General features: G+C 43.8%; 2 protein-coding genes across 8 annotated transcripts in view; both read left to right on the top strand.

The window, feature by feature from the left end:
* The first annotated feature begins 30,015 nt into the window (after nucleotides 1-30,015).
* GLRB (glycine receptor beta) lies at nucleotides 30,016-94,046 on the top strand. Of its 3 annotated transcripts, none has more exons than XM_060246601.1 (10): nucleotides 30,016-30,251; nucleotides 32,406-32,560; nucleotides 54,473-54,579; nucleotides 55,731-55,798; nucleotides 59,701-59,930; nucleotides 61,709-61,791; nucleotides 63,072-63,212; nucleotides 69,692-69,844; nucleotides 73,543-73,835; nucleotides 93,181-94,046. In XM_060246601.1, exons 2-10 carry the CDS (start codon nucleotides 32,439-32,441, stop codon nucleotides 93,475-93,477), a joined length of 1,494 nt encoding a protein of 497 aa, XP_060102584.1. In that variant the 5' UTR covers nucleotides 30,016-30,251; nucleotides 32,406-32,438; the 3' UTR covers nucleotides 93,478-94,046. The 3 variants fall into 3 exon arrangements, with proteins under 3 accessions (XP_060102584.1, XP_060102587.1, XP_060102585.1); XM_060246602.1 differs by having other exon boundaries at nucleotides 30,054-30,267; nucleotides 32,423-32,560; XM_060246604.1 differs by lacking the exon at nucleotides 69,692-69,844.
* Nucleotides 94,047-114,831: 20,785 nt separating this feature from the next.
* The window catches only part of GRIA2 (glutamate ionotropic receptor AMPA type subunit 2), a 123,667-nt gene continuing 94,319 nt past the window's right edge, over nucleotides 114,832-144,179 (top strand). For 2 of the 5 annotated variants that reach the window (XR_009555794.1, XM_060246599.1), the window contains exons 1-2: nucleotides 114,835-115,426; nucleotides 116,144-116,284. Coding sequence is in view for 4 of the 5 variants with exons in the window: in XM_060246599.1 (XP_060102582.1) it covers nucleotides 115,333-115,426; nucleotides 116,144-116,284 (235 nt within the window). In the remaining variant the exon portion in view is untranslated. Of the gene's footprint in view, nucleotides 115,427-116,143; nucleotides 116,285-144,179 lie in introns of all 5 variants that reach the window. The other 3 variants (XM_060246600.1, XM_060246598.1, XM_060246597.1) reach the window with 3 other exon arrangements.

Below are 144,179 nucleotides of genomic sequence, written 5' to 3'. Positions count from 1 at the left end.
TTGAAGTCGAATGGCTGAAAAAGTTCTGGATAACGGAGAACCTCCAGGGGAACTGAAGACTCCCCCATGGCACGTCCTTGGACATAGGCGAGCTGTGGGAATCGAATCCCCGTCCTACATCCAAACCCTATTCATCAGCTCACAGCAGAGGAAGCCGAGGACATCCACCGCCCTGATGGACGAAGCCTCAGGCCGACACGAGACCCTCCTCACCAGGCCCGAGACGGGAGAGCCAGGAGAGGAAGTCGATGCATCCCGTGTGTGCCTACCCGACTTGGAGGATGAGGACAAAGGAGCCAGGGCTCCGGGGAAAGAAGATGAAGCGGCCCACCTGGAAGAAAAAATCTTGGGGAAGGTGAAAACCCAGATGAAAGGGCTGGCAAGGGACCTCCGAAGAGAGATCCAGAGCAACACCCAGGCAATCGCCCGGGAAGTGGGGAGGCAGATCGACCGCATGCAGGCGCTATGAGAGATGGAACGCCAGCAACCCCGAGGATCGGGGCCGCCCGTGCCGCCACAACCTCTAAATCCCAGCGGAGGAGCCCAGGCACCGCCGGCACCCCCTCCCAGAGGTCCTGCACCTCGAGAACCAGGAAAACCCCGTGAGCTTGACCTCAAGTTTGACGGGGACCCAGAAGAAGTAGAATACTTCACCATCCAGGCTACCAACTACATGCACTACTGGGGGGGCGGTTTCCCGGACGAACCAAGCTGGGTGGATTATTTGGGATCGAAACTCACGGGAGCAGCCCGAAGATGGTACGTGAGTTTGTATGAATTGAGAAGCCCGGAGCTGGGGAGTGTGCATGCCTTTCTACAAGCCATGCTGCACCAATACGAAGATCCCATCCGAGAGGCTCGGGCTCTCAACGCACTGAAAGACCTGAAGCAAGGAACCCGCTCGGTGAGAGAGTACACAGCGGAATTCCAGACCCACTGCACCCAGGTAAGAGGATGGAACGAAGTGATGAAGATCGAGGCCTACCAGAGCGGTCTCAAATCCGCCCTCCTGGATCGGGCCCTCCACCAGGCATGACCAAATACGCTGGTGGGGTGGGTGCAACTGGCAGGCAAAGTGGAAACCAACATGGATAGGGTGGCCCTGCAACGACAGCGAGAGGGGAGCAGAGGGGGGCGTGAGGCTCGGTCAGTGGTAAAGACTGAGTCCAAAAAACCAACAACCGCGAGCAGTTCCACAAAGGAGTCCACCACCCGCAGATGCTATCAGTGTGGCTACCCGGGGCACCTGGTCGGGGAATGCCCTGAGAAACCTCGAGCCTCACCCCCGCACCGAAGACAACAGGTCCCAATGCAAAGAAGACCCTGGGGAGACCGAAGGAGCCCAGTCGGGGCAACACCGCACTATTGGCAGTGCTTGATGAGGATTTTACCAGGGGGAACGAGTCGGAGGAGGAAGCCGAGCCGTCAGGAAACGAGCACGACCTGCCCTAAACAGTGCCGAAAGGCAGGTCGATGCCACACCGGCACCACTGTGGGTGAGAATATCGGGAGAACTATTCTTAGTCCCTTTAACTTTGTTAAATCCAAATTCCAAGCGTTTTATGCACACCCGAGTGCTAATTGACTCTGGGTGTACTAGAGAAATCATCACCCCAAGACTAGTCGAAGCACTAGGGTTAGCCAGGACACCCCTACCCCATCCGTTGCAATTCGAACAGATGGACGGGACAGTAATGAAGGGGGAAGCATGCTCAGAAGAAACCCAATTCTTCCCGGTAGGAATCAAAGAACACTGGGACATGGAAGTGTTTGTAATTGCCCCTTCCTCATCCTTCGACGTAGTAGTGGGGGTAGGGTGGCTGGCGAGACATCAACCAAACATCCAGTGGGCAGAGCAAACTATAGACTTTGACAGCAAAAAGTGCATCCATCACCACTGGTCAGTAGAATGGGGCCCCTTGCCTTCCCCTCAGAATGAGAGACTATGCTTAGCCATAGAAGAGGTACGGTCCATCCCGAAAGAGTAAAGTGTTTAGCGAGAAGGAAGCGGATGAACTCCCCCCGCACAGAAGCACAGACTGTGCTATTGAACTCATCCCGGGGCAAGAACTACCCAAAGCAAAACTGTACTCAATGGGATGGGCGGAAAAAGTGGAGCTGAGAAAATTCTTGGACAAAAACTTAAACAGGGGGTTCATCCGACCAGCCGCAGCAGCACACGCGGCCCCAGTGTTATTCAGAAAGAAGAAGGATGGGGGGCTTAGACCTTGCACAGATTTTCATGGGATAAATGCCATATCTATGTCCAATGCCTACCCCATCACACTAATCAAAGACTTATTAAGCACAGTATCAGAGGGGTGCATCTTTACAAAATTAGATCTGAGGGACGCTAACTTCAGAGTCAGAATTAAGGAAGGGGACAAATGGAAGACGGCGTTCAACACTCCCTTGAGACAATTTGAGTACCTAGTAATGTCGTTTGGACTACAGGGAGCCCCGGGAGTGTTTATGAACTTTATTAACGAAGTACTGAGAGAGTACCTGTACAAAGGGGTGGTGGTGTACCTGGATGACATCATTATCTATTCAAAAGATCTACCCTCCCACATAAAGTTGGTGAGGAAAGTGCTCAACATCCTACTCGAGCACAAACTTTACGCTAAATTGTCAAAGTGTGAATTTCATCAGAAAGAACTAGACTACTTGGGGTTCAGAGTGTCAGGAAAAGGCTTAGCCATGGATCCAGTGAAAATACAAGCAGTGCTAGACTGGGAAGCCCCGAGAACATGTAGACAGCTACAATCTTTCCTCGGATTCGCAAATTTCTACCGGGGGGTTCATAGAGGGATTTGCTAAAGTGATGTTGCCACTAATAGACTTGTTAAAAACTAAGGGGCGGGGACCTGAGGTGAAAAAGCCAAGCGCGAAACTTGCGTGGTCCCACGAGTGCCAGAAAGCATTTGAAAAGTTAAAACAACTGTTCACTAGTGAACCAATCTTAACGCACCCCAATGAACTGAAACCCTTAGTGGTGCAATGTGACGCTTCCGATGTAGCTGTCAGAGCAATATTGATGCAAAAAGACTCAGAGGGCAGATTAAAACCCTGCGCCTATATATCCAAAAAAATTTCCAATGAACAACGTAATCGGTCAGTTTGGGACAAAGAAGCATTCGCAGTGACATTCGCCCTAAAAACCTGGCGGTCCTGGCTGGAAGGAGCCAGAGTACCATTTGAAATATGAACAGATCACAAAAACCTAGAAGCGCTCACAGCGAGCCGAAAATTAACCGCCAAACAGATTAGGTAGGCGGGGTTTTTCGCCAAATTTGATTTTACGTTACGACACATATCGGGCTCAAATAACTTTTTAGCCGACACCCTCTCTTGGCTGCCGCAACACGAAAGTCAGCAGGAGGAGACCATAGATTCACTCATCCCGCCTTCTAACGTTGCTGGGGGCGTGACCACTCGGTCAGGGAAAAAGACCGGGAAACCAGAGCCGTGGGAGGGAAATAAATTAATCACAGAAACAGAGAAAGAAGGGGAGGAGCGGCCGGAAGGGCTGGTGAAGGGAGAAGGAGGATTTTGGTATCGTGAAGGGAAACTGTATGTTCCCAAAAGCCTCCGCCAGGAAGTACTGCAGCACTGTCATAGCAGCAAATTGGCTGGGCATTTTGGCTATGTGAAAACGCTCTACCTAGTGAGCCGACAGTTCTGGTGGCCACAAATGAAAAAGGATATTTCAGAATTTGTAACGTCATGCCCCACCTGCCTAATGGCCAAAAGGAGGGGGGGAAGACACCAGGTTTACTCCATCCGACCCCTACAGCAGGACGGCCATGGTCAGTGGTATCTATGGAATTTATAGTTGAACTACCAGCATCGTAGGGACGGACAGTGATTCTAGTGGTGGTGGACACGTTTTCAAAACAAGCCCACTTCATACCGTGCAAACAACTCCCTATAGCTAAAAAACTAGCAAGGCTATTCTTCCAACACGTTGTGAAACTACACTCATTCCCAGATAAGGTCATTAGTGACCGCGGCCCGCAGTTCGTTGCCAACTTCTGGCGGGAGTTTTGTAAATTGACAGGGATCAAGCAGGGACTGAGTTCCGCCTACCACCCGCAAATGGACGGACAGACGGAACATGTGAACTCTCTTCTCGAGCAATACCTAAGGTGTTCTATTAACTATCAACAAGACAATTGAGTGGAACTATTACCGTTTGCAGAATATGGTTACAACAATAGCCTGCATAGTTCAACAAAGACCACCCCTTTCCAAATTGTGAATGGATATGAAGGGAAGCCTTTTCCTAATCTACCAGTGACTAACACCACCAGTTCCCCCACATCATGTCAGCAATGGTGGGAATCACTGGCCAAAGGGTGGGAATTAATTCAAGAAAATCTAGAAGCAGCCCAAAAGGATTACAAGGCACAATTCGACAAAAAACACTCGCCCGAGTGGGACTTCAAGGTGGGGGATACTGTATTCCTCTCAACTAAGAATCTGCCTCTACCACAGTCATCCAGAAAGCTAGCCTACAAGTATTTGGGACCATTTAAAATAAAAAGAATAATAAATACCGTGACTGTTGAATTAGAGTTACCGAAAATGTTTAGTAAAATTCATCCTGTTCCATTGCACTCTTCTGAAAAAAGATCCTGGAGCTACGTATTGGCATCCACGCCCTACGACACCCACCCCTATTCAAGTGAGGGATCAGAGTCATCATGAAGTGCAAGAGATATTGGATGCCAAGCTCAAGTGGGGAATATTGCATTTCCTAGTCCGATGGAAATATTTCACCTTCTCTTGCGACGAGTGGGTTAAGTCAACTGATCTAAGGGCACCTCTTCTTTTAAAAAGATTTTACCTACTGCACCCAGATAAACCCCGAGCACGAGCTTAGGGGGGGCAGTATGTCAGGCTCTGTAACTCTATCATACTGAAATTATAAAATACTAACCAAATGGACTTTTCTATACTAACCCCTAGCCTTTGTGATATTGTAGTCACCATGCATATCAAAGGCGACGTTTGAAGTGTTAACTTTGTTTAGGTTGTAAAAAGAGCAAAGGAATGTGACCGTTAATAGATACCGCCGCTGGCCAGCATCTTCCCAGGGGCTAGGAGATAAGCAGAGGCTCTCGTGTGAAAGTTTGCACCTTCACTCCCTGTTGTTTTAAGAATAATGTCTTTGTTCAGCTATTGCTTTGATGTAGATTCCATAAGACCCAGAAACACTCCTGGGTGTTTCAATTTCTCAATTAGTCTCAATTTCTGTTTCAAGCTATGAGTTTCCAATAAAGTATTACATTGTCTCAAATGAATACAGCCTTGAGTCTCCATCGCCTGACACTTGCTAGTTAAAAAATATAGGGCACTGTAGCCCTTTTTCAAACATTACATCACTACGTGTAAGTGCTTATCAGGAGAGCTTTCCACCTGCAGTGTTCCCAATAGATTTGGTTTCCATGCTGTCTGAACAGGGCTGCACATATATTTTGTATATGCACACAGCTTCAGGTCCAGTGTGGTGTAGTGATTACAGTGTCACATAAAGACTTAGGAAAACTGGGTCTGGATCCCTTTTCTGCTCTGGAAATTTGCCTGGTAACCTGAAGCCCAACACAGTCTCACAGCACCCTAACCTATCCAACAAGGCTGTTACTTGAAGGATGAGGAGGGGAGAACAATGTGTTATGTCACTTTGTCACTATATATATATATACACACACATCATAGCCCTGAAAAATCCAGTGGCTGATTAGTGCATACCAAAGCTATACATACATACAAAATATGTGTGTTGCCCCTGTTGGAAGTAAGTCCTATTGATTTCAATGATGCACTGAGTATGACATTTGCAGCCCACAGACTCTATCAGACCATCAGTAGTTGCAGTTATCTTTGCCATGAGGTCATTTGTTATTGACATTGACAGCAGCTTCCATAGGGATGCATTAGTTTATCTTGGGGTATGCATGAGAGACTGAAGCAAGAGAAGATACATAAACACTTGAATCAGTTATAGATCTTTTCAGATCCACACGTACCAAGAGGCTCCCAACCATTTTGGAATGCCACTTCCCCACTTCCGAAGGGAGAGCTCCTGCTGATCCTTGAATGCGCAATGGGAGAAAATGGGGAGGAAAAAAATTGTGTTTTGCAATAGCATCAAGATGTCACTTCTGGCCAAAAAGCAGGAATGATCTCACTATGTTGTGGTGATGCTTCACTACAATGTGATGATCTTACTTCAGGGTTTTTTTTTTAATTGTCTGGATGTGATCTTGTACTTAATGCAATACCATTAATACCTCCCCTTGGAATCTGGTAAGTCTCCTGCTGTTTGACAACCAAGAGCTTGCAACCCTGTGTCTATGTGTTGATGCTCTCATGTGGCCACTGTGTCATCTGAACAGGAGCAACACACATATTTTGTATGCATGTGTGCTTTGGTATGCACTAATCAGCCACTGGATTTTTCAGGGCTCTGATGCATGTGTATTTATTTTCATTTTTATATATATATATATATATATATATATATATATATATATTATCCTTAATAGCGACCCAATATATATATATATATATATTATCCTTAATAGGGACCCAGTGACATAACACATTGTTCTCCCCTCCTCATCCTCCAGGTAACAGCCTTGTCAGACTGCGGTGGGCTTCAGGTTACCAGGCAAATTTCCATGGCAGAAAGGGGATTCGGACCCAGTTCTTTCTCTCATACATCCCAGCCATCTCAGGTTTCCTCTTCCCAGGAAATGCATAAGCAAACTGTAAGAAGCCAAAGACACCATATTAGATGGTTACAGAAGTTACACATGTGCTTACCAAACATAAACCCAAATATAGCATGCACGCACGCACACACACACATTAATTGAGCCACCCATTCAAGTTTTCTTAAAATAACATTTTAAAAGGTATTAACTTTGAACTAGCTTTTTTAGTTTGTGCCTAAGGATCTGGCAATTTGCAAAGCAGGGTTCATGATGTGTCTTTATTTGAAGGAGATAGCACTAAGGCACCTTTCCTTTTCTCCTCCTCCTCCCATGAAATCCACCCCTTCTTCATTTTCACCTTGGTTCATTCTCCCTCTTCATCTTGGCCAGAGAGTCCATTTTCCCATACTTAAGAATGTGGGCAGCATCCTTCCACCAACAAATGAAAGACTGTTCCAGACCTATGTACTGTGAATGGGGGCCTACTAGCTTGAAAATACCGCTTTCTTCATTTCCCACCTTATTGATCTTTACAGTGAATTTTTGAAAGTTTCTGTTCTCAAACCAAATATTAGAGAATTGGAGATCAGCTGTGAGGCATTTGCGAAATATTTTGCAGATAAAATCTCATTGCTCCACCAAGACCTGCCTACCACCTTGGAAACAGTGAGCGAAATTGAGGCTCCGTGCCTGTCTTCGGGTTTGGTACTGGATCACTTCGACCCACTCAACCTGAAGGAAGTCGATGCGATCCTCTCTGCTGCTCGCCCAACAACATGCGATCTGGATCCTTGCCCCTCTTGGCTGATTAAATCTTGCCAGAGGGAGCTTCGATGTCCTTGACGGGACATCATAAATAGATCCCTCACAGAGGGGCATTTCCCAACGCCTCTGAAAGAGGCGTTGGTCCGCCCTCTCTTAAAAAAATGTACAGCAGACCCGGCTGAATTGGCGAATTATCGTCCGGTGTCTAATTTACCATTTTTAGGTAAAATTATTGAGAGGGCAGTGGCGCTGCAGCTACAGAGGTTTCTAGATGACACTTCTGTTCTTGACCCGTGCCAGTCTGGTTTCCGACCGGGCCATGGGACGGAGACGGTGCTGGTCGCCTTGGTAGATGACCTTCAGTGACAACTGGATCGGGGCAGCGCTGCGGTACTGATGTTATTAGACCTGTCGGCGGCATTTGATACAGTCGACCATCAACTGCTAAAGCACCACCTCGCCGACATTGGGGTTGGGGGGTTGGCCTTGCAATGGCTTTCCTCCTTCCTCTCAGGTCGGGGACAAAGGGTGGCTATTGGGGGTGAGCATTCCCAGAGACACACACTAAATTGTGGGGTGCCTCAGGAAGCAGTTCTCTCCCCAATGCTGTTTAACATTTATATGCGCCCCCTTGCCCAGATTGTCCGGAGGTTTGGGCTGGGTTGCCATCAATATGCAGATGACACCCAGCTCTATCTGCTAATGGACGACCAGCCCGGCTCCGCCCCGGGGAATCTGGATCGGGCCTTACAGGCTGTTGTGACGTGGCTCAGATTGAGTGGGCTGAAGTTGAACCCAGCGAAGACAGAAGTCCTTTGTGTGGGTCACGGCACCCCGGGAGGGGAAATAGCTCTCCCAACCTTCGACGGCGCACCATTGAAACCAGCGCGCCAGGTAAAGAGTTTGGGTGTTCTAGTGGAGCCTTCATTATCAATGGAGGCCCAGATAGCAGCCACTGCCAAGTCAGCATTCTTCCATCTGAAGCGGGCAAGGCAGTTGGCCCCCTTCCTGGAGCGTCATGACCTCGCAACAGTGATCCATGCAACGGTCACCTCAAGATTGGACTACTGTAATGCCCTCTACTTGGGGCTACCTTTGTGCCGGACCCGGAAGTTGCAGCTGGTGCAGAACGCGTCGGCCAGGCTACTGCCGGGGCTGCGCGGACTGCACTGGCTGCCAATTACACACCGAGTCCAGTACAAAGTGTTGGTCATTACCTTTAAAGCCTTATATGGCCGAGGACCAGCCTACCTAAGGGACCGTCTCTCCCCATATGAACCCCAGAGGGCACTGAGGTCAGTCGGAAAAAATAAAATGACTATCCCTGAGCCGAGAGAGGTCAGGCTCCAGAACACCAGAGTGCGGGCCTTTTCAGCTGCGGCCCCTGCACTGTGGAATCAGCTTCCGGAGGAAGTGCGGGCCCTGCGGAACCTTGACCAGTTTCGCAGGGCCTGCAAGACCGTCCTTTTTAAACAAGCATACACCGACATCAACTGCTGAATTGCTGTGAATGAGGAATCCGCCATCTACATTACTATGGAATTACTTAAACTGGCAGAACCAGCGTCAGAATATCACTATCGCTGCCAGATAAAGCTAAATTTAAATTAACTTAAATTAAATTATGTATTTTAAATATACTAATTGGTTTTTATATGTTTAATCTTTTAATTGTTAAATTTAACGTTTTTATCTATTAATGTAAACGTATAGAATGTTGTTAGCCGCCCTGAGCCGCTTGTGCGGGGAGGGCGGGATACAAATAAAATCTATTATTATTATTCTAAAATTCCAGGTCCATGTGCTTCTTTTCATGTTCCAAACTGTGCAGCTCTTCCCAGGACTGTCTCCTGTTTCCAACTTAGACTCCCTCCCACTAGGCAACCCAGAGAGGGAGACAGCAGGGAACACACAAGTGGTAGCCAGCCTGGTGGGGCAATCCACCACCACTGCTTGAGAGAAAGCTAGAGACCGTGACAGCCCAGGAGCAGTCTGGATGGGTGACAGCTGGCAGGTGGGAAGGGCCAGGGTAAAAAGAGGAGGGAGGCTGGATCTGGTACCTTTAAAGCCTGTGAGGCAGAGTAAAGGCCTTAAAATCCAATCTCCTTTTATCACTTTATCAAAGGCAGGACCTAGCCCTGAATGGAGCCAAGGTCTGGAGACAGGGCCAAGAGTGGTATATTAGGGAGGCTTCTAAGCCTGTGGGGGTGGGGGAGAAAGTGGGTGTATCCAGAAACAGTGCTTGTGCTCACTTGGAGGAAATGGAGAGGACCTGAACTCCCTTGGAGGAAATGGAGAGGCCTGAACTCCCCTTCCTTTCCATTTTAAGGCTGGAAGGGAGGCTGACCCAAACCCATCCAGAATGGCAGAGGGTGGCTTAACCAGAACAGCTAAGGGGAAGCCTTGCAAGCTCCTTTGATAGAACTTCTGGCTTTATCTCCTAGTCTGAACTGTGGCAATAGGTCCCTCACCAAGGTTTAACAATGAGGCTACTTCCACACTAGGATTTTCTCCCCACATGGAGAGCAGGAAGCCCCAGAGTCAATGGGAATGTTGAGATGACATTATGCCCAACCCGTGCATGACTTGCCTGGATCCTATTTTACTTCCATTTATTTTAGGAAAAATATGAGCATCATTTTCTTTGAAGTGGAAGGGAAACTTCATAGTGGCTGTGGGTGGAATGTCATCTCAGTGCTCCTGCATTGCCACCATGGGAGGCGGAGAAGCTAGGCTCTGCCGTAAAAACAGTGGAACTAATGCCTGTGTTGTATGCCAACTGAAAGGTGGGCCCTGGAATCCTCCAGGAATTACAACTGCTCTCCAGACTACAGAGATCAGTTTTCCTCAGGAACATAGTGCCAGACGGTGGATTCTACGGCATCACATCCCTGTTGAGTTCCCTCCTCCTCCCAAACTCCAGTTTCCCCAGGTACCACCCCCAAACCTACAGGAATTTCTGAAGATGGAGCTGGCAGTCTTAATCCCTCCCTTTACTGACTTTTAAAATCAAACTCTCTCAGTCTAACCTACCTCACAGGATGCTGTAAGGATGAAATGGAGGAGAGGAGCATAATCTAAGCCATTTTGGGTTCCCATTAGGGGTGAAAGGTGGGATATAAAGTAAATAAAAATAAAATAAAGAGCCCCCCCTTTCTCTACTGAAGAATACTTTAGTGTTATAGGGAAGCTCATTAAGAAAAGGGGAAATGAGGAGGGGAAGGGGAAGTTCTGGACAACAGAGAGTTCTGGCAAAATTGTCATGATTGTGCAGGGACAGTGAGCGAAAGGAGGAAGAGATGGAGGGGGCAGCAAGCAGTTTGAGAACAGGGCTGTTGGAATACCACCTCTGTATGTTCCCACACTGCCTTGCTGTTGCTGCCGCCATGACAGGAGTGTGCTTTTGTATGCCTTTATCAGCCTGACTCATCTAGACAGAGTATTTTGCTTAAGCAAGTCACATTTGTTGATTCAAGTTTGAGCCAGTTAATTCGGAAGTCTAAAAGCAAGCAACTGATAGATAATTTTTAAACTATTTAAGGGCATAATCCTGCTAAAGAAAAACAATTTTACTTTTCATTAATTTCAGTCAAAAATATAAGTTAAACAAATTTTAAAATCAGTTAAAAGCGGTGATGGAAGAAGGGCCTCCAACAGTTCTTTGTATATGTGGAACCACAACACTCTTTTACCTACAAAGTTTTCCTTGTTTGGTTCAGTGGAGACAGTGCAGAAGAGTGTGTAGTGTTAACATCCTGAACCAGGAAATTATATAACAAGATAAGATGAACTTGGATGCCTAAGCATCCCTGTTTTAATGGCAAATGTGGATTGTAGTTATTTAGTTACTATGAATAGACACTTGAGAGACTGTGGAAAGGTCTCATCAGCTCTGTTTGTGCTTTAAAATACACCTAAGTAAAGGCCTGCTCCTGTTTCAGTAAAGAATGAGTGGGAATTTTTCTCTGTCTCAGACTGTCTGGGTGAAGATCAAACAGTCCTTCACAATCTCTTTAGTTATACGTTTGGAAGGTCATTGTTAAGCATGAGAAAGTGGCTTGTGATGGCATCTTGCAATCGATCCTTAGGATGAAATGAAGTTTGAAATTAAATTTTATGTTTATATAAAGGCTGACGGATGAAATCTCTTAGGGTTGTCAGGCATGGCATGTTCTGCTTTTTTTTTTTAATTAAATAATTACACAGACATTGTGGTAGAACATCTTGTTTTATCCCTTTTGCTCACATTATGTCTAGTCAGAAAGGAAAGCCTCGCATGACATTTGGAAGTTTGTGTTGGCTCATCAGTCTTGTTTTTTTGTGTTATTTAACTTGCCCTGAGTTCATAATGAATTCTCCTAGTACTGGCATACAATAGAAAGGCACTGGAAGGTTGATGAAAGAAGTGGCACCAGAGGGATCTTTGTTATTCTTGGCTGCAGACGCTTCCAACCTTGACAATACCTTGTTTTCTTCCTCTTTTTCAGCACCATCATATTGTCAAGGTTTTTTTTCCCAGAGTAGGACTTTCATTATTCTTCAAATGTGTGGAAAAGCAGCAATCACATGTCTGGGGCAGGTAGGCAGGAAGTTTACTGCAGGTTATCAGAAGCTCAGGGGTGAACAGATGCTTTAAATCAAAAGACAAATAAAACAGCTTTGGAAGTGTAGTTTTAAACCAAAGAGGGTCCTCTTACAGCACCACCTGCATTTTAGCTCTTGCTTATTCTGTATCCATAGCAATTATAGCAAAAGAAGTGTGTGTGTGTTCATGTGTGCATGTTTGGGGAAGGGGAGAAGAATGAGAGCCTGCTTAAAGTTTTAAGCAGATTGGTAAGGCAAGCATTTCTGTCTTTTGTCTTTAAAACAAGCCCCAAGAATCGGTACAGTTGAAAGTAACCATGCCATACAACCACTACTACTAGTATTTAATTTTCTGACATAAAACCTGTAGATCTTCAAAGGTTTTTCACGAGCAGCTTTAAAAAAAGTCATTAATAAGCCCCATTCTTGTATAGTTCTGTTACAGCTCACTTATTAACTGAACAGACTAGGCTAGTTTAGGAGCAGACTCATTTCCTAGTAAAGAATTAACACATTACTATACAATGTTAGACTTTTAAAAAGGCATTATTGTTTAGGCCTTATGAGGCTTCAAAATAGGAAGAAGAGGTATACTGCCTAGAAGGCATAGATATATTTAAAAACAAAAAAAGAACCCCAATTCTAAATTTATTATTTGGAAATGTGCCAGTTATTTCACTGAAAATTGCTTCGACTTAATGCCTGTAATCCCAAAACACACAGCAGATGGGTCATGGTCCTATAGTTACCCAGGAAAAGAAAAGATCTCTGTTTTTCAGAGCTAAGTACATCTTTGTAATTGACCGTCTAAAATCTAGGCATTCGTGCCAGTCTCATTAGAAATGTATTCCAAATCACAGTATAATTGTTCAAAAATATATGGCTTAATATATTATTTTCTTTGTTTGGCTTTTGTATCTAGTAGGACATAAAGGCAGGGCTTTTCTCCTGGAAAAAGAAGTGCAAGAACCCTCAAGAGGACAATGAACGAAAAACACACAGGATTCTTTGAAACAATGTTATTTTTATGCACCACAGACTTACATCAATTTTAAAGCAGTTCCCAAGCTTTAGACATGCCAGCAACTTCTTCAGTTCTTTTTCAGGTCTTGCTTTTGGTGCCTAGTACTGAAAGATGACCTTGATTCAACCGTACTTTGCTGGATCAAAGACTGTTAAGTGAGGTCCAATTATTTTCATAAACAATAAAGATGTTATAGTTTTGACTGATAAGGAGGTCTTCATACTTCCCCAGTGCCCCTCATGAACCTTTAGACACCCTGAGAATTTTGTTTCCACAAAGGATTTCTGGAACTCTGTTCTGGCACATTCCCCCGGAAAAAAAGCTCTGCATAGAGAAGGAGAAGGAGACTGCAGATTTATACCCTGCTCTTCTCTCTGAATCAGAGACTCAGAGCAGCCTACAATCTCCTATATCTTCCTCCCCTACAACAGATACCCTTTGAGGTAGGTGGGGTTGAGAGCACTCTCCTAGAAGTTCCCTTCCAAAGACAACTCTTGTGAGAGCCATGGCTGACCCAAGGCCATTCCAGCAGCTGCAAGTGGAGGAGTAGAGGGAAACTGCAGTTATCATATGGAAATGCACTGTCCTGGTCCCTTTTGGTGTAGTGGGAGATCTGGGAGATCCTAATTCAGATGCTAACTTTGCTGTGGAAGCTTGCTGGGCAACCTCAGCACAATCTCAACCTAACCTACTGGGCCAAATCTTAGCCTGACATACTTTACCCAGTTGTTGAGAAGATAAAAGGGATGAGAGAAGAGCAAAGCTTCTCCCTCACCTTTCCAAAATAATAGTATCTTAACTCTGCAAAGGGGTAAGAACTAGCCCGTACTGAAAAGACTTCATAAAACTAGGAGACAGAGTCCTCTTATGGGTCTCTTATTTTTTACAGTTTCAAGTATTACTATACCCAATAATCTTTTCCTGGTTTTGATTTGTTTTTGTGTTTGCTTCCAATTAAATTTGAAAATTACAAATCCCAATACTCTTACCTGCAAGAACCTGTTTTTTCTATATTTAGTTAGTCCTCCTTCTGCCAGGTATTCCCTCACACTTTTCAAATTTAAGATTTTGTTACTCTTTAAAAGAAGGAAACAGCAGAGGAGGCAAAGGGACCATTTGATTTTTGTACTTTGTTTTGTGTGTCTCTATTGTGGGCTGTGTGTGTGCCGTCAAGTCACAGCTGACTAATGGTGACCTCATAGGGTTTTCAAGGCAAGAGATGTTGAGGTGGTTTGCCATTGCCTGCCTCCACATCACAACCCCGGCATTCCTTGGTCATCTTCCATCTAAATACTTGCTTAGATTCCGAAACAGGATGCGATTGGGCTAGCCTGGGTTATTCAGGTCAGGGCATTGGGGCCTACCAAGCCCTTAAGAGTTAGAGATTTTTTGAGTGTTTGACAAAAAATTATTGTAAGTGTGATGATGATGATGATTTTTGCAGATCAAACTATCAGGATGGGAAGATGCCAATCTCTATTTTAATCAGAACTGACTGAGACATTTTAAGTACAGTTGTCTTATGTGGCCCAAAACTGCCAGCATGCTGCATGACATATTAAAATATGAAATTATGAGATATATACTTTGCAATGCACTATTCCATGCAACACCGAATGCATAGCCACATTTATCACCAGAGTGGAAAGATTTAGGAATAATGTAAAGAACAGAGAATAAGGATAAAGGAATGACTGTAGCAAGAGAAAACATAAAACCCATTCATAAACAAAATGCCACTGAAACAAATTGTTATCGATGGAAAGATTGCGTGAGCTGGAAATCTCATCATCTGGGAACACAATTTAGACAATGTTAGGCATTTCTTCTTGTTTGAGCTGTCTTCAGTCAAAGGCTATTTTGTGTAGAGCGATATTCAGAACTGAAGGTAGAAGAATCCAGTTACATAAGCAACTTTAAACTCCCTGTTTGTAGATTGATGACATATCTTTTCATTGTAATGACAACTGTTGGACAAAAATGTCTTAATAGTTTTGATCCATAGGAAGCTAATGACAAGCAAAGTAAAGTTTGATGTTGTCAGTTTCTAATGTTCCTGTTTTGGGAGGAGTTTGGTGGATTTTGTTCTTCTTATCAAGCCAGGGAATATAGTATCTACCACAAAAGCAAAGCAAGACTATAGCTCTATTTAATAAATAATCTTTTCATTTCATACAGTAAGAGATTATTTTGAATTTCTCTTCTCCATTTCAATGTTGCTTCTAATTATCTCAAAACAAATCCCATGTTTCTTTCTTTAGAAGCCATTTTCTATTTTCTGACATTGATTTTTTTTTTAAAAAAAATAAGGCATTTAAATCATGTCTCAGTAAATCAGCATTGTACACTGAAATTTAGTACATATTATGTAAATTAACTACATATTATGCATATAAAATATTATGTAAATTAACTACATATTATGCATATAAAAATGTACATGATGTGTAATCAATAACAGGTGAATCTCCAAAGCCAATGGGAAACCAAGAGCATCAGAACTGACAAAAACAGAAATTAAAAGAAACAAAATAGTGAATGTTCACCTATCTTTACTAAGAAAAAATAAGATTTTTCTTTTAAAACACCCATGCTGCTGGCTAAGCAACATGCACAAGGTAGGCTGGAGTCATTAGGAATGGACCACAGACTTGTTATTTAAATTTTCATAATACAGAATGAATATTGGGATTGAAAATGTCAGTTGTGAATCCTGCCCCCAAACTTCTGAAAAGCTAAAGAAAAACCCACATTTTGGGGACAAATCAATTGTGTCAAGTGTTCCCTTGGGCTTGAACATTGTCATTCTTCTGATATTTGCAGTGCCATGGTATTTCAATGTGTTTGTGTCACACCATTTCATTTACTAGTGCTGTCATGTTTTCAACTCAATCTCCATTCTTAATATATTTTGTCTCTCCCCCAGTTGCTTAATGTAATCTTGCTCCAAAATAGTTCTGTTCTATTACAAGCCTTCCTTTTACAGATGGAAATTCTCCTTCTTAGTTGGTGCCTCTTTCAGAGTTATTGAACTGTGTGTGGCTTTTTTGCTCTTAGCCAGATTTTGAGGGTCTGTTAGTTCTGAAAGTCCTATAGTTATATGTTAGGCGCAGGATACTCTCTCTTAAAACATCCAGGCTCCAGGAGAGTAACAATATGGGGCAGGGTCAAATGAAGGAACCAGCCAATACGTCATGGATAAAAAGAAGATAAATCAAAAAGAAACAATGGATTTCTTTGGCTTGAGAAAGAGAACTGATAACTAAGAAATAGCTAATTCAGAAAAGAACTTTCAGCTACTTACATATTAGAACAGTCTTGCTGTGTCTGTGGTCCTTTATGGGAATCTGAACATGGATCCACTGGTTTCCCTTCACCAGGGCTTTTTTTGTAGAAAAAGCCCAAAAGGAACTTATTTGCATATTAGGCCACACCCCTGACATCACCATTGTTTTGCAAAGAGCTTTTTTGTAGCTAGAGCCCAGCATAAACTCATTTGCATATTAGGTCACACCCCTGACACCATGCCACCCAGAACTGCATTCCTGCTCAAAAAAAGCCCTGCCTTTTGCAGAAAAAAAGAAAAGGGGGGATTGTCTCCCATATAATCACAAACAGACAATGAAACTCATTAACAGATAATGCCTTTTCCATTAGATCCTCTGTTTTAGTGATTCCAACATGGTGCCTCTTGCTGCCATGGCATCTGCCAGTGGTCTTCCTGGTGCCCATTTGCTGCTTTGACCAAACCTCTCTTGCCCAAACCAAAGAGCCAGCCCTGGCTCTCCTCCACCTCACTGGAGTTGGAGAGCTTCAGAACAGTCCAGAGAATATCCATTCAGAAACACAGGATTCTTGGCTTGCATCTTATCATCATTTTGTCATTGCCCCCAACATCCCATGGCAGGCATTTTGTGATTGCCCCCTCTGACAGCGTTTTTATAGCAGTGATGTCAACTCACTATTCTCAACATTTCAAAAAGGGCCACAAACACAGCAAGGTGACTATAAGCAGCCGAAAATCCTTTTCTAAATCATCTACTGAGACTAGACTAACATTTCATAGTTCTCAGCTCTCTTTCTCAGGCCAAAGAAGTCCATCTTTTCTTTTCTTTGCCTCCTTTTTTCCATGACTTATTGGCTGGTCCCTTCATTTCCCCCCATATTGTTATTCTCCTGAAGCTTGGATATTCCTTGTTCATGAAAGCCTAAATTATTTTTCATTTGTTTGCCCTCTTCCAGCATCTGTTTACTACAATGCAAGGATCTTTCCACAACTAAATTGGCAAGACTCTGGCTGCTTTAGCAGAAATTCTTTGTTGGTAACACATATTTGTGGTGGCTTTTTGATTTATAAAACCACAATAATTTGTGACAATTTAAATAGATTTATTGTGCTTACCCGCACGTGGACAGGATTGTTTTATAAAATCACTCGTGAGTAAACCTACTTTCATAAAATGAGCTGTACTTTATATGCATTAGTAGAAAATGCAGTTAAAATTAAGTTAATTGTGTGTGTGTTATGCAGTTAAAATTAAGTTAATTGTGTGTGCTAGCAAATGTACTTGCAACCACAAGTGGTAGGGTGGCCAGACCGTCCCGGTCACCCGGGAATGTCCCACTTCTGGGTCCTAATTCCCGCCTCCCGACCTGCCTATACCGGGACCATTACAAGTCCCGGTTTAGCCAGCGAGAGGAGCCGGGCATGGGCGGGGCCAGGAAGCGGGGGGAGGCTGCGCTGCTGCTGCCTCTTCTCCGTAGCTGCTCCTCTGAGATGGGCTCAGCCTGAGCCCATCTCGGAGGAGCAGCTGCGGAGAAGCGTGGCAAGCCCCGAATCTGGGTCCTTCTAGGACCCTGAGCAGCAATGCTGGAGGAGCAGGAGCAGGCCGGACTTGCGCCCCGCCCCTCCACTCCCTGCAGGGGCAAAGGCGGCATGCGTGGGCCTGCTTCACTTCTCCGCCCGGCCCCTCTGCTGTGCGGGCGGCAAGGGACATGCTGGGCCGGCCTCGGAGGAGAAGGAGGCGGCCGGAGGAGGAGGAGGCGGCATGGCTGCGGCGGAGGCGCGCTGGCCTTCCGAGCCAAGGACTTGGTAAGTCCGGGGGTGATGCGGAAGGTGGGAGGGGAGCTGTGCTGCGCTGGTAGCCGAGGGAGAGGCCCTCCTCGCCTTCCCTGCAGGCCCTAGGCTTCCCAACCCCCCCCTTCATCCCCCGGTGGGTCTCCAGAAATCAGGAAGCGGGGTGGGGGTGGGGGCTGGAGGGGGGGAGAACATACCTGTAGGTGTAGCAGTTTGTAAAATGCCTGCCCCTTTAAGGCTGGCCTGGGCAGGAAGGAGGAAACAGGAAGGGCTTCGGAGAACGGCCCCTCCCTTTCTTTGCTTTCGTTTTCACAGCAGGCAGAGGGAAGAAGACCAAGTGCGGTAGGTGTTTGTGTGTGTGTGTGTGTGTGTGAGAGGGAGGGGGCCCGGGGTAAGGAGGGGTGATTCCTTGGTATGGAGGCCCTTCCCCCCCTTTAGAAAGCGTGTGTGTGTGGGGGGGGAGGGAAATGTCTACTAGGCACTCTATTATTCCCTATGGAGAACAATTCCCATAGGGAATAATGGGGGATTGATCCGTGGGTATTGGGGGCTCTGGGGGGGCTATTTTTTGAGGTAGAGGCACCAAATTTTTAGTATAGCATCTAGTGCCTCTCCCCAAAATACCCCCCAAGTTTCAAAACGATTGGACCAGAGGGTCCAATTCTATGAGCCCCAAAAATGGTGCCCCTATCCTTAATTATTTCCTATGGAAGAAAGGCATTTTAAAAGGTGAGCTGTCCCTTTAAATGTGATGGCCAGAACTCCCTTGGAGTTCAATTATGCTTGTCACATCCTTGTTCTTGGCTCCACCCCCAATGCCTCCTGGTTCCACCCCCAAAGTCTCCTGGCTCCGCCCCCAAAGTCCCCAGATTTTTCTTCAATTGGACTTGGCAACCCTAGCTGGCCCGGCCTCCACAGGGTTTAAACTAGCACTGATATGAACTTTGGAACTGTACTCAGATCAGCTCTGATGCCTAGAAACTACCTCTGTGTGCTTGCTGTGTAATAGCACTCAGGATAGTCCTCTTCAAGCTTCAACATCCAAATTTCCAGGAATTTCCAACCCAGAGTTGGTAACCCTAGCTCTATCACAGATTTAGGAGGTCTTTGATTGCTGATTTAGGAGGTCTTTGATTGCTGGGGAGGGGGTCAGTAGTAGGAAGTACCCATACAGGGAGCACATACATTGAAGGTGGAGGTATTGTGACTCAATTCACACCCTACATTTTTTATAAACATGGCACTTAGGTATGCATTTTGCAGGGACAAATGTAGTCATATTCTAATATGTTAAATGTGCCTATTTGCAGTGTTTGGTTTAGCATTCCTTGTTAACTGAACTTTCCAGCACTTATGGTAGATGCATTTCTCTGATGCATAAAATACATATATGTTAGACAATAATTTACATGGAATTTCCATCTCATTATAAAACATTGTGTGTAATTTTGCATAACTAAAGGTAATGGATTGGGCATGCAATAAAAATCCCAGTTTTATTTGATCATTACTTAAGTCCTTTCTTTCATATTTGCATAGTGGCATGATAAGAGTTATAATTTGCTTTGTTTTAATTTAGTGTCAATAAAATTGATTCAGACATCTGTTTCCAAAACAGAAAAAAGTGTTGTTTTTCCAACATGAATTTTTAAAGTAAAAGATTGCCTGCTTCTTTTAAATTTTGCCCCAGAGGTTTTACTTTAAGAGCATATTCCTACAGCTGCAAACCTGGTAGAAATTTGCAAAGTCCCATCCACTCCAATTATCTAATTAACATTGACCAGAGTTTTAATATTGCTGCTTGGTAATTCCATTGGCCATTCCATCTAAGAATTGTACACAAATTTTAAGTCAGCAGCCAATATGGTATTCCTGCAGCACAGATTAGTAAAGCTGCAGTACTACAGTCCAAGCCCTCTGTTCACGACCTGAGTTTGATCCTGGCGGAAGCTGGGTTCAAGTAGCCAGCTCAAGGTTGGCTCAGCCTTCCATCCTTCCGAGGTCGGTAAAATGAGTACTTTCTGGGGGGAAAGTGTAGATGACTGGGGAAGGCAGTGGCAAACCACCCCATAAAAAGTCTGCCATGAAAAACATTGTGATGTGATGTCACCACAGAGTCAGAAATTACTGTTTTGGAGAATTTGTACCAGTATACCATTAACGTACTACAGTAGCAATTTCTGAAGGTGTGTAAAGCGGAACTAAATTTATTGTGCTTGGAGCATGAGTAGATGGAAAAATTCAGTTGAAAAAAGGAGGCAAATAACAAGGAACATGTTCAGATACTTGATAGCTCACTATAGGAGCAAGGGAAGACATGTACTGAAAGTATATATAATACTGAAATCTGTTGGTTATCTTACAGAATGCAACTAATGGACATGTAGTTTTACTACTTGTGATTGTGGCTTTGGAATTACTGTCTAGAAAGCTCCATTAAGTTCTGTATGGTCAGTAACAATAATAAAGTTAAGCACTTTAAAATTAAGCATTGATGCATGCCATTTAAGACCATGCTTAACTATTTAATTGAAGTTAATAGGACTGAAGTGTTTAGCTCTGGCTAGATTGTGCAAATATATCAGTGTCTTTGCAAATGTTAAAATGCTTCCCAGCTATGGATCTCTTGATTAAGGGTATGCAAACCCCCTCCCCCCATATTTCTTGGTTCAGGTCTATAGGATTAAAAAAAATCCAGTATTTCTGAAAAATCCCAGATCCCAGTATCGGTATGGTATTTGGATCCTGGATTCTTCAGAAATCCCAATTTTTTCTGGGTCCAATAGACCCAAGAAGAAAAATATCTGTAGTTTTAAAAAAACCCGCCCTGACTCTGGGGCTTCTCCTTGCAGCATGGTTTAAATTGTGCTTAAAGAAAAACTGGCCCCAGGATCTGCTTGTGGCAAGGAAGGAGATCACTCCTTGCTGCACACTGACTTGGCTGGGAGTGCTTCTCCTGGAGAAGCTATCCCCAGGATCCATCCTTCCTTCCTTCCTTCCTTCCTTCCTTCCTTCCTTCCTTCCTTCCTTCCTTCCGTGGCTCTCAAATATCCGATGTTCATGTCTTGCGGCTCTCAAACATCTGACCTTTATTCTGTGTTGCTCTTTTGTTAAGCAACTCTGGCCACCCCTGGAGTAGACAATACTGACTTTGGTGGACCCAAGCACTGATTCAGTGTAAGGGAGCTTTGTGTTTGTGTCTTCTGGTGCTTTCAGACATACCACCCAAATCCTTTCAGCAAAGGCCAGATAGGAGTTATGGGCAGTGTTTGCCTGCAGTGCAATTTTGTTCTCAAATCCTGTATTTACTTCATCAGTATATGGGATAAGGCACTTTCTCAACTGTGCTGCATAATGCAGCCTATTTATTTTGTCCTGTTTGCTCTGTTGGCTCTATCTGCGCCACCTTCATCACTTTCGGGGTGTGGATCCCCCAGTGGGGTGGTCTCCCGACTCCCTCCGCCGGCTGTTTCTGATAGCCCTGCGCCCCCTCTTTCATTTGATATGTGTCCCGTGCGGATGCCACCCTCCCGCCGGGAGATGCCGCAAAATGAGCCCCCTTGAGGCTTATGGCGGCAGGGCTTGGGGGAAGCGAGCTAGACTGCTGTTCTTTTGAGGGGTCATAGAGTGTTTCGAGCCCGTCCCTGTGGCATCGGTCCCATCGTTGTGGGGCCCAGGGGGCCGGCGCAGCGGCACGCTGAAGCAGCCTGTCGGTCACTTCCGGGTTCCTGTCCTGCATCTCGACCTGTGTTATTAGTGACAGGCTGCTTCGGCGTGCTGCTGCGCCGGCCCCCTGGGTCCCACAACGATGGGACCGATGCCACAGGGACGGGCTCGAAACACTCTATGACCCCTCAAAAGAACAGCAGTCTAGCTCGCTTCCCCCGAGCCCTGCCGCCATAAGCCTCAAGGGGGCTCATTTTGCGGCATCTCCCGGCGGGAGGGTGGCACCCGCACGGGACACATATCAAATGAAAGAGGGGCGCAGGGCTATCAGAAACAGCCGGCGGAGGGAGTCGGGAGCCCACCCCACTGGGGGATCCACACCCCGAAAGTGATGAAGGTGGCGCAGATAGAGCCAACAGAGCAAACAGGACAAAATAAATAGGCTGCATTATGCAGCACAGTTGAGAAAGTGCCTTATCCCATATACTGATGAAGTATATACAGGATTTGAGAGCAAAATTGTTTCCGGCGGTGATATTTGGGGGATTTTTGGGGACGTCACAGGAAGTGCTGTGAAGTCACTTCCTGTTTCCGGCAGTGGCATTTGGGGGAAATGATGTCATTTGGGGGAAGTGATGTCACAGGAAGTGATGTCACTTCCTGCTTCCGGCAGGTGGCGCAGGGGGGGAAATGATGTCACAGGAAGTGATGTCACTTCCTGTTTCCGGCAGGTGGCGCGGGGGGGGAATGATGTCACAGGAAGTGATGCCACTTCCTTTTCCCGGCGGTGGCATGACGTCACCGGAAGTGACGTCACTTCCTGTTTCCGGCGGCGCGCGCGCTTCGCGCGCGCACCCCTACCTTCCCCCTCCCCAAGGTGTCCCTGGCTGGCCTTCAGACATTATGGCCACCCTAACAAGTGGACAACCATTGTTTGGCTAAGTAGAGTAACCCACCTCAGTTAGACTAGCCTCACTGCTGCTCATAGAATTCCAGAAGCATTTTCTAAACCTTTTCTTCCTCCTTCTGTGTCCCAAGGGCTGCACTGTAACATGCTGAGTCATTATCATAAATATGGGGACCTCCCAAGCCAAATATAGGGATAGCCTGCATCTCTATTTCTTTATATTTTGACATTGTGCAGGCTCTTCCCACACACACATACATACATACACAAACCAACTCATCATATCAGCTATAGCCCACTCTAGCACAATGTGCAAGTCTGTCTCTCACAGCCAATGTGATCCATTTAGTTAGTACCTTTATGTCTGGGACAATATTCCTTAGGCTGTTGTAGGGTTCTCTGCTTTATAGTTTTAAAGTAAGCATAAACAGCAAGCTTAGACCTAATTTTCTCTACCTCTTCTGGGATACTGCTATTGTCTTCATAACACTGCACAATTAACATTATTTTATGTTTAACACATCCACATATTTTCCTTTGCTAATTATGATTAAGTTAATATCACTTCATCTACAGCTCCCTTTACCGGCATTAAAATAAAGCATGTGCATATATTGTGATTCAGGACATTTTTCTTCATTCAGTGTTCAAAATTCTTCTTGGAACACTCCCATGCCGCTTAGCAACTGGTAGAGACATTCATTCCCAACCCAGTGTTACAGGCCAAGATAATGATTGGCAAACAACCAAAAGGAACTAGTATTGTTGCTAGGCTTTTCACAGTAACAGAGGGAAGCAATGCAAATTTACCGCTGGAAGGTTCTGACTTTCGATCCCAACTGAATTAAAGAAGAGAAGTAGGTGTTGTTTGAATTTAAAAAGCCCCACAGCTTACTCTTAGGATTCAGCTGTAATAGATTCTCTTGTGATGACTGACCTCAAACAATTCTGGCAGCAAGTAATGCTAATGCACACTAAGAACTGCACAGAGGAAAAGCCAATAAGTTTATGAGTGTCAATGACTACCTCTATGATTATTTGATGACATGCACACAGAAGCACTTACATTCGCTCACTTGCATACCTACCTGCCATATGCCTAGGACTGCCAGTTCTGGGCTAGGAAATGCCTGCAGATTTTGGGGGTGGAGCTGAGGAGGATGAGGTTTAGGGAGGGAAGAGACTTCAGTGGAGTAAAATGCCTTACAGTCCACCTTCCAAAGTGGTCATTTTCTCTAGGTGAACTGATCTTTGTCACCTGGAGATCAGTTGCAATCCTAGCAGATCTCCATCCACTATAATAGGGCTCTTATCCACTGCCTCATAATATGCTACATGTCTCCACACACTTCAGCTCCCTGCATGACTTGTATTCTCCTCTCCATCTCTTCCTGTTGTTATTAATACAGCTTGGCTGCTAAGAAGTTGCCATTAGGTATTTCAGTAAGCTGAATCTCACTCAGTTCCCCTCCTTAAGGTTTAAGGCTTATTGGATTTATATCCCGCCCCCCCCCCCCCCGCCGAAGCAGGCTCAGGGTGGCTCACAACCAGTAAAATTGACAATACATTCATATTACTTACATCATACATTAAAATTAGACAATTAAAACGGTTAAAACAGTCTGGTGCTAATATCATTTGGTATTATCTCATTTCAGATGACCTTCAACATATATTAGATATATATCAGTCACACCATATCAGTAATTCCACATCAATTAAAGGCCTGCCAGAATAGTGTTGTCTTATAGGCCTTACTATAACCCCCATCCTGTATGCCTTTTGTCCATAAGCCAGTGTGGTATAGTAGTTAGAGGCCCAGACTAGGATCTGGGAGAACCTGCCTTAAGTCCCCATTTGGCCATGTAAGTTCACTGGGTGACCTTGGACCACTCACACAGGACCTGCCTAAGCTTCTTCACAGAGTACTTGCAGGGTCGGCATATGAGAGTAGGTGGGGTAGGTGGCTTCCTAGGGTGCTACCCTGCCTTGGGGTCACCACTAGGTGCCCCCTTATTCCCCCTTGCCCATGCAGAGCACTTCTCTGAGCCTGACTTGAAGGTGCTGCTAGGCCACTTTCAATGCTAAAGCAGTGCGCTCTTCAGACAGCTCCAAGGAAGCCTTTGAAGAGCATACTGCATAGGAAAGTGGTGGCATGGCAGCAATCTTGTGTGCTGCCCATTGCCCCCTCATCCCCTGCTCACCCGGCCTGTGTGATGATGTCACTTTTGGTGACATCATTGTGTCGTGTGCACATTTTGCGTGTGCATGATGATTAACACAGAGGAAGGTTGTGGGGGGGAGGGGGGCAGTGCAGGGGTCTGCCTCGAGCAGCAGAACCCTTAGTTAGTCCCAGGGCTGAGTACTTGTGAGGATAAAACAGAGAGAGCAGAATGTTGTAAGCGGATATGAGTCCTATTGAGGAGAAAGGCAGGGTATAAAGTTAATACATAAATGCCCCATTCTCCCCAACATAGCTGTTTGATGGTCAAAGGGAACTTCTTCCACCCATGGAAGAGGATGCCTAGATCCAACTTGTTGACTGGATCCAACCCTGTGTCTTTGCCATTCTCTATTACAGCCTAACCTACTGTTGCCACCCATGTGCTCAAGAAGGTCAGGCCAGAACCAATGGGTTGAAATAAATCAGAAGAGTCTTCTTTTTGGTATTTTGCATTTGTGTGTGTTTGTGTGTGTATGTCTGCACCTGGAAGTCATGTCGACCTCTGGTGACTAACACTTACTGGGGGCCTGTAAGATATTCAGGGAGGTGGATGAAAAAGCCTGCCCCTGCCTCACAATTGGATATTTCAAGGACAGTCTCCTATCCAAATATTAACCACAGCTGACCCTGCTTAGCTTTCAGATCTTACAAGATCAGGCTTGCCTGGGCTATCCAGATCAGAGAAAATCAGAAGAGTTTTCAACTAAATGTTAGGAAGAACTTCTTGACAGTTAGAGTGGTTCCTCAGTGGTACAGACTTTCTTTAACTGTGCTTAGGTGCTGTTAGCATTCAAAATTAAAACGGTGATATGGTTGCTGCTGGTTATTCTGTTTCTGTATCTAACAAAAGAGGCTATAAGAACTTGTGCTAGCAAAATAACTTTACCTTTGAGGTGCTATAAATATCAAGTAAGTTTTGTGTGTTTGAGGCTGCAAACACTCTTCAGATTTTCTGAGTACTTCTCCTAGACAATATAAGTAACCACGCACACCTACTGCCTGGTATTGCAGGTGAATTGTTAGGTTAGATGGAGGAAGTTTCAGGCAGGTAGTCTTATTAGTCCATAATAAGCACCAGTCGTTTTCAACTGTGGGGTGACGTTGCTTTCATGACGTTTTCACGGCAGACTTTTTACGGGGTGGTTTGCCATTGCCTTTCCCAGTCATTTACACTTTACCCCCAGCAAGCTGCGTACTCATTTTACCGACCTTGGAAGGATGGAAGGCTGAGTCAACCTGAGCTGGCTTCCTGAACCAGCTTCCATCGGGATCGAACTCAAGTCGTGAGCAGAGGACTGCAGCTTTACCACTCTGCACCGCGGGGCTCCATAATAGCAGAACAGAATTCAAGTTCAGTAGTACCTTAACAACCAACATTTTCTTGAGTATAAGATTTTGTGAGTCAAAACTCACATTGTCAGAGAACGTGCATTGAATGATTTGCAGGGAAATGCAACCCAGAAATTTCCCATTTTATTCAATGAAGCTCTATACTTCTGTACAAATGTTAACCTTTATAAATATTTTTTTTAAATTAAGAAATCATTTACAAAACATTCAATACATTCCTCAAAGAATGTGCATGACATTGTACAGATTGAACAGGCACATTCAGTTTTGATTTATATTCTCTAGTACTACTCTGATCTCTACCTTGTCATCTTTCTCCCATCCGTCCTCTTAAACTGACCTCTTTCATATATCTGCATTTGTAAAAAAAGACAGATCATTAAATGTTTCTTCTTCTATCAGCACTCCTTCTACTCTACAGAAGCCTTTTTTATTTTTGGACGAAACAGTAGCATTGTCACTAACAAGGGTGTGGTTTTATGTTTGCAAAGCGTATTTCAAATAAGACAGCATTGGACAATGTGTTGAATAAAGTGCTCACTAGAATACTGGGTACGAAGACCCCACTCTCTCTTCCAGCTGAGACCCCTTAGCCACTAGAGCCTAACTCTCAGGCCTCAGAGATTATATGTGTTTGGGGCTCTTTCTCAAGGAAGTGGGTTGAAAACTCAGGACCATCATCTAGTTTTCATACTTGATGGTTTCTTGTAAGGCTTTTTGAATACAAGCTTGAGACAACTATTGCACAAATAAACTGGAGATAGGAATAAACAATTTGCACTAAACAGTCAGGTATATTTTACATTTAGCACATAGTTAATTTTCATGCTATTTTAAAAATCACTTCACTGTAAGTATACATATTCATAGATGCCATGTGATACAATACCTAGTGGTTTGTGGAAGTGTGATCATTAATACTGCATTTTAATGTGACCAGATCAAGTCCCAGCTCATGACATCACTGGAACCAAGCCATGACATCATCAGGCCTCACCAAATAAGTCCCACTATGATGGCTGCCTGGAAACCCACCCCCTTATGTAATCTCACGCCTCCTCACCATAGCATTTCTGGCTACAGGCCAGCTTTATAGGGACCATATTTGGACTTTGGATAGTCAATATGGATCTTTAATATTATGGAATTACACATTGGAAATTGTGGTTTGGATCCTGTGTGCCATTCTGTTGGTAAAGCAGCAGTTTCTCCAGTGGAATGGGGTTTTTCCCCCTCAAGGAAGATGTTTTAAAAATGATCCCTCATCCTGCTGCAGACTCTCTACCTACCCCCACCATAATCTAAGGAGGCAGGGAAGGCTGAAGTGAGACATCAAACTGGGGGAGTGGTCTTTCATCTTATGTGTAGTATCCAAGTCTCCAACTGGATTTTGATGGTGGTATTAAACAACAACAAAGTTTGTGAGTGTGTGTGTGTGATAACATAGGAGACTGACCATCACAAAGATGTTAATAATCTTAGGCAGCTGATTTCTGAGCAGGTAGCAGATGGCTGTATAGACTATGTCTAAATTAAGAAGCAGTTAAGTATAAATCTCAGTCAAAAACAGCACTCCCTTAATAAGAGAGTAGACATGCATTGCGGTCAGTAAGTGGAAACTTTCAGCTTCCATTTTGTTGGCCTTGCTTCTGCCCACATGCAGCCCTGTAATTTCTCTGTGAGTCAGTGAGAGTTGTGTGGTTATGCTGAAAGGTTGTTTTTTTTAAATGCTCCCAGTGATGCATTTCATGTGGCAACTGGCAGTGGGCATTTCTGGGCAGCATAGGCTAAATCACATAATTTTATTTACAAACCAAATGAACAATAAAAGGCCTAACACTGCGATGTTCTTCCATCCTTCCGAGATCAGTAAAATGAGTACCCAGCTTGCTGGGGGGAAAGTGTAGTTGACTGGGGAAAGCAATAGCAAACCACCCCATAAAAAGTCTGCCAAGAAAATGTCATGATGTGACATCTCCCCATGGGTTGGGAAAGACTGTGCTTGCACAGGGGACTACCTTTACCTTTTTACATACAGTTCATAATAGCTAATTATGTATACCAGAACTGATTTGTCAAAGATTTCAAATCAATATGTGGAATGATTTCTCTGTGAAAAATTATGGCCCTTGTCCATAGTAGCATGTAGGTGAAGAGGTGATGGCTTGTTCAGTAACATGAAGATTACAGGTTGAATGCCTGACTTCTCCCGTAAAGGGATCTCAGATGGAGCACATTGGGGATCTTGAAGAACCACTGCCGGTTTGAGTAGTGGGTAGAAATCTTGATGCACCAGTGGGCCTGACTCTGAATAAAGCAGATGTGTATACTCATATGAATGATCACACTGTGTCTCCCCAGTAGTTTCTCTTAAATGATTCCAATCTTTATCTTGTTCACTGGTTCCTAAGCTTTTGGAGTATAAGGAAGGACCCCATTTTCATATCAATAATTTTGCATCTCCCCCCACACATGATATTATTTGATTAATTGAGAAAATGTATGATGACTCTGACTTCTGCTATATCACAAAACATGTGATGGATAAAGGCATTATTAGTGTAAGTTGTAAGAATTTTAAAACTTTCTAACAAATTTTTATAATTTGAAATTGGTCACTTGTTTCATGAATTATGACTCAAATTAGAAAAGGAAGAAAAACTGCCCCCAGCCATCTTGATGACATCATAAAAAAATCAAGATACTAATTAGAATGGGTTATCACATCAAAACATAATATATAAATATACACTTTTTAGAAGATAATAAAGAATACAGAAATAAGTGTCCATGCAGAAAATGGCAACTCTAGAGAAGGCACTCTATGGCATTATACACCACTAAGGTCCAACCCCACTTTCCACACACACACCCAAAAGAAATCTCCAGGAATTTTCCAATCTGGAGCTGGCAATCCTACGCACACCCTGGGACCATCATTCCAGTGTCAGAACACTTGTGCTAGTCTGATGGGCTGTAAAACTACTATGGTTGCTTTCATCCTAGGCTCAGAGCACTTATTTCACATCCAGGGATGGTAATTCCACAGTGGAGCTGTCCTTTCGGTCCTAGAATACATAATCCAATTTCCCGGGAATACTAACTCACTCCCAGGGACTGTCATTACACTCTGGGAACTGTCATTCCTTACCCAGAGCAGGTTTCCCCAAAACAATTTCATAGTTTTATTGCAATTTTTCTGTTCAGTACTTTTTTTTTCTTTCCACTGAAGCCCATTCAAATAATTTAGCATTCCTGGCTTTCACTATATCAAATGGATTTTCAGGCATATCCCTTTCCCTCAGCGGGCATTCTTGTGACTCTTTTTACTACATCTCTGTAGGAGGGGGTGACAAACTACCTCAAGGCTGCATAATATCTTGAGGCTGAGCACGCCCTAATACTGCCGCAGGTAGGGCAAAAGTTCAGCATTAGAGGCAATAGGAACGCTCCCACCTGGGTCCGTCATCCTGCGTTCCGGAGCGAGCCTCTCTGGCCTTCGCTGAAGACGTACCAAAGTTCCTTAAAAAGGCGGGAAGGAGGGAAGAGTGTGCCCTTACAGCCCAGTGCGCTGCCGCATTCCCATGCCCTTAAAGGCAATGAAGCAGTAAGTGAAACTGAGGGCAGACTTCAGCAAGGGCAAAGGCTTCGCCCTGGCTTCATAGTCCTTCTGCACATGTGCAGAGATCTCGCACATGCTCCCTAGGACCCTCCCGGCCAATGTGCACATGCTCAGTAGCAAAATGGACGCTTTTTGATGCAGAGTTCATTTTGGTAGCAGAGTGGCCGCTGCTGAGCTATTGCTTCCCCCCCACCCCGCTTGCTGGCTTGTGCTCCTCGGCTTTGCCATGGGCCGCTGCAGGCTGCTCAGCCATCTCCGGCTGCAATAAAGGGCTGAGGGCGGCAGTGGCTTCCCTAGCGTCTGTCTTCTGGTAAGTCACTTCTGCTGTCACTGCACTGGGAACGAGGCGTTCGCCCGCTCGTCGGGCACGGCGGGAGAGACTGGCGTGCGGTTGGAGTCGGTGGGGGCGATGGGCGAGAAATCAGGGGGCCGGTTGATAGGGGCGACGCTCCGGGCCCGCTGGGTCGTCCCTGGCTCGTTCGGGCAGAGGGGGTCAAGCGCCCCTCTCCCCGCTCCAGAAGCTCCTTCAGTACCTTGGTCAGCACTGTGTGCAGCCCCTGGAGGGATGCTGCCGTTTCTTGGCTTTATTCGGAGCCCCTGCGTGGCTGGCATTTCCGATGCTGGGAAGGGAATCGGGACCTCCTGACGTTGCTGTTGTGGAGGCAAGGGTGAAGGGGGGGGGGGGTGGGGGGGGGGTGTCCGGTATCCATCACAGAAGCCAAGAACTTGGGTCCGAAAGGGGTTTTTTTTTCCTCCGTTGCCCAGAAAGGCGAGGGGGAAGGGGAAGAGGGCAATATGCCAATCCCAGTGTAAAAAAAAAAAGGGGGGGGGGAGAGGAGAGTATAAAGCCTGTAAGAGTTCTGCATGGCATAAATATAAAGATAAGGGCGAAAGCAGGAAGTCTTTGAAGGACTATGATGTCAGAGGCAAAAGGTCTTACTGGGTTTGGTGGGAGAGTGATGGCTGCACAGACCTTGTTGCTTAGGTGGGTCATTGTGGAGGGCAGAGGAGCTCCATATGCCTGGAGGATGTTATAATGTATGCAGGGGGCACCTGTTGCCAAGGTGACATGGGCCATAAACAGTTGGTTTATTTGGTTTTAAAGAATGTGGGCATCCTTTGATGGGAAATGTGATATGTGTCCAGAAGCATTAATTGCTTCTTTTTATTTTGCATTTCCAGTTATTCTTTTGAATATTTGCGGGTTTTATGGCTTAGTATTGCCCTGGGAGAGAGGTCACCCCAAAGGTACTTGGTAGTGACTGTAAGCAAAGGTGTCCAATAAATCTTGCTTGTTGTCCTGGCGAAGGATCTGGGGGAGCCACTCACAGTGGTACTGCAGGGGAGAACGCTCTCGTGATCATTGCTTGGATTGTAGGAAAAGGAGATCCCCATCTCTCGTCTTTTGGCTGGGAGCCCTTGTTGCTGTGGCTTTGGGCAAAGGAAGATGTTTCTTCTGTTGCTCTTGGAAGGGAGACAAGAATGTCTTGCTGTTGCTGCTGTTCAAGGGATGTAAATATCTTTCTGTACCCAGCCACTGTGTTTGCAAGCAGAGAAATGCAGCTAGTGTTGTAGAATACAGTCATACCTTCTAAGGAGCAAAGGCTGGAAAAACTGCATTTGATGCTGAGATCATAAAATGCAGAGATCCCCCCCCCCTCCCCAATGGAGTAGGCCAGCGGTACTTGGCCTTGAACATAAACACTTAACCCTGTTGGGGATGCATCCTTTATTACTGATGACATTAACCAGATGCCATATAAATGTTGTGCAGCAGTGAAATATTACCAGTGCTGCAGGTGCTACAGGTAATAAACAGCTAATAGACGTAGATGTGTTAGTATGGCAGATACTATCCTCAGAGGCATTTGATCTGGATTTCATTATATTTTAAAATCCTTTAAAATTAATTCAGCTAATAGTACAACTAGGTATATCAAGGACAAGGCGCCAGCTAATATATTGTTTCTTGTTAATAGTACAATAGTTACAAGTATCACAATGTCAGATCTCATTAGCAGAAATGAAGATGTGTGTGTCATTATATGTGAGTGAATGTGAATCTTAGGGAAGCTTACGTGGGTAAATTTTTAGGTATGTGACTTCCATATGAAAATTGATTGTTCTGAACACCAAACCCACCTGTATATCAATTCATGACATCATTACAGGTTTTCTCATTCTAATAATCTATGCACATATAAGGACAATTAGAATACAGTATGAAATCAGTTGACTCAAGTATGCCTAACCCAGTCCTGGATAATGACGGGATAATAAATTTAACACCTTCGAATGTCTAGGCATGCTTAAAACAAGACAAAACTATGTAATGAATATTCAGTAACTCACTTGATGATGCATTTCTATTAATTAGTTCTTTATTTCATGTATGATTTCCCCCCTCAGTTTTTCACATCTAACCTCACCAATATAAGACTTTCACTTCTCTTATCTTTCCTAGGTCAACTTTTGTTCCAGACCCAAAGTCCCCACAATGAAGTTTTTACTGGCAGCTCTTGTCATTGTTTTCTTCTCCTTGTGTGTTGAAGAGGTCTATTCCAAAGAGAAATCTTCAAAGAAAGGAAAAGGGAAAAAGAAGCAGTATCTCTGTCCTTCGTATGTTCCTTTTAAAAAATATCTATGTGTACCAAACAATTAATTAGAAACACATTATTTTTCTCTCAAGATTCTTAAACCAAATCGTACAGTTTTCTGTGAGCAAATTAACATTATAGTAGCATTGTGGAGGATTAGCCAGATCATGTCTATTTCATAAATCTTGGTATGCGGGCACATACATTTTTAAAATATGGTCTAAAATGTGGTGTGTTAAACCAGTGGACTATCACAGAATAGAATATTATGCTGTTATCATAAGCAGATACACATGGATATTTATGACCAGGATCTTACATTGATTTTCTTTTATATATATATTTTAAAAGTAGATTGGCTACTTTGCACCGCAAGCTGAAGCATATGTATTCTAATGTATTTATTTATTTATTTATTTATTTATTTATTTGTGATTTATATCCCGCCCTTCCCACCAGGTGGCTCAGGGCGGCTTACAACATATAAAATCTGACATAAAAATATAAAATTATGCATAAAAATTAGACATTCCACAATTTACATAATAAAAATCTAAACATTCACATAGTTATGTACAGCTCAGCACACACTTTTCGAGTTCACAGACAGATTTTCATTATGGGGATACTGTAAATACCTAAGCTGGATGTATAACTGAGAGCACTTCAGGTCATAATAAGGAATCACTACATTGGGGTAAAAACTTGGAATTTGATGTTATTGACTTAAGTATTAAACAATGTGTTGGAATTATTTTTATTGAAATTTAGGCCCTATGACTTTATTCTGTTTAGATACAGCTGAAATCATGGACTGCTCAGTCCTAAACTCTAGATGCCATTGCATCACTGATGGTGATGCAGCACTGATATAGCTAGTTGGTACCTATGCTTTCACAATAGAAAAAAGAGATGCCCAGCTCCATAGCTATTGTACTGGAATACATAGTGACCCCTACCGATCAGAGAGTGGCATGCCAACAATGCCCCATATGTCAGCCATATATAAAACCTGTCAAGCAATGCATGCTGATGCTGGCACACGTCATTGATGTTCCCCTGGTTTCATCCAGCTGCCCCCACTCACCCACAAAGTGCAACAAAGGAAATAAAATAGAACACACAGCACCCTGCCTCAGCAGAACCATGGCAGGCCAAGTACCATACTCTTTCTACCATGCTCCTGAACTCTCTGCAAAGGGAGGTTTGAATCCCTTCCTGCAAACATATTTTTTTTACTGATTTAGCACACAAGGAAGGAGGAGCTACTTCACCCAGAAACCCTCATGGTGAGTCCAGGCCTTGATGATTTTACCAAGAGGTACAGATTCATGGAGGTTAGACTCATCACTGACTGTTACCCAGGGGGCCTCTGAATAGCCAAATGGGGCCTCTGGGCTCTGAAAATGCCTCAGATGCTGGAGAGCAGCACATGAGGGCTGTTGTCTGTGGGTCCTGCTTGTGGCCTTCTCTATGGCATCTGGCTGATGCTGCTGGAAACAGGATGTTGAACTAGATGGACCACTGGTCTGATCCAGCATAGCTAGTCTTATGTCATTTGCCAGGCAGCTCACTAAAAAAATAACTAGTGTGAGAAACAGAAGCAAGAAGAGTTGAATTCCATTTAAGGGGAAATGTGTAAATAAGGCAGAATTTACCCTAGGCTAGATACAACCTAGAAGGAAGAGGCAAGAATAGAGCTTATGTCTCATTCATTTCAGAGAAGTTGAGAGAGGCAGAATTGTTGAGTCAGCACTCAGTAGATACTGTTGCAGGGGAAGGAGGTAGATATTTGCACCAGTTCATGTTTGAGTAATGGAATGTCTCTCGGATGCTTACCCGGATGGAGAAGTGGTGGATCCATGTTGGTACTTAGGTTTTGAGCAGGCATATCTGCAAAGGTTTTGAGCACTATTAGTATCTTGCTTATTCTCCTCTTTGGCTCTTTGTGCAAAGTGCCCTTTTTTGTTTTGGGGTTTTGGTATTTTTATGTATGTGTGTGCACACTTGGAAGTCATGGACCTCCAATTGACCCCTATTGGGAGCATGGAGGATATTCAGAGAGATGGCTAAATAAAGCCTGCCTCTGGCTCTGGAAGTCTCTCATCCAAGTACTTGCCAGAGTCGACCCTGCTTAGCTTTCAAGATCTGATGAGACTGGGCTTGCATGGACTGGGCTGCAAAGTGCTCCCTTGAGGCAAACTGCCCTTTCTCTAGAGTTCCCATAATAAAAAATGCACCATTTTTGTTCATAATGAAACTAGGCTGAGATAGCCTCATGCACCCTGTTATCTGATAGATTAACCTGGCTAGGCTTTATATGTTGCTTTGTAGAATTGTGATAGGCTTATGGATGCCAACCCCCAGGTGGGACCTGGGGTTCCCCTAGAATTAGAGCTCATCTCCAGACTTCAGAGATCAGTCCCACTGGAGAAAATGGATGTTTTGGAGGGTGGTGGACTCTATGGCACTGTATCCCACTGTGGTCCCTGTCCTCTCTAGGCTGCATCCCAAAATCTCCAAGAGTTTCCCAACCTGGATCTGGCAACCCTAGAAAGGCTGCAGACTTAGTTGTTATCTTAAGCTGTGCCATAGCTTTAAAGCATGGTAGGAGGCAATGGGGGGCGGATTTGTTAACTCCCACTGTGTTCAGTGATAGTATTTGTACCTACTCCAGTTGATGTGGCAGTTAACATTTTGATCAACAGCTCTGGGTCAGTACAAGAGATGGCTATGGCAAGCAGGGCTGTTTAAGAGGGGTGGAATAGAAAATTGAAGATGTGCACAAACCTATTTAAGAAATCAGTCATATGGAGTATAATAACATTTTTCATGGGATACAGAATTTCAGTTTTTATTTTACCTAAATAAAACTGTGGATCTGTGAAATCTGTTGCTAAGTTTTAGATATGCATTTGTCAGTACAGTGAATTCCACTAACTCTGAATATAAACTTTGCTGCAAAGAAAGAATTTAGTATACTGAAACTATTTCATGACAAATATCAGAATCCTCGGCTGTCAGTTTCCTGCCTTAAATATACAATATCATTTTAGCTATCATAGCAATCTCTTCATTATTAAAATAATGTATGTGAGAAGCATAGTGTAAATGTCAGAAACAATTAAGTTCCATGTTCAGTTCCTAATTCTACTGTGAAAATAGTGCCAGGACAACCTGGTGTGTGTTTTTAAATGTTGCCAATTAAAACACATTTACTTTGCTGAAATTTGCTGCTATATAGTATACTCAGATTTCACTAGTAGCCTGTGTGTATTTGCTTCTTGGGTTTTGTTAACTACTTAGGCAGTACTTATAATGAACCTGTCTGAGGGTCTTAACTTTCTTTTACTTCCATGAGTCAATGGAAATGTGCTGTTTCCAATGGTAGTGTACATTTCATTTTATTCAGGCTCTAAAAGACTTCCCATTTGAAAGAAATTAAATGTTAAGTGTTTTGTTTTTCTGGTCTAACTTATCTTATGTCATTCATGTATGTGCATTTTTTTGTATGTGGAAAAAGTCTAAGAATCAGGGTTTTAATTCTGATTGATCCCTACACAAGTTGGAATGGTTTATTCATCTGAATACAGAGCCTTAGAAACTAGGAACAAACTGTGTTATTGATGCTCTATGAATGGTTCATTGAGAGCAAATAGCTTCTTTCTCAGTGGCTTCTCAAACATTTTTTCCTGGTATACAAAACTTTCTTCTTGGTTGAATCTAGAAGGCCTTGTAAAACTACAATATGGCTTGCTATAATTTCAGAGTAACGTATTTCTTATTGGCTTTTTGTCTGGAAGGTCTTTACATCTGAGATCTTTTTATTACAGTCTATCTAATATTAAATAGATAAAATCTTGCTGTAATGTCCTGGAATACTAATGAAAAGTACCTATGTTTGAAGATACCAGTAAGATAAGTTGACAAACAATGCAGCTTTTCTCAGGAAAAAGAAAACAATCAGATTGCATGGATGAAAAATTCCACACAGGAAGAGTGTATGGCATTTTCCAGGGCTGCCAGGAGACCCATCATCATGGGACCCAGACAATTAATCTCTCTGCCCCCCCCCCATTACCCAGACCCAGTCTAATTTCATATGAAAGTATTGTATGACTTGCCCAGCTTCATGGACTCAGAAACCCCTGGAATATTGTCTTCCTAACCCTACCCCTCTTGGCAGCCCAGCAGTTTGCCAGAAAGAGAGAGAAAGAAGCTGAGACCTTGGAAGAAGAATGAGGAAGGGGTCTGTAGATAGAGGAATAAAAGGATAAGTGCCCCTGATGCCAGGCAGGTGAAGCAGGGAGGCAGTAGGTAGTATTGGGTTGAGAAGCAGATTCTATGCAAATAAGAGTAAGGTGGATACTAGAGGAAGAAGTGTGCTTAAGGCAAGGAAAGCAAAAATTAAAAAAAAGTTGAAGAAAATGTCTTTCAGCCAATCTGTATGTTGTAGTCAGGAAGGGAACAGACAGGGCAAGAGAGATGTGAGAGCTATGGAGTAGGGTGAGCGGGGGCAAAGAGGTGGCGGAAAAACTGAATTCCATATATAAATTTGATCAGCCAGTTGTTTGACTAGAATAATCTGGTATCTTATATTCTAATGGCGAAGTTGGGAAATCCTTGTATACTTAAATCTGGTGACTGGAGCTGTGAACGGGCAAGACAGATCTTTCTACAAACCTGAAAAGGGCTCTAGGTTTTGCAGAAAAATGAGAAACCTTTTTCTAAAATACACTGGGCAGATTCCCTCGGTAGCTATTGCTAGGCAACCACAGCATTCCAAGCTTGGCTCTGTCAGTAAAAGGCAGGATGAGGGGGCAGGTCCCTTTCCAGCCCTATTTTGGCATTTCAGGGAAAAGACATTGTGGCTAGTTCTGGCTTGGGTTGCCAGCTCCAGGTTGGGAAATTCTTGGAGATTTTGTGATGAAGTCTGATGAGGGCAGGGTTTGATGAGGGGAGAGGCCTCAACATGGTATTATGCCAGAGTCCAACCTCCAAAGCGGCTATTTTCTCCATGGGGACAGATGTCTGGAGTTCAGTTGTAATACTGGGGAATGTCCAGGGCCCACCTGGAGGTATCAGGCCTAGGTGCCTTAATGCCACCTGACTTGATTGATTCAAGTAGTCTTGGCTGCTCACTACTATTCAAGAGCAGCCACCCTGAGAAAGCCTCTCCTCCCATGATCTGTGTAAATTGTTGGGTCACTGGACTATAATGCTTGGGGTGACCATCCAAAAACGATGAACTGTACAATTAGAGAAATTTTTAAAAGGCTCTGGTCCCTCTCTTCTTTACCATTATATAGTGCTGGGACACTATGGAGTGATTTATCAGATGGTCACCTTGTTTTAAGGGCTAAAGTTTTACGGTAGCTGAGCTTGGTTTTATAGTTGGGTTTTTATGTTGTCACCCACTCTGGGCCCACTTGCGAGAGGGGTGGGATAGAAATAAAATAATAAAAATAAAACTAATGTAGCAATTAGAGCTTCAGATTAGGGACTGTGAGATCCAGGTTCAGATCGCCATCTTGCATTGGAAGCTGACTGAGTAATTTGGGGCTATTTGCACACTTTCATTCTAACCTACCTCACATCACAGGGTTGTTGTGCAGATAAAAAGGAGGAGAGAATAATGTAAGCTGCTTTGGTCCCCGCTATGAAGAAAGAAAGTTGTTTTTCCTTAGTAGAAGCTGCAGGGGGAAAGGAGAGGGAAAGCTGAAGACAGAAAGGCCGATAAAGGAAGCTTGGCTATTGGGTAGAAAGGAGATAGGGTTGCCAGTTTCTGGAGATTTGAGGGGTGCAGCCTGGAGAGGGTGGGTTTTTAGGAGGGGAGGGATAGGTATCATAGACTCCAACATTTGAAGTAGCCATTTCCTCAGGGGACTGGTGTTGCCAGCCTCCAGGTGGGGACTGGGGATTACCCAGAATTACAGCTGTTCTCCAGATGACAAAGATCAGTTCTGGAGACAATGAGTCAGCCTTCCATGCTTCTGAGGTCAGTAAAATGAGTATCCAGCTTGCTGGAGGGAAAGTGTAGATGACTGGGGAACACAATGGCAAACCACTCCATAAAAAGTCTGCCATGAAAACATTGTGATACAAGGTCACCCCAGAGTCAGAAACAACTGGTGCCTGCATAGGGGACTACGCTTTTAAAAATCTTGTAACTTTTAAGGAGTTTTATGTTTTAAATCCCCAGGATCCTCCCAATGGATCAATGCTTATAAAGTTTAACTATAATGGAAATGAACAACTGTTTTACATCTTTGAGAAAAGTGTAGCAAGCAGAGTCCTGTGCAGATTACACTTCGTTGGCACAAACTTTTTATCGGTAGCAAATTAGCAAAAGATTTATGTAATATTGAGACTTACAACATGCTGTCTCCACTTAAGTACAGGGTCTTATGGCAGGCAGTTCTGCAAAGCAATGTGTATCTGGATAAAGACTTCATTAAGTACATTTGAACTAGTAAGCTTCCTGGTGCCATGTAGGTAACATTTCATGTTTTGGTTTGTTTTTAAAGTACCTGCACTGTTCCCTGAGGGGAGGCTGTTAGTCAGACATCATTTTCCAGTGAAGTTGAGTCATATCAATACCAGGTCAACAGATGGAACTGGAGAGATGAGAACCTGCTTGAGAAAAAAGTTAATTATTATGTCATAAGCAAATATTTACTGGAAATGCTTTTCCATTTTCCAAATAGGCAGATTCTTGCCGTGATTACTCATGGTTCTGTTTAGAGCTAGTTATGTAATTATTGACTGGTGTGAGAGGCTCCTCTCCTGTCTGTTTAGATCTCAGCAGCCTCTTTCAACAGTTGTGTTCTACAGCAGTAGTGTTTCATCCCAGGACTATCTTTAACCCCAGCTTGAAACATGGGACCCCCTTTCATTTTTTGACTACGGTATATATATACATCTTTCTATTGCTCTATTTTTGATTTTTCTCTGTCTCTCCATGCATTCTCCATCTTTCTGCTGGTCTCCTTCTCTCTTAGTCCTCATTAAAAAAGTAACATAAAAGATTCCCAGAATGGTTATTTACCCTGATATGGCTCACTTCAGGCTGACCTTACATATTTCAGAGCACTAAATGCTGAATTGCTGTTGTGACTAGAACACTGTATATGTATCTATTCTTAAATAGAGGTACATTACAGATATGCTAATCCGAAAAGCATTATTGGGATCCAATTTACTAGGTGGATGTTTACTAGGTGGATCACTAAGCGATCTATAGTGCTGATTACAACAGATACAGAAAAAATGGGTAATCTATAAGGTTGCCAGGTCCCACTCAGGAAATATCTAGGGACTTTAGGGGTGGAACCAGGGAACTTTCCCATTCCCTAAAAAGAAATATTTACAAATTCAGCAGTGCAATTTTCCTGAATCCAGTCTTCATTTCCTCCTCTTTTTTGCATTCAAATGATTCCACGGCAACTGTGCTTGCACTAAAATGAAAGTGAACTCACACACACACTCACAAAGCCAAAATAAACAGTTTGCATGCCCATACTTTTGCGATCTCCCTGGGGCAGTGGTATAGATAGCTTTACTCGCTGGAGTCGCTGAATGTAGCAATCTGCTGAATTTAAACCAATTTATGGAGAGAAAGGTCTTAAGGATGTAGTTTTCGTCTATCCCAATCTCAGGTTCTAGTTAACTCTTTACTATCCCTTTTACTACACAGTTTCTGAAAGGAATGGAAAACGAACAGAGAGATTGGGCTCTCTGGCTTTCTCTTACACACATATGGCTGTTCCTGCTCTGCTCCCCCCCCCCCCCGCTTCAGTCTTGCTAAGATTTAAAGGCGCACACACACCCCTTCCGAAACAGAAGCAGTTGCAAGCTTCTGACCCTGCCTGATCTAAAGGCATATTGTGGCTGTTGAGGCAGGGCTTCTTCTGAGCTGTATGGTGGTGGGGAGGAGCCAAGCCAACCCTGGGTGAGACAGTGATACAAAGATCAAGAACAAAAAAGCCACAAGGCTGTCACAACCAAACCAAAAGTTCAAACTATCTCAAAACAATACAAGGAAGTCTTTGTGTGTCACCGCATGCAATCTATTACTTATAACCATCATATATTACAATCATTAATGCTCATATTCTCATGTACACCATAATCATTGCTATATATGCCATATATGGATTGAAAACCTCCTTAATGATAATTAAAGTCCAAAGTCTTCTTTAAATAATAGTCCATATATAGAGGGGGAGGAGCCTGCATAGCCAGGAGATCCCTCACCTGAACCTGAGAACTGTCCCAGGTTTTCATTTCCACCCCCCCCCCCGGACTCGAGTATTGAACTGTTTTCTTTGCTTGCCTCATTGTATTCTTTTAAGGCATTGGTTCATCCTGCTATTACCACTCTAAAACTGGATCTTTAAAGACATATTTTAATGTATGTTTTCGTGTAATAATCCCTTTTAATATTGTGATGTTTGCAGATTATTTTCACTGCAGCTTTCACTATCACAAGACTATGTCAGAACTGTTTTCAGTTTTATGAGTTGCACTAAAATTAGAACTGCTCTGGTGTTATACTTGTAATAACTTTGTTACTTCTGAGAAACGCTAGTGTTTAGCACAGGGGTTTCAAACATGCAGCCTGGGGGCCAAATCAGGCCCCCAGAGGGCTCCTATCAGCCCCCCCAAGCAGCTAGCAGTCATCTGCTTCCTTCTGTCTTGCATCGTTCTGCATCACAGTTTGCTTTGCCAGGCTGACTCGATCACTCAGGAGCTATAAAGCAAAGCCTCTATTTTCTCCATTGACTGAGACTCCTCCTTTAGGGAGGAAGAGGGAGAGCTTGTTTTGCCAGGCTCTCTCAATCACACAGCACAGCTACTGAGCCAAGCCTTTCTTCCTTCTATTGGCTGAGGCTCCTCCTCCTCCTGGTCCTCTGGAAAAGGAAGGAAAGAGCCAGAGCTTCCTTTGCCCAGTTCCCCAGATCACATGAGAGAGATACAAAGAAAGCACCTTTAAGACCAACAAGTGCTAATGTTTCAAACATGTTTTATTTTAAGCTTTTTAAAAATCTCTGTGTTTTTCTGTTTCCTTTATAAAGTTTATACCTCTGCTATCTGGCATTACACTTTATGACACACATGGCCTGGCCCAACAAGGTATCATTTATGTCAGATTCTGCCCTCAGAACAAGTGAGTTCAACACGCCTGGTTTAGCAGTTTCTTTTAGCAGATTTGTGTTATGGGCATCAGCTTTATCTGTGGCATCTGTCAGGATGTTTGCTGTCTGATACTGCCATTTCACTTTTCTTAGTCTTATCATTAAAACTGACAGCAAGATGCTTTTTACCAATCACCAATGAAGCCAGGTATGGATGGAGGTCCCAAAAGAAGGCTTCCACTCCAGAAAGGGCAGAACTTCAGCTCCAGTGGCAGCATTTCATAGTTTCCCAGTTGACTTGGCTAGTTAGAATTATAGCAAATTTACTTGGTTATTGAGGAGACATTCTGGGAGTCTGGGCTCCCCAGCAATCAAGGGTGAGGAGCAAACATATCTTGTCTGCTTGCTTCTCCCCAGTAACAACACGTTGCCCATGCACTAGGGTTGCCAACCCCCAGATAGGACCTAGAGATCTCCCAGAATTAATGCTGATCTTCAGATCTTATCTGGAGGAAATGGCTGCTTTGGAAGGTGGCCTCTATGGCTATATATATATATATATATATATATATATATATATATATATATATATATATATATATATATATATATATATATATACTCTACCCAAACCCCACCTTCCCCAGGTTTCACCCCCCCCCCAAAAAAAAAAATTCCAGGAATTTCCCAACCCTGAGTTGGCAGTCCTACCACTCACCATTTCCTGAATTTTGATAAGGTGGAAATAACTTGGTGCTTCAGGACAAATGCAGGAATATTTGACTCTTTTAGACTGGCTGAGAAAGAGTTCTTTTTCATATGCTTCACTTTGCCACTTTGTCAGAGTGGGATCATTCTAATTAGTCCTGGTTAGGCCCTGTTGTGGTTAGATGGAAGAGTGCAGGCTTTTGTTTGTTAGGAATCTATGGCAAACACCTCAAGGCATCTTATAATGGGGCAAAATTCCCAAGCACAGCTTCTGAATGATTAGTAGCTGAGGGGTTGGTAAGTAGGCCAGCCCCTTCAGGGCTGTGGCTTCACCAGTTTGAACCTTAATGTTCCACAGCATCAGAGAAGAGTAGTGGAACAACAGCTAGGATTGCCAATCCCCAGTTTGCTGACTCCATGCAATTAAACATATGAACATATGAACATATGAAGCTGCCTTATACTGAATCAGACCCTCGGTCCATCAAAGTCAGTATTGTCTTCTCAGACTGGCAGCGGCTCTCCAGGGTCTCAAGCTGAGGTTTTTCACACCTATTTGCCTGGACCCTTTGTTGGAGATGCCAGGGATTGAACCTGGGACCTTCTGCTTCCCAAGCAGATGGTCTACCACTGAGCCACCGTCCCTCCCCCCCACCGTCCCTCCTGCAATTAGTGTGAGGTCACTCACAGTTTGTTAGCCCCTGGCTCACACATTTTTGTCTTCGCTCAGGAAAAATGGTTCCAGAGCACATTAATTCATGCAATAGCTTTAATGCCGGTAGCTCACGAAGAAGAATTTTTGCTCACAAGATGTCACGGCTGGGGCCGGGTCAGGCAAAGTCCAGAGGCAGTCCGAGGTCTGTAGCCAGTAAGCAGGAGGGTCTGAGGCGCCAAATCCAAATCAGTGTACAAGTATCGCAGGTCCGAGGTCCAGAAGCCGAGGTCAGGGAGTCCAGAAGTCAAAAGCCAAAGTCAGGGAGTCAGGAACCAAAGTCAAGCCGGAGTGGATGCTAGGATGTCAGGGAGATGACTAGTTGCTTCCACAAAGCCTCCTCCCAAAGCCCACAGCTATATAGCCCTCTGCTGGCTGTTGCCCGTTTGGGCTAATTGCTGGCTCAGGGAGGCAGCCAGGATCCTGTCATAACTCAAGCATCCTTGCTCTTAGGAGGGCCAGAATCCTCTCAGAACTCAGGGCTCAGGGAGCGTCTTGCTTGTGAGCGTGCCGCCCTCCTCCGATCCCTGAGGTCCTGCCGGAGGCGGTCACGCACACGAGCCACCCGAGAGGGCGAGGCAGGGGGGCTGGGATCTTCTCCAGCAGGAGGCAGGGGCACTGGTGCAGGTGGCAGGGGCACAGTTTCCTCGTCAGACTCAACTTCCTCTGCAGGGTCCCCAGCACCCATGACACTATCCCCCCCCCCAGGGCCCCCCTCCGTCGAGGGACCTGGAAGGTCGGGGTGGTCGTTGTGGAACCGGTGCACCAAGATTGTCCTCGGGCTCCCAAGACCGGTCTTCTGGGCCATATCCCTCCCAGTCCACCAGGTATTGGAGGCCTCCACGATGGTACCGGGAGTCCAGGATCTGGCGCACCTCATATTCTTCCTCGTCATCCACCAACACCGGTGGTGGCGGCGGTGGGCAAGGAGGCCGAGCTGGGTCAGGGGGTGCAGCTGGAACAAGGAGGGAGCGATGGAACACAGGGTGAATGCGGAGGTGGGGTGGCAACTGGAGCCTGAAGGCGACGGGGTTTATTTGGTCCGTGACGGGGTAGGGTCCAATGAACCGCGCATCCAGCTTGTGAGACCGACCAGGCCGGCGCAGGTAGCGAGTTGAGAGCCACACCTGATCCCCTGGCTGGATTGGGGGGCCTTCCTGCCTCTTCCGGTCCGCAGCCAGTTTATAGGCTTCCTTGGCCCGCTGTAGCTGCTCCCGGAGCAAGTCTTGGCTGGCGCGGAGTTCTTGCAGGTAGGCCTCGATGGCGGGGACATTCGTGGGTGGCAGGATCGCCAGGAAGAACCGAGGGTGGTACCCGTAGGTTGCAGCAAACGGGGTCATTTGGGTGGACGAGTGGACCGCGTTGTTGTATGCAAACTCCGCTAGAGGCAACAGACTGGTCCAGTCGTCCTGCTGGTAGCAGGTGTAACAGCGGAGATATTGCTCTAGCGTGGCATTGGTGCGCTCTGTCTGACCATCAGTCTGTGGGTGGTAGGCTGAGGACAGGTGCACTCGAGTACCCAGGCTGGAATGGAGGGCTTGCCAGAACCAAGAGGAGAACTGGGGGCCCCGGTCTGAGATCAGGTGGGCTGGGAGTCCGTGCAGACGAAAGATGTGTTGCAGGTAGAGCTGGGCTGTCTCCTGAGCTGTGGGAAGTTTCGGACACGGAATGAAGTGGGCCATCTTGGTAAATAGGTCGACGACCACCAAGATGCAAGTCTGACCTTTGGATCGTGGGAGTTCTGTAATGAAGTCCATCGAGATGGTGTCCCAGGGTCCTGAGGGTGCGGGCAAGGGCTGTAACAACCCCGAGGGTTTGGCTGGGACGTCTTTGGCCCGCCGACAGACATCACAGGAGCTGACATAGCGGGCAACATCGGAGCGCACTCGTGGCCACCAGAATTCTCGCGTCAGCAAGTGGGTGGTCTTATGCTGTCCAAAGTGCCCGGCGGGTAACGAGTCATGAGTCAGGCGTAGCACTTCTGCCCGCAAGGGCCCGGGCGGCACATAGAGGCGTTCGCGGTGTAGCAAGAGACCGCCTCGAGTCGTGAACTCGCCTGCTGAGTCGTCTTGGAGTGCCTGGAGGTGTTGCTGGACCCAGGGATCGTTGGCCTGGCTAGCACGAATGTCCTCCACGAGTGTGGGTGAAGTGGAGGTGGCTGCAAATACTGAGGGTGGCAGGATGGGAGCAGCGGGCGCGGCCGCAGTTGAAGCAGGGGCGTATTCCGGTTTCCGGGACAGCGCGTCTGCTTTCCGGTTCTGGGTATGGGGGATGTAGGAGATCCGGAAGTCAAAGCGAGAGAAGAATAGGGACCACCGGATCTGGCGCTGGTTGAGACGGCGGGTGGTCTGGAGGTGCTCTAGGTTCCGGTGGTCAGTGAGCACTTGAACAGGGTGGCGAGCCCCTTCGAGGTAGTGCCTCCAAACCTCAAAAGCCGCCTTGATCGCAAGCAACTCCCTCTCCCAGATGGTATAGTTCCTTTCCGCAGCCGTGAGCTGGCGCGAGTAATAGGCGCAGGGCTGGAGTGGCTGAGACGGCTCCTCGCGCTGGGACAGCACTGCTCCCAGGGCCACGTTGGAGGCATCAGCTTCCACCGTAAAGGGAAGCTGGGGGTCAGGGTATCTCAGGAGTGGCCCGGTGGCAAAACGGGTCTTCAGGGTGGAGAAGGCGATATCGGCCTCTGGGGACCAGCAGAAGGGTTCTTTGGGGCGGAGTAGTTGAGTCAGGGGTGTTGTCAGGGAGGCATAGGCCGGGATGAATTGCCGATAGTAGTTGGCAAAACCAAGGAATCGCTGCAGGTCTTTGCGATTCTGAGGAGCCTGCCAGGTCAGGACCGCTTCTACTTTTTTCGGGTCCATGAGGATCCCTTGTGGAGACACAATGTGACCGAGGAACTCGACAGAGCGCAGGTCGAAGTCGCACTTCTCCAGCTTGGCGTAGAGGCCATGGGTTCGTAGGCGCTGCAGGACCTGGCGGACGTGCTCGGCGTGCTGGGCAGGATTGCGGGAGTAAATTAGGATGTCATCTAGATATATGATTGCGAAGCGGTCGAGCAGGTCCCGGAATATGTCGTTCATGAACCTCTGGAAGACAGCGGGGGCGTTGGTCAATCCGAAGGGCATCACCAGGTGCTCGTACTGCCCGTACCGGGTCCCAAATGCGGTCTTCCATTCGTCTCCAGGTCGTATGCGCACCAAATTGTACGCTCCACGGAGGTCCAGCTTGGTATAGATTTGGGCCCCCTTTAAGCGATCCAAGAGTTCAGGGATCAGTGGTAGAGGGTACCGGTCGCGGATGGTGATCTTGTTCAGGGCCCGGTAATCATTGCACAGCCGGAGCTCCCCACTTTTCTTCTTCACGAAGAGAACTGGAGCAGACAGGGGAGAGGTTGAGGGTCGGATGAAGCCGCGTTTCAGGTTCTTATCTAGGAAGTCTCGCAGAGCGGCCAACTCAGGCTCCGACATTGGGTACAGACGCCCCACCGGGAGTGGTGCCCCAGGTACCAAGTCAATGGCACAGTCATAGGGCCGGTGAGGGGGAAGCTGATCCGCTCCCGTCTCTTCGAAGACATCGGCGAAATCCGCATACTTCTGAGGGAGCTGAGGACCACCACTCGGGATGCCAGCTGCCAGAGTGGTGGGAGGAGTCAGATGGGGGCATGGGTCTTGGAAACGTAGTTCCTGCTGGGCCCAGTCCACGATGGGGTTGTGCAGCTTCAGCCAGGAAAGGCCCAGAATCAGTGGGAAGCGAGGCATGCGGGCGACATTAAACTGCAGCTGTTCTTGGTGCTGCTGGACGTGGAAGGTGATGGGACAGGTCTCCTGGGTGACAGGCCCAGAACGGAGGAGGCGCCCGTCAATAGCCTCCACCAGCGACGGAGTCTCTTTTGTCTGCACCGGGATCTGGTGCTGTTTTACAAAGGCGGCATCTATAAAACAGTGGGCTGCTCCCGAGTCCAGCATGGCATACACGAACAGCCAGCGTTCGTCAGGCAGACGGAGTTTGACTGGTAGCAGGAACGGGCCCGGGGTATCAGCCCGCTGTTCGGAGGACCCAGCTAGTCGCCCCAGGCTGGGGGGTCCACTTACGCCTGGGGCTGCCCTTTTGGCGGCGGTGGCGGTGAAGGCCCGGGTTCCTGATGCTTAGCAGGGCAGCCAGAGGCATAGTGGCCTGCCGTGCCGCAGTAGAGGCACAGATTCTGTGTGCGGCGTCTGGCCTTTTCCTCTGGGGTCAGGCAGGGTCGGGCAGCTCCAAGCCGCATAGGCTCGTCCTCGGCGCTGGTACGAGCTGAGGATGGGCGAGGAGCCAAGTGGCATGGCGCAGGGAGCTGGCGCCCTCTGGTCTTGGCTTGGCGGCGACTTTCCAGGCGGCCATCGATGCGGAGGCAGAGGGTGATAAGTTGTTGAAGCGTGGGTGGTGGCTCCACCCTGGCCAGTTCATCCAGGACCTCCTCTGCCAACCCCTCGGTAAACTGGTCCATCTGGGCAGCCTCATTCCACGCCAAGTCTTGGGCCAGGAGCTTGAATTCGGTGGCATACTGAGCCACCGAGGATTTGCCTTGTTTCAGTGCCCTGATCTTCCGGTTGTCTGTGGCTGCTTGGACTGGGCTAGAGAAAGCAGCAGACAGGTGGGCCTCAAACCCTTGGTAATTAGTTAGTAGGGGAGAGGATGCGACCAGCAAGGGTGTGGCCCATTTGGCCGCCTGCCCCTTTAACAGACTGATGATGAAACACACCTTTGTCTTGTCATTGAGGAAGTCCCGTGCTCTCAGTTCAAAGTACAGCCGACACTGTGCTAGGAAGGCAGGAAATTCTTCCACGGCACCCCCAAATCTGTCAGGTGGGGAAACTGGGCACTTGGCTGGAGCACTGGCCGCAGGTTGTTGCTGCAAGTGCACTACTGCCTGTGTTAGCTGCTGTACCTGGGCTTGGAGCGCAGCCAGTAGTTCTGTGGTTTCACTTGCTTCAGCATCCATCCTGTGGAGTGGGTGTTTGTCTGGTGGAAGCAATCTGTCACGGCTGGGGCTGGGTCAGGCAAAGTCCAGAGGCAGTCCGAGGTCTGTAGCCAGTAAGCAGGAGGGTCTGAGGCGCCAAATCCAAATCAGTGTACAAGTATCGCAGGTCCGAGGTCCAGAAGCCGAGGTCAGGGAGTCCAGAAGTCAAAAGCCAAAGTCAGGGAGTCAGGAACCAAAGTCAAGCCGGAGTGGATGCTAGAATGTCAGGGAGATGACTAGTTGCTTCCACAAAGCCTCCTCCCAAAGCCCACAGCTATATAGCCCTCTGCTGGCTGTTGCCCGTTTGGGCTAATTGCTGGCTCAGGGAGGCAGCCAGGATCCTGTCATAACTCAAGCATCCTTGCTCATAGGAGGGCCAGAATCCTCTCAGAACTCAGGGCTCAGGGAGCGTCTTGCTTGTGAGCGTGCCGCCCTCCTCCGATCCCTGAGGTCCTGCCGGAGGCGGTCACGCACACGAGCCACCCGAGAGGGCGAGGCAGGGGGGCTGGGATCTTCTCCAGCAGGAGGCAGGGGCACTGGTGCAGGTGGCAGGGGCACAGTTTCCTCGTCAGACTCAACTTCCTCTGCAGGGTCCCCAGCACCCATGACACAAGACTCCACAGCCTAGAGAGAGTATTGATTGTAGGCCAGGCAACAGGAAAGGGCAACTAGAATGATTAAAAGGTTTGGAACACTTTCCCTACAAAGAAAGGTTAAAACGCTTGGGGCTCCCCAGCCCGGAGAAACGTCGACTGCGGGGTGACATGACAGAGGCCGACAAGATTATGCATGGGATGGAGAAAGCAGAGAAAGAAGTCCCCCTCTCCCCCTCCCACAAGACAAGAACCCGTGGGCACTCGATGAAATTGCCTAGCAGTCGGGCCAGAACGGATAAAAGGAAGTCGTTCTTCACCCAAAGGGTGACTGACGTGGAATTCACTGCCACAGGAGGCGGCGGCAGCCACAAGCATAGCCAGCCCCAAAAGGGAATTGGATAAAAATATGGAGCAGAGGCCCATCAGTGGCTATTAGCCACAGCATATGTGTATGTGTGTATGTGTATGTATGCATGTATGTATATGTGGGTGTGTTATAATATTATTAAATATATACGGTACATTTCTATAAATTTCAAATTCTACTTTATTTCTAAATCTGGAATTAAGCGCTCCAAACTTTCTACACCTATACACACACACACACACACACACACACACTGGCCACTGTGTGATACAGAGTGTTGGACTGGATGGGCCATTGGCCCGACCCAACATGGCTTCTCTTCTGTTCTTATGTGACACAGAGTGTTGGACTGGAGGGGCCATTGGCCTGACCCAACATGGCTTCTCTTATGTTCTTATGTGACACAGAGTATTGGACTGGATGGGCCATTGGCCTGATCCAACATGGCTTCTCTTCTGTTCTTACGTGACACAGAGTGTTGGACTGGATGGGCCATTGGCCTGATCCAAAAGGGCTTCTCTTATGTTCTTATGTGACACAGAGTGTTGGACTGGAGGGGCCATTGGCCTGATCCAACATGGCTTCTCATATGTTCTTACGTGACACAGAGTGTTGGACTGGAGGGGCCATTGGCCTGATCCAACATGGCTTCTCTTCTGTTCTTATGTGACACAGAGTGTTGGACTGGAGGGGCCAGTGGCCTGACCCAACATGGTTCTCTTATGTTCTTATGTGACACAGAGTGTTGGACTGGAGGGGCCAGTGGCCTGACCCAACATGGCTTCTCTTATGTTCTTATGTGACACAGAGTGTTGGACTGGAGGGGCCATTGGCCTGACCCAACATGGCTTCTCTTATGTTCTTATGTGACACAGAGTGTTGGACTGGAGGGGCCATTGGCCTGACCCAACATGGCTTTTCTTATGTTCTTATGTGACACAGAGTGTTGGACTGGAGGGGCCATTGGCCTGACCCAACATGGCTTCTCTTATGTTCTTATGTGACACAGAGTGTTGGACTGGAGGGGCCATTGGCCTGACCCAACATGGCTTCTCTTATGTTCTTATGTGACACAGAGTGTTGGACTGGAGGGGCCATTGGCCTTATCCAACATGGCTTCACTTATGTTCTTATGTGACACAGAGTATTGGACTGGAGGGGCCATTGGCCTGATCCAACATGGCTTCTCTTATGCTCTTATGTGGCACAGAGTGTTGGACTGGATGGGCCATTGGCCTGATCCAACATGGCTTCTCTTATTTTCTTAAAGTGAAAGATCAGTAACTGGGAAACCTGGTCACACAACGCCCTATTAATGCAAATAAGCCTGCAAAAGTCCCTTCCCCATACGTGTTTCTTTACTATCCCATGCAATATGAGTGCTGGTCATTAAAGAAGACTTCCAGCTCGGAAACACTTCCCCTTGACAATCGCTATTCGTGTCTGGTCACCTAACGAGGAACTCCTACTCGCCCCAGGTGCTTGGCTCTGTATAAACCCATTTAGGAAATGGGGGTAACACCCTGAGGCAAGTGTGGCTGAGAGAGCTCTCCTAGAAGCTGCCCTTTCAAGGACAACTCCGCCAGAGCTATAGCTGACCAAAGACCATTCCAGCAGCTGCAAGCGGAGGAGCGGGGAATCAAACCCAGTTCTCCCAGATAAAGAGCGCACTTCACCATTACACCAAGCTGGTTCTCCAATGAACCTCACACCTTACACCAACTTGCTATAAAGATTCTCTCACTTTATATAAGATTTCTGTAAGTCCATACAAAGTTGTAGAAGTTCACAGTTTAATACACAAACATATACTTACCTTGATCCTGCAGCAGAGTCTTCACACACAATAAACAAATAAATCTTTCTCACATGTAAATCAATATACACTCTTGTGCAATTGGGAAATCTTCTGCACCAGGCCACTTCTAGGATTAATCTCTTGTGTATAATATTTCTCCAAGTCCAAACCATGACAAGTTCAACCGGTCTGAGCTGCCTCATTTGTATAACTGCTTTATCCAAGCTTCACAATTTCTCTGAATAATTTTCCTTGGGAACACTCAGAATTCTGTCACCTTCTAATGTCACATTCCAGTTGAGGCACATGGGGAGGGCAGAGTTTGGAGAGCATTCTCTCTCTGTAGCCACTGTAAGACTTCAATTTCTCCTAGATTATATGGTATTCCATATGTTATACCATACTGTTCACCATCCAAAATTGCCATATCCTTCAAGAAAACTGATCTCTGTAGTCCAGAGATCACTGTTAATTCCAGAAGAACTCTAGACCTCACCTTAAAGTTGGTAACCCTAAAAGCATATAGGGAAAGACAATGGCTGATGATAGCAATCAATGTCTTCTTCAGCTGCACTGGGCCTCATTTGGCCACATATTTTGTGGTCAAGGACTGGCACATACAAGGACAGATAGTAAAAGGGCAGATGCACAATGGCTTCAGCCATGGCTGTAAGACATCTTTGAGTCTTCTGCCACCTGTTCAGTCTTGTACACTTGATGTCTTGCAAAACAGCTAGAGCTTTCAACAAAGGAAGGCTTTTTTTGCCTGGATAAAGTGCCACCATTACTGGAATAGACTTATAGGATCCAGTCCATACAATTGCTTTGCAGTGCAATTGCTTTGTGGTAATAGATATTTTTCAGGTAATGTAGAAAGAACTGTGTCAGTTACGGATTTAAAAAAAAAAAAACACTGCGTAAAAACATGTATGAAACCATTAGATTGTAGGAAAAGCATTAACAGAACAATAAAAAATTGAGAAGGAGCCAGTACAGTTCACTCCACGCTGATGACACTGTGACATCTGCACACTGCAAACTTATTCTCAATTGTCATGGCTGCTCTTCAAGGGGCTCTGGGAATTGTAATTCTGGGAAGATACTCAAAATGACTGTCAGAATCTTAACAGCTCTGCACAACACTACAATTGCTAGGTTTCCTTGAGAGAAATTATGTCAGTTAAACTGATTTAACCTTGAGGGGGAACACTTGAGATATTCAAAAGCTACATGTTGTACTTTAATAAAACACTTGAAAAGTATGTTTTTTATAAACTGGTATTTTTTAATAAACTGTTTTCCTATTATATCTCTCTTTCTTTACATTAGAAACATTTCATTTTCTTCAGTGCATTGGGAACAATTTTGAAACTAACTGCAATGTTGCTGAAATTGGCGTTATCATATGCTATACTAATGTTGCAGGCAACAATGTTAGAGTGGTTTATAATTTTAGGGATGGAAATACCTCCAATATTAGCACCTACTTTAACTGGGGGGGGGGGAGTATATTCTTGAGAGCTGTTCTGACATTCTCAGATGTGTCTGTAGCAGGTCCTGTGCTGATTGGCTGACTGGCCTTCAGGCGGGTACAAGCCAGGGGGCCATGAGGAATCCTGTGAAGTGAAACAATTTGGAAGCCCTTCCCAGTCCCTCAAAATCTCTCCATCTAAGGCTTTAGGGCCTTGAGCAGGGTGGGACTACAAATTATTAATCAGTGTCACCAGTGTTGCCAAATCAGCCTTCTACCATTTTTGACAGGCTTGACAACTTAGTTCACTTACCTCTCCCCCTGGGACCTAGCTACAGTGATCCATGCAACTGTCACTTCCAGGTTAGACTACTGTAACTCGCTCTGTGTGGGGATGCCCTTGAATCCAGAAACTCCAGCTGATGCAATATGCAGTGGTTCACCTTCTGATTCCAATGTCAGCTGGTGCTGCGCCAGTTGTACTGGATTCCAGCTGAGTTCTGGGTCTGGCTCAGGGTCTTGGTGCTAACCTTCAAGACCTTATGCAGCTAGAACCTTATGTAGCTAGGGGTGCGGGACTGTTTCTCCCCATATGTGCTCCGCAGGACCTTTTCTGCCCTGGCCTCAACCTGGTGGACATTCTTCCCATTGAAATCAGGGCTCTGCAGGACTTGTTACAGTTCTGCAGGCCTGTAAAACAGAACTGTTCCACCAGGCTTTCAGCTATCTGGCAGGCATCCATTTTTTTATTCTGGCACTTCCTACCCAAACTGTCCTTAAATTGCCTTATGGTAAAGGTGGCAGCCTTCACTATCAATTGTAACTGGACTGCTACCATAACTCCACCTGCCTGGTCTTCAGTACAGATGGCACGCTGGACTGTTATTGTCTCACCATCTGTTTTTAATCTGGACTCTTAACTACTATTTTAAATGTCGTTTTGTTGTTATATTTATGTTGTGACCCACTAGGGTTGCCAGGTCCAGTTCAAGAAATATCTGGGAATTTTGGGGGTGGAGCCAAGAGACATTGGGGTGAAGCCAGAAGCAAGGTTGTGACAAGCATAATTGAACTCCAAAGGGAGTTCTGGCTATCACATTTAAAGGGACTACATTTAAATGCATTCCCTCCATTAGAAATTATGAAGGATAGGGGCACCTTCTTTGGGGGCTAACAGAATTGTCACAGCTTTTAAAAAATTATTTTATATTGAATTTTTGTTGGAGTTGGCCACTATTAAAAGCTGTTGAGTGCTGAAAGCTTAAAACAATAACATATTAACATCAGTGCAATTTTCATTGAGCTTTTGGACTCTATGCCAATATTATGGGCAAATGGGCTCTTCCGATAGTTTAGCATCTAGGAGCATCATACGTCTCAACCCATCATGGGCAATCTATACAGGATCTTCTGAATCAACCATGCAGTGATGCATAGGAGAAGCAGGTTCAAATCTTGCATATAATTATTGACTAATGGGAACTTGGAAGCATCCACACAGACATACCCTAGGTCAGGGGTGGCCAACAGTAGCTCTCCAGATGTTTTTTGCCTACAACTCCCATCAGCTGCAGCCATTGGCCATGCTGGCTGGGGCTGATGGGAGTTGTAGGCAAAAAACATCTGGAGAGCTTCCGTTGGCCACCCCTGCCCTAGGCAGTGCTTTGTCAGACTATGGGCATCTTACATCATTTCACTGACAGACTGCCCATTGCCCTTTTTCATCCAGCCATTCTTTCCCCCTGTCCATTAGGCTAATTATTTTTGCCTGCTGTTTATTATACAAGAGACCTGCCTCTCGTTATCTGTCTTGTTTCCACCACCCTCCCTATCATACAGCCTAATTGTGTGGTTTATATCATCAGCAGATTATTAGGAGGGGAGTGAACATTTAAGAAACTTCCCCTCCACCAGTGGACTTAGAAGAACTCTTTTTAGGATGGCACTATTAGTCAGGAACTTACAGCTGTCTAGAAAGCATAAACTGCCCAAAGGATTGTACCTTAAAACAATTTGAAAATAATTTATTTTGTTTAAATATGTTGGAAGGGCAGCCAACACTGTTTATGTTAGATTTGGAGAGACTGAATATCAGAACAAATGAGGATGCTTAATTCTATTATAAATAACAAGCATGCTTTATTTTAAACAGACAGCAGTCAGCTGAAGATCTTGCAAGAGTTCCTGCTAATTCCACCAGCAACATCTTGAATAGACTTCTGGTTAGTTACGATCCCAGGATAAGACCAAATTTCAAAGGTTTGTTCATGTTTTACTAACATGTGTATGTGCACTACATCCAGCTCTGTTCTGTTTCTTTCATTCAGGTAGATATTGATGCCCAAAAGTACGACTAGGTGAAGAAAGTCTAATGCATACTGTGCAGTAAGATAGCCTACTATAATTTTAAATCTCATTCACTTTAAACTGAGATGATAGGGTAAGTTATAAAGTCAATCAATTAAGTCAGTCAATCATTTGTTAACTTGACAATGTCAGACAATTAACTTCGTAGAATTAAGTTTTCCTCTTTGAGAAGATATGATTACTTGCACTTGTAAATGTATTTTTGCTGTCAGCATATATGAGGTTGAATCCTGGAGATCTGTTCTGCTAATGGTGACACAATATTCTGGCACAGGGAGCTCTATACACTCAAAGAAAGCAGCACCACTAACAGAAAGGATCTACAGTATCCAGCCCACACTTTCATTTTTATCCATACCTCTGCTATGTAAAGGTTCTAGCTATCATACTGGTGTACTGTGTAAAGATGCCACCATATTCTACATTCCCACTATTTCAGCTTAAAAATCCATGTCTCATTTTCACTTCCTCTTTCTTTAAATGAAACCCATATGGTTGCCAAGCTCCAGGTGGTAATCTGGAGTTCTGCCTGGAATTGTAAATGATCCAGAGATCAGTTCCCCTGGAGAAAGTGGCAGACTGCATGGTGTGTCGGTTCTAGGTGAAATTCTTCTTCCCCAAATACCCCTCTGTACAGGAACTGCCCCCAAATCTGGAATTCTCTAGATTAGAGTTGGCAACCTGACCCATAAGACTCTTTATGTTTGCACTGTTTTTTAACACTGGATTCTGAGTAGACCTGCTTAGGTTAAATTAGATAAATATGCCATGCATACTTAATGGGAAGAACTGCTATGTAACAGGAAAAAAAATATGGAAGGAGTGTAGTGAAGAGGGTTTTCCCTTCCCAGCCAACTACAATAAATAGGTGTTTGCTCCAGTAGGATTATGACAATGGTCTAAAATTATTAAGAGTATGGTAAGGCAACGCAACAGTGTATATCTATTTATATTTTAAAATATGGAAGGAGAAGAAAAAGGAAATTGGAAATCCTGGGGCAGCTCTGAGACTTTTTATTTTGCTTGCTTTTTGTGTATTTTAGGAATTCCAGTTGAAGTGGCAGTTAACATTTTCATTAACAGCTTTGGATCAATACAAGAAACAACTATGGTAAGCAATGTTACATAATGGAGAAACTAAATTCTTAAGGCCATGGCCACCATTTGAAGACTATGGAGGTGGGCAAGTCATGTGATTTCCTCCAATGTGATATCTGGGTTGATCCTGGATGGTATACATGAAACCAAGTGGGAATCTTGGGGTATCAAGGAAACTTCAGCCCTTGTCAGGGACCCCAGTGATGAGGACTGAAGTTTCCTTGATATATCCATTTCTAGCCAGGAAGTTTACAAGAATTGAGAACCACATTTTTTTTTGCAAGGAAGACTTACTTATGATCTCGAGACTGGAAAATATCTGTAAGTAAATGTAACTCCAGTAACAGATCATATGCCTTTGAACACTTTTTTGTTCCTTGAGGAGTCATGGACAGTGTCTACCTCATACATATGTTCAAATGAATCCTTGCCTTGGACATAATAGATTGCCAACAAAGCCAGCAAATTGTGAATATGCTACTGAGATGTGTAATACTGAATAGTGTAAAAAGATTATTTGTGAGCGTTGATTAATAATTGTGTACAACTGCTTTTCTTGAGAAGGCTATTCTCATAAGGATGGGAATTCTAACATGCAAGTTTCAGAATTTCATGCTACTTAAAGTGCTTGGATTCACATGAATGACACACTATCCTGCTTCTGCTATTGATGAGTAAAGCATTCCTTCAGGAAGGGTTTATCTGAATAGCTGATCTGTGGAACCAAGTTATCATATGACGATTAGAATAATTAGAACATGAATTGCAAGATCCCTCAAACTTTAGTCAAATAACATTTAACAACAAAATAGGAACAAGGTAGTTAATTGTGATACAGCCTGATATGCAAAGTTTTTATTTCCCATTAAATTTATCTTCTTTGTATCTATATTATATTATACATGTCTTGTAATCAATGTTCTCCGGTACTTATTACTGATAGCTCCATCTGAGGCACTGATCCCTTCCCCTTAAGTGTTTTTTTCTAAAATAAGTTTCTGAATGTGTGACATGAATGCTTCCATTACCAAATGGCAAGTTTATTTTTAGAACTGGAAAATACCTAATACAAAATCAGTTGTGGTGTCTGTCATGCCAAACTGGTAATATTCAGAATACCATCTACATGACTCACCTTCCTTAAGATTTCCATCACTGGTAGAAGTTTGTATTATGCTGGTGCTGTGTGTGGGACTTCAAGATTTATTCACGATTTAGATGCTATGGCTGAGCATGGCAGGTGCTTGAAGAGTGTGTGTGGAGGGAGGATAATGAAAAAAATATAATTCGTGTTATACTATAAACTATTCAAGATTTAGATGCTATGGCTGAGCATGGCAGGTGCTTGAAGAGTGTGTGTGGAGGGAGGATAATGAAAAAAATATAATTCGTGTTATACTATAAACTTAGAAATAATTCCAAGCTTAAAAATATATATCCAACACTGCTGGGGCTACCTGTTCCCATGCACTCAAACACAGAAGGACATTTGAACTTAGTGCCAGAGTTCTTAAAGATTGTTGATTATGGGGAAGCGTGTATTTTTCAATAATACCACCCTGGAAATATAACCCCTCCTGATGAGGAAAGTTAGTTGTAGCCTCGTGTGCGCAACACTTTAAATGTAAATCCAGTTATGTCACAATGAGGCTCAGAAACAATCCTCTTGAAAACACTCCCTCTTGTGAACATAATATTATTAGCACCATGGAAGCTGTTTAAATGTGGTCCTCATTTCAGCAAGGGAATGATACCTTTGCCTGAGGGCAAAAAAAGCAGCATGTCTCTTTCTAAAATTATGATGGGGGAAAGTAAGTCCACTGCCAAGTAGATTGCTGCCATCTTTCTGGATCATCCCTTCTGAACAGAACCATTGCTGGTCAACCTAAGACCCAGGTTTGACTGTAGAGACAGGAGTATAGAATGGGGGGTGGGGGACGTGAGAATTAGCTGATATCAGGAGTCTTCAAAATGGTGCCCATGAGCACTATGGTGCCCTCTGGCAGCTTTCATAGTGATCACCCACTGTTTTTAGAACATGGGTGGCGCCAGCACAGACTTTTAACCAGCAAGGCTTCTGATTTACCATTGGAAAACTGATTGGTTTTGCAGATTAAAATAGCATTGTTTCAATTGCAACTGCCACCACAGTGCTGGTTTTATTCTCTGCCCTCCTCTTTCCCAGTGTATTTTTTAAAAATCACCTCTCTTCTCTCCTGCATTTGGGCTTCCTCTGTGTGCATGACTCCTCCTCCTATGGCAGCCATTTTGTAGTTGCACCTACCATCATGTGAGAATTGCAAAGGAGCCCACAGGCACAAAAAAGGCTGTTTGTATATCTTCTGTTTTTCTCTCTGTCCAAGAAACATAGTTTTCTTCCTGTCTTATTAAACACTTTTAATCCATGTACTCAAGTGTCTTTGTCCTTTCACTGTTAGCTAAGGTCTCCCTGATTTTTACATGTGTATATACTATATATCCACAAGCTGGGTTTGTGTGTGTGCTTGATCCCAAAAGTCAAAGAAGGAGGAAGTTTGGGCCCCTTCCCAAATCTCCCTCTCCAAGACTCTATATTTTCAGGGACTTGAGCAGGTTACTTTCCCCCTCCCCTGAATAGACTTCAACTGAATCCCAGCTTAAACATGAGTCTGGTAAGCAAAAGCACTTACATGTGGGGATTGGCATTTGTTTATCATCTCGCTTAAACCAGGCTTCTGCCTGTGCAAAGCAGCTGCATGTGCTTCGTGAGCACCTGGAGGCCTGTAGCCTCTGCAGGTGCTCTGCTGGCATGCTAATTAAGCACCTGTTTCAATGAGATGCTACACACGTGCAAAGCCCTGCAGGTGAGTACTTTTGCTTCTCCAGCACCAAGTTTAGATCAGAGCTGACTCATAGGGCGTTTTCGCACTGACCTTAATCGGCAGCGACGTCCCTCTTCACCGCGCAGGATCTGCGCGGATTTCGCACCAATTGCTGCGGAGCACCCGGAAGAGCCGCAAAGTCCCACGGCTTTTGCGGCACAAATGGAAACTGGTTTTTGGCGGTTTCCATTTGTGCCGCAAAAGCCGTGGGACTTTGCGGCTCTTCCGGGTGCTCCGCAGCAATTGGTGCGAAATCCGCGCAGATCCTGCGCGGTGAAGAGGGACGTCGCTGCCGATTAAGGTCAGTGCGAAAACGCCCTTAATATTCTGTGCCTCCTGGAGGATAAGCAGTTGCCATCAAACCATTTTGTACATTTTCTTCTAGTTATTTTTTTTTTTAAAAAAACATGGTTTTTTGTGCTTACCTGGGCTGTCCCCTGAGTATCTGAGCACCCTGGTGCTGTGTGGGTGTCCTGATTTCATTGTTTTCACAACTGGCACATGAGCAAACCACTTTACATCTATATCCTGACTCTCAAGTCCAGGTACAAAGATGTGAAGTCTTAGGTCAAAGATCACTCACTTGTGTGGCTGTAAATGATAGCAAGTAGAATTGTAGAGGAACATTCAAATGCAATATGTTGAAATGATGCCCTAATTCTGACACACAAAATGGAAAAGGGAGTTTACCATTTTCTCTGTTATATCATTCACCAATCTCTATGTTTTGTTGAATATTGCCTGCACTGTCATTACTTTATTATACCAGGCATCAGTGTTGTATTGTAGATAATATAGTTAGATTGTAAGCAGTCAGAGTGTACTTCATTTTAATTTTTTTGTATAATGCCTAGCAGTTTAGGGACTTTGTAAATAAATAAAATGTGTACTCTTGGTATTCCCTGATATATGAAATGCCCCAAAGGTATTGCTTTCTAGACCTATGCATCTTCATTTATGTCTGGAAGGTGTCAGTTTTTAATGGTTAGCACACATCATTTTGAAGAATGTAGTTTTCCTGCCAGTGTAATGTATGTGTATGTGTTCCAAACAGGATTACAGAGTCAACATCTTTCTAAGACAAAAGTGGAATGACCCTCGACTTAAACTGCCCAATGATTGGAGGGGATCGGATACATTAACAGTGGATCCCACCATGTTTAAGTGTCTGTGGAAGCCAGATCTGTTCTTTGCAAATGAAAAGAATGCCAATTTCCATGATGTAACACAAGAAAATATTCTTCTCTTTATATCCCGTGCTGGAGATGTCCTGGTCAGCATGAGGTATTTTTTTTCTTACAATTGCAAATTGTTACTGTTGTCTTGGAACAGATAGAAGTTGTTGGAAGTACTTAGTGAGTGTGGAGTGCATGGTTCTTAACAGTTAAATGAAACTAATGAGAAATTTATCAACAGCTGTGTTGAAGGGAAGTTGATCATTTGTCATATGGTCTAAGAAATGTTTCCACTTTCCTGAATGTTACGTGTGGCTCTTGATTTCACATGGTATGATGACCTTTAGACTCTCCACTTGATTGAAGGCATAAGCCCCTTCCAGTCAAGTATTGAAGCTGGATATGGAACTGGCCACACATTTGTGTGTGCAGTGGTGGTCCCAGATTGTGCTGCTTGGAAGGTATTCAGTGTTATGGTATATCATATTAGGTAAAAGATTCTCAAATATTAACAGTGGCACACAGCTCATATGGAATGGTACAAGGTAAAGGGCAGGAAATGAGGGAGAGAGATCTGGTATCTGATGTCCTTTACTGACAGGAAGTTTGGTGGTGGCAGCAAGGGACAGCTGGAGTCAGTACTCTGTTTACATGCAGTATACCAGACCACTACATGGGGTTGCACTAGATGACCCTGAAGGTACCTTCCAGCTCTATTATTCTATTTCAGTGCAATCCTAATAAGAGATTCATTGTTGACATTGACGGACTTTGAAAGGGTGACTTTTCTTGGTATTGCACTACAGGACTTTTACCATGGCAACACCAGACAGGAAAATCCTGGAGGTGAATAGTTACAATCAGGGCTTTTTTGTAGCACGAACTCCTTTGCATATTAGGTCATACACCCCTGATGGAGCCAATCCTCCAAGAGCTTACAGGGTTCTTATTACAAGGTCTATTGTAAGCTCCAGGAGGATTGGCTATATCAGGATTGGCTAATATGCAAAGAAGTTCCTGCTACAAAAAAAAGCCCTGGTTACAGTAACACAATAGCCAACAATAGGTGATTTCCATGAACATGAGAGTCAACCTGCCAGAGGAATCAAGACCAATAAGTACTGATTTTTGTGAGATACCTGGCCAGGTTCATTAAATTCTGGGAAAGTTATATAATTAAAACAAGGTCTCACCAAAGGGGAAAATGTTGCCATAATTAGATTTCCATATAATTTCTTTTGTGGTTGCTAAATGTCTTAGATACAAAATGTACTTTCTTTGGGTTTGTTGTATGCCTCATTGGAAAATGTTAATAATTAGAATTCATGGTTTAGATATAGATAGCTTAAAGGATTCAACTGTTTTAACTCCATAAATAAATGAGATGCAGTGGAACATTTATAAACCTTTGAAATACATTAAGACCATGAAAAACAACCTCCTATGCTCACCAGCACTAAGTAGGTGGATACTCATGCTGAAAATTAGAAGTAAAAATTCAGTCAAGCATCGCCAGGTACATGAGAAGCTCAAAAGTGAACTGAACTGGCCACCAGAAAGGGGTTGCAGAGGTGACTCTGAATTTCTTTTGCTTTAAGAATTACTACTGGGAGAATGCTGGCACAGTGGCATGGCTATCTCTGCCAAAGGGATTGCTTAATTTCTCATTGCAGTACATAAGACAAGCACAGGGACTGACCTCTGCTCTCCCTTGACATTCTGAACAAGCACTATTAAAACAAACATTAATTCAGCTTCGCTAGAACATTTTAATGCACTATGCATTAGAACAGAATGTGAATCTGATTTTTGTACCAATACATAGTGAGCTGCTAAACTTGTAAGCACAAAAGCAAAATGTTATAAGGATTCTGTTTACATTTCCAGATTATCCGTTACTCTCTCATGCCCGTTGGACTTGACCTTGTTTCCTATGGATACGCAGCGTTGCAAGATGCAGTTGGAGAGCTGTATGTAAATCAGATTGTGCATAAAAATAGTTACTTCTCATGTCTAAAAACTGAACAAGTTTTTCCTCCATCCCCTCCCATGAGATAGCGGTGTTACTGTTTTTTCTTGTGCCATCTCCACCTGCCTTCTGTTCTTAATTGATGTTTTATGACTGCACTGTACACTGCTCTGAGCCTGGCTTGCCGGGAGAAGATGGTTGAAAATTCAATCCGATCCAAATAAATAAATGTGCCCTACAGAATGCCACAGCATCAAGATGCAAAATTGTTTCATAAAGTAATTGATTTTTTTCCTCTTTTAGACATTTCTGTAATAAATCTTTTGCCTCGTTGAAACTTTGTCACTCTGAATTCCCCACCCCATGCATCGCTTCCTTGCATTAATCAGTAGAATTTACATCTATGTACATTTAAGATCAGTGAAAAACAAAGACTGTAAAGAGATTGCAGATACACAGGGAAAATGAGGCCAGGATTCCAACCTTCACCCCCCCCATGGTGCAACTCCTCAAGTGGCCTGTAGAGGTGTTTTCTCAAATAGGAGCCCCATCCTCTTCACTACAGCATGGCAAATTGCTGTTGAAATACTAGGGACTTTCAAAAGTGGTTTTGTGATCTGACACACAGGAAAACTACTCAGAGTCAGATAATCAAAAAATTCACAAGAATAGCACAAGTCTCTTGTGTGAACCTCTGCAGTTCTTTGTATCCTGTGCAGTATGTGCAGTCCATAGGTGATCACTTTCTCTTAGCTGAAAGTTAGACAGTGCAAGCTTCTATGACCAATGTTTATTTGAAAAAAAAATATTTAGGACAGATAAGAAGGAATCATCTAATCAAAGCTAATGAATCCGCAGTGAAATTTTAATCTCATTTTGCATTTGTAATTGCTGCTGGTCCAGGCCATAGTCCTCCTTGGGAAGGCACATCCACCAGCAGAAGATGGAGGGGCTTTCTGCCAATTCCAGCCTTCCACTTCCAATTACTACATTGCGACTAATGCTCTCCCTGGGGTTCCTGTAAAACCCAGGAACAGCACTTTGGGAGCACTGGAGGCTGCAGATGGAAGACCCATCCCATGAAAGAAACATTCCGCAAAAGACCCATTCCATGAGCTCCACTCTGTTCATGGTCGTTTTGAATGAAAACCACTGATGTGATTTTTAAAACATTCCCACAAATCATTGAACAAATATTATGAGCAAAAATATTTTTTTCACTGTGCTCTGGTTAATACTTTCTAAAAATTTATTCCTCTTTATCCTTTTTCAAATATATAGTTGGTTATACTACTGATGACTTGCAGTTTAACTGGCAATCCAGTGATGCTGTTCAACTGGACCAAATTTCTTTGCCACAGTTTGATGTGAGGAAAGAGGATATTGAATGTGGTAACTGTACCAAATTTTACAAAGGAACTGGTATGTACTTTCATTATTTAATTACTTGGGTAGAGTTGACTGAGCTATAGGATACGTTTGATGATTATTAGTCACATTCTGACTTCCTTGTCTAGGAAAGACAAGTGGGAACCCACAAGGACTTGTGGGGTGAATGTCCCTCTTCCCTACTTCTTTTTTTCTTTCTTTCCCTTCCTTAAAAGTCCCCATGACCTCTTCCCTTTTCCTCCTTCCTCTCCTTCCCATCCACCAGCCAACCTATCTTTATCTTCTCTGCATATTCATCTTACCATCTTACCCTACCCCAGCATCTTCTGCCCAGGAAAACTATGCCAGAGTTATGTGGTGCTGGGTGCCTGCCTCACCTCTCATGGGGCCTGACTGGGCTGAGCTGTGTACCACACTCTGCCTCATGTGGGGCTCAGCTGGATACTTCCCTCTGCCTTGTTTTGCCTTGTGTTGGGCTCATCTGGCACCACCATTATTTCTCTTTGCACAGCTTGACCAGGCAATGCCATCTGCCTTGGTTTGCCTCCCATGGGGCACGGTTTCTTGCCTAAACTTGCTCATCTTATGTGCGGTTCAACTGGACCAGATGCTGCTGTCTGCCTTTCCTTGTGTGGGACTTAGCTAGACACCACCATCTGCCCTGCCTCACCTTGTGTGGAGCTCAGCCAAGCTAGGTGTTACCATCTTCCTTGTTTCTTGTGTGGGGTTCACCCATGTGCCACGGTCTTCCTGACCTTGTTCAGGGGCTTAGCCAGTCAGGTCCCACCATCTGCCTCACTTCATCAAGTGTGAGGCACTGTCATGCCTGACTTTGTGCAGAACTCAGCTGGGTGCCACCATATGCCTTGTTTCTTGCAGGGCTTGGTCAGGTCATGAGCTGCCACCAGCCTTGCCTTGGGCATGGCTTGGCTGCCATGTTTTATGCAGTACTTGGCTGTACCAAGCCCTACTGCCTGCCTCACCTTGCCTTGTGCAGGACTCATCTAGGGTGAGTACCACCATTGTGCCTCGCTTCACACAGAGGTTATCTTGATGTCATGTGAGGTTTGGCTGAGCCAGGTGCTTCCATCTACCTCACCCTGTCCAGTGTGCAGCATGCCTCATGCTGGCTGGGTGCCACCTCCCACCTTGCACAGGGCTTGTATGGGTTGGGTTCAGTCCTTCTGTCAGACAGTTGGCTGGCCCAGGATTGGATGGTAGACCAGCAGCTTGCCAGGAGACATCCAGGGGCTCTTAATGGTTGAGCTTAGCCCTGCCTGTGAGATAAATTAGGATAATGTGTAACTGGCCCAAGGTCACCCAATGAGTTTCTGGAGCAGAATGGGGATTCTAGGTACTAGTCTGAAACTCTAACCACTATACCATACTGGCTTTTGTTGAGTGGCAGCTGTTGAATGTTAACAAGCAGCTGGACCTAGGTGAGCCATGCAAGTCATGTGGTATCAAGTCACTAAGTGGTTCCTGCTTGGCCTGGCCACAATGAGTCCTCCCTTCAAAGATCAAAACAACCCTGGAAAGGACCCTATTCCTTCCCTGCCCTTTACTGACAGAATCCAAGGCTGTTGAGGTTGCCTAGCAGCTGCCATTGAGGCATCTGTTTCTTAAAGCTACAGGTGCTCCTGTTAACTTTTTTGGGGGGGCGGGGGGGGGGCGGTTACACAAACACCCAATGTATTTTTTTACAGTTAGATTATTCTGCAAACCTGAGGTGTTGTTCAGGCATGCCAAAAAATCTGTCTTGTCCATTCATGGATTCAGTCTCCAAATTTGTATCCTCAGATTTGGCCAATGTCACTATTAGAATATATGAGTACTTGCTCAAATGCATTTTTCAAATGATAAGCACTCTAAACTTAGACCATATGGAAGGTAACTTCAATCTGTGTGAGAGCGTTTTTATACAGCAATTCCTACAGTTCCATTGCAATATGAAGACTGAAAGAATCTTTAAGTTCTGGTGGGCAATTTCCTTTAGGAATGTTGATTCTTATCTCAGACTGTTGTGTGGTTTGGTTCAGGCCTTGAATTCAGCAGGAGCTCACAGGAGCACAGCTCTTGAACTTTTCTGAGGGTTCCCTCTCCTCCTCCCCACCTGCCTTGTCCATTGAATAGTTGGTGCAGTTGCATAACAATCCCTGGATTAGGAGAGCAGGCAGGCAGCCAGCCACCCACCAGGAGCTTTGCCACACCCTCAGCAGCCATCATTAACCCCTGGAAAAGCCCACGCCACCCTTTCTCCACTTCTTATGTGATTTGGGGTGGCAAGTGGCTTGCTGGCCTTTTGACTGGAGGGGGGCAGCCAAGGAGAATCCCAGATGAGCGAGGCCTGCTTGTGCTGGCTGGATCTCTAGCCACCCCAAGCAGACCTCGCTCACCCAGGGCTCTCCTTTCTTTTGTCGGGTTGCTGTTGGCTGGTGGGGGGGTGGCATATGCTAATGAGTTATCTTATGAGCTTCACCACCTATTTTTCTACCAAACAACCCCTGGTTTGGTTTATATTTTTACCCACTAGTTTTACAGTTTTATACTTTTTTCACTTTTATACTCCTGTTCAAAAGTGTGTCCATTAATTCTTTCCAAGCCAGCCACAGGAAGGACAAGCTAAATAGTCCTAGCATCATTATCCCCTAGACAACCTTGCTTATCCCCTCCTATATACTCGCTGTCTTTTCCTGAGCTCTCCTTCCCAGAGGTCCCTCTCAGTCCCATTCTCCCTCCCTGTGTTGAGTGCATATGAGAAGCAGCATTCACCAGTGCTGCTTCAGCCTTGATCCTACTCACTTCTGGGCCACATCAGCCTTCCCATGTCTGCACAACATGGCTGAAGGAGGAACTGCCATGCTGGGGCTGGGCAGTGTGTACCAGATGGGGAAGGCAGTCGCAGCTGGACCAGCAGGGGGACCAGAGTGAGGCCGTGGCATCTCTGGCAGCACATGGGGATGAGTTAGAGGAACCTTTGGGGGTTTGGGGCCAGGAAGGACTGTCCTTCAAGGGCCAATCTTTTCGCATCTATCCAATAATGTTGATGCTTAGGATGAACATTCCTATAAGAAATAGCTTGACTTTATAAATTACTTAACTTTAAAGTTGACTTTAAAAGTTACTTAACATTTTGAGTTTTATAACTGTGGCTGGGAACCTGGATATTACTTCATATCATAAATGTCTCATTGTCGAGGGTCTTCTTCAGTGAGCTGCTACTTAAGAACTAAGCATTAGAGAGTATTTCATGTAAGTAGAACAAAAATAAGTTACTCATCCAATCCAGTACATAACAGTCCTTGATACCAAGGATCCTTGAAAAATAGGTTATATGGAAGTATAACCTTTAAATACTTGGTATCAGAGCATTAGGGCTTGAGTATTCCTGGAAGCAAGTAACTAGACAGAGAAATTCTTTTAAAACTGGTGAAATGTGATACCAACAACTTAGAGCAGCCAGCAGTTTTGCTGCTCCATTCTGTATTAACAAATGTTTCTGAATAGACTTAAAGGGCAGCCCCATGTAAAGAACATTACAATGTGATCAAAGCTTTAATAACTGACCAGATCTTATTCACTGAAAAAAGCAGCTATTAGCCAACAGCTCACCAGAAGAAACAAGATAAAATAACTACATATCATGAAGAAGTACTGTTCCTTCATCTGTACTTCCAATCTGTAACTGTTATTTTAAAGGGAGTGCAACACCATCCAAAACAGGCTGTCATCCATAACCCACAATTGATTAAATTGTTGACCAGCAATGACTCAGTTTTCTTTGAACTGAATGTCAGGTTACTGGTTTTCATCCAGTTTATTATCACTCCCAGTTCAGAGCACACTAGTGATTGTTGTTCCCCAGCTTTTCTGGTATTTATTCACCTCTTAGAACTGGAACAAGTGGAGTTCCATGCCCCCAATTCTCAACTCATCCAAAAGGTGGCCAATACCATGACTGATATCAAGGATGTCATTGCAGAAGGATGTCATACCTAGAGCTACTGCTTCTTCTTCCCTTTGTTAGAGCAAATGTCGTCATCAGGGTGACCAAACCAGTTCAGACACTGGATGAAAGGCACATGACTATTTGAATGCAGTAAGAAAGAGGCTTAAACTTACATGCCTGAGAACTATCCCATTCATATGGTACAGTTCAATTCATAGGACCCAAAGAGAGGCACATGTCTGCCAAAGACTCTTGTAAGTTGAGAGGACCTCAGATATATGCCAGGCAGGACCACTGATTAATGCTTTAGACTGATAAGGTTTCAATAGATAGCAGGCTTATTAAGTAATCATAAGTAAAGTTTATTAAGTGAAGCTATGAACAGATTAATTGCATCTAATGATGACAGTGCATTAAAGCTTTGTTTGTGAAAGCAATATTTGTGGTAATGGCTTCACTTTGTTTGCTGGGCCATGGTCCTGTGAACTGTTTCAACTGAGCATTGTATATTGATATCACAAGCACAGTGGAATGATGACAAATGAAAAAGGAGGGAGCAGAGCTCAGCCACAGCAATGAGTTTTAACTAAAGAGTTCTGGAGCTCCATTCTCAAGTCAATTAGTTAACTATTCATAACCAATTGATGTTTTCAACACTAGAACAAACAGTTTTTTTCTGTGTGAAAGTACAGTGAAAAGATTAATATATTCATAACCTGCTAAACCATTATGAGAGAATATGCCATCTCCTGAGGAAAACTGCTTGTCTATGACATTTTGTTTATATCTTTCACTGTTTCATCCACATACAATTGCAGATCAAATATATATTTCAGTTCACTGTTACGGCTAAAACAAGCCTCTCTCTTTACTTGACCTTGTGGGCTTTTATGGGCTACAATTTAAGACCTTGATTGGGTTATGAATCAGATTGTCATCCTACAAGACTGAGACACAGTGCATGGGGGTTGTAAACACAGCATTAATCCCCTTATTCAGTTATGATCTTCCATTTATAGTGTTATAATCAGAGATTGTCGAGGTGAAAGATATTTCAGGCTTCATTTCATTTTCTGATTTCACTGTTGGATCTGTTCTGTTTTTCAAATTTGTAATGAAACTGCTAGCTGACCCCACACCCCCTTACTCCCTTGGTATAAAATGTACCTTGTACATGGTTTTGTCTCAGAACATAACACTTTCTGTTGTCAAGATAATATAAGGCAGTCAGAGAGCAGGAGTGAATTTCTGACCTAACACAAACAGCTGAACACATAAAAGTCATATATAGCTAAGAATTTGACAACCTGTGGAATCCATTTACAAATGGCATAGAAAGAATTCCTCATACTCAAGATTATACAAGAGGAGAGGATCAAGTATCCAGTACATGGCTGATTGTAATTAGCACTATTTTTAATTTGGTTTTTATTTTGTTGTACTATGTACTGAACCTTGTTATGCAAAACGTCTTCTAAAACCAGGGGAGTAATGGCTTAACTATGCACATCAGTCCTGTGGGTAAATGAAATAACAACAATAATAATAAGGGGAAACGTTACATGGAATTGCATGTGTGCAACTGAAGTCAGACCTAATCTGTTTTGCATATGAAGAAATCTGAGTAATTTCTGTTTATTGCCTAATTTTCATTCAGCATAGATCTTCTTCTCTATAGTGAATGGTTTATGTATGTCAAAGTTTCACACAACTATGAGTTGTTTCCTTTCTTCTAATCAGTAGTTCATGAAAGGGACCTCTCCCCTTTAGCTGTCTGTGACCTTCTAGAAACTAATCTTGAGGGCTGGGGTCAGGGGTTCATTGACCTTTTAACTTTCTGGAAAATTTCTGGTTAGCCATTACCCTGGAGGTCTGCTGGTAGCCCAGAGAAAGCAGAACTAAGTGGCTGCACATGGTCTGAGCAGCTTAGACACAGGTCACAATGACCATGTGTATAAATTGTGGTGAGCCAACTGCCGCTACCACTGCTGCAGTCTAAGCTGAGCAAATCCTAAAAGGCCATAGGATTGTTATTATGTCGCAGTCTACCCTGGGATACTCTTGAAAACAGTATGAAATGCTGTGTGGGGACTAAGGCAAGAAGGGGGAATTAGAAGAAATTGTTACACATACACACACCCCTATTGTATGAGCTCTTGCTGTATTAATTGAAGAGCTCAGTAACAAAGGTAAGAGGTGATTTCTGCTGATTCCCTCTCAAGCGTCTACATCCCATTCTGTTTCTGAAGATCTCCCCAATCTCAGAACCAGGTGTTTTTTTTTGGGGGGGGGAGACTGTTGGTTGCATGAGGAAGCAAGAAGAAATCCACCCCATGAACTACTTCCATTTATGGCCCATAAGATCCTACATCTTTGTGATAATATTGATACCCTCTAGCTTTGTAAACAAAATTATGAGCATCTAGAATCAAATTCCTATCAGCTTTCTTTCAGAATTGGTTGGTTACTAAATTTAGTCAAATGGCCTGCTCTCTTTGGCAGTAATTGTACTAAAACTGGGGCATAGAACCATGAGAATCTAAAAATTTTTCTTTCTTCAAAGGTTATTACACGTGCATAGAAGTGATCTTCACTTTAAGAAGACAAGTTGGCTTTTACATGATGGGTGTTTATGCTCCTACACTACTAATTGTTGTTCTCTCTTGGCTGTCATTTTGGATCAACCCTGATGCAAGTGCTGCAAGAGTGCCGCTGGGTAACCTACATTGACATCTACTGTCAGACCTACATAACGCCACCAATCCATTTGCGGTTGCTTCAGGAGCAAGAGACTCTGGAAGCAATTACATTCTCATTGCATGTTCTTCACTTTCATCCAGACTTTCTCTTTTTCAGTCCTATGTATGTCTCCACTTTTTAAAAGGCAAGATATGTAGTGCGTAAGCAGGTTGTTCCTGGATCAGCCCACACAAGTTCCATTGGAGTATATGAGTGCAACTGTGAGTAGAAATTTGAAAAGGACGCACATTTGGGAGAAGTGGAATAACAGGTGCTAGATATTTAAACAATAAGGTATATATAGGCTTGGTTCGTCTATGATCTGGTAATGGGCAATGCTGATGAAATTCTGAGACACTACTTCCTTTTACAGATTTTGGGTCCATACAGTGTCCTAGAAAATTGTTCTTAGCTTCCCCCCCCCCCCTTCTTTTCCCATTGCAAGGGATTACACTAAGAATTTCCAAGATTGTAGAGCAGACGTATCATAACTGAATGGGATCCAAGGAGGGGAGTCCTCTTCCCTTCTTCCTTTAGAGGATGATTCCTCACTTAACAGAAGAAAATATTTAATTTCATGAACAGCCATGGTTTTAATTCTGTGCCTTGCTGAGAGGGACGAGTCACAATCTAAACACTGTCAATCTAAACTCTGTTGAGACAGATCCCATGGGGTTCTAGATCACAGTGGCAACAAGCAGTGGCATTGGATTTGTTTATTTTATTATGAGAACTAGGTGGGTCTGTTCCATCCATATTCCAAGTCCTAGAAGACACAGGCTCTCCTTTTCCTTAACCTTTTATTTATCATACTGATAAGCATTTAGTTCATGTGAAATATCAAAGCCTTCTTAGATTAGGGTACTCACCTTCCAAGTGCCACCTGGAGATCTCCTGCTATTATAAATGATCTCCAGATAAGCAAGATCAGTTTCCATGGAGAATAAGGCTTTTTTGGAAGGTGGACTGTATGGCATTAGACCCCACTCAAGTCCCTCTCTTCCCCAAATCTTCCCTGCTCAGGCTTCACCTACAAAATCTCCAGTTATTTCCCAATCCAGAGTTGGCAGCCCTATATCTTAGCTGAAATCCCTACCCCCCTTCTAATTCCAGAATGTTCACAAATACATTTTTTCTTGCTTTTGCTAGGGACATAATAGTCTTAGTTGCAGAGCTGAGGGATTACCTGATGAATTATATATTTTTCTCTCTCAATCAAATTATGTATTTCCTTTCCATGAACTACTGGTTCCTTTCCATGAAATACATAAGATCTTCTGTCACACTTAGACTGAACTTTTACCCTGGGATTCAAGGCAAATGGAAACTAGCAGCATATCTCTAGGAAACTAGCTGCTGCCCTGCCTGCCAAAGCTATGAAAACCAAACTGCTTTCTTTTTTGTCAGTAGGTTTTAGAAGTTACTTTTCAAACTTTAATAGCTATGAACTACAAATATTAATGAGCATGGCCAACCAATGAATACTGTTGGCACTTTACTATCAAAGGCAGGTATTTTTGAACATAGTTTGTGGAGTTAAAGGTAGCTAAATAAATATTCAGGTCAAAATAATGGACTCTCCAGGTTGTGGGATGTATAAAATTACTGCACATCTGGCATGTAGACAACCAATTTGATTGCTACATTCCCTGCAGGAAAATCTGGAGCAGATAGCCACCTGCCTGCCATTCAGTTGCTGCATCACTTCCTGTTTTTGTGACATCTTAAACACCATTTCATTGATGTTTTAAAAATGCATGGTAAGAACTGGTGCTCATCAACATCAAGGACATGTTAGAGAGAAAAAAAATAGCATATTTAACTCATGGTCTTGCTTGAATTGATTCATGTATACCCTCCAATGCCCTGTCCACTGTAATCATGCCACCCACTCACCTGCACATTTACACACACACCCTTCTGGAAAGTTCATTCTCTATCTGAGCTGGCAAAGCTACAAAGAGCATGAAGTTGGAGACAGCTTCAGAAGGTCCTGTGACATTGCTGTGATAATCTCCCATTCCTGGTAGAAATGATTGGCCAGGTTTCCTAGATAAACAGTGGGATTTCTGCCAGGCCATAAGAAAATAAGTAATGCCCTGATGGATCAGATCAGATCAGATCAGTAGTCCATCTAGTCCTGCATCCTATGTTACACAGCAGCTAACCAGTTGTGCTGGAGAGCTAACTAGCAAGACATAAAGGCCATCTTCCCCCTGACATCTTCTAGCACTGATGAGCCTTGATATATGTGAGCCCTTAAAGCAGGCCTTGCTGTCTATGGCAAATACACCTGTGAATTACCTCAAGAACTTTTGCTGAGGGTGCAGGACAACATGATTTTAAATAAAGAAATAATAAAGGATAGAGACAATAGCACTGGGAAATTTCTCTCACATCCATCACATATGCATAATAAAATTCATGATGAGATATGGATGTATCTCATTGGGAACTTTGTTGTATATACTATCTCTGCCAGTATGCTCATGGCTCCATGGATCATGATTGTAGCTGTGATAATTGTTTCTTTGTTCTTACACACGGAGTTTATGGAGCTAGATTTTGAATTGTATTATAACATTATTGCATTATAACAAATCAGATCAGACCATTAGTCTACCTGCTTCAATACAGTCTCTTCTCAATGGCAGTGGCTTTCCAGAGTCTCAAAAGTCTTTTGCGCCACCTACCAGCTGAGAACCTTCTATTTAAAAATGTCAGGGTTTGAACCTGGACCTCTAATTTGCCAGTCACTGAGTCTCAGCCCCTTCTGTTATTTAATACCTTAATTTCCCCCCATATGTATAACTAAATGTAGATTAAGGGCTTGGGTTCACTGGTTCAGCTTCCTGGGGGATTTGTAGTAGTTGTCGACACCATCAGTCCCCACACCAGGGCACTCAGACAGGAGGCCTTGTAGTCCATTTTCTCTACTTTTTATCGAGCAAAGAAGACCCAGCATCAAGAGGATAACTTGACAAAGATACATTTCAGCATTAACAGCATCATTTAGCAGAACAAATTATTTCTCCTTTTCTAATGCATTTCAATAATATCCTGGAACTTGGTGATGGGGGAGGAAGGAGCATTCAGAAAGACAGTTGCTTAGTCTGAGGATGGACATAAGACCAAAGATTCAACCAACTTGATTGTACCACTTCAGAATATTGCTGAGGGAGTGTATACTTGAATGCTTCTTTATGTTTTGGTTTTTTAAACTGCATGTAGAAAGCTAGTTTTTAATGATGAGACATCTCTCCAACATACTACCTTTTCACAGTCAGGAAGTTTTTTAAAAAAAAATTCAGTTTCTTTTATTTAATTCTAGAATGACAAGCTTACATAAAATGCCCCTTTTGATTACTGTCCACATCATAAAATTATGTACCATGGGCAGCAATGAAATCATGTTATGAATGCGCACAGAATTACTATGCATCACTGTGTGTAATCGATTCCATAATTCACCATATACATTCATATTCATCTCCTGCACTAACAGATGGGGTGGTGGTACATTGGTCACTTGTGTTCATTTTCAGGGGATATTGTTTAAAATCAGGCAGCTTCAGTGTGTGAGAAGTAGCAAAGGGGGGAAGGGTTAGCAATGCAGGAAAGTTTCCCTTTCTTAATGCATTGATAGTTTTTTTTTCCTCTTCCCCTCCCCCTCAGGTATTTTTTCAGTGCTCAACTTGGCATCTGAATGTACAACTCTTGCTGCTGAACTCCCCAAAGTGTCTTATGTGAAGGCCTTAGATGTATGGCTTATTGCGTGCCTTCTCTTTGGGTTTGCTTCTCTGGTTGAGTACGCCGTGGTTCAAGTCATGCTGAACAACCCAAAGAGAATTGAAGCTGAAAAGGCAAAGATTGCAAAGACAGAGCAAGCTGAGGGGAAAGGTGGAAATGCTGCTAAGAAGAATACAGTGAATGGCACAGGCACTCCTGTGCACATCAGCACTTTACAGGTCAGTGTGCGTGGGAGGTGTGGGTGGCTGGCCCACGCATTGTTCAGACATTTGTGATTTCAGACAGAGACCATCTTAAACATAGCATCTTAATACATACAGCATTAGTTAAATTTGTTTGTAATGCTGCAAAGAAGCATGTTCAACAGCCAGACACAAATTATGGATGCTGATTCAAGGCTAAACTACATGCTTAGGGACATGGTTGAATGTCCCATATCTGCGGTTTCAAGCCCCCAAATCCCCATTGCAATTTCATTTCTCTCTTTTGTGAAATAAATTCAAGATTCTTTATTTTCATGTCATTTTCTGTTTCCTTAGACAAATCTTTCTTATGAAAATGTACACAGTTTTCAGCATTATTTGTTTATCAATGAATCAGCATTACACATTATCCACATTCAATTGAAAATAGAGAAAGGACAAGTGGGAACCTCAACAAAATGTTGTGCAATGTGTTGGCGTTTGTTTTAACTTTTAATTGCATTTTTAAAAAACTGCCATGTAGGATTTGTAGTTACCAAACGTATACTCCTTGTCATGAGACCCAGTGGGGTCCAAGGTGGGGTATAAGCGATTTCTTAAATTAGTGTGAAAATGTCCTTCCTTCTAAAGCCATCTAATAAATTGGCCTCTATGGCAAATTTGTGGCAGTGAGTTCCATAAATTCACTGCATGTTATGCTGGAATGTTTTTCAAGGCAGAGGGGATTCAAACCTGGGTCTCCCAGATCCTAATTTGACTCTCTAACCATTGGTGGTGGAAAGTGCTGTTAAGTCACATTCAACTTATTGCGGGGGGACCTTATGGTGACCCTGTGGATTTTCAAGGCAAGAGATTAACAGAGCTGGTTTCCCATTACCTTCCTTCACATAGCAACCCTGGACTTCCTTGGTGATCTTCCATCCAAGTACTAACAAAGGCTGACCCTGCTTAGATGGTGAGATCTAATGAGGTCAGGCCAGCCTGGGCCAACCATTACACCATGCCACATGTGGCTTTCAGTGCTTCATGTACATTAGTTTCTGTAGTCCTTACAACTTTGTAAGATATGGCAATGTTATCCCCATATCGCAGATGGGAGATGGGATTGCATGACTTGCCTAAGGCTACAGAGGCATTATATGGCAGAGGTGAGAGTTGGACTCTCCAGATTGCAGCTAATTCTCTTAACTGCTTCATAACACCCATTCCCCCATGTTCTTAGGTGGCTAAATAAATCCTCCAAGTTTGGAGGCAGTATGTCTCTGAAGACCAGTTGCTGGGAGGCAATGACATTCTGCATGCTCCTGCTTCTAGGCTTCCCAGAGGCGTCTTGCTAGGCATGGCCACTGTGAGTAAGACCAAACAAACAGATGCTGAAGTAGACAAATAGTCTGATCCAGCAGACTTAGCCTTACTTTTCTATAAAGAAGCAGAGCTATCTACAGTTCTTATCAATATTATAGTGAGTAAATAATTTGTCAGTTCTATCATTTGTTAACTCAAATGTTGTTTAAAAGTTTTCAATACATGCATGTTGTGGACTTCACACTCTGCTTATGGGATTCCCTTGAAAAGCCACTGTGTGAAGCAGGATCCTACCCATTAGTGTATTTATTTTGAAAACTAGACAACTGATGGACTAGATGGCCTGATCTAGAGGGGCTTTTCTTGCTTCTTCCCTTCCCTTTCTCCATAGAAAAGATACTGTATTTAATATTCCTTTTAACCTCACTGCTTTTGGGGGGGGAGGGAAGGGGGGAGGAGGAAGGTTCCCAACAAATGCCTCAAGCAGTATCCTCCCAATGCTATGGCAACGTGGCCTTGTTCACCCTCCTGAACTTCGATGTCCTTGCAGGCCTTGTCTACCTTCCTTCACTCCACCAGTGCTGGCTCCAGCAATGCCAGTCTGAGGCTAAATGCTAAACTGAGGTGGCAACAGTGGTGCTGATTGATACCCAGGCTGCTGTTTGCCAAATGGCACTTGTCTGAGGCCTAGGTGATCCGTGCAGGCAGCACATGTGGCCAAGTGTAGGAATCCTGTACAGGTAGCGGCAGCAGCACTTGTTGGTGGAGGAGAATGGCCAGGGGTGACAGCAGCAGCCTGGGAACAGGAGGCCCCCAGCCAAAACAGTGTGACAGTGGCCCCCAGCCTAGCCATAATTCCTTGCCCCGTGCTTGCCACAACACAACACAGATCAGCCATGCTCTGGGCCTGGCCCAGCCGGTGCTTCTGATTGTTGCCAGTGGCTTGAAAACTGTTGCACTTTTGGGGGTGGGGTGGGTGGTATTTAAGTACTTTAAAAAAATATGTAAAAATTTTCTGCACACCTGGGAAGTGTGCAGAAAAATCTCTTTACCTTCCATGTACCCCCTATCTTCAGAAATAAGTATCTGTACGTAGGGGGCACAGTTGGGAATTAGATATATAGATCTTGCTCATCTTCTCTGTCTGTCACTAAGCTCAATTAAGCCCATTGGCTTGAAACTTTGGATTGACAACAACTTTTGGGAGGTTCTGTGCTTGTCTGCTCCCCATTATATCTGGGATTTTTTATCTTCAGTTATTTTCATGATAGTAAATAGGACAGAGCTCATCTAAAATAACTCCGTAGCCTGTACTGGTAGTCACTGCATTTTTATGATGCTTCATCGAGAACAAAACCACATTTGCACTCACTCCTGTCATAGCCACTGTCCTTCCCAGCTCATCTTGTACCGTGTCTCATAAAGATCTCCCAAACATCTGAGCTAAAGGTCATCACTTAGGATCAGTGTGGAACTGTCTTTGAGATTCAGAATCAGTCAGACACAGCCTTAGATCATTTCTTTGTATGATTACCCAGTAACAGACATAACCAGGGCCTCCAGGTTTGTGGTCTGCTTCCTCTTCTGGCAGACCATTTGAAGCCGCAGCAAGAAGACTGAAATAGTTGTATGACCTTCCTAAGTGCCAGCTGAAGCTTCATCCCACCCAGGCAGCCACCTGGTTCCATCAAGCTTAGCTTAGCTATACAATTTTTTCCCTATAAATTCAGAAGTTAGATTCTGGTTTTTGTATCTGCAGCGTGCTAGATATTTTACAAGTGGTTGCACTTACTGAACTTTATATAGTCCTTATTTATTTAATTATTTAGTTATGAAATTTATATCCCGCCCTCCCCTGACTGGCTGAGGGCGGCTAACAACAGTTTAAAAACATTAACAATTAACAAACATAGACTATTAAAAATAAAATATATAATAAAACATTTTGATACATCAACAATCATTAATCTGTTCATTAAAAGTCCAAGATGGCACATTTATGAATTTCATTACATTAATTCAGTGAGATTGCTGGTACTGTAAGGTAATAGCCACCTCCCCCTAACCGTTGAAGGCGAGTTTGAATCAGTCTTAAGTGTGTTAGTGAACAACATTGTATCAGATACGGGGTGGGAGCTGATGTCTCTCAGATGCACGCTTGTCATTTTCTGCTCACGAGTACAGCATGAAACCCCAAAGAAGGCCCAAAGAAGGAGCCCCTATCCTTGTTTCAAATGGAAGGAAGGCATTTAAACAATGTGCAGTCACTTTAAGGAAGATGAGGAAGATGGCAGCGCAGGAGGAGCAGTGGTGGTGAAGCTCCATGATTACTACCATTCTACACACTCTATACCGACTAAATTTAACCTCCTGCAGTACGAAGTGCCAGTGCAGTCTTCTACGAATTTTAAGAACTATAATAAGTATATGGAAGTTCCATTTACAAGCGCACCAGGACCTACAAAACTGACCAAAAGCACTACTACCATGGTCTGGCTGTGTGGCGGAGGACTGAAGCAGCTGCGGTGCTGGGCTGAAACTTACCTGACGCCCATCCACAAAACATCGATGCTAGCCTCTGGTTCTGCTGGGTGTTGCCAGCCATTGCTAGACGCCAAGGGGGAGCCGGAGATGTGAGGTGCAGTGGTTGGGGATGTTGCGGCAGCACGGGGTGGCTATACCTTGAAAACAAGATCTGCTGGACGAGCCTGGTTGAGCTTAACACCAGAGGCTAGAGACTGCAGTTGTGAGACCCTGCCAGGTCAGCCTGGCCACACTACAGAGGAGCAACATGACCTGAGATGGCCTGGCTGCGCTGCGAAGGAACGATATGACCTCGACGCCCCGTGGAAAACGTACCTGATCCCCTGCGGAAAAACACCAGAGCTGGCTTCTGTCGGATTTAACAGACGCTGCCTGGAGCTGACGAGGGCCGAAGGTAGAGGTAGAGTGCAAGAAGTCTGGAGCGCAGCAGTGGCATGGCAGGGAGCGTGGGGTGTGGTAACAGTACGGGATGTCCATACCAAAAGGCAATTCCACCGAACGAACCCCAACGAACCCAATTCCAGCTGCTGGTGCCATTTACACATCGCCAACTCCATTTACATTATGACTGTAATATGACTGCACTTTAACCATTTAGCACTTGGCATTTTGTCTGCACTTTACAGGAATTTGATTATTTATGCGGTTGATTTTTAAATTGGTTTGCGCTAATTGATTATATGTGATTGATTATTTATTTGGAATTGGGGAAGGCTATGATTAATTAGAGATATTGGATTTAGTTAAATTGAACCATTTAATTGCTACTATATTTTGAATTTGGTTTTTGCTAATTAATTGGGGTGAGTAGTTTGGGAGGGTGACATCATTAATGAGACTGATTAGATTAATTAGATTAATTGGATTGGTTGATTAATTAGATTTCCAATTAATTGGCTAAGGTAAAATATAGGTAGTTGGGATCAATTTATTTATTGGAATTCAGTATAGTTAAATTAGTAAATAAAAATCAACCGTTGAGGACTTATAGACTGAGGGGTATAAACTAGATTAGGTTAGCGCTGGGTGTATGTTGACTAACTTGGCCCGATAACACTGTGGAGGAAGGATTATGGATTATGGCCAGGTCAGGGATTCCAGTCATATGGGGGTGGGGGAGATATGGCGGTGGGCCCAAGTCTTTATGTTTTGGAAGGGTCAGAGATGCGTCCCATCCCAAGGCATGTTGGTTGTGGGGCTAGGACAAATTACCTGGCTCCGACATTGGTGTTGATTAATGCCAGATCTATCAACAACAAGACCTATACTCTACGGGATTATTTCATAGAGCAACAGATAGATCTGGCATGTGTGACTAGGCGGGGGAGGGGGGTTGCATTGCTCACTCGTGACTCTTTTTCTTTCAGGGCACTCCCTGCCCCAAACATAACCGGTATTGAATGTGTCGGCCTGGTGTGGGAGGCTGAGGAGAGTTTGGCAATCTGGGTGGTGTACCGGTTGCCTAACGCACCCCCAGAGAGCCTGCCTGCCCTGCTGGACGTGGTATCGGCCTGGGCATTGGACTTCCCCAGGTTATTGGTCCTGGGGGATTTCAATATCCTTGTTGATGATGTGGCGTCCGTGCAGGCACAGGACCTAGTGTCCTCCATGGAGACACTGGAACTCAGCCAGATTATATCAACCCCCATTCACCAGGCTGGTCAAATACTGGATTTGGTTTTGGGGGCCAGGATAACACTTGATCTGATAGCTGTCACTTCAGTTCCATGGTCAGATCATTATGCCCTGAAAGTCTGAGTTGACTTACAGCCCTCCTCCTTTTTAGGCAACGGGCAGATTTATGTTCACCCACAGAGCCAATTGGACCCAGAGAGGCTTCAAGAAGCTCTGCGAATCCGATGCCCCCTGGTGGGTCATTAGATTAGCTAGTTGAGGACTGGTACTCCTGATTCTCTGCTGCCATCGACGACATCGCCCCTGGCACCCTCTACGTCGCTGTACCATATCAGCCCCATGGTATACCCTGGAGCTGAAAAGGATGAAACAGCAATTTAGACGGCTAGAGCGAGTGTGGCGGAGATCTTATGACGAGGAGCCTAGAACTTCTTATAGAGCATTTATGAAGGCCTATGAGAAGGCAGTGAAGTCCTCTAAGAAGGTATTCTATGCGGCCTCCATTGCATCAGCGAAGTCGTGCCCAGCCCAGTTATTTAGAACAATTCGAACATTGACTACACTGCTAACAGGCAATCCAAAAGTTAGAGAATTGGATATAGGCTGTGAGGCTTTTGTGACCTATTTCGCAGATAAGGTCTCAACTCTCCGCCAGAGTCTTCCTGCCAGTTGATACAGTATGGGAGCAGGAAGCCCATTGCCCATCTATGGGTCCCATATTGGACCACTTAAGCCGTCTAACTCGGGAAGATGTAGACAGGATCTTGGCTGCAGTGAAGCCGATCACTTGCCCATTGGACCCATGTCCATCCTGGCTTATTAAGGCAGGTGGTGGGGGCATCCAAGACTCTTTAGCTGATATTATTAACCTTTCCTTGGAAACAGGGACTTTTCCAGCTAAACTTAAAGAGGCAGTGGTCCGTCCGCTTTTGAAAAAGCCATCTTTGGACCCGATGGTCCTGGCCAATTACCGCCCAGTTTCGAACTTACCGTTCCTGGGTAAGGTAATTGAAAGCAGTAGCAGAGCAGTTTCAAGGATTCCTGGAGGATACTTCTACCCTTGATCCCTTCCAGTCCGGCTTCCACCCTGGTCATGGGATGGAGACTGCTTTGGTTGCCCTCACAGATGACCTTAGAAGGCATCTGGATCGAGGCGGGTCAGCTCTGCTATTGTTATTAGATCTCTCAGCAGCATTTGACATGACACGGTCGATTATGATCTTATGGCCCACCACCTTGCCGACGTCGGAGTTCAAGGGGTGGCCTTACAGTGGCTTTCCTCCTTTCTCCATGGTCAGGGACAAAGAGTGGCGATTGGTGAGCAGACCTCTCGGCGGCATCCACTTGAATGTGATGTGTCACAGGGAGCTATTCTCTCACCAATTATGTTTAACATCTACATGCACTCCCTTGCCCACATTGCCCGAGATTTTGGGCTGGGTTGTCACCAATATGCAGATGACACCCAGTTCTGTCTGCTGATGGATGGCCATTCGGACGCCACCCCAGACCATCTAACCAGGGCGTTAGAAGCCATGGCAGGTTGGTTGCAGTTAAGCCGACTGAAGCTAAATCCAACTAAGATGGAGGTCCTGTACCTGGGTCGGGGGGGACCAGGATCGGGCATCCGACTACCCATCCTAGATGGCACCCCTTTGGTGCCAGCTCAGAAGGTGAGGAGTCTAGGGGTGACACTGGATGCCTCCCTTTCTTTGGAGGCCCAGGTCACAACAGTTGCGCGATCTGCCTTTCACCATCTGTGGCAGGCCAAACAGCTGATGCCCTATCTAACATCCTAGCTACAGTTATCCATGCAACGGTCACTTCAAGGTTGGACTACCGTAACTCGCTTTATGCAGGCTTGCCCTTGCGGCTGATCTGGAAACTTCAGCTTGTGCAAATGCGGCAGCGCTGCTCCTAACTGGATTGCCTATATGGGCAAGCAGTCAACCGATGCTGTACACACTGCACTGGCTACCTGTTGAGTACCGAATCCATTTCAGGGTTTTAGTATTGACATTCAAAGCCTTATGTGACTTGGGACCAACATACCTGTGGGACCGCCTGTCCCCATATGAGCCCTGAAGGGCGTTGCAATCGGCCAACCAACACCTTTTGGTCATCCCTGGCCCTAAGAACGTCCGACTTGCCTCGACTAGGGCCAGGGCCCAACCTCGTGGAATCAGCTTCTGGTGCAGGTGCGGGCCCTGCCAGATTTGTTACCCTTCTGAGGGGCCTGCAAGACAGCTGTTCCGCCAGGCGTTTAGTTGAGGCAGGAGGGCGTCCTCTACTCTGTTGCCTATACCATCAGCTGCCTCCCCCCACAGTGGTCTATCATCTGGATATTTATATTCAGGCCACTGAATGATTACACCTAAAGTTGCACTATGTGCCGCCCGCCTCTGCTATTTAATGTTGATGTAATGCTGTTGTTTAAAATTGTATTTATTGTATTTATTGATTTTATTATATGAAACTGGTTTTTATCTGAATGTGATCCGCCCTGAGCCCATCTGGGAAAGGGCGGAATATAAGTGAACCAAATAATAAAATAAAAAATAAATTAAAAACCCAGATGTGGGTTCAGCCTCCTCACCACACTGTTTTTGTGTTCTTAAACTGCCCCATGGAGCAACTACTGGCTACATTGAGGAATTACATTACTTATGTGGCTGCATGCAGTTTTTGCAACAGAGTCAATAGCAGCTCTGCAAGGCAGTTTCAAGATGCAGAAACAGTGCAGGAGGAGAAGGCTGAAGCTGCTTATCTTCCCATGTCAAGTTCATGAATAGAAATGGGCTGAAGTACAAAACTCTCTTCCTGCTAAACTGTCTCTGCTCAATCAAAATGTTTACCAAACTTCAAAGCAATGGTGGTGTGGGGGGGGGATTCTCCAGTCTTGGAAACTCTAGTCAGTTTCAAACTAGTGATGTCGGCTTCAAGAATCCATCCCCCCCTTTCCTGGCCTTTCTGTGTTCCCTTCTAATTTTTTTGCACAGAACTTGCAAATTCCCCCTTATTGAGATTAGTTGTGACTCTGTGCTTTGACAGCAGTACTTTTAAGCTTGCAATGCCAGTGGCACTGGGTTCTGCTGGGCATTCTGCACATTGTAACTGCAGTGCTTTTCTGGTTTGACATTAGTCCTCCTTTTGCTTGCATTGCTACAGTGGCAATCGGTTCTGCTGGACTTTACATTGCACTGGTTCTACTGGGCATGTAAATCCTCCCTCTTGCTTAAAGTGTGTGTCTGTGCTTCACATCAGTCCGGATGAGTTGGCATTGTCACAATGGCTCTGGTTTCTGCTCAGTACTAGTAAACTGCATTGGTTCTGCTGGTCTTGCAACCCCACCTCTACTTGGAGTGTAATTCTGTGCTTTACATCAATTCCGCTGATCCAGCATTGCCACAATGACACTGATTTCCCCTGGTGGGGTGTCCTAAAAGGAATGACAAGATTGCCAATTGGAAACAATGAGAGAGGCTTGGAGGCCCATTAGAGATAATGGAGCCTGGAATGCCAATTGTCTTGCATAGACTCCATTGAAATACATTACATCACAAAATAAAATGATGGGAGTAGCATAGGTGTTTCAGGGCTGAAATGACAGCCCTGGAAGGGAATGACAACCCCTGGGAGTAGCAGAACTGTTCTAGCACTGGAATGACAGCCCCCAGAGTGGAAAAATAGCCCCTAGGAGTAACAGAACTGTTCTAGTGTTGGAATGACAGCCCCTGGGAGGAGCAGAAGTGTTCTGGGATAGGAATGACAGGTTGCAGAGTGGAATAACAGCCCTTGGGAGGAGCAGAACTATTCTAACACTGGAATGACAGCCTCTAGGAATAGAATGACAGCCCCTTGGAGTAGTAATTTCCAGGTTCTTACCAGGAATTACACCATCAGCTTCCTTCTGTGGTGACTGAAGTACATGTACAGCAACAACCTCTGCTATGATACCTTTTGTTATTGGTCGCTAAAGATACCAGCAGATTGTCAGCCTGCTCAGAAGAGTCCTGCCAGGGCAACTTCACACCAGAAGACTACATGGTGTTCTGTTGCAGCTGCAGATGATGATATCATGCAGCTGGCCTACCAGCTACCATCAACCTGCCAACATATTTCATATGCAAACAGGGTGCACACTTAACAACAACAACAACAACAACAACAAAATTTTATTTGCATCCCGCCCTCCCCGCCGGGGCAGGCTCAGGGCGGCTAACAGCAATTCAAACATTAATTATACAGAAATAAATAAAATTACATTTAAACAGTTTAGTTAAAATTCAAATTAAGTTTTAAAAATTAGTTAATAAAAGTGCTAGTGCTATATTTGCTTTTATGATGGCAGTTTTTCTTAACAGTTTCGTTCTTCTTCAGTGAAAGCCAATCGGAAGAGGATGGTCTTGCAGGCCCTGCGGAACTGTTCAAGGTCCCTCAGGGCCCGCATTTCCTCTGGAAGTTGATTCCATAGGCTCGGAGCTATAGAGGAGAAGGCCCGGTTACGGGTGCTTTGCAACTTCACCTCTCTCGGTCCGGGAATAGTCAACAAGTTTTTCCCGGCTGACCTCAGTGCTCTCTGGGGTTCATATGGGGAGAGACGGTCCCTAAGGTAGACAGGTCCTCGACCATATAGGGCTTTAAAGGTAATAACCAGCACTTTGTAACGAACCCGGTATACAACTGGCAGCCAGTGCAGCTCACGCAGCCCAGGCTGTATGTGCTCCCACTTGGGAAGCCCCAACAGCAATCTAGCCGCCACATTCTGCACCAGCTGCAGCTTCCGGGTTCGGTACAAAGGCAGCCCCATGTAGAGGGCATTACAGTAATCCAGTCTCGAGGTGACCGTTGCATGAATCACCGTTGCCAGATCTTGGCGCTCTAGGAAGGGAGCCAACTGCTTTGCCCGTCTTAGATGGAAAAAGGCTGACTTGGCAGTGGCTGCAATCTGGGCCTCCATTGATAGTGAAGGCTCCAGTAAGACTCCCAGACTCCTGACCTGGCGTGCCGCTTTCAGCGGTGCCCCGTCGAAGACTGGGAGAGGTATTTCCCCTCCCCGAGTGCCCCGACCTAGACAAAGGACTTCTGTCTTCGCTTCACTCAAGATAATAATCCAGTTTTGTTCAACAGTTAATATTGTATGAGTAAATTTCATTCACGAATCCTTCATGTAGTTGCCATAGTGTAGGAGTGTGTGTCAAGAGTTTGAGGTCAGGGAAGGCAGGAAGTAGAGAACTGTTCACCTGTGCCTAGCGAACCAGCAGCTGGCAGAGCACTTGTCAAAATGGGCTGATAGTTTGATTGGCTAAATGGATTAAAAGTAAAAATATGAAGATGTGATCATCCTTTTCTGGCTGGCTCTGCCTCCTAAAGCAGTCATTTTGTGACAGCGCCAACAATGCTGTGTCAGAATGCTGAAGGTGTCCACAGGAGCAAAAAGTTTGGGGACCCCTGACCTAGGGTATGGGACAGGATTTTTCACAGAGAGCCTGCAGGTTGGTTACTGTGTGACACTGGTCAACAGAGTGGGGAAAAGTGCTTGTGGAACTCAAACAGGGTATGAACATAGAGGACAGAAAGGAAGCAGAACTGGACACTGGAAGGGGGATACGGGCAAGATTAATACTTATCAACAGAAGAGGTGGCTGGCACCAACATCATGACTCTGCAAGGTAACAGAGCAGCTGACAGGCAGGACCAGTATTTAGGTGGAGCTGGTGGGGCTACAGTTCAATCCCAGCGGAAGCTGGTTCAGGTAGCCGGCTCCAGGTTGACTCAGCCTTCCATCCTTCCGAGGTCGGTAAAATGAGTACCCAGCTTGCTGGGGGGAAAGTGTAATGTCCGGGGAAGGCAATGGCAAACCACCCCGTAAAAAGTCTGCTGTGAAAACATGAAAGCAACGTCACCCCAGAGTTGAAAATGACTGGTGCTTGCACGGGAGACTACCTTTTTACCTTTTAAGGGATTTCAAGCCACCCTATGGTTTGTGATTACAGTTGCAGAGCACTAATTCTAATCCTAGGAACCATCATTCCTCGGGGTGGGGGAGGCTGTCATTCCAGTCCCAAAACACTTCTGTTCCTCCTAAGGCTGTAATTCCAATCAGGGCTGTCATTCCACTCCCAGAATACTTCAGCTACTCCCAGAGGCTGTCATTCTACTTGAGGGGCTGTCATGCCAATCCCAGAGCACTGATTGTATTTCTGAGGACCGTCTTTCCATTTGGCGATCTGTTATTCCAGTCCCAGAGCAGTTTATCTGGGCCCAGAGACATTAACTGAAAATCCACTCCACATTTTCATTAGAACTATTTCGTGTTGTAATGTATTTCAATAGAGTGTGTGAAAGTCTAGGGGTCGTTTTGTAGAAAAATAGGTGGTGGAGCTCATCTAGGGATTGTTATGCAGCTGCACCTACTATTCAGTGGACAAGGTGGGGAGGAAAAGGAACCATCAGAAAGGTTCAGGAGCTGCACTTTTGTGAGCTCCTGCTGAATTCAAGGCCTGTGAAAGTCAATTGACATTTCTGGCTCCCATTATCTACAGTGGTCTTCAAGCTCCTATTGTTTCCAATGGCAATCCTGTCATTCCTTTTAGTGCATCCCTCTACTGAGCACTATACATTGCACTGATTGTGCTGGGCTTGAGAAAATGTCCCCCTGCAGTTTCTATTTCAGAGACTCTCTAGCATGAACTTAGTATTCTTGGGTTTCCACTGCCACAGTGTCACTGGTTCTGTGGGGCACATTGCAGTGGTTCTGCTGGGTTTGCAAAAATGATCCCCACCTTCAGTTTCTACTGAGAGATTCTCTTGTGTACCTTAGTCCATTGGAGACTATGAAGAATAGGGCACCTTCTTTGGGGAACATAACATGAACCACATCACCAAACTTGGAGGCAGGTAGAAGAAGAAGATATCAGATTTGTATCCTGCCCTTTACTTAATCTCAGTCTCAGAGTGGCTCACAATCTCCCTTACCTTCCTCCCCCACAACAAACACCCTTTGAGGTAGGTGGGGCTGAGAGAGCTCTCACAGCAGCTGCCCTTTCAAGGACAACTACTGTGACAACTATGGCTGACCCAAGGCCAGCAGTTGCAAGTGGAGGAGTGGGAAATCAAACCCGGTTCTCCCAGATAAGAATCTGCGCACTTAACCACTACACCAAACTGGCAAGAGAATCAGCCAGAGATCCCCTGAGAGTTTGGTGTCTCTAGCATGTATGTGTGTGTGTGTGGGGGGTCATTCTACAACAAACTGAACTGGTTTGTTTGGCTCCTAAAAGTTACTTGACCAACCAACTACGGCCCGTAGTTCGCAAACTAGGCATGCCACGAACCACAAACTGAAATGAATTTTCCTGGTTCATGCCCATCCCTAGTAAAAAGATGTATTTTGGCCTGCTGCCTAAAAGAAAATAAAGTAGGTGCTAAGCAAGCCTCAGTGGGAAGGGCATTCCAGAAGCAAGGTGCCACCACAGGAAATGCCCTGTTCCTAGTTGCTGCTCACCTCACTTTGATGGCAGGGGCACAGAAAGCAGAACTTGAAATGCCTTAACTGAGGGTGTGGATAGTATTGGAGGAGACAGTTCTTGTGGTACTTTGAATTGTGTTGAGAAACAGATGGGTAACCAGTGCAGATCTTCCAGTACAGGAGTGATGCAATTCATGTAACCAACCCCCAACAACAGCTTGACTGCCACATTTTAAACTAGTTCATTTCCAAACCCTTTTCAGATGCAGCCCCCTGTATAGTGCATTACAATAATCTAATTTGGATGTATGAGAGCATGGATCACAATGGCCAGGAATGGTTACAGCTGGTGATTGAACTGGATCTAATAAAAGGCACATGCACCTTCAGGAGGAGTAAAACTCCTTCCAGGACAGGCCAACTCTGCTGTCTCTGAGCAGCTTCTCCAGTGACCAACAGCACTTCAATCTTATTTGGATTGAGCTTCAGATTATAGACCCTCATCCATCCTATTACCTTTTCCAGGTGCCTGCTCAGGACTTCTACAGACCCACCTGGCTTAGATGTTAGGGAGAAATAGAAATATGTGGATGACACCTCACTCCTGGTTCCCAGATGACCTCTACAGTCAGTTTGAAGATTGAACCCTGTGGGACCTCATAGCATAAATACCAAAGGGCTGAGCAGCAGTCCCACAGCACCACCTTCTGGAACTGGTTGGTCAAGTAAGATTGCAACCACTAAAGCAGGGTGCCTCACGCTCCCAAGCTCAGCCAGCCTTTCCAAAAGGATACCATGGTCAATGGTATTGAAAACTGCTGAGAAGTCCAGAAGAATCAACAGCAACATGCTACCCCTAACACTCTCCCAGCAAAGGTCATCAGTCAGAGCAGCCAAGGCTATTTCCATTCCCCAGTCAGGCCTGAATCCAGACTGAAATGAATCTAGATAATATGTCTTCTCCAATACTGCTTGAAGCGTAGCCACCACCTGCTTGAGCCTCTTGCTTAAGAATGATATGTTAGCAACTGGGTGGTCGTTGTTTAGGTCATTTGCATCCAGGAATGCTTTCTTCAGGAGGGGTCTCACAACTGCCTCTTTCAAAGTGGTCGGAATGATAGCCTCCCACAGAAAGGCATTTGTTACCATATAGGAACATTTGAGAAGCCATGTTGGATCAAGCCATTGGCTCATATAGTCCAGCACTCTGTCACACAGTGGCCAAAACCCAGGAGGTCCACCAGTGGGGCCAGAACTCCAGAAGACCTCCCACTGTTGCTTATCAGGGATTAAGAAAACAGCATCACTCCCCCAGATATAGTGTTCCATCTATGCATTGTGACCAATAGCCATTGATGGAACTCTGCTCCTGGATCCAGTCAGCTAGCCCAGCCAGGCATGATACTATTAGCCATGAGGGGCAAGGGGCAAGCCTAGATGTGGGGGTTGCATACTTCAAGGCACCTTGTCTACTTCAGCAAGTGTTAGCAACTGAATGTCATCTTTAAAACTTGGACCAGGCTGTGTTCCAATATACTCTCGAGACTGGACCAATCCAACTGTGATATCTAGGTCATAAGGAGTGCAGGTGATTCGGTCTGCAAAATGCAGTGCAAAGGAATCACAGGCATATCAAACTTGTATACTTTCCAGGTCAGCATCTACTGGGTCTTGAAATAAGAGCTAGGGGAAGCTTTGCTGGATGGCATTATGCAGATGCAATAGTGGCAGAGAAGTCATATTGCTTTGCTGCCATCGGTGCCATAGGGGAGATACAATAATATGATCTCACCTGTGTTCAGGTTTTTTCTCCATTTGCACCCTAAGCCAACCATTTCATTGTCTGAAGCTCTTCAGTAAACCCAAGAACATTCCAGACTCCATGAAAGCAAAAAGGGCTCTCATGGTTGCAAGCCAGGTCATCTCCAAATGCCACAAGTCAGTCAGGGTTGCAGTTGCAGCACCAGTCTTGCTGACCAGAAAATCCACAAAAGGCATCAGGAAACCCTCTGGATCAACAATTCTCCCAGAGAGGACCATCCTAATTGTCTCCCAACTCCTGTGAAGGCTCTGTGAGTCTGTGAGTCTAAACCTCAACAGATAAAGTTGGTCCATGACAAGGACAGAGTGGATAATGCCTACATGAAGAAGAAGAAGAAGACCATAGATTTATACGGCCTGCTCTCTGAATCAGTCTCAGAGTGGCTCACAATCTGCTTTATCCACCACAACAGACACCCTGTGAGGTACATGGGGCTGAAAGAGCTCTCCCAGAAGCTGACTTCTCAAAGACAACTCCTACAAGAGCTATGGCTGACCCAAGACCATTCCAGCGGGTGCACGTGGAGGAGTGGGGAACCACACCTAGTTCTCCCGGATAAGAGTCCTCACACTTAACCACTGCACCAAACTGGTGTGTATACCTTATCCCCAGAGAAAATCAAGTCATGTTTAAGGTCCACTTTGTGAGTAGATACCAGAATGCCTCTTTCTCATCACCCTCAGCTTCTTACAGATTCTATAATCAATCATCCCTCTTCCCATTTTCAACCAGTGCTCTCTCATATTACTGCCCCAATGGAACAGATGAGGAATTCAAGCCCCTGGAAGACAAGGAAAGAAAGGTCTGGCTACTGCAAAGTCAACTCTGGGATGGGGTGGAAGACATCAAGGCAACCCACAAATTGTGCAAGAAAAACAGACAAAGACTTATTTGGGATAAAACTGGCCACACTTTTTATTGGTTACAGCTGAGATGCCTTGGCACAGCTTGGGACAATGAATCCAGTCATTGGCCAACCTGCCTGCTGGCCAGTGTACACCCACCCCCTGTGCAGGACTTCACATGGGCACATGCCACTGCACAGCTTCCCTTGCACCCAAGCTGGACATGTCCCTTGTAAACCCTCACCCCAGAATCCCTTAAGGGGATTCCCAAAGTGGGGAAATAGGCATGCGGGCCATATTCCCCCCATTACACTTCCACAAGAGGCAGATGATGAACCCAGAAGAGGTGGATGCTGCTTCTACTCAAACTTAACAAGTGAATACAAATGGGATATCCCAGAAGTTGATAAAGCAAGATTATGTAACTGTGCAATAGAATTCACTCGTAGCCCCATTCTTATGTTCAGAAGGTAACTGTAGAACTGTTGCTAAGCAGTAAAATTGGATTAATGATCTAAGCACTGGCAGCTAAGTATGCATAGCTGCCAGTGCTTAGTTCCAGCATCTTCATGGAAAATGGATAATTATGGTTGTGATCCATAGCAACACAAAGCAGTAGTAAGAAACAAGTTACTGTATTGCGCCCTCTAGTGATTATTTGTAGTATCAGGAGCATTTGTCAGAAATTCTTTTGATCCTGCTGTTTCAAGATGTGCAAAAGAGCACATACATAGGTCACACACTTAGTCAGCAGAAAGATATTTAACAATCTGCAGCTACTTTGAGAAGTAAAGACTATTCCTTAGTTGAAAAGTAAAAAAGCAGTACAGGTTTATGAACTCAAAGGTTGCCAGGTTACTTGTTACCTATCAGCTACGTTTCCAGTAATCAAAATGTATGGATTAAATCTGGTGAAGCAATAACCAAGCAAGTTGTGGATGAAGATTCGACTTCATGGAGTGGGAGCTGAGCAGGTCTTCCAGGCATAATGGATTAAACACACTTTTGCCTATAACAGGTACCTAGGCTTCTGATTGGATACGTAGTCCAGTCTTGCCATATTTCCATCTCCTAAATCTAGGAGAAATAAATTATGATACTTTTGGCTGGAGTGTTGCCACGTTACAACACTTAAGTGCATCCCAGCAAGTCAATGCTACTGTGACTGACCATTAGCAACTATAGATTCACTTGCCCACACATTTTTTTGTTGTCCAGAACATGGAACTGTGAGACAAAAGTTCCTGAGGAAATGGCTATTAAAATTTGCTTCCTTTTCGGAATCTGCAAGGTTAAGACTTTTGCTGAGCAGTTTGTGTCACTGTTATATAATAAATGTGGCATATTTCTGTTATACTGTTTTTTAAAATGTTTAAAATCTTTTAAAGTTTTAAGTTAATTTTTATGGTGTCTGGCCTGTGGGCTTTTAAACCTAACTAACGGGACTGAACTGACTCTTAAGTGCATATTGTAAGATGCAAAAGCATTTTTGGAAGAGAAAGAGAGCTATTTTGGGGAAATGCATCTTATCTCCCACTTTCTTTAAAAACTCCTCTACTTGGGTGATTGCTGAGAGAGATTACATGGTTAGCATTTGCAACTTCTTCCGGATCTGAAAAGTCAAATTTTCATTATGCCCATGTATAGACATCTTACACGTCTAATATGCTGATGACTTTAATGTATAGTTGCTAGGAGAACAATGACTTTGAATAGCTCTCTGAAGGTGATTTCAGCTCCTCTGTAAATATTGGTAGAAAGTGCCATCAAGTCACAGGCAATTTATGACCAGTGTTCCCTCTATGCTGAGTTAGTGTGAGCTAGCTCACCATTTTTAGCCGCTGGCTCACACATTTTTATCTTAGCTCAAGAAGGATGGCCCCAGAGCAAATGAACTTATGCAGTAGCCAAATTGTTCCCTCACAACTTTAATGCCAGAAGCATTACCTGCTCACAAGACTCCACAGCTTAGAGGGAACATTGTTTATGACCCTTGAGGGTTTTCAAGACAAGAGACACACAGAGGTGATTTGCCTTTGCCTGCCTCTGTATAGCAGCCCCGACTCCCTTGGTGGTCTCACATCCAAATACTAACTAGGGCCAACCCTGCTTAGCTTCTGAGATCCTGATGAGGTCAGGCTGGCCTGGGCCATCCAGGTCAGGGCGTGTAAGTATTGCGAAAAGAGAAATATTGTATTTCTTGTGTTTTCAGACTTTACAAGTTCATGCTTCTCTAGGTTTAAATTCCTGATCATTGCTGTTGTCCACATTTTAGAGGGCATTTTGGGTTGCGGTGGGAAGGGGGATGTAAGAAAGTCATGTTCTGTGGGCAGGAATTCTTCTATACAGGGAAATATTCTAGTGAATCCAAACTCTTAAGGCCCAGCCCAGCTAGCTTTAGTCATGACTATGAATGCAGTCCTAGCCACACTTAGGAGTAAACCCCAGAAAACATAACCACATTTATTTCAAAATAAGGTTATATTTGTTTGTTTAAAACATTTCTATGATGCCTTTCCACCCAAATCAGGCCCCCAAAGTGGCAAATTTCAAAACAATATAATACATTAAAACAGCATTTAAAATAAAGCATATATAAAATACTTTGACAATTCAGTAAAATTGTATAAATTCACAAACACACATAAGAATACAACCAGGGAGAAGTGCCAGTACGCTAAGCTAACAAACAGTCTGGCAGAAAGCAATGATAACAGGAGATAGACAACTTGGGATAGGGAAAGCAACGGAGCCTCAGGGTGAAGACAGACAACATTTTCAGTGAAAGAGGTTTAAATGCATATTTGTTGTTAGGGCTCTTTTGTAGCAGGAGCTCCTTTGCATATAGGGCCACACACCCCTGATGTAGCCAATCTCCAAGAGCTTACAGGGCTCTTAATACAGGGCCTACTGTAACTCCAGGAGATTGGCAACTTCAGGGGTGTGTGGCCTAATATGCAAAGGAGTTCCTGCTACAAAAAAAGCCCTGTTCTTCTGATAAAACAAATGCCTTGAAAGGCAGAGAATGCATATTCATTCTGCTTCCACTATACTTAAAATGTTACATCCGTCTTCACACTTGGTCACAACTAAGGGCAGTTTGAATGGCTTCAGTAGGACTCAAGTGGCTTTCCAAAATTCTTCCAGCCACATGGGAACTTCTTATCCATGAGCTGATCCTATGCAACTGAAGTCTGAAACTACATGATTGAATCAGATAAGTAGGACTGAATGCATGCCTAATAAATCAATATCTTGCTGGGAGAGAAGGTGCTGTTTCCACTGGTGGGGGAGAACCCACACTATGATCCCTGTGTAAGTGGTTGGGTAATTTGGGCATATGTGAGACCATTATATGATAAGTAGCCCCAGCAAAACATTTGAGGACTTTTGAAGGGAGCAAAAAGAGTTCAACTAATACTACACAATTTGGTACATGAGTGTGTTTCACATAATTTCTAGTTGTTATCCATTTCATTTAAAGGAAAATTCAAACAAATCTTATATCATAATGAGGAGTTTCAGGGAGACTCAGACCTGGTATAGAACCTGGAACTTCTTCACCAGGGAACTTTGTGATCTCAGGCCACTTACATGCTACCCCTTGTAGACCTGCCCTAGAAGAAATGAGTGCCACCCAGCTACATCATATCCCCAGCTATATATTGCATGCCTGGTGACTTGATTAAAACAAAATAACTAAGCATTGTGTCACTTCTGAAACTCTGTGTTTCATAGGTTGGAGAGACGCGATGCAAAAAAGTCTGTACTTCGAAATCTGACCTGCGATCCAATGACTTCAGTATTGTTGGAAGTTTGCCGAGAGATTTTGAACTGTCCAACTATGACTGTTACGGAAAGCCCATTGAAGTCACAAATGGGCTTGGGAAATCTCAGGCAAAGAATAACAAGAAGCCTCCTCCACCCAAGCCTGTCATCCCCTCAGCTGCAAAACGGATTGATCTTTATGCAAGAGCACTCTTCCCATTTACCTTCCTGTTCTTTAATATCATATACTGGTCCGTATATTTATGATAAACCCCTCAATTTTTCTTTTAAAAGTATGTGCAATATATGCCATTTCATTACATCATGAAGGCCAGTCTGCAACAATTATTTGCATTTGCAAAATAATATATTGCATATTTAGATGCCATGCGATTGTAATGGAACAAAAACTGGCATCGTGGTTTTGAATGAAAGCATGACACCACAATGTCTGTGCTTGAACCAACTGTTGTATATACATGTACAGCGTACATCCTGCTTTAGGAACATATGAAGGATAATGCATACTACATTATTGAAGCTGGACAACACTCCCTGTGAACATAATCAAGAGTTAAAAGTGTTGCTGACAATGAAACTGATGTGCACGCTGATTATCAGTAAGATCAATATTCTAGTCTATGTAGTATTTTAAAAGTCCTCCTTATGACTTTCAAAGCAAAGACCCATCTTGTTCTTATATAAATTTAGATGGCACTGTGGAAGAACAAGCTGCTGTTGTAATTCAAACTATTTAGACTTTGTAAGTGGGCAAAGTATATATTGAGCTGATCTTGTCTATGTGGAAAATAAAGATCAGAGGATTTGCAAAATCAGATCATTTATTAAAATGCATTCTTTGTTTCTGCAACAAAAGGTGATGTGCTACCAAACATGCTAAGACTAAATGCTGACCCAGCTCCACAGCTGAATGTTTAATTGTTTGAGTTTTGAAGTAGACAAGTAATAAACAGCAAAAAGTTGAAATCCCTTAAAATACCACTGATGGTATAGAATAATCTGAAATATCAAAGTATACTCTGCAGTTGTTATGTCTCTCGGCCATGACCAAACCACGCCATGTGAGATACTAGAGGCCTCCAAATTTTCCCAGGTTCACAAAGACACCTTCTGAATGAACATCATAACAATTAACATTACTCAAGCAGACAATCCATATTCTTGTCTTCAGTTCAGTTGCTACACCAAAATTTGATAATAAATTGGGGGATCTAGGGAGAATGCTTTCAGTGACATGAGGCTTCAGGTCTGGATTTTCAACCCACCAATCAACCAATCACATTTCTATCATGTAGCTACATTGAAATTTATCTCCTTGGGACTGCTGATGTTCAGAACAAAGTGATGAGGATGAACATTCACTGTTAATTGGATTACAGATGATTGAAGGTTGCAGAGTAGAATCATGTTGAGAGGGTTTATTGCTAAATATTACATAGGATTCAAATTCCAATCAGGCTGGCATGATGTGCAGAGTCTCTTGGGCACAGCAATGTGTTGCATGCATTGTGTTTGCTTAGGGAATACATGCTTTCTAGTGGAAGTGTGTACATGTCCAAAAAGAGTTATCCATATACATTTCTGCTAACTCAAGATAAAGAGAATTTGGGTTCTGCTGTTAGGATATATAGAAGATGGGGAGGGGCCAGAACATTGCCTCTCAGGCAGCCTCAGACATCTGTTTGCTCTTATCTTAGCAACTGCAGGATCTCAGTGTGATGTCATGGGATGGGCTGCTTAGCTTCAGCTAAGATCACTTTATGGCCCATGTGAGTGAACCAGTTTAGTGTAGTGGTTAAGTGTGTGGATTCTTATCTGGGAGAACCAGGTTTGATTCCCCACTTCTCTACATGCACCTGCTGATGCAACCTTGGGTCATCCACAAGTTCTCTCAGAGCTGTTCTGCTCAAGAGCAGTTATGGGAGAGCTCTCTCAGCCCCACCTACCTCACAGGGTGTCTGTTGTGGGGAGGGGGAAGGAAAGGAGACTGTAAACCACTCTGAGACTCCTTTGGGTAGTGAAAGGCAAAGTATAAATCCAATCTCCTCCTCCTCTGCAAACAGCTGCCATGCCATTGTTTGTGTATAAAAATAGAGAGCTAGAGTACCAGATTTGAAATGAAACTTGGAAGAGTGGAAAGGGAAAAAATATGACAAAAATCATAAGAACAGAAGAGAAGCCATGTTGGATCAGGCCAATGGCCCATCCAGTCCAACACTCTGTGTCACACAGTGGCAAAAAAAAAAATTATATATACACACACACACACACACACATATATACACACTGTGGCTAATAGCCACTGATGGACCTCTGCTCCATATTTTTATCTAACCCCCTCTTGAAGCTGGCTATGCTTGAAGCTGCTACCACCTCCTGTGGCATTGAATTCCACATGTTAATCACCCTTTGGTGATTAACATGTGGAAGGATATTATAGCATTGGAAAAAGTCCAGAAAAGGGCAACTAGAATGATTAAAGGGCTGCAACACTTTCCCTATGAAGAAAGGTTAAAACGCTTGGGGCTCTTTAGCTTGGAGAAATGTCGACTGCGGGGTGACATAATAGAGGTTTACAAGATAATGCATGGGATGGAGAAAGTAGAGAAAGAAGTACTTTTCTCCCTTTCTCACAATACAAGAACTTGTGGGCATTCAATGAAATTGCTGAGCAGTCAAGTTAAAACAGATAAAAGGAAGTACTTCACTCAAAGGGTGATTAACATGTGGAATTCACTGCCACAGGAGGTGGTGGCGGCTACAAGCATAGCCAGCTTCAAGAGGGGGTTAGATAAAAATATGGAGCAGAGGTCCACCAGTGGCTATTAGCTACAGTGCGTATATATATGTGTGTGTGTGTGTGTGTGTGTATATATATATATATATATATATATATATATATATATATATATATATATATATGTTGCCACTGTGTGACACAGAGTGTTAGACTGGATGGGCCATTGGCCTGATCCAACATGGCTTCTCTTATGTTCTTAAGAAGTACCTCCTTTTATCCATTCTAACTCGACAGCTCAGCCATTTCATTGAATGCCCACGAGTTGTATTGTGAGAAAGGGAGAAAAGTACTTCTTTCTCTACCTTCTCCATCCGATGCATAATCTTGTAAACCTCTATCATGTCACCCCGCAGTCGACGTTTCTCCAAGCTAAAGAGCCCCATGCATTTTAACCTTTCTTCAAAGGGAAAGTGTTCCAAACCTTTAATCATTCTTGTTGCCCTTTTCTGCATATTTTCCAATGCTATAATATCCTTTTTGAGGTGTGGTGGCCAGAATTGCACACAGTATTCCAAATGAGACTGCACATCCTATTATTTTTGATACACATTTTGTGAGTAGATGTATCCCCCAGCTACAGTGACACACAGCTCAATGACTAATGTCCCAAACAGTGGATGCTGGAGTCCTTGTCCAAACACAGCCCTTGTTCAAACTGCAGAATGAGAGTGATAAAGAATTTCCCCTCCACATCTTGGAGTGTGAATGGGGGTTCCATTTATTTCCCCCCTCTCCCCCCACTCTGTAGCGTTTTGCAGGGAAAATAGTTGCCTTTTCTTGAAGTGTGTTTCCAAGTATATTTTCCTTGTTAGCATGTTTATAAATAGTCCCCCCCCCGGTAATTAATCTCTACATTTTATCTTTACAATATTTCAGCAAAAAACATATTTTAACATTACATCCTGTTCATTTTGCTCTCCTTCCTTCTACGCATTCTTTGTGCATGATACAAAACATTCAATTCTTATTGTAAACAAGTTTTTCAAGTAAGCTCACGCAAAGGGAAATTTAAAAACTGATTTGTGATATGCTCCCCCCCCCCCCCGCCCCATCCCCGATAACAGAGAACATGCTGTAATCCTGGTCACTGGCTGAAGCTGGAAATAAACAATGACATGTTTTTTAGAAAGCCATGGACTTTGATCTTACCTTATATCCCAGCCTAAACTGTGTACTAGTGTGATGTGTATTATGCATGTAACCTCCCCCCCCACACACACTATCACTTCAGTAGGGAGAAAAGCTGAATGCTTAAAAAATATTTCAAATATGTTTGGTGGATTCTATGTCACTCTGACACTTCATGAGCTGCAGTGCATCACTGACCTTCCTTATTATTCCATTGCAAGAGTTAATAACTTTAGATTGTTCTTCTATATAACAGTAAAACAACTATTAGTCTATCAAACAGCTTTAGAATCCCAAATAGTCAAGCATTCAGGTTTTATAGCAATTTAATAAAGGTAACAGTACCCTTGCATAGTTGCTGTCCATCCTTATAAGCAATGTCCATCGCAAAGGGGTAAAATCCTAAAATGTATGCACAAAAGGCAATTGGGAAATGGTGAGTACACTGGTGCCACTCATAGTGATTTACTTCAAAACATCAAAATGGAGAAGGAAGAGGTAGTCTGGTTCTCTCAGGCCCCCAGCATGGCTCACCTGTCCCATGGACAGTCCATTGTTTCTTCCTGATTTGGTATTGCTATAAATATTTCCAGGCTAGGTTTCAGTTTTGCTGAGGCAAGGGTGATAACTATAACTTTCCCTTGCTCATAGGCCTTTGAGAGTTTTGTCAAGTGCATTTTTCTGGCTTCCTTCCTTTCTCCCTCTCTTTGCCAGCCCTTCTGTCTGTTCCCTTCCCACATCATGTTCCAGCTCCCCTCGAGATGAGTCTTTAGACCATGCCTTGCTTGCTTTCCCCAATGATAATCCTGTTAAACTGCCCTTTCAATCCAATTTTGTTCCAGCCATGCTGGGGCTCACACTTTATTCCCTACATGCTCAGCTGCCTACAGTCCTGAACTGATAGTGCCAAAAGTTTCATTGTGGCTTCTGGCTATCATTCTTACCCTTATGATCTGTCCAGCAAACTGGCAATATATCCCCCAAGAAATCATCTGAAGCATGTCTCTAGCGTTCTAGATCTTTGTCAAAACAACCCCTAGTGATAAAGAGACATGGAAAGGACACAAGCACCGAAAGTAGAATATTCTCCAAACTCAGCTGTGGAACAGTGTGGGCAGCATACCTATGCCTGCACAGGGCCTGTTCAAGAAAAGGTACACCAGTCTGCTAATGTGCTGCCTTTTGCAAATTCATCCTCTTGGCATTTTCCCCCCTTTCCAATGCCACTTTTGTCACTCAACATTGCTCATTCCCTTTCAGTATTCAATTTATCCCCATGTCGATTTTCTTTTTGTCCATTAGCTTGGATGCAGACCATCAGGAAACCAACATGCCTTTGTTGGATCTGCTCCTTTCATTTGCAATGTCATGGTTATGCCTTCAACAAGAAAAGGACTTTATTATAAACAAATGATGTGGTTCTGTATCACTGCTCTCAAACAGGGTCATGTACAATTGGATTTACAGAGTGTTCTGCACCATTATCATAGCACATTAATCCTATGGTATACTCTAATACCATCTAATGAGATTATTAACCAAAACACATAAATACTCATCCACACCAAAATCTATATATAGTGTTACATTTTATTTGTGGCCCTATTTTATTGCTTCATTCATTGAACCATACCATATCATCCATTCTCCTACACTAAATCTATGTAAAATTTGGAGGCATTTCCCCTCTATTTAAAGTGGATTTTAAAAAGAAACACTAGATGGTATGTTTTAATTAAAAAGCTTTTCACATGAAGCTGCCAAGGGAAATTGTTCATGCTGCAAAACTGATGGGGAAAATGTGATATATGAGCATACAAGAAATGTGCAATAGAAATAGCCAGAAGAAAATCCATTTACACAAGGAAGCCTCCTGCTGAGAATCTGATGAGAGTTGACAAGTGGGCTGAACAATTTAGGTTACGGGGGGGGGGGGGGGGGAGCCTGTACTTTTAAAGAAACCAAAGCAATATTTATGTACATATGTAAGTACCATCAAGTGATAACTCATGGCAAGCCCAGGAAGGAGCTTTCAAGGCAAGAGAGAAGCAGAGGTTGTTTGCCATTGCCTTCTTCTGCAGACCCTTTCTCAGGGGTGTTCTATGCAAATACTGACCCTGATTAGCTTCTGGCTACACTATGCTGCTTTCCCTCCAGACATCATTTAAGCAATATTAAAGTAATAGCATCAAAGTTGGTAGCATCCTATCTTAGATTAAGGAGCCTCCCTCCAGTCTAATCAGCCAAACTCCAACTTGTGTCTTTTCCTTCACTGGGACTCGTTAAGCTGGAGAAAGACTCCAAACTTTACTTAGGGGAGTGATAGGATTCAGGCCAGTGATACTAAGTCACTACACAGATGTAGGAGTCAAAAGAATCTGGTGGTAATTTATAGTGCAATCTCATACAGAAGTATTTCCATTGACACCCACTGAAATTAATGGACTTAAGACTGAAGTAAGTCTGCATGAACTTGTGCTATTAGTCAAACAGCCAAATCCTGTACCATAGTAATTCTATCTTCCAGATTTGAATAACACAGGACTCACAAGGGGCAAAATATGTTACATTGGAAGAACACAGAGGAAAAATGCATATTTATAATATTTTATCCCATTTTCCAGCCAAAAATCGGCTTTCAGAGTGGTCAATGCTCCTTAAAATTCAAAGTAAATTCCAATTAACATATGATGCAAAATGCTGTTCAGGAAGTGGGTTTTCTATAGGACCTGGATTCAGACATGATGGATGAGAATCTGGCTTCTGGCTTCTCTCCATGGGTAACCTTAGTCTGGATATTTGGTAGCTGGCAAGTGGTCATCAGCTGCACCATGTTCCAGGCACAGGCGTGAGGGTGTGAAACTGAAATGCTACACACAGATCTTTAGTGAGTGCAACTGATTTTACTTTTATTTGTCTAAAAACTCCCCCTCTCCCATTTAAAGCTTTGATTGTTACTATCTCATGTTTTTATGTATGGTTGTTGATTCGATTTTGCATGGTTCTATCCATGAAAGGTGATTTGAGCACAGGAAAAATAGCCTTTGAATAACAGAGAGATAATTAAGCCTGCACTTTACTCTCAAATTAGCTTCTTAGCATAGTGTTTAGTAGTTTCTACTTAACTTCACCCACATAGTACTCTATCATGATTAATAAAGACAATGAAAAGCAAACATTCTTTCCATGACTAGTATAAAATATTTTGCCTATGATTAAAATGTCTCAAAGGACCAGAACACTTAACAGAGAGCAGACATTTATTTTAATTTGAAAGGTAATACCTTTGTACCATTACTTATTACCATAATTGAAGACTCAGGAATCATTTGCGCTGAGATATGGCATATCAGGATTTAATAAATATAAGCCACTACAGATAGCTGGCAAGGCCTTCTAAAATATCAGTGTATGACATTATGGGCAGATTCTGATATAGATATAGGGTTATATCCTACAGAGGATTTCTGATGAGAAAAAGGTGATTTTCCCCCCATGTCCCCTCCTCCTACAGACCTTGGACTCTCCTTCATGTTTTCCTGGGGTCCCGTTTCTCTGAAGGAGCAGCATTTCTTGGGAATTTTGGCCTGCAGCAGGAGGGGGAGGCAAGGAAATCACACATCACTGATGGAAGGGCAAGATGGAGAACTGCAGTAGGAAAGGAGAATCAGCAGTAATTGTCTCCCCCTTCTTCAGAAAACTTAAATGCCCTCACATCTTCAGAAGGTGAAGGTGGATACAGGCAGTAGTTTGCATCCTACTACTATGCTCAGTAAAGACTGCAGTCTTCCTCTGTCATAAGGGAGGCTCCAAATTTTGCTGTGTGATGATCTAGGATACAAGCCATAGCCCCAGATGCAGATACACAGATATGTTCATATATTTTAGAAGACAGATAGATGTAATTTTGCAAAGATAGTATACTAGTTAGCTAAGTGCTGTCAGTAAATCACTTGTCTAATATAAGTCCAAATTGATCATAATAGGGAGATAGGCACATGCTGTTTATGTGCCATCTAGAGTTGCCTGCTCTGGGTTGGGAAATACCTAGAGATTGTGGGTGGAGCCTGGGGAGGGCAGGATTGAGGAAGAGAGGGACTTCAATGGGATAAAATGTCATGGAGTCCACCGTCCAAAGCAGCCATTTTCTCCAGGTGATCTGAGATCAGTTGTAATTCCAGGAGATCGCCAGCTTGCCCCCTGGGGATTTGGCAACCCTTGTGCCATCTCCATTTATGCACAAAGGAGGGTTTAAGAGTCTAATTTAAAAGAAAAGATTAAGAGGAAGAAGGGAGCTGCTCCTTCCTTGTTCTACTTCTCACACTGTACACTGTATGTGCATACACACACACATAGACACATAAACATACAGTTACCCTCTATTGACTACAGTCTTAATATTGCCAATATAAAAAAACCCCAAGCCATTCTAGGGAGAAAAAGCCCTGCAGCAACAGCATGCACAAGCAGCATAGTTCAGATCTCCTTGTCCACTCCTACTTGATACCACATCCTCCTTATATACGTGAACATGTAGATACATTAACAATCCAGCATGCTTGCCCCAATTATCTCTAGTTTAGCCCTTTTAATGTCATATAGATAACATTCTGTGGAGTCTGTGATTCTGGAGCTGGCAAATTACTATGATTTATGAAGGGTTATAAATATATGTAGCACATGCATTATTGTTTTAAATTCACACTTTTTACAAAAATTGGATACTGAAAGTCATACTTAATCTTGGGACCCTTTTCTGCTGCCTTTGAAATAAGATACATTCACCAATTACTGTCCTAATGTTAGCCGAGCTCTAGATTCCCCAAGCAATTATTTTTGTGGGTTAGTGCTAAGGCAATCATTTTCCTTTTTAATGAGCTCTATTTAAAGGAGGCAGAAATGTTTCCTCTCACATCCAAAGGCTTGGGTCATGAGTACATTATCCATACTTTAATACAAATATCTTAAATGCTGGTGCCTAAATACATCACAGAATCCTCCCGTCCCCACCACCTTTGGTCACTGGTTGTACTAGGCTTCTGTACTATCTCTGTTTTTCTATGCATATACTAATTTTTATTCTGTCTTCTTCTTTTAAAAAAAAATAGAATTGCAGGTGCCTATTAACATTGTCCTCTAGAAGGTTTACTGTTTTACAAGCAAAAAGCCATCAAGGCTGCTTCCACATGGAAATGATTAGCTCCTCGTTCCCAGCATTCATGTATTTCAAGCAAGCTGTTAGCCCTTTGTATTTTGGCCCACATATAACTTGGCAACAGAAATTATTTTTTTCCATGCCCTCTGCTTTCTGCTCTTTAGGGACCACCATGAACCATCATAAACTGCCTTAAAATCTGTGGAAGTTCATGGCAGCTTTGCAACCACAAACAGCCAAAGATCATGGCAAACATTAGTTTGTGAGCTGGTTTGTACCCATCCCTAACTATGCTGCAGGCACGTAAAATCAAAAAAGTGGCAAAACAGTTTTTAAACTAAATTATGGGGGGAAAGGCAACAGGAATTTTTTTTTTTAATTCAGATACATTAGAAGCAGTAAACTGGCCAGGGAGGCAGTGAGGCCCTTGGATGACCAAGGGGAGAAAGGATTACTAAAGGATGAGAGGGAAATGACAGAGAAACTGAATACATATATTGCCTCTGTGTTCACTGGGCAAGGTGGGAAGTGTTTGCCAACTCCAGATTATCTATTTCTGGAGGTGTTTTGAAAGACTTGAGTTGGATTGAGGTGACAAGGTTCTACAACTGATGGACAACCAGATGACTTACATCCAAGAGTTCTGAAAGAACTCAAATGTGAACGTGTGGATCTCCTGACAAAAATATGTAATCTATCACTAAAATCTGCCTCCATTCCCTTGGACTGGATGGTAGATAATGTAACCTCCATCTTTTAAAAAGTTTCCAAAGGAGATCTGTGAAATTACAGTCCAGTCAGTCTAATCAATACCAGGTAAATTGGTGGAATCCATTATTAAAGATAGAATTAGTAGGCACATTGATGAACAAAAGCTTTTGATAAATAATGGATTTTGTAAAGAAAGATCTTGTCTCACCAACCTTTTAGAATTCTTTGAGAGGGTGAACAAACATGTGGACAAAGATGACCCAGTGGATGTTGTTCACCTAGACTTCCAGGAAACTTTTGATAAAATTCCTCATCAAAGACTTCTATGCAAATTCAGCAGTCATGGGATAATCCACAAGTTCTCTTGTGGACTAAAAACTGGTTAATTAATAGGTAACAGAGAGGTAGTATAAATGGGCAGTTGTCATGGACCCACCAGGGCTCAGCAACAGTGAGGACTCCTCAGAGGACTAGGGGCCCTGTGTAGCCAGTCCAGAGTCAACAGAAGCCAACCAGCAGGAAAATGAGGTGAAGGCATGCCCAGACTTGCAGCCAAGAGCTGGTACAGAATCACCTCCACTCTCTAACTCTAATTCATTAGGTGAAAGTCAGTTCCCTGCTCCCAGCCCTCCTGGATCACCTGCACCCTTGGAATGCTGCAGAAAAAGGCTGAGAACGGATTTACAGGCTAGGTGGTAAAGTGTATGCCTCCTGGCTCAATGCCAGCTGCCTGCTGATAGTGAAGATGAATCTTTGCAGGATTGTTCCTGAGAAGCTGGCTGTATGCCTGGCATATTGGTGTGCAGCTATAAAGTCTCCCTAGGGACAGTTTTGGGCATATATCTTTGGAAATTAGAGAGATGCTATAACCTGACACTAGAGGCCAGCAAGCCAGCTTCACAGTGGAAAGTGGGTAAGCAGTGGGGTACCATAAGGCAACATTCTTGCCATAAGAACTTTAACAGTTTCATCTTAATTCAAGACTTCTGATAAGTCTGGTCAGGGATTCAGCCTTTTCTTTTCATGCTAATTTCTGCAAAAACTATTGGTACTCTGAATGAAAGCAATGAAAATCCAACCTCCATCTTCCTCTATAGCCTTGGCAAGGCAAACAATTATACTGAAACCACCTCTGGTTTTTAGAAGCATTCATTATCATCATCATCATTATTGTTATCATTGTCATCGTATGGCACTGTGTATAAAATAGCCAGGAGATCCTAAGATTGTCTGGCAGGCAGAAGTTCTAGCTCTTTCAGCATTATGCACCACTTGGTAAGCTAGACTTGTTTTTAAGGCAAGAGATGTTTCAGAAGCGGTTTGCCATTGCCTGCCTCTGCAACACGACCCTGGTATTTCTTGAAGGTCTCCCTTCCAAATACTAGCCAAGGCTGACCCTGCTTAGTGTCTGAGATCTGATGAAATCAGGCTAGGCTGGGCTAGCCAGGTGAGGGCATCAAACAAATCATGCAGTGAATACTAGTATAATGCACACAGTGAACAGTACAATGTAACTGGGTCATACAATTAAAGAACAATGAAATGAGAGCAGTGGAGCCAAAATTTGTGTACTCAGTCAACAGAATATGGGGCGGAAAGGGACTCAAAAACACTAAAAGAACTGATATTCCCACCCACCCCCTGATATCCCACAAATTATGATCTTTAAGGTCCTCCATTTTTAGCTATATTTATTGAAGTATTTTTGTTAACCTGTTTTGCAATTTTTAAAGTACCATTTATATATCATTTGTTATGGTGAAGGTATCAAGGAAGGAGTTTGAATGAGATATCTGTAAAAAAAATGGAAGTGTCATGAACATCCATGAAGGTGCCTTATATTGAATCAGACCCTTGGTCCATCCAGGTTAGTATTATCTAATCAGACCAGCAGTGGCTTTTCAAGGTCTCAAGCAGAGGCCTATTGCATCATCTCCTGCCTGGTCCTTTCAAATGGAGATGCCAGAGATTCTGGCAGAGGTTCTACCACCGAGCACAATTCCTTCTGCCTTGGCTTTTCAAGCATTCAGAGAAATGTGAGGATTCTTGTTGATCCGTTACCTCACTCAGTGACACCATTTCCACTGGTATCTGATGAAGACAGCTTTGACTCTTGAAAGCTTATATCCTGAAAATCTTGAGTGCTACTGGACTAGAATCTATGATTTCCATTATGGATATATAAATATGCGCTTTTTAATTTGTGCATTTTTGTATGTTCTTTTGCGAACCTTTTTGTTTTATCCTTTCCCCATTGCTAGTGTATCTGATTCTTTTATACCAATTTGGTGCCATTCCTCCCCACCCCACCCCTACCCCCAGTTTATGGCATTTATGTGCTGTGTGACATTTACACATGGTCAATACAGAAAGAATGTCCAGAACTGCATAAACACAATGGAGAAAATTTGATGGAAGGAAGTGGTATGTAAACCCACAATAATGAGCTATGGGCTCAATTCACACAAGGGAAAAAGGGGATAAAATTGGGGTGTTTGAGCTGAAATTGTATGGTTATGAAATTTTACAGCATCCCTCATTTCTGTTGGTACCAGGGAAAGGCAGCTTCCAGTGTGAGTGGCAGAAAGGAGGTAAAGGGGAAAGGAGAGAACAAGTCGGTCAATACGTGCCTGGCAGGCATGTCATGACACTGAGATGAGTTACCGAATGTTCCTGCCACACGGCATCATTCCCAATTATCCTCTTATCCTATTCTTATCTCATTACAGATGATGATTTTTTGCATTTCCAAGTTCTATGCATAACTTCCAGCACTAATCAAAAGAATTGTACTTTATATTATACCTCTGCATCTTGGCTTCAATTGGCCCTTCTTTGTAACATCTCTCCAACCTTCAAACCTGGGTAGAAGGGTGATGGTATTTCTATTTGTATATGATGAAGTGGCCTTTGACTCACAAAAGCTTATACCCTGGAAAATGTTGTTGGCCTTTAAGCTGAAAAAGAAGAGCTGGTGTTTACAGCCCACTTTTCTCTACCCTAAAAAGGTAAAGGCGGCCCCCTGTGCAAGCACCAAGTTGTTACAACCCATGGGATGATGTCACATCATGATGTTTTCTTGGTAGACGTTTTATGGGGTGGATTGCCATTGCCTTCCCCAGTCATTTACACTTTACCCCCCCCCCCCAGCAAGCTGGGTACTCATTTTACTGACCTCAGAAGGATGGAAGGCTGAGTCAACCTTGAGCCAGCTACCTGAACCCAGCTTCCACTGAAATCGAACTCAGGTCATAAGCAGAGCTTGGACTGCAGTACTGCAGCTTACTGCTCTGTGCCATGGGGCTCTAAGGACTCTGAAAGCTGCTTATGATCACCTTCTCTTCCTCTCCCTGCAATAGCCATCTTGTGAGGTAGGTGGGGCAGAGAGAATTCTGAGAGAACTATGACTGACCCAAGGTCACCCAGCAGGCTTCATGTGGAGGAGGAGTGGGAAGTCAAACCTGGTCCTCCAAATTAGGGTCTGCTACTCTTAGCCACTTCACCATGCTGGCTCTGGACTCAAATTTTATTCCCAGTTAGTGTTTCTGTGAGCAGCTGGGGGAGTGTCTGACTGTGACATTTTCCCACTCATGTGTAAAGCAAGCTGGGAGGTTTTGTGCATTTTTAATATAAAAAATAACACATGGGCAAGAGAGGTCAAGGCAAGCCATGTGATTTAGGTATCAGATGGAGGGAAAGTGCAGAAGGGAAGTAACCTAGGGCTTATAAGTCTGACCTAGATAGCCCAGGCTAGCTTGATCTAATCAGATTTCGGAAGCTAAGCAGGGCCAGCCCTGGCTAGCATTTGGATGGGAAACATCTAGGTAACACCAGGGTCATGATTGGGAGAGAGGCAATGGCAAATCACCTCTGAACATCTCTTGCCTTGAAAACCCCAAGGGGGGAGCTATGGCTTATTTGAACATATGAACATATGAAGCTGCCTTATACTGAATCAGACCCTTGGTCCATCAAAGTCAGTATTGTCTTCTCAGACTGGCAGCGGCTCTCCAGGGTCTCAAGCTGAGGTTTTCCACACCTATTTGCCTGGACCCTTTTTTGGAGATGCCGGGGTCTGAACCTGGGACCTTCTGCTTCCCAAGCAGATGCTCTACCACTGAGCCACTGTCCCTCCTTGACAGCCCTTTCTACCACACTGCCAGTGTGCAGGGTTTAGATCTCCCCCCCTTTTCTTATTTGTTCACTTTATAACCTGCTCTTCCTGAAACTGGCTCAGAGCAGGTGACAACAATTTATAACATATACATTTTCAAAAACACAATTAATCAATTAAATAAATACAATAACATTAGTAAAACAGCTACTAAACAATTTAAGAGAGCATAAAACTTGTATGCAGACCCGTAGCCAGGAATTTTTTTCACTGGGAGCATTCAAAGTCGTTGGGCCTAATTTAATTAAAGGTAATGTAATTAAAATTGATTAAATCACCTTTGATTAAAATAGCGCCAGCCCACAGTGCAGTAAAGGCATGGTATAGACCTGCTAGTGTCTGACACCCACCCACCTTTACTCCAGCTTACTCTCACCCTTCTTTCTCTCTGTCTTCTGCAATAGCTCCCTGCCTTCCTGAGCCCACCCGGAGCCACCAACTGATCTGCAGTGTCCAGTGGTGAGGAGGCGAGGCTGGGGCAGCATGGAGGAGGCAGGCAGGCAGGCTGCCAGCACACCAGGCTCCCTGCTGCCTCATGAGAATGAGAGCTGAGATCCTCTGCCAATCCTGACTTGGCTGTGCTTGAGCTGTCATCACTGCCACACACCCTGCAAAGTTTGCAGAAGGTGCCGGATCAGCTGGCTCAGGACATGCACAGTTGTGCACCATGGACTGGCACCAGCATAGGAGTGCTCGTGGCCACAGGCCCTGCTTGAGGGGACTGTGCACCAGGCCCAAGCTGGAGAGAAGATTGGGCATGGCGGGAAAGGAAGGAGAGATATGCATCTTTGTGTTTTAAACTGGTTATTAGTTTGGGGTGGAAGTAGGGTACAGTTTGTATTTCCAGAGCACAGGATGAAGCAGCTGCAGGAAAAGCCACAAGAAGGAAGGAGGGTTAGCAAAATCTTATCTCAGCTGGCACAGTGATGCGACTTAAACAAGATCAGGGAAGGGAAGATCAGGGAAGACTAGGATAGAGGCCCTGCAGATCTGAAAGGGTGGCTATGGCCCTGCTTATATAGAGGGGCAAAATACAAATATCTGATAAGAAGTGGAAAACAAGAGAGGAAGCAAGGGGGTGGGGAAGGAGGGAGAGGGCAAGACTAGCTGTAGTCTGTCTTTTTAAGATCCTGCATCAGAATCCTAGTGGTGGGAAAGTATGGGAGAAAATCTTGTCTCTTCCTTTCCATGGTCCAGCTTTACAAGAGAAAATTGTAATGGCCTGCAAAATGAAGGATCTATTTCATCAGCATCTTCATGCCATAATTGGATGTCATCCAGAAGCACTTTATTTATTTAATTCATTTATGCCTCACCTTTGCCCCCTCAGGAGACCCAAGGAGGTTTATGTCATTCTTCTTGTTTTCATGTTATCTTCACAACAACTCTGTGAGGTAGATTAGGCTTAGAGCCTGTGATGGGCCTCACTACTTAAAGCTTAGAAGTGCTGTGTAAACTGGTAAAGGACTGGGAAGTCCACTTCCCTTCCTCAGAGGCATGAGTTTCCCGCCATTTCTCTTTGCCTGTCTGACTGAGCTACCCTAGAAATGTGTTTTCTTCTGTCCTGAAGAACTTTGGGTATCCCAACCTGTCACAGTATAGTGTTTTGGTTGTTTGCTCAGCCCTGGAACCTGAGGGATGGATTGGTATTCCCCTTTCACTTAAATGGCACTCAAGACATTTTGTAATTCAAAAATAACAGAATACTTTATTACCATGGAGGGTGAAATCAGGGGTAAAATTTCTGAAGTAACTCTGAGGTAAAATCAGTACATGCACTGACCTTAGTTCTTATGTTTCAGGCTAATAACAGTTACTTAAGTTATTCACAGTTACTTAAATCTTTATGTCAAGAGGCTTTTATTTCAGTGGGCGTTTTCGCACTGACCTTCTAGTGGCGCGACCACCCTCTTCACACCGGAGGATCTGCCCGGATTTCGCACAAGAAGCGCCGGCGCACCCAAAAGAGCCGGCGACTTCCGTCGCGAAACCCGCTCAAACGTTTTCCTGCTTCTTGGCGGTTTCCGTTTGAGCGGGTTTCGCGACGGAAGTCGCCAGCTCTTTTGGGTGCGCCGGCGCTTCTTGTGCGAAATCCGGGCAGATCCTCCGGTGTGAAGAGGGTGGTCGCGCCACTAGAAGGTCAGTGCGAAAACGCCCAGTGTTTTCTCCAAAAACTTCAGGGCACTTTCTTTAAGTATCCTCTAACTCTTTTGGTTTCCAGAAAGCTGGTACACTTCTTTCAGTACCCACACCTATTCTCAAAACACCAGTATGCATCTTGAGTTTTTAACTGACTCTTATGGTCTCTATAGGCAGTTTCTAACCACACCAGACCAGGATCTCTGCACTCTTCAGAGCTAACTACCTGTTTGACCGGGCAGGGAAGTTTCTTCTCTTTCTCTCTTGATGTATCCTCTTTCCTTGGCCCAAATGGGAGTCTTTGCCTACTTTCCAAACTTCCTTGCCAGCTTTCCCCCAGTTCTCCTGTCTGTGTTAAACTGCTCTCAGCCAGGGCTGAATTCTGAAATCAGACTGGATCCTCCACAGCATGCAGTTCAGAAGTCTTTCTCTGCTCAGCTAATGCTAACCAATCAGATCTCTTTCAACAGGCTGCCACTCAAGGTCTGTGAAGAATTAACCAGTCACAGTCCTTCATCTATTTACATAGCACTTCTAAGATTTTAAAAGTGTAGTCTCTCACAGATGGATGTGAGGTCATCCAGCAAGTAGGGATCCAACCTGGGTCTTCCAGATACTACTGTAACACTCTAATCACTACACGAGACTGGCTTCTAGTTGTATTCTAGTATATTGGCTTTCCAGTGAATGCAGAGAAATATATGATTTCCACTGCTTCCTTTTTATTTCTGGTGGTGTTCACTTCAAAAGTGAGGGATCACCCAACAGGTTTTTGCCAGGTACCAAATCCAGCATACAGCAACTGCCTTCGACTTTTTCTCCTTCTGAAAAGTATATGCTTTTATTTAAGCAGTTGATTGAAGAATGAAATATCTGGAAACAATCCTGCATATTTTGCATTTGACTTCTATGTCCTTGAGGAAGTTTTTCAAAAATAAGCAGCTTGGTAACAACAGTGCAATCCTAAGAAGGTCTACTCAATGAGGTTTAGGATTGCACTATCACCCTACAATCCTAACTGAAGTGACTCACTAATAAACCCAGTGAAGTCAATAGACATAGAAAGTTTTCTTGTTTCTTATTTATTTTATTCAATTTCTATTCTGTCTTTCCTGCGAATGGGCTCAGGTCAGGCTACAACATTAGATTAAAACAATAAATTAAACATTCAACTTTTAAATATTGATGTATTAGGACTTCACTATAGGTAAATGATGATGATGATACTGGATTTACAGTATATGCCACCCTCCACTCCGAATCTCAGAGTGGCTCACAATCGCCTTTATCTTCCTCCCCCACAACAGACACCCTGTGAGGTGGGTGGGGCTGAGAGGGCTCTCAAAGCAATTGACCTCTGCCAGAGCTATGGCTGACCCAAGGTCATTCCAGCAAATGCAAGTGGAGGAGTGGGGAATCAAACCCGGTTCTCCGAGATAAGAGTCTGCACACTTAACCACTACACGAAACTGGCATTTTCACTACTGAACTTGGCCAATTTGAAGTATCATCTCGGTCCCATTATTAGTTTCAAAGCAGTAGTTTGCAGTCTAGGATATCAAAAGATGTACAATCTGAGGATTTCAGTGATCATCAGATACGTAGAACACAGTGCAGTTATAGGCAGACAGAGCACTCCTTTCCAATCTCTTTAAGAAGCTCACCCGGAATGGTGCTCCAAGAAAGCTAGTCAAGATTACCGTACTTAGTACTCCTGTTGATGTGTGCTAGCTTCAGATGACCATTTTGACCAGGTTCTTGAATTTACTAAATGCTCCAGGAAATTCTGTGTAATGTATGTCATGATGGATTCATGTAATCAAAAGTACAGGACTGTATGGTGAATATACCTGTATAATACTGAGCATTTCCTAGGTCAGGGGTGCCAAATATTTGTTATGAGGACTGGATCTGACATAAAAGAGACCTTGTTGAGCCAGACCATGGTTGGTTGGCCTGAGCCATGTCAGACTGGGTCCTGTGTATTCCTATTTAAGATTAGGTAGCAGACAGGGGACTATTTTTACCTTTTAGCAGAGATATAAATTTTATAAAAAACACAGACAAACACAAATATATATATTTTTAAAAACTTAAAACATGCTTAAAACATTAGCACTCATTGGTCTTAAAAGTGCTTTCTTTGTATTTTTCCCTTGAGATCCAAGGAACTGGGCAAAGGAAGCTCTGGCTCTTTCCTTCCTTCTCCAGGAACGGGGGGGGGGGGGGGGAGCCTCAGTCAATAGAAGGAAGAGAGGCTTGGCTCAGTAGCTCTGCTGTGCAATTGAGAGAGCCTGGGAAAGCAAGCTTTCCCTCCCCCCCTTCCTCCCCAAGGGAGGAACCTCAGCCAATTGAGAAAATAGAGTTTAGCTCTATAGCTCCTGTGCAATTGAGCAAGCCTTGCAAAGCAAGCTATTATGCAGATGACAGCCAGTTGCTTGAGGGCCTGATAGGAGCCTTCTGGGGGCCTGATTTGACCCCCAAACTGCATGTCTGACACCCTTGTCCTAGGTGTTATACCTGGATATCACTGAGCATTTCTTGAATTTAGTAGCATCCATTCCCCCAAAACCCCAAATATAGCCTTAATTAAAAACACAGGATAACAGACTCTTGTGTGGTGAATGTTGCTCCCCTTATTCATTGCTCCTTAAGAGAGCTTTCTTACCTACACACACCTACACAACAATTTTTTTTAGTGATTAGAATGTAAAAAGCAAGCAGGAAACTCTGCTTCAGCTCCTCCTCCCACCAAGATGCTTCTTGAACCATCAGATCTTAGGGAAGTGGGTGGGAGGGGGGGGGGTGGGAGGAAAAGCAGAAAGGAGCTTTGGAAACTAGGCATTTTCTAAGTTGCATGTGGCACAGCCCACGTTCTCTTTTGCTTGCTCAGAAGCAGAGTCTTTATTTATTATGATAAATGGGGGAAGGGTGGTAGAAACCATGACTACCATGTACTGTGCCAGCCAATGTGTTTTGCTGCAGCATCAGGAAGTGTGGACAGAGAATTAAAAAGAAAGACAAGATTGCCCACTGGGAGAGATGATGGCATGACCATTGGATTGAATGGGAGCCAGGAATGCCAATTGACTTGTTTTGGCCTTTTGAAATATACAACAGCACACAAAAGTTGCAATGAAAATGTGAAATTGATTTTGAATGAAGGTCTCTAGTTCTAGATAAACTGCTCTGGGACTTAAATGACACTGCTCTGGGACTTAAATGACACCAGTGGAATTACAGGCCCTGGGAGTAGCAGAAGATTCCTGAAACAGCAGTGAAGGTCCTCAGAGTAGAAAAACTGTTCCCAGTGATAGAATCATGCTCTGGGACTGGAATGTTAGGCCCCAGAGTGGAATAACAACCCTTAAGAGTAACAGAAATGTTCTGGGATTGGAATTATAGTTCTTTGGAATAGCATTAGTGTTCTGGGCCTGAAATAGAAGGTTCCAGAGTGGAATTGCAGTCCCTGAGAATAGCATGAATGTTTTGGGCCTGAAATGATAGTCCCTAGAGTGGAATGACAGTTGCTGGGAGTAGCAGAAATGTTCTTCAACTAGAATTACAGCCCCCAAAGTGGAATGACAGCCCTTGGGAGCAGCATGAGTGCTTTCGGACTGGAATGACAATTCCCAGAGCAGAATGTTGATCCCCAGCAATAGAATCAGTGCTTTGGGACTGAAATGACAACCCGAGAGTGGAATGACTGCCTCTGGTAGGAACAGAAGTGTTGCTGGGCCTGGAATAACAAGCTCCAGAGTGGAATGACAGCCTGCAGGAACAGAATCAGTACTCTGCAATGGGAATGACAGACCCAGCATGGAATGACAGCCCCTGCAAGTAGCAGAGATGTTCTGGGATTGGAATGACAGGTACCAGAGTACAATGATGGTTCCCAGAAATAAGGGAATGGAATGAGAACCCCACCCTCAGTGGAATGACCATAGCTGAAAGCAGTAGAAATGTTCTGGACCTGGAATGACAGAAGCCAGAGTAGAACAATGGTTCCCATTATTAAAATCAGTGCTCTGCAACTGCCATCACAAATCTTAGAGTAGAATGAAATACTTTCCTTTCTAATTAATATCTCTGGAAGTTGTGTAGTTATCCCCAGGTCCACCTCGTCTTGATTGTGAGCTGTTCTGTTTCCTCCACCTCATCCTGCCCTCCTGCCCTTTCCTTTCTTAGTTAGAGCTCCACAGTGTTCAGGTTTGCTTCCATGTTGCTGTTATGCACCACACCCTGCCTGAGCCCCTTGGGCACTTTTGCCCACTCTGCTGACCCACTGAATCTATTCCTAGGAACCACCAGTCCACTGGAGGGGGCAGATTTCCAGGCCCAGAACTCATGTACTACTCACAGGGGCTGCCATTCTACTCTGGAGATCATCAATCCAGGGCCAGAGCATTGATTCTACACCAACATCACAACAAAACAGCTCACAAGCAAGACAATGAATTAGGTAGAGCTGATTCAGGGATAACCGCAGAACTTCCATAAACATTAATTAAAATGTAAGGTATTTCATTTATCTCTGAGGTTTGTGATTGGAATTGTAGAGTGCTGATTTTAATCACAAGGAATATCATTCCACTCTGGCTCACAGAACACTTCTGCTCCTCCCAAGGGCGGTTATTCCATGCAAGGGGCTGACATTCCAGTCCCAGAACATTGATTCTATTCCTAGGGACGGTTGTTACACTATGGTGCTCATCTTTTCTGTCCCAGAACACTCCCAAAGGCTGTCATTTCACTCTAGGGGCAATCATTCCAGGCCCAGAACACCTGCTACTTGCAGGGGCCATCCTTCTACCAGGGAGGCTGTCACTCCAGTCCCAGACCACTGATGCGATTCCTGGGATCTGTCCTCCTTCTCTGGGGCTAGCATTCCAGTTGCAGAACACTGATCCAAAAGGCTGTCATTCCATTCTGGGAACCATGACTGCAGCCCCAAATCATGGATTCTATTTCTAGAGACTGTCTTTCCACTCTGGGGGCTGTCATTCCAGTCACAGAGCACTGTTTCCATTCCAAGGGACTGTCATTCCACTCTGAGGGCTATCAGAACACTGATTCTGTTCCTAGAGATCACCATTCCACTGGAAAAGGCTGTCATTCCAGTCGCAGGACACTTCGGCTACTCCCAGGAGCCCTCATTCCTCTCTAGGTGCTGTCATCCCAATCCCAGAGCTGTCTATCTGGGGCCACAGACCTTCATTCAAAATCCATTCGGCATTGCAACTTTAGTCTGCTGTAGCCTGTAATATATTTCAGTGAAGCCCATGGCATTCCAAGCTCCCATTCTATCCAGGGGGCACGCCAGTATCTCCCATTGTTCCCGATGGGCAATCTTGTCATTCGGTTTCGGGCATGAACGTTTCATCCCGCGCCGCCTCAATCCGCGCTTCCGCTGCGCTGTCCGCGGTGCTGAACATGACAAGTCCTCCTGTTTAGCGGAATCCACAGCCAAAGGCTCCAGTCCTCTTCCAAAGGCACGGGAGCGCGGACTCGGCGGGCTGCGCAGGGCGAGCGAGGAGGGGGCGGAGGCGCGCTCCCGAGCACTGGCGGCGCACGCGCACGCCCGCTCCTCGCCTGCCTGTGTGTGTGTGGTGTGTGCGCGCGTGAGTGTGTGTGAATGTGTGTGTGTGTGAGAGCGAGCGAGCGAGCGAGAGACGGGTGAATGTGTGTGATTGCTTGCGAAGGAGCTGGATGTACCGAAGCGGCGGGACCACAAGAGCAGCCTAGAGGACGGCATTCGAGCCGCCTCTTTCTCCTTCGGGCTGGCCTAGGGACCACTGCAGCAGCGGGCCAAAGCTTTTCCCGCTTAGGGCTCCTTTCCAGCTTGGGTCCTTCAGCCGCTCTCCCAAGATGCAGAGGATCTAATTTGCCGGACAAGAAGCAGGCAGAGAAGGAGGGGGGAGAGGAAGGAACCGCGGCGGCAGCGGCAGGAGAAGCAAAGGAATATTCCGCGGCTTTGGGGAGGCTCTACTTTTCATGGCAATGCAAAAGATTCGGCAGATTTCTCTCTTCCTGGCTCCTTTGGCGTGGGGACTCATCTGGGGGGTCTACTCCAACGGCATACAAATAGGTGAGTGTCCTCTTTACCGTGGATCTTTCGCTTCCCTCCCCACCTCCTCCCCCAAATCGTTCGCTGAGAGGCACCATAGATTTTGGTCAGCCAGTCATTTGGCTTCAAGTGGCGTATTCTTGGCATGAAGCCTTCAACGGAATCTTCTCTGCCTGAGCGAAAAGTGCCTGCCTTCTCCCGTTTTCTCTCAACGGCCTCGCGTTTTCCCTGTCCCCCCTACCCCCCCTGTCCACCCCCCCCCCCCCGAGATAGTCCCCTTCCACTAACCAGTGTGCCCCTTAAAACCAATAATCTTCTTTAACTGGTGCATGGATGACGTTTGCAAAGGTGCAGTCTACATCTGGTAACCTGAAAGCTGGTAGAAAGAACCCCCCTATTGATCTGAATGGAGCTGGATGGCACCCTTCCTGGGCAGAAGGCAGCGTGTTCTGGTTTCCAGAGATTGTGCCCCCCCACCCCCGCTCAGCATACTTTCTCTGGAGAACGAGCTATGCCTGAAATTTTAAGAAGGATGAGTCTCCCCTTCAGATCAACGAGACTGGAGGCTCTTCTGATCTGAGGCAGGCTTTGGGGCTTACGAATGAAGGTCTCTCTACCCCCCCCCCGCCCCCCCCCCCCCGTAGTTGAACTAGTCCAGCCACCGCCAAGCCTGCAGCACTCATGTCCTCTCTGTGTCTCTCTGTTATTCTGTTTTCATGTTTGTTTGTCGTCCTGCAGGGGGGCTGTTCCCCAGGGGAGCCGATCAGGAATACAGCGCCTTTCGGGTAGGGATGGTTCAGTTTTCCACTTCGCAGTTCCGTCTCTCACCCCACATCGACAACCTGGAGGTGGCCAACAGCTTTGCTGTCACCAATGCTTGTAAGTCGTGAATGTTCCCTTTATTCAGATCCCTTTTGGTTGGTCCTTTTTGCTCATTGGAAGTAGGGTGGCAACGGGGGGGGGGCACTTTTGCACTAAGCTAAGGAAAGTGTGTGTGTGTGCGCGCGGGCGCAGGGAGGGAGGGAGAGTCATGACTTTGGCATTTAACTCCTCCAGAGAAGCTGGTGGGGCTTGTGGGGGGGGGGGGGTTGAGGACGTTCAGCTGTGGAGGACACGCCCCTCCTGCTACAGTCCCTCTGCTGTATTGCTGCCCAATTTCCATAGTTTGCTCATGGTGTCCCTTCTCTGCTTCAACACCCCTTCCTACCCCCTGCTCCCCAGACTGTACAGTTTGCTCTGCAAAATAACCACACTTCCATAGATGTAACTCTTGCTTTTCAATCTATTACATAAGGCTGGCTGCAGTAGTGTAGGGAAGACTCCACCCTGCTCTATATCTTTGGCCCAGATGGGCTCAGCTGAAAATGGGGAGTGATGCAGGCTTACTTACTGCAAAAGGGGCTAGATTCTACCCCTAATGCTTTCTTTTGGGGGGTATTGCTTATTAGGACAGAATCTGTTCTCTTGAGCTACAAGAATCAACTGAGGCCAAAAACTATTTCCCTTGCCAGAAGAGGCTATTCACAGTTTCCCATCCCACTGAAAACAGTGGCACTCAAGACAACCTCCAAGTATACCTTTCCATCTTGTCCTAGCCCTAGAGACTGGCTGGACATTCATCTCTGCATCTTTTCAAAGCAGGAAAGAGCAGTTGGGGGCTAGCTTCCTCTGACTACTGCTGTGAAGGCAGGTTGAGCCTGCCCTTTGTGTTACAGGGTACTGTTTATTCCATGCATAGATGTGGAAGGAGCTGGAGTGGGCGAGTGGGAGGGTTAGGGAATCTGGAAGCCCCGTGGGTCATGTGTTTCTGGCTGCACATGGCAAGGGACCATGTACCAAGTTTGCCCCTAGATGTGTTTCAATAAATCCCAGAAACCATAATTGGATAGAAGCCTTATGCTCAATAAGAGATCCTCTAGGCAATCTCAACCCTCAGGCCTCTTCTGGTTCAGTCAAGTCTGCATGACAAGGGGATGCTCAAAGAAGCAGCAAAATAGCTATAAGTGGATTGTTGGGTTTGAGCAGCAAAAGCTGCATGACACTGATCAGCCATTTTCCTTTCTGCAATTCTCCATATTAGAATTACACTGCCCTGTCCTTTCCCCCAGCAAATCACAGTATTTTAACAAGCCCTTCCATGATTTTTGAAAGACAACGACTGAATGGGATAGTGAACAGAAAACAGGTCTTGAATTCTGGGGAAGAATGGCACCACTTTTGTCTCAGGGTGATATCTCTGCTGGAGGAACATTTCTTCATTGGAATAACATGCTGGCATGACATAAATGCAGATGATTTTAAAGCTTATGCACTATGCACATGTGACATATGTCCCCTCGCTCAACTGGCATCGTCTTGGTTTTCCTCTTTTGTAAGGTTCTGGGGTTTTTGCAAAGGACTTCAATAGGTACAATGCAGTGATTGTAAGGATCAAGTAGCAAAAATAATGTAATGATCAAATCAATTTACTCAGCTGGAATGCACATCTCCATAGGGGACAGGCTTGGCGGGCTGATGAACAGTTGTGGCTGGCACTACCAAACTGAAAGCTGTGATCGTTATTTCACATTTAAGTAAACTAAGAAGTGATGCTGTCTTTCTTGCATGCTTGTTTGGATTAATGGTCTCCAGTCCTTGCATGTTTCAAAATGATATCATTAGTAGAGGTAAAACAAGACACATAATGGTGGTTTGTTAGACCTGGGATCTTAATCCTCGCACTGTTTATAGCAAAAAAAAAAAAAGAGAGAGAAGAAAACATTTTGTTGTTTTTGATGCTACAGGTTAACTTCTGTTAGTTTGAACTGGAATTGAATTAACAGTCAATGAAGACTACTGCATCCCATGATTATAGTGTAAAGGTGCAGTACCTTGAAATTTAAAAGACAAACAGAAGATGAGAGAAGAACCAACTGAGGTGATCACTGTCAAATAAGATGATTAGAATTGCAATTGGTCATGCCGACTTTAAAGGAATGCATTTTACTTACAGTTACTTACACTGGCGTGTGTGTGCGTGTGTGCGTGGGCATGCATGCTTTTGGCAAAGGCTGATTCCAAGGTTGTCAGATTCTGTTTCTTGAAGTAGGGCGATGTGCCCACCTTTGTCCAAAAGCCATCTGACACATTTACAGAATTAGAGACCTGACTGCAAAATTCAGTTTTCTGCAATGAGAATGAATAACATGTTGCAGGATCCAAATGTTCAGCAAAACCAACAAGGAGACCAACAATATCTTAAAGACTAAACATGTAATTGTGGCATGAATGTTTGCTATATCCAAGCCTGTTTTATAAAGGGGATTAACTTCATGCATGTGATAAAGTAACCTAAGGAAGTTTAAGGCATAATGAAATCGTTAATCTGTAAGGTGCCATAGAACTACTTGCTGATCCAGCTTTCACAAGTTTTGGCCATGGACTTCGTCATCTTCAAACCTGTTTTCAGTTTCTAAGTGTATAATCCTAGAACAGCTGTACATGACATTAAGAAAAGTAGGTCTTTGACTACGTGCAGACTGCAGTTTCCCCAATTTTACCCTTTTAGGGATGGAACAGAGGGATGGCTGATTTTGAGGGAAGATTGGGTCCTGGCATCTTCTTATAACAATCAAGTACTATGAACAGTTGAAGAATATATAGACTTTTTGTATGGGATTATATATATACGTTTTGGAAGGGCAAGAAATAGTAAATAGCAAAATAAAGGTGAACAAATACAACCATTAAGAAAACAGAATAGAACAAAGAATAAAATTATTCTTATAGGGACATAAATTTGCACCAATACTTTGGGTCACAGTTTTATCTCAGTTACAAATTAGATATTCCATAGTAAGGGACTACTGGCTACATTAAATGGAATCATATTAGCTGTAGCAGCAGTAACAACAACAACAATAATGTGAGACAATGCATCTGCAAGTATTTAGCCTTCATTGCAGTTGGGTTTGAGCACCAATTTGGACAAAGGCCTCCTAGAGAAGGAGAGTTTTGATGAAAGGTTTGAAGGAAGAGGGAATTTTGGCACTGTGAAAACTGGGAGTTCTGAGATATGTTGCAGCAAGAATCAAAGAGATTTTGGGCAGTATCAACAGAAGTATACTATCCAGATAACATGAAATGATGGTATCACTTTACTCTCCTGTGGTTAGACCTCATCTAGAGTATTGTTTTCAGTTTTGGGCACCACAACTTAAGAAAGATTTAGACAAGCTGGAACATGTCCATAAGAGGGCAATGAAGATGGTGAGGGGTCTGGAGACCAAATCCTATGAGGAAAGGTTGAAGGACCTGGGTATGTTTGACCTGGAGAGGAGACAACTGATATGATCATCATCTTCAAGTACTTGAAGGGCTGTCATATAGTGGATGGTGTGCAGTTGTTTTCTGTTGTCCCAGAAAGGTGGACCAGAACCAACAGGTTGAAGTTAAATGAAAAGAGCTTTCAGATAAACATTAGGAAGAGTTTCCTGACAGAGCAGTTCCTCAGTGGAACAGGCTTCCTCAAGAGGTGGTGGACTCTCCTTCCTTGGGGTTTTTTAAACGGAGGGCAGATGGCCATCTGACAGCAATGCTGATTCTGTAAATTAGGCAGATCATGAGAGGAAGGACAGGAAGGGTTGCATAAGTGCTTAGCTCTCCCTTTCTTACACACCCAGGAAAATATTGATTGCCACTTTGGGGTCAGGCAGCAATTTTTCTCCAGTTCAGTTTGGCCAGGGATTCTGAAGGCTTTTGCCATCTTCTGGGCATGGAACAGGGGGCAATGAGGGTGGGGGAAAGTATTTGTGATTTTCCTGCATTGTGCAGGGGGTTGGACTGGATGACCCTGGCAGTCACTTCCAATTTTATGATTCTACTAGGGATAAGGCCCGTTGTGAAGAAAAATACAACAAGCTCTGGAAAGAGGCTCTGGGTGTGCCCGCCCATCCATGCTGTCTTCCCACCCACCCAAGTAAAGGCATTCACTCCCTCTCCCACTTCAAGGGGAGCTGATCTCTGCCTTCTGAAGAACAGCTGTAATTCTGAATGATCTCCAGTCCTCACCTGGAGACTGGCAAAAGTGGTTCTTCAGGAGGAAATGGTGTGGTGTGTATGACATTGTACCTGTCTAAAGTCCCACCCCTTCTCAAACCCCACCCTCTCCAGGCTCCACCTATTAAATCTCTAGGAATTTCCTAAGATGGAGTTGACAACCCTATTTCCTTCCTTTTATCTGCCCCTTTGACTTCAGCTTTCCATCAGCTCTCCCCTCCTTGCAGCCTCTACATAGGAAAAGGACAATCTTTCTCCATAGTGGTGGGGAAAGAAACTTACATCAGTTTCCTCTCCCCCCCATTGATCTGCACCACAACCCTGCGAGGTAGGTGAGGCTGGAAGTGTGTGACTAGTCTGTAATCACTCAGTTTGCTTCCACAGCAAGAACCTGGGTCTGGCAGACCTTGCTCTGAAGCCCTAATTTCTATGCCCTCCTCAAACTCCACCACAGATTCTCCAGAGATTTCCCACCAACCTGGAACTGACAGCTGTAGTTAGGGCTGGCCCCAATGATTTCTCCCTCAGAGGTCTTTAGTGATACCTTTCAGAACAACAGTCTCTCTCTGCTAAAGTTGACATCAGTCCCTCTCTGTCTCTAATTTCCCCTCCCTCCCTCCCTCTCTCTGTATCTGGTCTACTGCGACAGGACTCCAGTTCCCCTCCTGTCATTGGGTATCTCCAGGGCTTTTTTGTACAAAAAGCTCAGCAGGAATACATTTGCATATTAGGCCACACCCCCTGATGTCACCATTGTTTCACATAGGGCTTTTTTGTAGAAAAAGCCCAGCAGGAACTCATTTGCATATAAGGTCACACACCCCTGACACCAAGTTTGCTGGAACTGCATTCCTGTGCGTTCCTGCTCAAAAAAAGCCCTGGGTATCTCCTTCCCAGATGGGATAGGGAGGAGCCCTCAGCCAATTGAGAGAAAGCTTTCCCTCCTCCTCCCTCCCTCAGCCAATCATGGGGAGGCTTTTTCTATGGTTCTTTCCCTCCTTCTCTGTCCCTCAGCCAGTCAAGGAAAGCCTTTTTTCTCTCCTCTGCAAAACAGCGCAACAGGCTGCTTAGCCAGTGGGAGAGTAGGAAGAGACAGCAGCTGCCAGAACCAAGGTTGGTTGCTTCAGTGAAGGACCAGTTAACATGTGGAAAGTGGCATACTGACTTATCTCTGTGCTCGGTTATTGTTAGCCTCATTGAGATGATGGCTCTTCAATTATTCTGATTAACAAGACACATTTAATGTTTTACATTTTCCTCTCATATCTGGTGTCAGTATGTAAAAACAGGATAACGACACTACTGTTGAGAAAGCTGTCAGATGCTGTATTTAATTCCCAAGTTCTTGAATTTGATTGGATTTTTTCCCTTCCCAAAGTTTAATTTTCTCTTATTGAAATGTTGACTATAATGAAGCCACATTAGGGCTGCAATCTACTACCTGGAGTAGCAGGTTATGCATTTGCTCCCCTCCTTGGCCTATAGGTGAATTTTCATTTGCTATATCTGCTTAATTGGCCATTATTTGGGTGGCAATCAAATCAATATGGATACTCCAATATAGTTTGAAATGATTGACTGTAAGTAGTTTTAATAATAGTAACATGATATATAATATACATCTAATAACTAGCATTATTGAACAGAAAGATGTTTTGGACTTAGGAGACCTAGATCTGAATTTATTGTGTGAAATAATATTACTAATCAATATATTGTTTTGCTTTCTTGGTAATAGTAAATTTGGGCCCTGTTCCCATGAACATTTATTTCAATTTATGGAACCCTTCATTACTATATGTTAGTTAATCTCTCTCAAGCATGTTATCCAAACTAGTAATACTCATATAATGTAACAATAGCTTCCTTGAGGATGTAATAGTGAACCTCCTTGGGTACTTATTATTTGCATAGGATCCTCAGTGTACAATACATGAAGAGCATAAAAGATAGAGTTTGAGGTAGTCAACAAAAGTAGAAATGGGGGAACTAAAAGTAGAAATAGGGGAACTAAGAATATGTGCTGAAGGTTTAGTGGAAAAGGTGGGTTTTGCATCACGCAGTTACAAAGACAAGTAGATCCAGGTATAAAGGGCAAAAGGGGAGAAAGTGAATCCTTCCTTGTGGCCCCTTATGCTTGAAACTGAAACATTTGGGAAAGCAGAAGACCTTCAGAAAACTGAGGGTAATGAAATTGGAAGAATGAAAGCTGCAGAGAGCAACGAAGAATGATTGAGAATAGAGAGAGCAAGACTACAGAGGGCTTTGAAAGTAAGAGGAAAGGGATTTGCATGTGAATGTTTGTCCACAGCTATGAATGCCTTATTGCAGTGGTTTTCTGAAGCCTAGATAAAAACAACTTGGTTAACATAAGAGTTGTTACAAAAGAGTTCAAAGAACAAGTGAGATCATCAGCTTAGAAGTTTTTGTTGGTATCCTAATTATGACTCTCGCTTCAAAAAGATGCACCTGATCCTTGCAACAGAGAACTGCAAGGAATATTTAAATGACAAAGGTCATCACATACTTCAGAACTGGGGCAGTATGCTGACAGGAATAACAGAGGACACTCACACACCATTCATTGCAGTAGGTAGGTCAGTAGACTCACAAAATGGCTCTTGATTTTGTCATAATTACAGTGAATAGGTATCACCCAGTGTAAATTACAGACAAAACCTTCCTACAAGTAATTCCTGTCAAAAAGTGTCTGATGAAGAAGAGCTTTGACTCTCAAAAGCTTCTACCCAAAAACTTTCGTTAGTCTCTAAGGTGCTATTGGACCCAAATCCAGCTGTCAAAAGGCATAATCTGGTTCACACATGATATCGAATCAGTTGATGCTGCTGTACTTCATTATTCTACACATGTGATTTCATTCTATGGATAAGCATTGGTTTGAGATAACATATGGAAGTTCCACAGATTGTCTGTATGCCTGGAAGTTGCAACTTGATACAACTTGAGTCATGAAATGATAAACAGCACTGAACTAGGACTGAAATTTTAACAAGGATGCTAAGACAAGCACAGCTTGCACTGACACTACACTTCAAGAACCAGACTGGAGGCATCAACTCTTATTAGTCCATTGAACTCAGTGGAAGAAACACGTTTAGGACTGCACATCTAATGGTATTTTCTATATTGTTTTCTTATTTGAGTTTTGTCTGTGTACAGAGATTCTGTAGCAGGTGGTTTTGTCAGCTAACTTTTACAAAAGAGCCTATGGGAAATCAAACATATAACATAATAGACTTTAATAGAAAGGGCTTCCTGATAATATGTTGTGAGTAGGCTACTAGTCTTATTAGCAACTACTTATGCTTGTAAACACCTTGACTGCAACCTAGTGGGAAAATATTAAATATGAAAGTAAGCATTTAAAATTCAAAACACGTGTTAATAATTAAATATGGCAGACCAAAAAAATGCTTATCACCAGGGCTGTGGTGTGCTTTTAAGAGTCCATTCACAAGATTGCAAGAAAAATTATGTCCAGCAGATGGCAGAGTTCTCCTAGCAATGGGAAGGACACACTGCTTCTTTCACCCAACTTTCTGTAGGAGCAAGTGAAACTGATTAGAATGTGCAAAAGTTTAGGCAGCTCTCTCTGTGTTTTTATAACTAGATTTTTAATATTTGAAATATGCCTTTGGAAATAGGCAGGTTCAAGCAGTGGGCCTAAAAATTAATTTTAAATATAAAAAAATATAGTCACAGAGCATGTTAATAAGAAAAAACACCAGGACTATAACTGGTGTCCAAGAACTTTCTTCCGCTATATGAAGCTTTAGTTCAGTGGCACCTTCAAGACTAACCACTGGACTCAAACTTTGTTCTGTTGCTTCAGACTAACATGGCCACCCACTTGAATCTTTCAGTTTGAGTCCAGTGGCACCTTTAAGACTAACAAAATTTTATTCAATATATAAGTTTTCATGGGCATGCACAAAATTACCATAAATATAGGTAGAGGGTGAGCAGTGAATCAGGGTGCAGCATAATAAAAATATTTAACAGTTTCAAGGAACAAACAGGGAAAACAAGCTTAGTTTATATTTGTTTGGGTTTAATTCCAGGAGAAAACATAGTGAAGGAAATAAATATGTCAAAATTGGAAATTGATGGGCAGATGCATCCTTAATAGTGGAAAACTGAGAGTAATGAATTGAGACCCTGCCATTATGCATCATCTGTCTCCTCTTAAGCATGGAGGTAACCTTATAGCATCTTCTTCTTTGAAGAGGGGCAATTGGCTGTGCCTGCAAGCCAGAGAAAACATTCCAATCTACTATTCAGTATGTTACATTTGAATTTACTATTCTAATTATTATTCCAAATAGGAAATAAAATAAAGAGAATATATGGCTCTTCTTGGGGGTTGGTGAGAATACAGATGTAAGGGCTAAATGAGGTTAGCATATGTTCAGTTCATTTATTGTAATTAGCCATTGGCTGTTACAAATCTACAAAAATCAAGAAAAAGGAAAGTAGACTAAAAGTTAAAACATACGAAGTATCGTGTGAGGTATAACAAGGGTATAACAACAGATGCAATAGAACGGCAATAACAATAAAGATGTAGACATAAATCTAAAAGTTATCCCTTCACATTGCTGCCTTGGCACATATTTTCTTTACTGCAAGGGCAAAGACTGAAACTTTCTGGAAGGTTAGCATATGTAGTGAGATAAGAAACCCATATCCCTGTTAAGTCCTGGGGATTCCATTGTTCTGAGTGTTGTAATAACTTACAATTCAGCAATTTCCCTTGCTAGTCTGTTTCTGAAGTTCCTTTTGCAATAAAACAGCTACTATGAGGTCACCCACTGAAAGTTCTGGGAGGCTGAAGTGTTCTCCTACAGGTTTCTCAGTCTTGTGATTCTTGATGTCAGATTTGTGTCCATTTATCCTTTGGTGTAGGATCTGACCTGTTCACCTTGTATAGAGAACCCAAGGACATTGTTGGCTTTTAATGGCATATACAGTGTTAGAAGATGAACATGTGAATAAGCCTGAGTGGTATTCTTGATGTTGTTAGGTCCAGCTATTGTGTTGCCTGAATTTATGTGGCAGCAAATTTGGCATCTGGGTTTATTGTAAGCTCTGGTACCAGGACACTGTCCATGGACATATGTATCTTGATTCCTATGCAAGGGCACAGGATTACCCACAGTCTAAAGCAAATACATGTGACTAGATCAGGTTGAGGAAACATAAGCCTAACCTTACCTTCAGCAATTGGGTACATATGCCCAGACCTGGATAGCCCAGGTAAGCCTGATCTTGTCAGATCTCGGAAGCTCTAAGCAGGATCAACTCTGTTTAGTATTTGGATGGGAGACCTCCTTGCAATACCAGCAGTTGGAAGGTTGGGGCAGGGTTTTATTGAGCCACCTCTCTGAATATCCTTCAGGCCTCCCAGTCAGTCACCAGAGGTCATCTTGACTTCCAGGTGCAGGCACATACACACAAATTCAAAATACCAAAAATACCGCCAAAAGCAATGGAAACATACTCCCTCTTCCCCATACTCTCTCTCCCAACCCCCCCCCCCCCGACCTGCTGTGTTGTGAATGTTTCATTTTTCTACAAAAAGGTATGAAAAACTATTGAAAAGAAGAGTTCATTGTCCAGGGGGAAGAAAATATTATTGAAAATGCATCTCCCTCTACTTTTACCTCAGTACAAATGTTTGATATTATTCTGTAACTGATGTGCAATAATGTTTAATGTTTCACCATAGCTGGCAGCTGCAAGTTTTTGAGAGCTCCCATTTCCTGACTAACAAAACAAGTCTAAAACATTTTCTGAAGTAAAATTTTACGTGCAAAATGTGCACTAAATGTAGCTTCACATAAATTGAGTAGTCAATAATTACATGGACTGCTGTGTGTAACAAGTTAGGAAGAAAAGCAATAGCTACATCGCTTCCTTCATTTTTAAGTAGATTGATGCTAGTAGAGTTGCTCACTCAATAATTCTCAGAGAAATTTTACATTCTTGCATGGTACATCTCTCCAAACAAGCTGGCATATTGCCATGTGCTCCTTATAATAATAATAATAAAATTTTATTTATATCCCGCCCTCCCTGCCAAGGCAGGCTCAGGGCGGCTAACAGCATTCATACATATACAATACAATAAATATAAACTTTAAAATTAACGTCATTTAAAAACCAGTCAATATATAATTAAACTTAACTTAGTCTGACAGTTGCAATGTTGTTACTGACGCTATTCCTGTCAGTTTACATGGTGACAAGGTGCCTTAGACAGAACCCTTGGCGGTTCCCTTTATTAAACAACCATAAATCAGCAGTCCATGAACGCCAGCTTGAAAAGGGTGGTCTTGCAGGCCCTGCGGAACTGATCAAGGCTCCGCAGGGCCCGCACCTCCTCCGGGAGCTGATTCCATAGGCATGGGGCCACGATGGACAAGACCCGTGCGCGAGTGTTCTGAAGTTTAGCCTCTTTTGGCTCCGGGATAGTCAGTGTGTTTTTCCCTGCTGACCTCAGTGCTCTCTGGGGCTCATATGGGGAGAGACGGTCCCTCAGGTAGGCCGGTCCTCAGCCATATAGGGCTTTAAAGGTAATGACCAGCACTTTGTACCGGACCCGGTACGTAATCGGCAGCCAGTGCAGTCCGCGTAGCCCCGGCCATATATGCCCCCACTTCGGGAGTCCTAGCAACAGCCTGGCCGCCGTGTTCTGCACTAGCTGCAACCTCTGGGTTCGGCACAAAGGCAGCCCCATGTAGAGGGCATTACAGTAGTCCAATCTTGAGGTGACCATCGCGTGGATCACTGTTGCTAGGTCCCGACGCTCTAGGAAAGGGGCCAACTGCCTCGCCCGCCTCAGATGGAAGAATGCTGACTTGGCAGTGGCCGCTATCTGGGCCTCCATTGATAATGAAGGCTTCAGTAAAACACCCAAGTTCTTTACCTGGTGCGCTGCTTTCAATGGCGCACCGTCGAAGGCCAGGAGAGATATTTCCTTTCCCAGAGCGCCGCGACCCACACAAAGGACCTCTGTCTTCGTCGGGTTCAGCTTCAGCCCGCTCAGCCTAAGCCACGTTGCAACAGCCTGCAGAGCCTGATCCAGATTCCCTGCGACGGAGTTGGAGTCGGGCCGGCCATCCATTAGCAGATAGAGCTGGGTGTCATCAGCATATTGATGGCAACCCAGCCCAAACCTCCGGGCAATTTGGGCAAGGGGGCGCATATAGATGTTAAATAACATTGGGGAGAGAACTGCTCCCTGAGGCACCCCACAATCTAGTGTGCGCCTCTGGGACCGCTCGCCCCCAATCGCCACCCTTTGTCCCCGACCCATGAGGAAGGAGGAAAGCCATTGTAGGGTTGACTGTATCAAATGCCGCCGACAGGTCTAACAGCATCAGCACCGCAACGCCGCCTCGATCCAGTTGTCACTGGAGATCATCTACCAAGGCAACCAGCACCGTCTCCATCCCATGGCCCGGCCGGAAACCAGACTGGCACGGGTCCAGGATGGAAGTGTCATCCAGAAACCTCTGTAGCTGCAACGCCACTGCCCTCTCAATAATTTTACCTAAAAATGGTAAATTAGACACCGGTCGGTAATTTGCCAATTCGGCCGGGTCTGCTGTACATTTTTTCAGGATGGGGCGGACCAAAGCCTCTTTCAGAGGTGTTGGAAAATGCCCCTCTAAGAGGGATCTATTTATGATGTCCCGTAAAGGACATCTAAGCTCCCTCTGCAAGATTTAATCAGCCAAGAGGGGCAAGGGTCCAAATCGCATGTTGTTGGGCAAGCAGTAGAGAGGATTCCGTCGACTTCCTCCAAGCTGAGTGGGTCGAAGTGGCCCAGCACTAAGTCTGAAGACAGGCACGGAGCCTCAATTTCACTTACTGTATCCAATGTGATAGGCAGGTTGATTACTTCTCTAACATTTTTGCTGCCCCACGTGTATCCCCTCCTATCTTAGCAAACCCCTCAGTTACTGATATGCCGGTCTGGCCTCCAGTAACTCTAGAGGAAATCAGTGAGTTATTGAAGGATTTAAAAGCGGGTAAAGCACCTGGCCCTGATGGCCTTCCCGCTGAGGTATTCACAAAGTTTGCCGATTGGTGGCTCTTGCCCCTTGCAAAATTGTTCTCTTTTATCGATCTGCATGGCTCCATCCCTGACTCTTGGCTTGACTCTATAATTATCCCAATATACAAAAAGGGGGGGTTGGAGTTACCAGAAAACTTCCGCCCCATTAGTTTATTATCTATAGTGGGCAAATTGTATGCAAAACATTTAGAACTCCGATTAACTGACTGGATGCGCCTAGGCAACATCATAGGTCCTGAACAGATTGGCTTCTCCAAAGGCAAATCTGCTATGGATCACTGCTGCACTCTGGCCTTCCTTGCTGAAAAATATATGCATACCGGGTCAAAAAAATTATATGCTGCCTTCATCGATTTGAAGGGTGCTTTTGATTCAATAGATAGAGCCCAACTATGGATCAAGCTAGGTTACCTGGGAATGGACCCTCGTTTGCTGTTTCTCTTGAGGAAACTTCATTCTAATACCTTTTGCCAAGTGAAATTTTCTTCTAGCGGTGACTTGACTAGTAAAATCCCAGTGTTAAAGGGGGTAAAACAAGGTTGTGTGCTGGCCCCACATCTTTTTAATTTATTTCTAACTGACCTGGCACAATTTTTGACCCCTATCAATGGTCATCCGCCTAAACTTGCAGGCCGAGCGGTCCCCTTATTACTTTATGCCGATGACACTACCATCCTCTCTTGTACAAGAGTGGGCCTGCAAAGGTATTTGAACGCCTTTTATGACTACTGTATTTGTAATTCACTTACTATCAATTATACCAAATCTAAAGTAGTTGTCTTTTCAAATTGCTGGGGCCCACAGAGATGGTTTATTGGCAATTCAACAATCGAGCAAACAAAAAATTTTAAATACTTGGGGATCACTTTTAACCACAAGTTAAGCTGGGTTTCACATCGTAACAACACCATCAACTTGGCTAAGTGTTCAGCTGCTCAAATTAAACAGTTTTTCTTTGCAAGGGGCAACCAATTAGTTCCAGCAGCTATTAAAGTATTCAAAGCCAAAACGCTTGCCCAAATCCTCTATGGTATCCCTATATGGATCTCAGCTTTTACCAGGAAAGTGGAGGGCATTCAAGCCTCATTCTTTAGACAAATTCTTGGTTTGCCAAAATGTGTGTCCTACTTTGCTCTCTGCTCTGAAGTGGATCAGTCTTTGGTGGAGACAAAAGCCTGGATTGCAGTGTTTAAATTCTGGCTCAAAATTCATTTTAGAACAGATCCCAACAGCCTTCTTGATTGTATGAAAAGAGACCCATATATTTCGTCCTGGACAGCAGTGCTTCTGTCTAAACTCAATCAATTGGGGTTAGAGGTAGATGATTTTTCTACCTCTGAAGAGTCATATATCTTCAGATGTATTAAACTGAGACTGTGGGAATTGGAGGAAACGAAATTACGGCCAACTCTCCCTTATACTTGCTCTCCAGCTTCCTTAGGTCTTTATGCTTTTTGTGGCAAAATGCCCAATTATCTATCAGACCTAACCACTCCAAGTCATCGCAGGGCATTTATGTTGGCCAGACTAAACGCGTTTCCCTCCAAAGTTTTACAAGGGAGATATCAGCGAGTCCCTTTAGCCGACAGACTTTGCTCCTGTGGAGCGAATACCCCTGACTCAATCCAGCATATATTGCTTGATTGTTCTTTTTACCATAACCTCTGTAAAGATTTATTTGGCAAGCTTTCTTTTTCTCCAGATTTGTCTATTCTGCCACCCTGTTATTATTTATTGAGTGATACTGAGGGGGTGGTTAGTGAGGCTGTGGCAAAATTTCTGGCTGACATCCTTAAATTTAATTCTGACCATGTTTGAATGTATCTGTAAGCTCGGTTTTATTTTGATTTTATCTCCAATGTTTAAATTTTTATATTCTGTGTATTTTTATCTGAATCTATTATGCCATTAAAGGTTTGGTATGAAGGTATGATAGGCAGGTCTTGGCGGAGCGACGAGATTTTATCTGCAAAATGTTTTATCTCCTTGCATGGAATGGACATGTATTAACTTCAGTGAAATATTTTTTTGGGGAGAAGTGTTTTCAGAAAGCAATGTTGCTCCCCAAAACCTCAGTTTGAAATGCATTTGAAAGCACATGGAGTCCTCCCTGCCCCCCATTCACCATGAATAAAGAGCAAGAAAACAGGGGCCAAAGGGAAACCAGTGAACACGGAATACATGCAAAGCCTTTGCATAGGCTATTGGGTTGAGAAACTTGCAAGAGATCAGGAGACAAGTTCAGCAACTGGCCAGTTTAATTTTTTTCCCCTCCATGGCTCCAAAGTCTCTCTGAACTTAACTGCAGTTCTGCAGAACCTTAAAATAACTCTTTGTATAGTTCTTAGAATGTCTATGGTCGGGGGGGGGGGGGGGTTGTAGCAGGAATTCCTTTGCACATTAGGCCACACACCCCTGATGTAGCCAATCCTTCAAGAGCTTAGAGGGCTCTTTTTACAGGGCCTACTGTAAGCTACAGGAGGATTGGCTACATCAGGGGTGTGTGGCCTAATATGCAAAGAAGTTCCTGCTACAAAAAAAGTCCTGTCTGTGGTTAGGACCAAAAGTAGACAATTTAACAAGCATCATAGGTTCCTGTGCAGCAGAATTTTATTTATTTATTTATTACTTCCCATTTATATCCCGCCCTCTCCGCAAGTGGACTCAGGGCGGCTTACAACATTATAAAAACAATAAATCCAATAAAACATATCTCAGTTTACGCTACAATCCTATGTGGTTTGTAGGCTGGTTTGTAGGCTCACTTGTCTGATTTGTCGTTCTCACTTTGTGCTTGAAATACACTTGGAATCTGAAATGTGGTCGGTTAATCTCTGTCGGCCTGTAATAACATAAAGATGTACAGCATGGTAGTGGAGGATGTGTAAGCATGCATGCATGGACCAACAAAACATTTTCAATCAGTTCTTTTATCTATTTATTTACTTCAAATATACCCCACCCTTCTCCCCAGTGGGAAACAAAAGAGGCTTACATCATTCTTCTCTGCTCCATTTTGTTCTCACCACAACCCTGTGAGGTATGTTAAGCAGCGAATGTGTAACTGGTAAGCTTCTATGACATGAATGGGGATTTGAACCTGGATCTCCCAGATCCTAGCCCAATGCTCTGAACACTATGCCACACTGGCTCTTTTTGATGCTGGATTTGGCTTCTTGAGTTCATACTGCACAGCTCTAAGATCCCATCAACCCTCACTAAGACACTCCCCCCCCCAGCCTGGCCCCTTGAAGCTCAGTTACAACACTTCAGAAGCTAACAACCTCATGTGCTATTTGGTGGTACTCTAGTCAGGGAGAGCAGAATGACTCTAGTCTAGTAGAAGACTATGAATTCTGGAAATATTTATGATTTGAAGGGAAAGCTGTACATGATTCTTCAATTAAAACTTGAGGTTTCTTTAGAAAGTTTAGTGTTGCCTTGGCTCACTTGAAGAAATCCATTATAACCAATGTTTTATGGAACACCATATATTATCTCTTACAATTGCCAAAAGTGACAAAAGGGAAGAAGACTGATATAATATTTTCTGATCCCCCATAAAATCCCTAATGAGATAACACTTACTTTATGTATTTTTTACAGCAAAAATGATTTAAATCCCTTCTGGAAGAGTTTCCTACAGGGTATATTAGAAGTGTCATAAAAGAAACATGTTATTCTTATATTCTCCACACAAAGGTAATATATGGGAGTTCTTGAAAGTCAAATGCTGTTAGCTCAACAGAAGGTTGATCATTTCCATTTTAAATCAAATCTCACAGCTCTGCAGGGACCACCGCACCAAGACAGCCTGCCAAGGGGAGGCTGACTCATTCATTCAGGTCAGGTCTATTTGCAATGGGCACAATTCTGCAGGGTTTCTGGGCTGAGGAACTGCTGAAATGTGTGCTAGGTGCATAAGAACTGACATGATATCATGAGTCCCAAATCTTAAAGATCACATCACATTTAAAACAACCAATACCTGTCCAAATTCCTATCAATCCATTGGTTCAGAAAGCTTGGTTAGTTTGATAAGGCTACAGGCCATATTAGATTTTTAAATTTAGAAAAAATGTTTTACGCCTTGGAGAAAGAATGTCTACAATGGCAAATGTTTATTGGTAGCAATAAATGCTTGACTTTACTGTTTTCCAGTACAGCATATGAAATTAGGCAGGTTATCTTTAGGTATTTATTTTCAGAGGATATGTTTATCAACACAAACATTTATTTAAAACATTTATCCAAAACTTATCTAGTATACATGGAGCACATTGCAACAAATGCAGCTGAAACAATGTGTTAATCTTTTATTTGTACCTGCTGGAGTCAATCCAGAAGAGACCAAGGTTAAGAATTATCCATGGATTAAATAAGTACATGTTTAAATACTTCTGTATAACAGGAAAATGGGCAGGGTTATGTATATTCAGTGGTGGTAAATATTTTTTGCAAATGTGCAATTTTTTTCCTTATTTACAAAATCCTGTTTTTTGCTGAGAAAGAGAATGTACAAAATATTTTCCAGGAGCTTCTAAGGTACTCACTCTGGCTCCTGAAAATCTTATTCACTTATCTATTTGGTTTAGATATATAAAATGTCCAGAAGCTCTGCAGTTATTGAGAGCATAATTTTATTTATTTATTTATTTATTGTATTTATAATCCACCTTTCTCACTGAGAGTCAAGGTGGACTGCATGGTATAAAACAGTGCAATCAGATAGCATAAGACAACCAATGAATAATGCAAATTAGTTTCATATGATGGAATACCTGTTTGCACTAGAGATGTGCATACTGAAATTCCTGAGCCAGAAATATACCCATTCTGGGTCATTCTGTGTATTTACAAAATAATAATAAAAAACAGAATTACAGAACTTTCCAGCATTATAAAAAAATTACAATTTCAGTTGAGATAGGGGATCTTTCCAGGGGTCTGGACCAGGTGTTTTAGAGCAAATTTGCAGGGAACTACATGCCCTAAAGACCTCCCCCTAGAAAAAGGGATCTGACTTATGGACTCTTAGTCAAGGGGGCCCCCAGGCATCTCTATTGCTTCCTATGGGAATAATAGGATATATTTGGGGGGATCTGTAATGTAGGTTTGGAAGAAAATAGCACAAAATCACAATGGACCAAATTCTCCCTCTCTCTGGGCCCATGACTCAGGGAGAGGGGTCATTGCTCACTGGAAGAACTTCTGTTGCATGCAGAACCCAGGTACAGTCCCTAGTGTCTCCAGTTGAAAGACTCCGATAGTAGATGTGAAAGACCTTTGCATAAGATCTCAGAGAGCCACTGCCAGTGTGAGTAGGTGATATTGACAACGGTGGACCAATGGTCTGATTCAGTATATGGCAGCTTCATGTGTATTCTGGTGTTCATGCATCCTAAAGTTCCTCCAAATTTTAAAAGGGATTGGACAAAGGAGTCCAAATTTAGGGATCCCTGATCTCCATAGTTTCTTGTGGGGGCAAATGCCATGCTTAAATCTTTAGTCTAATCTGTTAAAAAAAAAGTGACTTCCACAAGAGCACTCCAAAACTTAATGAGAAAATAACAAATCAGCACACATGACAGAAACAGAGAAAAATCCACCCCCAAAGAAAGATTTTCTCCTCAAAGAACAGAACAACCTCCCCGAACACCAAACCTTTATGAACAATCCAAAACAATAACCTAAGCAGGCAGCAAAAACCCTAATAAATAAGTAAGAAATTTTTTTTTGGGGGGGGGGCAGCCAGGTAGATGTGCATGTGTGCACATGTACACACAAATACCGGATATAAGATCCCTACCTTCCAGCACAGAAACTGTTCAGGGAAATTTTAAAAGAACTAAATACAGAACAAGAATTTCCAAGCACCAGGACAAAAAAGAAAACAACAGTGACTAGCTATAATGCCAACAACAGTAAAACGATTAACCAGTAACTCAACCACAAAACCAAGAACATGATCTAGGGTTCCAGCTCTTGGTTGGGAAATACCTGGAGATTTTTGGGGTGGAGCCTAATGAGGGTGGGATTTGGGGAGGGGAGGGACCTCAGAAGTGTGCCATAGAGTCCACCCTCCAAAGCAGCCATTTTCTCCAGGGTAACCAAACTTGGGCATCTAGAGACCAAGCAGGAGATCTCCAGGTGTTATCTGGAGGCAACAACCCAAGGAATATCAAACCCATCCTGAAGAGATTCTCACATCATTCCAACACAGTGCAGCAGCAATAGAGAGGCACAGTCATCTCCCACTCCACAGAAATGAGACCAGAAGATCCCCAGAAAATAGCTGACTCTGGTCCTGCCAAGGAGGCGTTATTATCTCAGACTTCTCCTAGGCTCTGTGGATTGGTCAGGGTGTGCTGTTTTGATCAGGTTAGATGTTTTTGGAAGATTTTTCCAGTGGTGCCAACCAGCCCCTTTCCTCGTGCCTATCAAGTGTTTTTTTAAAGTGTTTTGGATGTTTATAGTATAACATAGACAATAGCTTTATGTAAACTACTTTATTTAAAGAATCATTTTTCCTTTTCCTTTTGCATAAATGCATTAGATGTCTGCCAAATGGAAGACAGATACTGCCAGTTGAGGGTTTCCTAGCTAGCTCAGTGAGTATACTTATTTTGTATGCTGTAAGAAAATATTTTAAACAATATGTTAATTTTTAAAAGGCAACTCATTAAACTAAGCTTCTGCCTGGAATGCTGAAGATATACTGGCAAGTTGACGACTTACTATTAGAAATAACCACAGTCTCTGAAATTTGGTGGTGGCGCCACCTCCTATGGCAACCATTTACCACCCTGTGTCAGAATCCTAAAGGTACCCGCAGGCTGAAAAAAGGTTGAGGGCCACTGCTTTATAGGAGGCATGTTATTTTTCCGCATAAGAAACAATGGAAACCAGAGTTACTGGGAACACCTGGTCCAATCCTATTCAAATTTAGGAGGTATTTAAGGGAAAAAGAGGTCTTAGTTATCTGCAATGCTGGTGTCATTTGCTCTAAAAATATCCACTCCAGATACCAGAAAGGTCCCCTGTTCCCCATAAATCTGGAAATCTGAAAAAACAACGTGAGATTAAACATAAACTGGCGTAGAATATCCATAAATTAACTTTATGAGACTGACCTAACCCCCAATTCCAAATCCGCATTTTATCATTTTTCCAAAATGCACATCTTTTTTCCCCAAAATGCTTTATGTGATTTACTCTCCATTATAGTATTGAATAAACAGGACCTTAATGCAAGGCTGAAATACCATTTTAACAACAGCAACTCAACACAGGATGTTCTGTAATATATATTTTTCAAGTATAACTGTACTGGGGTAGTATAGTTACAGGCAGTTAACAATATTGTGACCCATAATCCTGCGTTTCCCCCCTTTATTCTTCTGTGAAGAGCTGAATGAATATTTACTTTTGCTTATTCAGAAGCAAATGCCACCATGCTCCATGGTGCTCTTAGGTAAGTATGTATAAGACTGCAGCCCTAATTGTTCAGATCTCCCTAATAACTACTATGTTAAAAGATTGGCATAGCTTTACAGTTAACCTATACAGTCCTTGAAAGTAGGAAAATTGTTCCAAACAGATGTTGTGTTGCATTGTCTGAATCAACACAGTTTATAACATTTATATGGTCAAAACCCATTATAGATTAGTGATACTCATCAAAATTGATAGTGGAGGTAAAGAGGCTCAGTTCTTTTCTCCCTGATATTGCAATTTCTGGTCCAGCTACTGTAGTTCGTAAGTAGATTAGGCTTGCCAGCTTCCAGGTGAGGCCTGGAGATCTCCTACTTTTACAACTTATCTCCCGCTGGCAGCTCCCCTGGAAAAAATGACTGCTTTGAAAGATGGACTCTATGGCATTGCACCATGCTGAGGCCCCTCCTCAAACCCTGCCCTCTTCCAGATCCACCCCCAAAGTCCCCAGGTATTTTCCAATACAGACCTGGCAACCTTAGGGTAGATGGTGGAGGACTCAACTCATTGCTTTGAACAGGGAAAGAGAATCTGGTTTGTATCAGGTTGAACAGCCATCAAATGTAGGAAAGACTTCCTCTGGCCTTCGTTTCAGACTCTGCAGCTACTGGGGAGGAATAGTTCCCCCCCAGTCATACCCCACTCACTGATTTTCCAGCTTTCATACTTTAAATAACTAAGCCCCTAGCTCTTTTCATTGCAGAGATATAAAGGAAATATGCAAGGATTTTTAAAATTTGGATTGTCTAGAAGGGATGTGGTTGGAGCTAACCCAGTTAACTCCTTCCTGTCAGTTAACCATGACACATTTTCCACAACAAAACTGTCACATATATTTGTCAAAGTTGTTTAGCGCCCACTTCTTGATTCTTATCATTTATTTTGCCCTATGAAAATTCAGATCTTAGTGGTCCTGTATTGGTTTGGATTATTTCACTGATAAATTCTCAAACTGATGGATAGTCTTTACATTCAGTAGAGACATTTGTGACTCATTTTCTTACTTGATAACTTTTCATTTTAGTGCCCGATCCAATTTCAATTACATAATGCTACATTTGGTTTAATAGAGTGCTGCATTTCCCCAGCTATTGTAAGTTAAGTATCCTTTGTCAGCAATGCTAGCCTAAATTTCTATTTATAAATGTTTCATGTTCATCCCAGGTGCCTCCTGAATGTGTGTGGTGGGGGGGAGGGGGGCTCCTCTCAGTGGGAATTATTTATCTGATTTCTCTTGGTGTGATTTTACATATATGACATTTGGAAATTCCTTATTAAGAAGTTTTTAATGGGAAGTTCCAGTGTAGTACTTAAGCTACTTAAAGAAAATGCCTATAATTCATTCCAGTAATACTGTTTTGACATTTTAATTAACAGCTTGCTTCTTGGGACAATAAGTTGTAGATTAATGGACTTGAGCTCCACTTAAGTCTTGCTGTGGTGGTTTAAGGTGTTTTGCTGCCTGAAGCTACAGCAATAGTTGCTGGTCTGTGAATTGCCACTGACAATGATGCCCCTCTGAGCCAGACAAGGGAGTCCCCCTTTCCTCTTTGTGCCCCTGCTGTCTTTGAAAATAGAGCAGCAAACTGCATTCTCCCCCCACCCCCAGAAATCTCTCTCACTATCTTACAACCACTTCCTCTTGCAATAGTTTGGGCTCCATTTTGTTTGCCCTGGCAACAGAAACAGTGATCACACTCTCACAAGAAGCAGGGATCTCGGAGTTTGAAAACTGGTACATTTGGCTTTCTGCACAGTTTTGAAGGGTGCCTGGGGAAGTAAAGAGATGGAGAGGAGCAGGGCTGGCCCTGCCACTAGGAAAACTAGGCAATTGCCTACGGTGCCAGCCTTCTAGGGACACTGAATTGGGCGCTTCCATGTGACTCAGTGACATTATCAGTGCCGGGGGGGAGGGCACCAGATATTAGCCTTGCCTAGGATGCCAGACAGTCTAGGGCTGGCCCTGGAGAGGAGCGCCTTCTCCAGTGGGGCAGCAGTTGAGGAGCCAGCAGGTAGTGAGTTGGCTGGCTGATGACAGGCAAGGTGAGAGCCTCCAGCCATCCCAAATCTGCTTTCTGAATGACCACCTCTGGTCTGGCCACCTTGTTATAGACCCAGCCTTGAATTCAGATCATATTAATTGAGACTGGTTGCAATAAACCAGTAGGTCATAAGTTAGCTGGCTGCATTTCTTTAAGCATATGCTGAAACACTGCACCCTGTATTATACAGAAATTATCATTTAAATTTATTTGAGACATTTTATGCTGCCTTTCCACCTTATCAGGGTCCACACAAAAACATTTAAGCAATTAAAATACAGTTGAAATTATAAAAATATAACATAAACATTAAATTTCAGGGAACTCGGTAGGTGATTCAGTCTCTTCAGCATGAGTAGGCTTTCCTATTCACACCAGTAAAGCCGAGGCTTTGTGCAGGTTGTTACTGGCTGACTCAAGGAACTCCAGGTTCATGCTTCTGGGCATGCATTTTACCTGCAAACAAGTAGGAGACAGAAACACAGCTGAGATGCTGTGCCGCAGGGAAGATGTTTTCCCAGTAATTTTGCTCTCTTTGTACTAACTGTGGTTTGCCATGATGTCCAGCTGCAGAAATCCCAGTTTGTTCAACAGTGCCACCTCTCATAAGCCAGAGATGCAGAGCCAGAGACGCAGAGCGGCTGATAAAAGCTAGCTACTTCTGCTACATTTGGCTATTGCTGGCACAGTTTCAAACCTATCTCCTCCCTTTGCCTGCCCTCAGGTTTGCTTCACACAGACATACCTTTTCTGCAAATAATGAGCCACTGAGCAGGACAGTGTAGCTCCAGCCTCAGCTCAGAGGATATTCAAAACGCTGCAGAACAGAAATGTCTTGCAAAGAGCATATGCTTTTATTCAGCTTTCAAAAATACACATTAGGAGTTATATTGTGGAAAATATAACTACACTAAATACACTCATAGCCATACCTTCCAGACCATCCACAGCATGGCTAATTTTGACATCTCAAAGGTTATGATCTATTGTCAGGGCTATATGTGCCACTAGGCAAACTAGGTGATTGCCTAGGGCACTGGCCTTCTGGGGACACCAAATTGGGTGCCCCCATGTGACTCGGTGATGTTATTAGTGCAGGGTGGCACCAGAAGTTAGCTTTGCCTAGGGTGCCAGACAGTCTAGGGCTCACTCTGTCTCTTGTGTTGAGAAGAGTACAAATTATCCACCAGCCAGTTTGTGTTACAAAGTGGCAACATTGGGTTTAAAGGTCTCCATAAGCAGATATTATTTTTATTCTGCAGCTGGAACAGACCCAGCAGATTGCTATAGTGTTAGTTGATCTCTGGCAAGCATTTACTTCACCTTGCCAGAATTTATGAGGCAGGCATGCCCTACCAAGCCACGGGGGATTTGTTCTCCGATGCCATCATAGTTGTGGAGAGGCAACAGTCACACAGCTTCTCTGACAATAGCCAAGGTCAGTTTCCCAGGGTCAACTTGGACTTCTGGGAAGGTCATGCCCACCTACACCTTTCAAGGTGTGATCACTTTTTGTTTTCAAAAGTTTGTCCCTCAACACTTTGAATTTATTTGTGATTGCAAGTTGTTCCGTAGATGGGAGGGCTGTGTATTTTACTAGTAATAAGCTCCAGCTCAATTATGAGAAGTCCAAAATCTTACTTTTTTTCAAAAAAGTGGAGACTTTACAAATGGGTTACTGATGGTAAAGAGATACAGCAAGTCAAGTATCTTAAATACTTAGGTGTTTATTTTCAATATAATGTGACTTGGTCTACCCATCACAAGTATGCAGTGAAGATAGCTAACATCAGTGCATCTGCCATAGCTTGCTTTTTTATGGCAATTTGTGCCAGCTGCCATAAAAAATATTCAAAGCCAAAGTGATTTCACAACTTCTGTATGGCATCCCAATCTGGATTGGATCTTACGAATGTGCTATCGAACATGTCCAATCCAAATTCTTGCGTAAAATTCTGGGCATGCCAAAATGTGTCCCATATGCAGTTATCTGCTTAGAAACTGGCATGCCTTTAATGGTTACTAGTGCATGGCTCATGACCTTCAAATTCTGGCTATGCTTGCACTACAACTCTGAACCGGGGAGCTATATCTCTCAAATGCTCTCTGAATTTAATTTGTCATATTGGTCAGCACAAATTGAGAGAAAAATAAAAGCAATGGGTTTATCCCTAGAACTATTGTCCATGCTGTCCTTCACCACTGCAGTCCAACAAATTAAAAACAGGTTGCTAGATATTGAGCGCCAAGACCTATACAGTCTGGCTAAGAAAACTTGTTCCCCACTGAGTTTTGAGATCTCTCTTAGCACTGGGAAAATGGCCTCATATCTATTCATCTTGCAGGTGCCACAGCAGTGTAGAGCTTTTTCCCTTACCAGATGCAACGCCATGCCCTCTGCCATTCTTTATGGCAGATTTAACAAGACCGCCTACTCAGTCAGATACTGTCTCTGTAAGCAAAAATGTGTGGAGTCAGTTACTCATATTTTTCTTTATTGTAATTTGTATACAGATCTTCGTCACAAGTATTTACATCTTCTTTTCGTTAGCATGGTTGATTGTTCTGATGCACTTAAAGTCTATAGTCTTTTGAACAATACATCATCTAGTGTCACTGAGAAAGTGGCTATGTTTCTTTATTCTGTTTTAAAGGCACGCCAGAGGATCTCATAGAAATAGTTTATGTTTATGCTTTTCCTGATGTATATGTATGCAATCGTTCCATTTTATCTTTTTTTTAAAACCAATTTGCTCTGATATATATATTTATATATTTTATGTCAATAAAGGCTAACAAAAAAAACCCCTTTCAAGGTGGTTTCAGGATATCTGCAGTCACTTCCTCCAGGGGCAGCTTGCTTTCAGTGCTGGGTATGCAAACTATGCCCCGTATTCCTTCTCCAAATCTCAGTTCTCTAGTTAGGACACAAAGGCAAGAATTATCAGATTCTAGTCCAACTTTGGAATTGGCTTTTTCATTAATTTTTGGATCTGCTATTTATATTGTGGAGAGAATGTAAAACCAATTTATGTATGACTGGTTATCTACAACTGGTTATATAAACAAATGGCCAAAATCAGCTACCATCATATCTTTGCTGTGTTGCCCAGGCCAGTAGTTGGAGCAAAGCCAGAAAGGGGAAGATGTAAGGAGGAGACTTGTGGAGCCCAAGAGTATGTCAGTCTACAATTTTGTTGCACAGTTCATCAATGCCAAAAGTTGAGTCCCCCAACCCAATTTAAGAGACTCAACAGCCAGAGATCTAAGTGAGGTGATCTGGAGATCCTTTTATTGCATATCGATATCAAGGAGGAAAAATAACTCTTATTTCTCTATACCAACAATCATCCCTGAGTTTTTCTTCAGGTTTTCTTCACAAAGCATAACATATTTATACAATTTTGATAACAAAGCAGGTACAGTTGCTTGGAAGCTGAGTGTAGTTTGATAGACCGCCGTTATATGTTTTATTATTTTACTGTTTTAACTGTGTAAGATGTTTTAAATCCAAAATTATGTTAGATTTTTATATGTTGTGAGCCACCCTGAGCCACTTCGGTGGGAAGGGTGGGATATAAATTTAAATAAACTTGAAACTTCACAAAGTCCTCGTTTCTAGTCTTCTGGTGCATCTCATTGGTCCAAAGGACACTTATCTCTATTCTTAGAGACAGATCACCTAGAATGAGATAATTCCCTTTGGGATTCCTTTGATCTGTACTCCAATGTTACCTCACTGGCATTAGGACAGAACTTTGTGCTTATGGTAGTCATCTAAGAATGTGTGTATAGCCAAGGGCGTTGTTTAGGTTCTTTGTTTAGATTTTCAACTCAGTTCCAGAGAATGTGTTAATAAGCAAAATCTCTACTGTGTGGGGTTGTTCTGACTTCCAAGTCAGGAGGCTTTTCCCTGGTGTAGGAAAATTGTTTACATTTCAGTGAAAGAATATGACCTTCAGTGAGGAATGTTTATATTTCAGAAGGAACAAAGTCTTCTAGCCTTTGTCAATACTGTAAAATGCTTTGCTATATACTTCTGGCCATACAAATAATACTGATTCCTGAATGTTAAGACAGGCTACAAAATTAGAGTTAGTGCAATGTGCTTGGCACTCTGTGCATGTTCTAATACAGATCAGAATCTGCATTCTACAATTTCTTCATGATTCTGATTGGCTGATGGGGCATCAACTTCTAGACTCTGTCCAAAGTGGCATCAGTCAACCTGACAAGCACCCCAGAGCCTGTCAGATGCCTGCTCTAGCTGTGTCACTCTATCTTCTGCTGCACTGGCTTGGGCATCTACTCAGGGTCCCAGCAATATGCCTTCATTCCTCCTCCACCACCTTTACTTCAGGTAAACCAGGAAGAGAAATGACTACTGTTGCCCAATGCCTTCAGAGACACCTGAGCATCTTTTCCAGGCATTCCAAGCTGGCTGCAACCAAGATCCTTCAATGAATGTTCTCCTGTTAAATGAATTCCCCAAAGCAGCACTCTGCTGGGAAGACCAGTATAATGAGAAGGCTCACATTGATGAGAACATTATGGCAGTGGTCTTAGTCACCATTGTGGAGGCCATGGCTGAAGAGATGGAAAAGCAGGAAGAAGATATTCTAGATGGTGCCTTCCTTGGAGCTCACTCCTTTGATCTCTTCAGCCAGAGTCTGTATTGGGATCTGGGGTGTCACCAGTTATCCCAGTAGGGTTGCCAAGTCTCAGTTTAGGGTGGGGAATCCCCTGGTTTGGAGCCCCTCACCCTGCTTCACAGCTATGAGAAAGTGGTGAAGGGAATGCTTTCAAGGAAGGGGGAGATAAAAATGTACTAAATAAATGAAGTGAAGATTATTGTAAGTACTGTAGCATTAGCTATGTCTTGCTTAATAATGAGTGGAGGGGGTTGCAAATGAAAAGTGAGTCAGCAGTACCTCAAGCAAAATTGAGTACAGAAAACAAAATGTATGAAGCCTATGGACGGCTATATGAAAGATGTCACCAAAGAACAGAGAAAAGTTGATGCACATGTGCATCTTTATGCCTCTTCTTGTAGTGGAAGGAAAGAGTAATGATGTGTTTCCCTGCAGGAATATATGGAGAAGCTTGCACTCCCTTGCTACATCCTGTAATCTGTTTAATAGCACTTCCTTTCAACTTTAAGACATCAATCTGACTTAATCAGCTCTGACAGCAAATAAAGGGCCAATTTCTGCATATCCTGAGCATTGGCCCCTTTGGAGTGATTTATGTGATAATTTGAATGCTTTAGAAATTTCTTACTTTATCCTGATGTTATTGTTACTGAGAACCAGTTTGGTGTAATGGTTAAATGTGTGGACTCTTATCTGGGAGAACTGGGTTTGATTCTCCACTCCTCCACTTGCACCTGCTGGAATGGCCTTGGGCTAGCCATAGCTCTGTCAGAAGTTGTCCTTGAAAGGGCAGCTGCTGTGAGAACCCTCTCAGCCCCACCCACCTCACAGGGTGTCTGTTGTGGGGGGAGAAGATATAGGAGATTGTAAGCTGCTCTGAGTCTCTGATTCAGAGAGAAGGGCGGGGTATAGATCTTCAATTCTTCTTCTACGGATTCTATTGTTACTGTATCCTGATTCTATTATTATTGTTTGCATAGGACAGAAAAATCAGATTTTTAAATTGTGGCTCTTTTAGGGAACAGCTATTCCCATCCAACTCAAAGACAGTTTGCTTACATGCTTTTAAACTGTCAAATTAAACGTTCATATGAAACTTTCATTTATTTGAGAAGTGCTAGTGTTGAATTGCTGTTACATAACAATTGGTGTAGTAGTGGTTAAGTGCATGAACTCTTATCTGGGAAAACCTAGTTTGATTCGCTACTCTTCCACTTGCAGCTGCTAGAATGTCCTTGGGTCAGCCATAGCTCTCTTAGGAGTTGTCCTTAAAAGGGCAGCTTCTGTAAGAGCTCTCTCAGCCCCACCTGCCTCACAGGGTGTCTGTTGTGGGTGGGTGGGGGGAGGTAAAGGAGATTGTGACCACTCTGGGACTCTTAGATTCAAAGTATAGGGATACAAATCCAATATCATCATCTTCTTCTCTTCCTCCTTTAAACATCAAA

Source organism: Heteronotia binoei, chromosome 9 (genome assembly GCF_032191835.1).
Source record: "Heteronotia binoei isolate CCM8104 ecotype False Entrance Well chromosome 9, APGP_CSIRO_Hbin_v1, whole genome shotgun sequence".
In the NCBI taxonomy this organism is placed as follows: Eukaryota; Metazoa; Chordata; class Lepidosauria; order Squamata; family Gekkonidae; genus Heteronotia; species Heteronotia binoei.
Note: the sequence above shows the minus strand (reverse complement) of the source record. Positions and strands in the feature narration are given on the sequence as shown.

Excerpts from the sequence above, each read along its gene's own strand:
- GLRB (XM_060246601.1), top strand. The coding sequence starts at position 32,439 with ATGAAGTTTTTACTGGCAGCTCTTGTCATTGTTTTCTTCTCCTTGTGT. Across the intron at positions 32,561-54,472 it reads AAGCAGTATCTCTGTCCTTC|ACAGCAGTCAGCTGAAGATC; the intron begins GTATGTTCCTTT and ends TATTTTAAACAG. Across the intron at positions 61,792-63,071 it reads CAAGATGCAGTTGGAGAGCT|TTGGTTATACTACTGATGAC; the intron begins GTATGTAAATCA and ends TCAAATATATAG.